This window comes from Cnephaeus nilssonii (assembly GCF_951640355.1).
Source record: "Cnephaeus nilssonii genome assembly, chromosome: 15".
Lineage (NCBI taxonomy): Eukaryota > Metazoa > Chordata > Mammalia > Chiroptera > Vespertilionidae > Cnephaeus > Cnephaeus nilssonii.
Genome location: NC_137086.1, coordinates 12965807 through 13090937, shown reverse-complemented (window position 1 = coordinate 13090937; position 125131 = coordinate 12965807). Strand labels below are relative to the sequence as shown.

The 125131-nt window shown below is 39.8% G+C and overlaps 4 protein-coding genes and 1 pseudogene across 8 annotated transcripts; 1 reads left to right on the top strand and 4 right to left on the bottom strand.

The window, feature by feature from the left end:
• Nucleotides 1-9062: 9062 nt before the first annotated feature.
• Nucleotides 9063-47147, bottom strand: WDR43 (WD repeat domain 43). The gene is made up of 18 exons (XM_079791529.1): nt 46896-47147; nt 40894-41031; nt 38807-38928; nt 33996-34116; nt 32633-32772; nt 30194-30296; nt 29636-29700; nt 27315-27486; nt 25112-25198; nt 24078-24209; nt 21877-22005; nt 18901-18987; nt 18264-18295; nt 17036-17099; nt 16306-16419; nt 15686-15755; nt 13538-13584; nt 9063-13434 (listed from the first exon to the last, which is right to left on the bottom strand). The coding sequence occupies exons 1-18, from the start codon at nt 47118-47120 to the stop codon at nt 13249-13251; spliced, it is 2034 nt and encodes a 677-aa protein (XP_079647655.1). The 5' UTR covers nt 47121-47147; the 3' UTR covers nt 9063-13248.
• Nucleotides 47148-47513: 366 nt separating this feature from the next.
• LOC307111589 (small ribosomal subunit protein uS2-like) lies at nt 47514-50039 on the bottom strand (annotated as a pseudogene). Its single transcript has 2 exons — nt 50020-50039; nt 47514-48268 (listed from the first exon to the last, which is right to left on the bottom strand). The product of its transcript is annotated as a small ribosomal subunit protein uS2-like (transcript).
• Nucleotides 50040-51698: 1659 nt separating this feature from the next.
• TRMT61B (tRNA methyltransferase 61B) lies at nt 51699-64884 on the top strand. 2 transcript variants are annotated; one of them, XM_079792275.1, is made up of 8 exons: nt 51702-52290; nt 52374-53334; nt 55580-55682; nt 58923-59113; nt 62540-62631; nt 62987-63210; nt 63971-64048; nt 64133-64884. In XM_079792275.1, the coding sequence occupies exons 2-8, from the start codon at nt 52636-52638 to the stop codon at nt 64174-64176; spliced, it is 1431 nt and encodes a 476-aa protein (XP_079648401.1). In that variant the 5' UTR covers nt 51702-52290; nt 52374-52635; the 3' UTR covers nt 64177-64884. The 2 variants fall into 2 exon arrangements, with proteins under 2 accessions (XP_079648402.1, XP_079648401.1); XM_079792276.1 differs by having other exon boundaries at nt 51699-53334; nt 63974-64048.
• SPDYA (speedy/RINGO cell cycle regulator family member A) lies at nt 64432-88012 on the bottom strand (the record flags this gene model as incomplete). 2 transcript variants are annotated; one of them, XM_079792280.1, is made up of 6 exons in its annotated part: nt 87760-88012; nt 86582-86640; nt 84393-84478; nt 76248-76419; nt 73822-74113; nt 64432-64520 (listed from the first exon to the last, which is right to left on the bottom strand). In XM_079792280.1, the coding sequence occupies exons 1-6, from the start codon at nt 87992-87994 to the stop codon at nt 64432-64434; spliced, it is 933 nt and encodes a 310-aa protein (XP_079648406.1). In that variant the 5' UTR covers nt 87995-88012. The 2 variants fall into 2 exon arrangements, with proteins under 2 accessions (XP_079648406.1, XP_079648407.1); XM_079792281.1 differs by having other exon boundaries at nt 64432-64523; nt 87760-88006.
• A 7557-nt stretch (nt 88013-95569) lies between these two features.
• Nucleotides 95570-123641, bottom strand: PPP1CB (protein phosphatase 1 catalytic subunit beta). Of its 2 annotated transcripts, none has more exons than XM_079792076.1 (9): nt 123566-123641; nt 123210-123352; nt 114587-114718; nt 112039-112269; nt 107628-107732; nt 105830-105901; nt 104447-104598; nt 99584-99718; nt 95570-97468 (listed from the first exon to the last, which is right to left on the bottom strand). In XM_079792076.1, exons 2-9 carry the CDS (start codon nt 123259-123261, stop codon nt 97364-97366), a joined length of 984 nt encoding a protein of 327 aa, XP_079648202.1. In that variant the 5' UTR covers nt 123262-123352; nt 123566-123641; the 3' UTR covers nt 95570-97363. The 2 variants fall into 2 exon arrangements, with proteins under 2 accessions (XP_079648202.1, XP_079648201.1); XM_079792075.1 differs by having other exon boundaries at nt 123502-123566.
• Nucleotides 123642-125131: the final 1490 nt, after the last annotated feature.

Sequence of the window (125131 nt, the reverse complement as noted above, 5' to 3'; positions counted from 1 at the left end):
GCGGGCGGGAAAGCAGAGAAGAGCGGAGGTCAGGAACTGAGGACAACGAGGGGCTGAGAGAGAAGGAGACGGGTGGGGCACGCAAAGGAAAGGGGACGAGGGAGGGAGGAAGGCGAGCGCAGGCCTGTGCCTGGCCTCCTGGGAACCAGGGAAAGACAAGTCCAACAGAACGAGGTGCCCCCACCGTCTGCAAAGCTTGGCAAACGTTAGGGTTACAGGCGATGCCGGTGCTGAGGGCACGCAGAGCAGAATGGCTCTCACACACGGCCGGCGCGGTGCCTGTGGGCACACCCACCTGGGGAAGGGGTCGGGCTCTATAATAAAGAGAAAGACATGCACGCCCCGTGCCCAGCAAGTCCCAGAGAAAACCACGGGCAGGTGAACCAAGGACGAAGTACGAGAACGTTCATTGCCGCTCCCTTGATAACAGTCAGAAACTAAAAATAATCCCAACGCCCAGCAGGAAAATCAATCGCGGTGACTCACGCCATGGACTGCTCCGTAGCAATGACATTGAGCAAGCCACCTCTCTACTCCGCACCCCGGCACCTCCCGGCGCAGTGCTCAGTGAGAGGAGCCGGGCCCAAAGGACTGTGGAGTGTGGTTCTGTTCATGTCAAGTTCAAAGGGTGGCGAGCGTCTCTCTCTAGACCTGGGTGGTGGTGGCTACAGACATTCACTGCATAACCCTTCCTTAAACTGTGAGTTTTATACGTTCTGTCTGCAGGAAGTTGAGCCTAAGACAAATAATAAACTCCCAAGCATGCAGGCTGGGGAGCAGGGTCTGGGGCCCCTGAGGTGGCCCAGGGGCAGTGGGCGACCTTCAGAGGCAGGTCTCTCCGAGCTCAGCTCCGCTCCCATAACTTGCTCCCCGACATTCCCCTTCCTCAGACCCACGCAGCCAGAGCTCCCTGGGGGCCGGCCCGCCTGGGGCCAGGAGGCTGCAGGCCCCGACCCACCAGGGCGGGTGGACCGCAGTGTGGGGCCTGCACACCCCGCTGGGGCTGGGCACCACCGTGCTCTACCACCCACCTCAGCCATGCACCAACAGGGCACAGCACCCTCAGCCCCCTCGTGCCCCGGAGGAAACGCCAGCCCTGGGGGGCTCACAGAGTCCTTGTTTCAGAGCCGAGATCTGCCGTGGAAAGGAACCCGACCATCCCCGAAAGCACAACGGCATCAACAAAAGCAGCTTCCGCCTGGCACAGGGGCCGACACAGGGCTGCCCTCCTTCCCGTCTCCGTCCCGAGCAGCTGCCAGGGGGGCTGTTTAATCCCCACCTTACAGGTCAGGAGACTGAGGCTCAGCATGAAGAGCCTAAGCCCACACAGCCAGGAAGGGGGGGGGGCGGGGCCGGAATCCCACCCAGAGCAGAGCCCCTCCAAGGCCTGGCCTTTACCTGGGCGCCCCACCCCCCAACCCCCTACCCGTGCCCCTGGGCGCAGAGCCTTCCCCACGGCAGGCCCCATCGCCGCCGGCACCTTAGCCCTTGGCCCTAGCAGGAGCCTTGGCTGGTGGGGCCTGTGCTGTGTGCAGTTTACCCCCAAACAGCGCGGACAGAGGGCATAGCTGGGGTGGGCACCGCCCGGGCAGCCCCTCCTTCCTTGGCTCACAGGCTCCCACCGCCGCCCCCGGAGCTAAGCTGGAAGGAGCTGAGCTGGAAGGCCCGAGGAGAGGCAGGGACCCCCCATTTCCTGGCGGGGCCTTTCCTCTCACCGCCCTTTGTCCGTGCCCCAGAGCAGCTCCCTGATGCCCCTCCAAGGACTTCATGTCCCGAACCCCCTCCCCGCCCCTCCCCCTACACACAGCGGTGGGCACATCACCTCTCACCGCTCCGTCCAGGGGACAAACTCCTGTCACCGGAGGAATCCAGGTCCCATGGTCTGTCCACAGACGCTGCGGCTGGTGGGGCCAGGGAGGCAAGGACAGGGTGGCCCGGTGCCTGGCTGCCCTGGCTCCCGCCCCGCTCCCAGCCCTGGGCCGGGGGCCTCCTTCTGGGCAGGAGCTGGGGGAGCCGCGGGCCCTGCTGCTGGCCTGCTCCTGCTCTCTGCCAGGCTCTCTTTGAATAAACAAGGCTGCATAGCAACCACTGCTCCGAAGGAGCCACAGCTCCTGGCATGGAGGAGAGGGAGCCAGGAGACGGTTCCCCTCGGCCTCAGCTCCGCTGGGGCTCACCCGGGCCCTGGGCACTCCCCCGGGGCCCGCCTGTGCTGTGGGGCCACCAGAGGGAGCGAGCCGGGCCCCACTGCTCGGTGACCGCGGCAAGGGCGTGCCTGGCAGGTGTGGGGCAGGGAGGCCATCGCTGCGAACCCCTGGCTTTGCTGCCGTTGGCCTCTGGGCCCAACTCTGGGTCAGCTCTCCAGCTGCTTCAGGAGGCAGCGGGCAGACAGCGAGAGCAGCCAGGCCTTGGCCGCGGGCAGAGCTGGGTTTGAATCCTGATCCTGCTTCTTCCAGCTTTGTGACCTCTGGCCACGGCTTAACCTTTCTCAGCCCCCGCTTCATCATCTATAAAACGGGGGTGACAGCGGTACGGACCGGATAGGGCTGCTGTAAGGACTAAACGGGGCTTGTAACAGGCTTGTGATTACGGCTAGCCCATCGCAGGCCCCCATCACGGCTAGCACCTTTCGCCGGAAATACCTGGACAGCAGAAAGCCCGTGGCCTCTTCCACAGCCACAGTCCACAGCCACAGTCCACAGCCCCAGCTCGGGAAATGGGAACCCTAGGAGCCCGTGGGTGCTTTCTCACTGAGCCCAGCCCTCAGACACAGACACCTAGGCTGGCGTCGCCCCTCAAAGGATAACTGTCCGCACTCCTTACCCTACCCCCTTATCATCACCCAAGGGCACGGGGACCTCACCAATGCTATGCAGTCTTGCAAAGAACCACTTGCCCGAAGACACGAAGACTTTTTTCCAGGCCGACCCTCTTCCCCGTCCCTACCCTCCCTAACCTCCACCCCCACCTCCCATGTTCTTTGCAGAGGAACTGGCAGGCCTATGAAATGCAGAGCAGGGAGGACTGGTGGAAGGCTGGTCACATCCAGGAGGCCAGGCCGACGGAGTCCCCTGTGCCCAGGGCTTGCTGACCGAACCCGCTCCCGGCCTCCCCAGCACTTCCTGGGGTTCCCTCCTCTTCTCTGAGATACCACCCAGGGCAGGCCGTGGGCGGCCTCCTCCGAGGTCCTGGAAGGAGCAGCTTTCCTTAATCAAGCTCCAGGAGGGGGCCAAGGCGAGCAGCCAATGGGAAGTGAGAACAAGGTCCCAGGGCGGGCCCTGGCCTGGAGCCAGAACCACAGGCACGCTGGGCTCCACCAGGGGGCGCTCCACTCCACGGCCCCTGGGATGCAAGCTGGCTGGCCGGCCGAACTGAACTAAGGAAGCCCTCCACCAGAGGCCCCAGCAAGGAGGTGCTGCCTCCAAACCCCCTGTGCTGAGAGCTAGGTATGAAGATACCTGCGTTTCCAGGTGGGAACACTGAGGCCTGGAAAGGTAACCCCTGTCCAAGTTCAGGTGGGGACAGGATAAGGTCGGCCTTGATGTCCCTCAGCTCCACCTGGGAGAGGGCACATGTGCATCGCCTCCCAAGCCCACCCTCACATCACAGCCCGAGAGCCAGAGCCTCTAAAAGTGAGACCTGGTGGTCACTGCCCAGCCAGGCAGCCCTCGTGGCTCCCGGTGTCGTTGGGATCATGGTCGCACTCAGCACCTCGGCCGACAGCCCCTCCAACCTCGCCTGCCCTGTCCCTCAGCAGCGTCTCTGCCTGCTCCCCTCACTCACATCCTGTCCCTGCTGGGATGTCAAACATCAAGCATTCCCCGAAGCTGCCCGTGCCACACTCTGCCAGATGCTAGAAATACAGAGACCACAGGCTGTGCTCGGGAGCTGAGTGATGGAGAGAGACCCTAAACAGGTGCGTGTTTTTTGCATTTACATTTGTTTCACAAAACAGAAGTGGGGAATGGCCGGGCTGGAGATTGCCCTGGTCCTGGGACAGGTCTGCCCAACGACATCATTCCAGAATGTAGCTGGAATGAAACATGGGGCCCATCTGAAATGCAGGGGACTGTATGTCCCATTTCCCCCATATTCCAGAACCACTCTCTATAAAGGGGGACAGGGAATGGGAGGTGAGGGGAGGCATAAGAAACATTCACCACGATATGACATATACCGGGTGATAAAAAAAAAAAAGTCCCAGTAAATATAAAGAATTAACTCATTCAGAGGATGTTCTCTTACCACAACAGAATTAAATTAGAAATTATTAACAGAAAACTCTTTGGAAAATCCCCAAATATTTGGAAATTAAAAATCATGCATCTAAATAATCCATGCATCAAAGGAGAACTCACAAAAGAGAAATAGGGAACGTTTTGTACTGAATGAAAACGAAAACACAGCCTATAAAATTTGCAGGGTGCAGCTAAAGCAGTGCTTAGAGGACAAGTTTAGCTGGAAACAACCCAAATCTCCATCAACAGGGGAATGAATAAGTTGTAGCATATCCATACAATGGAATACCACTTGGCAACAACAACAAATAAACTATGGATACAGTATCTCAAAAACAGTATGTCGAGTATCCTTCATGGAGACTCAGAATCAAAAGGGTGTATGTATAAGATTTTATTTACATGAAGCTCTTGGAAAGACACCTATAGTGACAGAAAGCATATCAGTGGTTGCCACAGACTCGTGGGAAGAGGGATATTGGGGATGTTAGGGATTACCTGGGAAGATGCACAGGAACCTTTTGGGGTGATGGAAATTTTCTATAACTGGGTTATATCATGGTTATACAGGTGTAAACATTTGTTGGAACCCATTGAGCTGTACATATAAAATGTATGCTTTTATTAATTGTAAATTATACCCAGTAAAGGCTTTTTTTTTTTTTTGACCAGCATCACTAACAATGGGATGATGTTTCATTATCTCGATTCCTGGTGTGTTACAATACATGTATACATCATGATAAGATCTCTTGTCAAAACTATTACACCTAAATCTAATCAAGCCTTAAGATCTGTGCTGCTCCATACCATAGCCACATGTGGCTATTTAACGTAAATTAATGAATGAAAATATAATTTAAAATTCATTTACTCAGCCACACTGGCTACATTTTAAGGGCTTGATGCCCACATGTGGCCAGGGACTACCATACTGGGCATCAGAGAACATTTTCGTCATCACAGAATGGTGTATTGGATAGTACTGACATGTAACAGTCCAGATTACAGAACATATAGGGATAGAGGCATGAGTTAAACCCACAATAAGGAAGCAATCAATCCGGCATGTGTTACACAGGAAGCGGTCACAACCAGCAGCTTTCCTCCAGATGCCTGGTCCAGGATAAGAAGAAATTTGCACAAAGCAAGGCTGCCACCTAGTGTTTCTTTTTTATATTGACATTGTACTTCTAACCCATTGGTTGGCAAACTCATTAGTCAACAGAGCCAAATATCAACAGTACAACGATTGAAATTTCTTTTGAGAGCCAAGTGTTTTAAACTTAAACTTCTTTTTTTTATGTGCCTCAGGCATGAAACAGCTCTGGCCACCGACACAGGCATCAAGCTAGGATGAACTAAGGACTGTACATCTGCTTTGCCCCTGATTGATATAAGAGCAACATCACCAATCAGATGTCTCCTTGCCCATTGCCAGGGGGTTAAACTTAAACTTCTAATGCCACTTCTTCAAAATAGACTCGCCCAGGCCATGGTATTTTGTGGAAGAGCCACACTTAAGGGGCCAAAGAACCGCATGTGGCTCGTGAGCCGCAGTTTGCCGACCACGGTTCTAACCCAAAAGAGTAACTGGGCAACCTGGATAGGCGTGGTGAGCAGGCGAGAAAATGCAATGATTGTGCCCTGGTTCTCCGTGCAGCCACCAAATTCAGCAAATCAGAGCAAGAGCAGCGAGCAACCCCCACGTGTGAGCTGAACTCCACACACAGGATGTCTGGCGAGGGAGAGAGGATTGGGGGACACTAGAGAAAAATTGGCTGCAGCCTCTACGTTCATCAAAACTCATTTTAGTATCTCAAAACTAGACAGTCTCCCACCCGTACTAGAACTGAATCAAGGACCTCAGTTCTAAGCTGAGTTGCTAGTTTCTAGAATGCACCTGTTAAGCATCTGTTAGCAGCTGACCAGTCATCGGTGCTTCCTACAAGGCCTGGGCCAAGGTCATGTTTTCATCCTTTCTTACAAGAATGCATTTCTGTGTTTACTTGTCTAATTCTAATTTATTTTTTTTTCAATGCGGTGTCTAACCAAATTCACCGAGAGGAGAAAAGTGGTTGTCAGGGGCTGGGGGAGGGGGAAGTGGGGAGTTAGTATTTAATGGGGACCGTTTCGAGAGGATGAAAAGGTTATGGAGATGGTGGTGATGGTGGCACAACAATGTAAATATACTTAGTGCCACTGAACCGAAAACTTAAAAAATGGCTAAAATGGTAAATCTGTATTATGCATGTGTTACCACAATTACAAAAATAAAGAAGGTATTTTTAAAATGCGTAAGCTGTCTGTGAGGTTGACACCAGCTCAGCTCACCCCGGACCTGGCTTCTGGCAGGAAGACGGACTCTTCGCAGGGGTAAACTAAGCCACCGGTGTGGTGTGGCGCCGCCCCAAGCATGGGTGATGGGACGTGGTGGGCACCTGGACCAAGATGCAGCCGCAGTCTGCCAGGCTGGTCAGCGGGAACTGGCCCAGGCTCCGGCAGGTAGCAGCACACACTCGGACAAGGCAGCTGTGGGGTTCCACAGACTTCTTAAAAAGGTGTGGGGAGCGCGAGGCCTTCTGGGGCAGACGAGAATGGAAAGCAACCTTTAACCTAGAGCCACAAAAGAGCAGAGGGGGTTGTCACTGGACTCCTGCGACAGTCAAGGCACAAGTGGGGACAGCGGAGCTCACCGGGGCAGTCAATACCCTGACCTCCTCCCCTCCCGCCCTCCAGTCCTTGCCAGGACCTCGCATTGGCTGATCCCAACCAGAAGCCGGGCAAAGGAGCCGGGCAGGCGCAGTGGGTAAAAGGCAGCCTTCCAGTGCACAGAGCAGATGGAGAAGAAAGGAGAGTGGACCAGAGAGGCAGAGAATACCCACCTGTCCCAAAAATCAGCAGGTGGCTGGATTGTGGGACTGGGAGGCAGGGAGAGACAGGGAGGACTGCAGGGCAGCAGAGGACAACAGCTGAGGGACCACACCAAGGTCCTATGGTTCCCCCACCACCACCACCACCTACTCACAGTCCTTCCTGAGGCCCAGCTGGCCCTTCTGGACTGAGATTCTTTGAAATTACATTTATTTTTGCTTATGCTGCCTCTAGTTACGTTTATGTTTCTTACAACCAGAGAAACTTTACTTAATAATATGGAAGGTTAAAAAGGCAAAGATATGTTTAGGAAAAATATGTCAAAGAGATGCAAAGTTACCAACAATAAAAGTCAATTATAAAGCTACAATCGTTCAAACTAACGTACTGGCACAAGAAGAGACCAGTGGACTAGGACGAAAAGCCGAAACACACCTGCCGTATGACAGCAAGGCCCAGTCTAGGGGGCGGAAAGAGCATCTTCATCCGTTTGCTGTGACACATTCCCACCCTGGGCACTTCTTCCTCAGCTCTGGACGCTGGGAAGGCCGGACCAAGGTGCCTGCAGGCCCGTCCCCGGGGAGAACCTGCTGCGTTTGCAGAGGGCCACCTTCTCCAGCCCCTCCCTCCGCCGAGAGCAGAGGAAGCCAGCCTCTCGCCTCTTCTTCTAATGACGATAATCCCACCAGGAGGGCTCCCCAAGGCCCCAACTCCAAACAGCATCACGTTGGGGATTAAGGTTTTGACAAATGAGTTTGGGGAGAACACAAATTGAGTGCACAGCAAGCAGTATTCAACAGCATGCAGAAAACTGGTACGGGGGTCGGGGAGAGAGAGAACCCGAGAGCTCGCCTCACTGACGCACCGATACCCAGAATTCCACACGAGTTACAGCAGCAGCGTTCAGTCTTACCCACAGAGACACCTCCTACATTGCACCCTCACGTATACAAATCCCTCTAAAACTATCACCCTTAACTACACGCAATGCACTAGTATTTCCCATATTAATTACCTGTCTACTTTGAAAAATGGTGGTTGCAACCCATTTTATTTCACAACCAGTGCATTGATAAATAACAGCCAGTTCCTAGAGAGGTAAATCATTTTTTTAAAAAAAATTAAAGATATAAAATGACTAGAACAAAATACAAGGAGTACCTTCCAAGGAGAAAGTTTTTAAGCTTAAAAATAAGAAAACTATTTAAAAAATAGCATCAAGAAAAGAATGAAAGGACAAGTTGGAGAAAATGTTTGTAGCATGTTTGGCAGGGAATATCTTTAACAAACAAAAAGCTTTTACAGGCAAGACAACCCCTTTAAGCACAGACAAGGTCCTGAACCCACAAAACTTTGAAGAAACACAAGTGGCGAAGAAAACAGCAGGCGAACGGGGTCTCACGATGAGATGGAAACGCAAGCACGGCTTGTGGGCTTAACATCTATACAACCTTCTGGGAAAGAATTTGGGCAAATTTCTTAAGTCTGAGAGAGTATTCTTGCATTCCAGTAACATCACTTCTAGGAATATCTCACAAGGGTACCTTTAAAGAAAAATATGAAATGCAAGAATGTTCACTGTAGCATTACTTCTAACCAATCATAATAGAACATTTAGTTAAAGTGTAACACGGGTGGAATACTAATAGCCATAAGCAACATTATTTCAAAGGATAATGAACTATGTGCCGCTTAAAACATATGATCCAAATTTCGTAAGAAAAATGTGTGCACACGTGCAAAAAGATGAAAAGGAGACACAAGAAAACATTACAAATGGTTGATTTTATGTTCCTTCTTTACACTCTTCGGTTGTTGTTGATAGTATTACAGATAGCTCCCATCCCTCCCCCCAATTTACACCTCTCCTCCCAGCACCGACCCACCCCTCACAGGTCTTCACTACCCTATTGCCCATGTCCATGGGCTATGCATATAAGTTCTTGGGTTTATCTCTTCTTGTCCCCGCAACCCCACATCGAGGTATGTCAGTCTGTTCCATGCCTCCATGCTTCGGATCTTATTTTGTTGGTCAATTCATTCTGTTTATTAGATTCCACAAGTGAGATCATGTGATATTTGTCTTTCTCAGTTTGGCTTATTTCACTTAGCATAATATTTTCCAGGTCCATCCACGCTGTCCCAAAGGTAAGAGATCCCTTTTTACAGCTGCATAGTATTCCAGTGTAAATTTCCCACAGCTTTTTTATCCATTCATTTACAGACACTTGGGCTGTTTCCAAACCTTAGCTATTGTAAATAAGGCTGCTATGAACATGGAGGTGCATATATTCTTTCTGATTGGTGTTTTGGGTTTTTTAGGATATACTAGGTGTACCAGTTAATAATGTGGATTTTGTAATCAAAGAAAACACAGTAATTTCAAGAGAAACATCTGAAGTGCTTTATTCAAAGTAATGTCCATCACTAGCTACACATTTCCCCATCTTTCAGGTAATTTGTGGATACCGTCCCAATAGAACTTTTCTTGTTTTGAGGCAAACCATTCAGAGACCCAATTTTCCACTTCTTCGTATGTTTTGAAGTGCTGCTCAGAAAGTGCGTGTGCCATTGCTCAGAACAAGTGGTAATCTGAAGAAACAAGGTCTGGTGAATATGGTGGGTGGGTTAATACTTCCCAGGCAAGATCTTTTAACGTGTCTTTAACTGGTTTTGAAGTGTGTGATGGTGCATTATCATGAAGCAAAATTACTTTGCCGTTTCTTCTGGCTCATTCTTTTTGTTTTACGATCAGTGTGGCTCAAATTGACCTGGACATTCTTTGTCTTTCACATCTAAATCATCACTTTTAAACCGTTTAAACCAGCGTTCACAAGTATGTTGAGATGGAGCATGTTCACCATAAGCTTCCCAAAGTATACGATAACTTTCAGCAGCACTTTTCTTCAAAATAATGAATTAAAACTTCGCACAAATGCTTTTTTGGCACGAAATTCAACATTTTTAAGCGTAAAAATATCTATCATGTTAACACCTTCAGAAAATTTGACATATGAAGTTTTGAAGCTTGTCAATACAACAAAAGAGCATACATATCAAATCACATATATATCAACATATGTGTAACTCCAGCTATTGAAAAAAAATCCGCATTATTAACTGATACACCTAGTATTTCCAGAAGTGGGATTGCTGGGTCAAACGGAAGTTCCATTTTTAATTTTGGAACTTAATGCTGCACCAATTTGCATTCCCACCAGCAACATCTTTATTGGTACTTTTTTAAAACGATAGATTAAAAAATACATTAAAGAAAAGGGAAAAAATATTTAAGTAATTTTTCACCTGTGGAAAAGAACTGTTTACCCATAGGCTCTGTTTCAATTTCTTAAAAGTGCCAGAGACCATAGGGAGTTTCCCTTAGAAACTTGGGCCCCATCCTCCCCTCCCATATTGGAAAAATGTCTAACAATTCATGGTTCTATAAAGAACCCCTTTGTTGGGTGCTGCACTTTGGGGTTCAGTGTCCCAGGCATTGTCCCATTTCATTCTCCCAGCATCCTCTTGACAGACAGCATTACCATTACTCTCCTGTTACGGACCAAAGAAAAAAAGAAATCAAGCAGGTTTTTCATTGCCATGCTGCAGTATAGGCCCAGAACTGGAGCTTCTGGCCTCAAATTTGGTCTCTTTGCATCAGACTGACTGTATTCATGTTCACCCTTTCACCCCCTGGACCTGATCCTATCACAAAAATCACCACTTAAGAGACTTTGCCGGTTGCACAGCCATGTAAATGTACTTAATGCCTCAGAACTGTACACTTAAAAGTGGCTAAAAGGGTACAGTTCACATACAGTTTACCACAATAAAAAAAGAAGGGGCAGACTTGACTAGGTTGAGATTAACAAGATCTAAGTTTAGCTAAAAATAGCAAGTCTGTTTCACAGATATAACCATATTGTGGTGGTGCCCATGGTCAGGAGCAAGCTGCCCCCTAAATTAGAATGTACCCTTAACCAGCCGTCCTAAGTGGTGCTGAGGAGACCCAACCACACTAACTGTCCTGTCAGAGCAATGACAACCAAATACAGTGTGTGACCCTTGCTTTGATCACAGTTAATTTTTCAAAATCAAATCACAAAAGACGACACCACACATACAACTTTTTCGGCTAGATTAGGAGAACAACACAGTGAAAAATACCCTGTAACAAACGTAATTTAACTCTGGATTTATCTAAACCAAAAATAATTAGTGCCCGGGTGGTGTGGCTCAGTGGTTGAGCGTTTACCTATGAACCAGGAGGTTACAGTTCAATTCCCGGTCAGGGCACATGCCCAGGTTGCAGGCTAGATCCCCAGTTGGGGGCGTGTAGGAGGCAGCCGATCCGTGATTCTCTCATCATTGATGTTTCTATCTCCCTTTTCCCTTCCTCTCTCTGAAATCAATTAAAAAAGTAATTAGTAAGCAATTATTAGACACCTCTTTAGATAGTCAGGTGCTGGGAAATCTGACTCAGACCACAAAATGGAAACTATAAAAGCCCAGGATCCTGGAAGGTCAAACAGCCGCTAGCTGTGCCAGGTGACCCAGCTGCGTGGGGCTACATCAAGAAACAATCACTAGATTACAACAGTTCTTGGTTCTTTCATTTCATTACAAATGTTATCCAACAAGCACTGAAAGCAGTGGAGTAAGACTGCTTTTTAAAAAACTTTTATACCACAAGGCCAAACGTGTGGCCATTTCTCTACATATATCACAAGACAAGCAATGGGTAAAGATGAATATTTATTCACTTTACAAAGAGAATGGTATTAAATTCCCATAAACAGCTCCATTTATAGACAAATATAACTGTACATTATAACAGTAGCTGGCTGAAACTTTCTTTCCCAAGATACTTCTCCCGCTCCAGCGCTATTAGTTGAGCATAGAAATCTGTTTCACCATGGATGGTTAAGTCCCTCAAAGATAATGGCTTTGTTTTACATATTCACAGACGGGAAAAATAAACCCATCTCCCCAGCCCTTCCTTTAAGAGGTGAGCTTCCATCTGAATGTTCCCTAGAGAGCACTAAACAAATACTGGCATGTTTAAAAAAAAAAAAATCACTAATTTGAAAAGGCGTTTGTGGCACACCAAAATACGTATTTATACATACTTAAAAAATCTTGAGTCAGATTTATTATTTTAAAGGTAAACAGATATACCCTAACACTGCCAAGAGTGGGTAATGAAAAGAAAGGAAAACATTAAATTACTGAATTATAAAAATATTTTCTTTGGAAAAAAACTCCAACAAGGTTATCATCAATATCTAAAACCAAAGAGAAAAAATAAACAATTCTTCTTTGATCCATTAGTAATTTAAATAAAAATGAAAACCTCTTCAAAAGCAGCTACAACTGAATTTTTTAAAAGTTGCAGGTAATGAGCACTTCTAAATCTATACACTAATGATTCTTTACAGGCAGTTGCAGTCAAGAAAAATCCTTAATATGGCTAACTCTTGAATTTTTTTAATTATCATAATTTTTTGTTTTTAAAAAATATTTCACATGACAGGTTAAAAAATAAGTGGTTATTTATTTAGAGAAGCCCTCCAAATATCCAATCTGACTCAAATCAGATTACCACGGTTAACAGACAATCTAGGGACACAGGTGATTTCATTTTTTAATCACATTTTTACTCATTCTGTTATCCCTTCATAGTTTATAATTATCTAATTAAAACTTCTTTCACTTGTGCTGCTTCATATCTGGGTTTGATGGAAGATACCAACCTGAGATAAGAGCTGACTCCTTCACACAAGTCCAGTTCTTGAACCCTATCTGGGAAATGTCTTTATCTTCACTGATGCCAATTCTTGGTATAACCAAGTCATACTAGGATATTATATTATAAAAATATACCATATATTCGACACTGATGTCAGTACATTGCAGAAAATGTGTCTATTTACTGTGTAAAGTTTATTAACATTTGAATGTAACACTCTTATTTACACAGTTAAGTCTTGCTCAGGACTAGGGGCCGGGGAGCCACCATCAGCAATTGGGAAATGTGCAGCGGTCCTTGGCATCCTGTCAGCCTCCCTCCCCAGGGAACTCGCAGCACTGGGGAAGGTGAGCCAGAGTCTATACCGTTCCACTGGCTTGTTTTCTGTCTTCATTCCTCTTCACTTTCATTGTCAGGATCTAAATCAGAATCTCCATTTAATTCTTTTTCACTTGTCACATCTCTGTCCTCACCATTTTCTTCATCTTTTTCTTCCGAATCCTCATCTTCCTCCTCTTCATCAACCTCCTCATCTTTTTCACTTTCTTTCTCTTCCTCATCTTCATCCCAATTATCCTGGCAAAAAATATTAAGCAAAGAAAGCACTCATGAAGGCCTTGTTCTTACAGGGTACAAGGTTATAAAAGCAGATTTATGTACCAGCGAACAAATTACTCACATCAGAATCTTTATCTATTTCATCATCAGATTCCTCTTCAGAAGATTCTAAAAAAGGAGAAAAAATGCTGCCTTAATTTTGTGATCAAAGCAAAGGGCAGAGCCCTGAAAACTAAACAGAATCAGATACCTGAATTTACTTTCAGAAATATATATTCAACTATGACCCATCTAAGTAGTAACATTAATATTCTCATCTGTATAAAAGCACATTGCACATTATATTATTCCATCAAGATTTCATTGAGCAGGATGAAGTACCAAAATGCTAACAAAATACCATCTTAAAAAACAAAGCTGAGGATGTGGGGGGAAAATGGAGCCTTGACTTGTATGCATGCATATAAGCATAACCAATGGAGATAGACAGCAAGGGGGGTGAGGGCATGTGCTGAGGGGTGGGAGCAGCTGGGGAAAGGTCAATAGGGGAAAAAGAAAACATATATAATACTTTAAACAATAAAGAATTTATGCCCTAGCTGGCTTGGCTCAGTGGATAGAGCGTCAGCTTTCGGACTGAAGGATCCCAGGTTCAATTCCAGCCAAGGGCACATGCCTGAGTTTCGGGCTCGATCCCCAGAAGGGGGCATGCAGGAGGCAGCCAATCAGTGATTCTCTCTCATCATTGATGTTTCTCTCTCTCTCTCTCTCTCCTTCTCCCTTCCTCTCTGAAATCAATAAATATATATATTTTAAAAAAAAACAATGAAGAATTTAAATTTTTTAAAAAGGGAGCCTTGTATACTATGGATGGAAATGTAAACTGGTGTAGCCACTGACAGTATGGAGGTTCCTCAAGAAATTAAAAACAGAACTACCATATGATTCACCAATCCCACTTGAGTATATGCTGAAGGAAACAAAAACAAGAGCTATCTACACCCCATATTCACTGCAGCATTATTCGTTAAGTGTCCGTAACGAATAAATAAGAAAATATGGCACATATATATAATGGAATATCCATAAAAAAGCTTTTTAAAGAAATCCTGCTATTTGTGACAACGTGGATGGGCCCTGAGGGCACTAACCTAAGTGAAATAAGTCAGAGAACAGAATGGTGGTTGCCAGAGGTGAGGGGTAAAGGTCAAAAGGTACAAACTTTGAATTATAAGTAAGTCCTGTGTATGTACAGCATGATATGCTTTTATGTCCTTCAATTATGTCTTATAACTTAGAAAGGTTTTGCTTCACTTTTAGATGCACTTTTAGGTACTTCATAGTTTTTTTATTGCTATGAATGAGATCTTATTTTTCTAATACATTTTCTGACTGGGACACACATTAGTGGACATACAGTACATTATTGAGACATAATACTACCAGATTTCCTTTTTTCTGGCCTTGGTATCCAGTAAACTTGATTATTTACATATCTCATTAGTAACAGTGTTATTACAGATCCTGCTGCATTTTCTATTGGAGAAGGATAACAACTGCAAAGTTCAACCTTCTAGAATTCATGTTTTCAACCCAGTATTAGGCAGGACATGCAGCAGTATCTTGTTCCCTTCTTCCTGAAAATGCTTCTGAACTTTGTTTGATGTAGATTAAGGAAATTCCCTTAAATTCCTAGGTTGTTCACTTTATCAAGTAATGAGGCGCATTCAATTTAACTGAATTCATTCTATTAAAATATAAAGTGTTCCCTGTTAATCTATTAATATGGTGACTACATTAACAGATTTCTTGATGCTAAATGACCTTACAATCTTTAAATAAATTCTACTCAGTAATGACTAAATTATTACTTAAGCACTTCCACAGTCAATTTGCTACCTAAGATATTTGAGGATGGTCTAAAATGTTATTTTCTTCACTATCCTTGTCTGGTCTGGACTCATAAAGATGCCTAAATTTTATAGGGCAAAAACTTATTCATGTACCTGGTAGCTTGTGAGGGGAAATAGTATTCTTCTCTTTAAATTTAAATATCTTCCCCATACCTAATGCCTTTTTTTTGTTAGTTATTATATTTGTGCTTTTTCTTACTAATCATATTTTTGCCACAGGCATGCCCATTTTCTTAGAGAAGGTGTGCCGAGCATGACCTCATTCACATTAATATTTTTACAAAATAAGATAACAGAACTGAGTCAATAACTAAATGTTCCAATTGTAGACTCCACCCCAAACCCCCAAGCTTTACCTTCTTCATACACCAATTTTGCCTTCTGTTCAGGAGAAGTCATTCCCTTTGTTTTTTCTGAAGCTGTAACCTGAAAGATAGTAAAATGCTGTTAATACAAGTAGAGTATAAGTTTATCTCAAGTAGCACAACAGAACCTTCTCCAATAGTAAACTCACCCTCAACAACCATAATGGATTACCTCAATATGACGTAGATCAAATACAGGGCAAAAAACAAATTCATCAAATGCAATAAGGAAAGAATTACTCTGTAAAAGTTGAAAAATCTTTTAAAAAGATGATCAGAATTTGTTTCTGTGTCAACATCTTTTAACTATTTAAATACCCTGTAACTTATCCACTGAGCCAAACTGCGTAGGGCTAAATACCCTGTAAGTTTTGTTCAAAGTGCCACAATCATCCTAACTGATTTAACAACTGAAAGTTAAAATAGGCACAACTGAGTTTACTGTGTATGTATGTTAAAATACATAACATTTTCAAGTTCAAGACTGGATCCTGATTTGCCATTTCTTACTCAAATAGGTAGTTTTCAGTGTTCAGATAAACGATCCTTGATTCCTCACTCCATTCCTATCACATCCAAAGTTTTAGCACAAAACACTTGAATTTACTCACTTGTGTGATAAGAAGGATAAGCTTTCCATGAAGGTGGGAAAGTTTCTGAAAAGTTTTTACTCTGCTTTCCATTAACTGGTATAGTGTACCCAGCTGGGGTACCAGGTCAGGCAACTAAAGGAAAAAAAAAAAAAGCTTTTATATTATTGTGACATAATATAGATAACAAACATACAAATCATGCTTAGATGTGCCTGAGTATTTAGCCGATGCACCACGAGCCATCTGTTTACATTTCCAGCGGTGTAACTGCTTACGACCTAGCCTAGCAACATGATCTCACACTGTGACCGATAATGTTTTTTCTGGTGCTGCTGTAAGACATTATGCTCTCTCCCTTCCATGTGCACAGACAACCAAGAGCTGAGAACAGCCCCAGCAAAATGCCAGGTTGAATACTTAATTTATGTCATTTTCATCACAAGCTACCTTGTATCCTCCTGGGACAAGGTAGGGCAGACATGTTAGCACATATACAAAACTTCTGAAATCTGCTAAGTTTTTAAGAGGGAAGGGGGGAGGGAAGACACATATGATGTAAAGATAATTTTGCTGAACAGGTTATAGATATAGGAAAACACCTGAAGGCTAACATGTCAATATATGTTAAAACATTTCTCTTAAAAGCAATAGCTTATGGCTGAAGATGGAGAGAGAGTGGTTTTGTTAAGTCATCAGTTTATAATCCTTATCAAAGTCAAACTATTCAATTGTAGCTGAAAAGACTTACTGTGGATAGGTATGATGCATGGACTGTTAACACACATTTTAGCCACTGAACCATTAAAACAGCACTGAAAAAAAGGGGAAGAATCCAAGTAAACTAATTTGAAATTAAATACAACTGAGTAATAAAATTAGGAAAACTCAGGCGAAGTGAAGATCTACAAACTATGCTGTGAGAAAATAACTATATGAATAAACCTCTGAGAATTTAACAGTCCTTACATTCTTTCACTGAGTATTTCAGATCTGTGTAATATACTGATCTCTTGGGAGTGAGGGGGAAGTAAGATGGACTGAAACATAGGACAAAATTCCCTTCCTCTAAAATATTTTAAGAATAAACCTAAGCTTTTATTTAATAATTAACTGCTATCAGGGCACATAACCTGAGCTCAACTTTGTATTTTATGTTCATAATATTTGAGCTCATCATCAGGTACAATTAGCAAAAGATTCCCACACCAACATTAAAAACAAATACAGACCAAAAATGTATAAGCCGGGCCTAATTAATAAATTCTTTAGCAATAACTTAGCTAAGAAAAACTGCATATTGTAGACAATAATACTACTATAATAAAGCTTAGGATCTCTGAAATATCAACTTCCTGTTTAAATATTTAACTATCAAATTAATAACAAAAGACCCACAAATTTAGTCTTTTATAACATACTAGAGGCCCAGTGCACAAATTCATGCATGGGTGGGGTCCAGCTGGCCCAGCCCCAATCAGGGCCTATCTGGAGGAGAAGGCAAGAGGTTGGCTGGCTGGCCGGCCCTGCCCCCGATCTGGGTGGAGGAGCCGGGTAAGGGGAGGGGCTGCAGGAGGTTGGCCGGCCAACCCCGCCCCCTATTGGGGTAGGGGTTGCGATAGGGGGCAGGGCTAGCGGGGGGTGGGGTGTGTGTGGGCCAACTGGGGTGGGACAGGCCAATTGGGGTCGAGGCCACCCGGGAGGGGCCTCGGGAGGTGGGCCAGTTCACTGGCCACAGTGGGTGTCATAGCGAAAGGTTGTTCTGCTCGCTGGCTCTTTATATGCCTTATCTTACTTAGCAGCTACCAGAGGTTAAGTTCTACAAATGGCAATTTTACACCATATCATTAAATAAGATTAATTCATTAAATGACCTGATAATAAAATTTAAAAACCTTCACAGGTGTTTTCTAAAAGAAATAAAAAAGCTATAAAATATTTATAAAAACAAAGCAATTTAAGTCACTTAAACATCTTACCTATTAGGATGTCCTTGCAATCTCTTTGTAAGCTGAGGGGGAGAAAAACAGTATAAGCAACAGTACTTCAGAGACAGCCAATCTCCATCAATTCCCAGGATACACACATCCACAAAAACAAATGAACGTAATGACCATGTTAGGAAATCATTATTCCTAAGTATCCTAATTCCTAAATGTCCAACCAATGTAACAGAATCAGAATATATGCTCCCACAATAAGAATAATGACCTGATAAAAATCTAGGCTAAGATTTATATGTATGAATGTCCAGAATAGGCAAATCTGTAGAGATAGAAAATAGGTTAGAGGCTGCCAGAAGTGGGATAAGGGAGGATGGAAGTGGCCAATAGGTACAGGATTTCTTTTTGGTGTGATAATTGTACAACCTGTGAATACAGTAAAAACACTGAACTATTTATTTTTAAAGGGTGAAGTTTATGGGATATGAATTATATCTCAATAAAAAATGCAGGCAAAATCATTAGGCAAATATTGTTTGAATAGATCTATTATGTTTCACCCACTGTGATTGCTCTGCTTGCTTACATATTGCAAATCCATTTCTCTGAATACTGGATTTAGTATTAAACTCCAGCATTAGAACCTTAAAATGAACAAAGTACTCAACGTTACCTCTTGCAACAATGGAATAACAGCATGCAGGGGCATCCTTAGCACAGTCCTCTTTATTAGGTTTAAATTCCTAGTTTGAAGTACTTTCTGTGACAAAAGAAAAGATATATAAGCATACTCAGAAGCTAAGAAAACTACAGAAAAAACTGTCAGTAAAATAATTTTTAAAACCAAGCAATAAACTACTAACTGAATTTTAGCAAATAAAAGTTGGAGGGACTGAATGAGAATGTTATTATCTTATGGCTATCAGAAAAGCAGTCTTCAGTTACGGGACATTTACGTCAATAAACGGATTTCTTCTTGCTCAGCCAGTGTGGTTCAGTGGTTGGACTTTAAACTAATGAACCAGGAGGTCAAGGTTCGGCACATGTCCAGGTTGCAGGCTCAATTCCCAGGCATGCAGGAGGCAGCCAATCAAAGATTCCCTCTCATCACTGATATTTCTATCTCTCTCTCCCTTCCCTTCCTTTCTGAAATCAATAAAAATTTATTTTTTAAAAACCTTCAAAAATAAGTCATCCCAAATGAAGCAAAATTATTAAATGGATATAGAAGTTAGCATTCATTTCTACCAATAAATGGTAAGATAATTTTGATAATTTGTTTCTTTTACAATCTTACTGCAATATACCTGATGCGTAATAAACTGTGTGCACTTCAAGTGTACTATTTGATATAAACATTTACATATGAAACAAACTCTAAGGTAAACATTCTATTACCCTCAAGTCTCCTTGGGCCCCTTTATGTTCTATCACTCCTTGCACCTGCACCCCTATATATTGGTAAGTACTTTCTAGAATTATTATATAAATGAAATCATATAATAATATGTACCTTTATTTTTTGTTCTGGGTTCTTTCTTACAGTCTAAATTTGAGATTCACCCATGCTGATGTATCAATAACATATTTCTTATATTGCTAAATAAGCAATTTGTTTATCCATTCATATGTTGAGGGACATTGGGGTTCTTTCCAGTTTTTGACTATTACAAATAAAGTTGCTATGACAGTTCACATACAAGTCTTTGTATGAACATAGTTTTTTTATTTTCTTGCCAAATACCTAGAATGGCTGGGTCGTATGACAGATGTATCCTTAACTTTTAAGAAACTGCCAAACTGTTTTCCAAATTATTTGTACCATATTACATTTCCACCAGAAAGATGCAAGTTCCAGTTCCACATCCACATAGGATAGCATAGTCTGTCTTTTAAATTTTAATCAATCTATTGGTTAGTAGAATTATCTCACTGTAATTTTAATTTGCATGTGTGATGGTTAGTGATACATAAGAGCTTTACATGCACTAATTAGCCTTATGAATTCTGTGAAGTATCACACCTTTACCAATTGTTTTGTATTTGAGTTAAGCCTCACAAAGTTAAGAGTTCTTTATATTCTGGATATAAATTCTCAGTCAAATAGGAGTTGCGTTTTTTCCCAGCCTATGGCTTGCCTTTTCATTCTCTTAACTGTCATTTCATGAGCAAGTATTTAATTTTCATGAAGTCCATGACCAATTTTTCTTTAGCATTCTTTAACATTTCATGTTTGTTTTTATAATGCATTTAACTAGCCTTTCACCACTCAAATTTTCATATTTTTTCTGTATTCCTCTAGAAGTTTTGTAGGTTTTGGTTTTACATTTATGCCTATGATCTACTTTTTGATGACTTTTGTGTAAGGTGTGAGGTAAAAGTCAAGATGCTTTTTTTTCCATGTGGCTATTCAGTTGGTTCAGCACTAGTTTCAAAGACTTATTCTCTCCACTGACTCAACTTAGTACCTTTGCTGAAAACCAGCTGTGCATGCCATGCTAAACTATAATCTACCTTCCAAAATATATATACTTCCAAACTATTTTAAAAGTTGTTTTAACTTTTTAGAGATGATTTCCCCTCTCATTTTGCAAAATCACCTTAGACACAAACATAACATATTCCCACTTAAATAAAAACATAAATCAACACCCGGCCGGTATGGCTCAGTGCTTGAGCATAGACCCATGAACCAGGAGGTCACAGTTTGATTCCTAGTTAGGGCACATGCCCAAGTTTGTAGGTTCCATCCCCAGTAGGGGGTCTGCAGGAGGCAGCCAGTTGATGATTCTCTCTCATCACTGATGTTTCTATCTCTCCCTTTCTCTGAAATTAATAAAAATATATTTAAAAAACATATATGAATACAAACTTCCTAAGTTACATATTATATAAGTCACATCTATACTAAGTGACACTGTAATATTGCTGAGTTACCAAAATTATATGCATTCAGCAAATATAAATTGCCCTAAGGTAATCAAGCAGTGCTTAAATCCAATTTTTTACACTTAAATTTTCTCTACAGACCAGTATCAAATTCTGGAATTTAAAAGACCTAATTAAGTAACTTCATACAAGCAGTCACCAACTTACAAACACAGAAATCATAAATGCCTTCCTTTATACAAAGTTTTTAGTACTTTTTACCTCTAAATAATTCATAACATAACCCCCAACCCTCCTGAATTTTTCCCCAAACCTCCTACCCATTGTCAAGGTTCCACCTCACCGCCCCCTCTCACGGCCAGGGGGAAATAAGTTTCTGGAATCCAGAGTAAAAACTCAGGAACGCATTTTCCTACAGAAAAAAATATAAATTGTGATCTAGAATGCTGAGTATTGTAATTCGGGTATACTATATGTCTATAAAGGCTTTTGTGAACTAAAGCCTAAGATCCTAATAACAATTCTGAACAATATTTCTATGAGAAAATGCATTCCAGGTTCAAAATAATTTAATACAATCCCTTTGTAGGTTAGTGACTGTCTGTATAATGCCACCAAATTATATATATTTGACTAAACTCACAAAATATTAAATTTTAAATGGCTATATAACATGACAATTCATTCTGAATGTATATGTCAATCATTTCTAAGAAAAATTAACCATCTTAATTCAATTAAAAACTGCTATAATACTTACATTTAACATTTCAAAATCATTACTTTCTAAACCCTGTGCTAGAAGAACTGGAAAACTGTTTGTCTGTAGGTCCTCCTTTTCTTTTTTTGATTCTATATTCAATGATCCCAGGCGTTCTTCAATGCTAACCTACAAAAGAGAGATGACCCGTTAATGATAAACCAGATAAGGCATAACGTAGTTTGGTCAAATTCCTTTTGCTTATATCTGAGAAGACAAAAAGACACTGACTGATTCGTACTTCAACCCTGAAAAACACAAGCCTGCTTTCTCATTCCAATAGAACCCACTGCCATAAAGCCAATGTTGGAGACAAGTGTAGTATCTAGAATTCAACTTTCCAGGGTCTAGTGAAAAAACAACTTCCCAAGAAGCCATAATTTAAATATCCTATATAATAAAAGGCTAATATGCAAATCAACCGAATGGTGGAACGATCAGTCGCTATGACACACACTGACCACCTGGGGGCAGGCTCTCAACACAGGAGCTGCCCCCTCGAGGTCAGTGTGTTCCCATAGGGGGAGCGCTGCTCAGCCAGAAGCCGGGCTCATGGCTGGCGAGCGCAGCAGCAGTGGTGGGAGCCTCTCCCACCTCTGTGGCAGCACTAAGGGGCAGTCCCAGATGTTGATTTATCTATATCTATATATATAAAAGCCTAAGCGACCAAAAGACAGAATGACCGGTTGACCGGTCGCTATGACGTGCACTGACCACCAGGGGAAATATGCTCAAAGCGCAGGATCGGGCTCCCTTCTGTCTGGATCGGGCCTGCAGGGATCGGGCCTATGGGGATTGGGCTCCCTTCTGTCTAGATGGAACCTGCGAGGATCAGGCGGAAACTGGCAGTCCGACATCCCCTAAGGGAGTCCTGGATTGCAAGAAAGTGCAGGCCAGGCTGAGGGACCCTAGTTTTCTATAAGATGCAATACTACAACCAAGTTCCCCTGATAAATATCTAAAATATAAGTGTAAATAAGCATGACGAAATCTACTATACAAAAACTTAATTGTACAGAACTGATCCCTTATAAAACCAATCTGACTACATAAAAATATAATATTCTCTGACTAGCAAAGCAAAAAGAGATGCTTTGGTAAAGCCTCCAGTTTGGGATATTTTAACTTATGAAAAATATTAAGAAGGCAGGAGGAAATGAAAGGGTTAGACCTAAGCCAAAGCTCAAGAAAGTTGGCACATTATTTTTAATACCAGAGGGCCGGTTGCATGATATTCATGCAAGAATAGGCCTTCCTTCCCCTGGCTTCGCTCCCGGTGGCCCAGGAGCGCACAAGTCCCCACTCCCGGGCGCCGCCAAGTCCCCGCTCCCGGCTGGAGCACCGCTCCTATAGCTCCCTCCACTATAGCACCCCTCCCCCTTCATAGCAGGCGTCCCACCTCACCCAGCCGCTCTGCGTCTGCATATGCAAATAAACCTGTCATGTTTGTCAGGTTAATTTGCATAGTCACTCCTGATTGGCTGTGGGTGTAGCGGAGGTACGGTCAATTTACATGTTTGTCTATTGTTCTATAAGATACATTTAATGTTACTTAGAAACAGTTTTTATGAAAAGCAATGTTATTCCCAAACCCCCACTCAACAAAGTAAGACATTTAAAATCAGGTAAAGAAACATTAACAATCTTTCTCTAATTAATGGTAACAATTAAAATGCTAGATTACTTAGACAACAGTGACACATGACTGGAAGATGAAAAGAGGATTCTACATTGTAAGTATAGTAACCACAGGAGGGTTTGAAGAGCTGAGAAAAAATAAAATTTATAAGCACTTTAAGAAGCTATAACAACTATCACTTTTAAAGACCAACTAGCGCTAAACCAGCCAGGCATGCTCAGACAGCCAAGAGAAGAGGCATCACTGGACCTCAGCATAATTCGAAACCCAATGAAAATCATCACGGCAAGTCCTGGCTTAATCTATTCAATTATGTTATCCAGCTAACCTAACAAATGGCTAAAACAGCCCTCTCTTTAGTTAATAGAAGTGATGTCTTCTTCATTAACAGTGGCTTTGTAAATAAACCACCTGTTAACTCTATGTAGGTCTTACAAAAGTCACAATCTGGAATTTCAGAATCTACACAGCTGGGGATAAATAACAAGAGTTTTAACAGCCGCAATCTAAAAGTAAGTTTCTAAAGTTTCAAATTCAAAAATGGTAAAAGTGATTACATTACCTCCTTATCCCCTAATTTTCTCTTGTTCTCTACTTCCTCAGTTTGTGTAGGAGCGGGCTTGATGGCTGCATGATGACCAGGTAGCCCAGGCACCAGCACTTTTGCTTCAGAATTCATCACTGGTGTTCTCACCTGTTAACGAGAACAGCAGGGGTATGGATTATGCCTTGGTCCTTACTATATTTATCCCCAATGAGAAAATGAACAGCTTTTAAAGGTTTTTCTACTGGAAAACTTACTGACTAACTTAACATAGCTATTAAAGATAAAGTTTAAATGAATATTGGCAAATAAGTATTTAAATTATAACTTGAAGCCATAGTTTTAAAGCATTCAAAACTATATAAGATTAAGAGCCAGGAAAAACAAAATCTACAGATTAAACAAGGACACACTGACTTAAGAATGTTAAAGAGTAAAGCTGTACATCTTACGACCACCGCCAGTAATTGATCTTTGCCAGAAATGCTCAGACAGCCAAGAGAAAGGTGTCATCTCTGAAATTCAGCCAGAAGCGAAACCACATGGATGTCATCATAGCATGTCTTGGCTTTCCTTTTCTCATTAAACTGGCCAAACAATACCTACATGTAGATGTCACATTATATTCAAAATAAAGCATCAATAATGAGCTTAGCTCTCATTTATGTTCTTAAGTTCCAGCCCCGTCATGGTTTTAGGTCTTATTCCACCCTGATATATAACATTCCTCTCAACAAAGTTATACTCCTTTAAGTATTGGGTTAAAAAAAATAATTGATTGGTAATTTGATTTTGATATTTATTCAATGGTCATGCATGGGGGCAGAAAGAGCTAAATGCAAGATCTTCAACTTCTAGTCATCTATTTACTTATTTCATTCAACAAATCAAGAGAATAGAAATGAAGTTTTATAATATTGATATCAAAACCTAATCCCACAAAATTTATTAAAATTATAAAGAGGATATTAAAGAATCCAAATATAATATTACGTAACAATTCAATTCACCCAAATCTTTTTTTCTCATCTTCTAGTATGTAAAGCGCTTACCTTTGTTATAGCTGTTTCTACTTTTGGAGCCCAGCAGTTTGATATATCTCTTATTAAACACATATGAGGTTCTTTGGAATTTAAAGCCTGTAAATATAATTTTAAGGGAGGGGACAGTATGTCAAACAAAGTAATTGGGAATAAGAAAACCAAATGCCTACTTGTACATTTTCATGAAAATACAGAAAAGTATGAAAGACTTCCACACAAAACTGTGAGCATCTCATCGACTGATCACTGTCAAATTAATAGCACTGAGGAAAATGGGTCAACGGAAGATACAAGGCATTATGTTTACTTTTTTCAGTTAGGAACTGCTTGAATTTTTCACATATATCAACAGAGATTTTACGTGACAGACTTTTAAAAAAACGTAAGTTCATCACCCTTGTAAATAATTAATCTGTGCTAAGAATGATCCTACCCCAGATTTCCTACTGTTGGCCTTTCCATAAGTGAGGCAAAGAGAGCAGTGCTGATTAACAAAGTGCTCTGAGATTCGGCATTAAATAGGGGAAGTCAAATGCAGCAAAGTCCACATGTACCCATAAAGCTTTAAAGCTTTAGGTTACATGTAATTCTCTATGCCCATATAATCAATCTGTCTGGAAGGATAAAACAACAGGAAACAATGGCTGCATCTGGAGGGGGCCGGGGGCAACAGGGTCGACATATGGCAATAAGACTTTTATTTACAACTTAAAATTTTTCTTTTTTATTGTACCAAATCCATGTAGATATTTTTAAAGTATTTTAAAATAAACTCAACAAGAGCTTGCTTTGGCATGTAATATCCCATTCACAGTCTCTCTGAGGGTCTTACTGAATTAATGTTTTATAAATGTACTAGAGGCCCAGTGCATGAAAACTCATGCACTGGAGGGGGGTGTCCCTCAGCCCTCTCACGGTTCAGTGGCCCTCAGGGGCGGGAGGCATCCTGGCGATCAGGGGAAGGCGACACCCCCATCATACCTCTGCTGCTGCCACAGCCAACAGCATAAGCCTCGGGCAGCCCTGGGCAGCTGGGGGCGGGTAGGCTGCACCATGCACCTGCCGCTCCCACCCCCTACTGGGCTGAAAGGACTGTGGGACTTCAGCGGGGCTGAGGGGACTGGGCACTGCCATCTTTGTGGTGATGTGACGGTCAGTTTGCATATTCCCCTCTTTATCAGATAGGAAGCTCAGGAAATCACCTATTGAACATGCTCTTAGTAACTCATCAAAAGTATCCAAAGAAACTTTTGTAATAAAAAGTCAAATGATTGTACCACCCATTACATTTCCACTTAGAAAATTCAATGGATGCTATCACTAAGGGCCCTTTTATTAAGATTTATCTTTTGGGGCCCTAGCCGGTTTGGCTCAGTGGATAGTGTGTGGGCCCGTGGACCAAAGGGTCCTTGGTTCAAGTCCAGGCAACGGCATGTACCTCGGTTGCAAGCTCTATCCCTGGCCCCACTAGGACCGAGTGCCAGAGGCAACCAATCAATGTGTCTCTCATATCAATTTTTCTCTCTCCGCCCCCTCCCTTCCACTCTCTCTAAAAATCAATGGAAAAATATCCTTGGGTGAAGATTAATAAAACAAAACAAAATTAACTTTTGGGTAGTTGGGCAAATTCACCCTTTTCTGTGGACAGCAGCCATGCCCTAGCTGTTTGTTTGTGTGGTTTTTTTTGTTTTTTTCCTCAATGGATAGAGCATTGGCCTGTGGAATGAAGGGTCTCAGGTTTGATTCTAGTCAAGGGCACATGCCTGGGTTGTGAGCTCGATCTCCAGCAGGGGGCATGTAGGAGGCAGCAGATTGGTGATTCTCTCCCATCACTGATGTTTCTCTCTCCCCCTTCCTCTCTGAAATCAATAAAATAAATAGCCACTACAAATGTGTGGCTACCAAGCACTTTAAACGTGGATAGACCAAACTGATATGCTTGTAAGTGTAAGAGACACCAGATTTCAAAGCCACAGCACACCAAACAGAGGAGGAGCAAACTTCAAACATCTCTAATGTTTTATGACTAAGCATTAAAATATTTTAGATATGCTCATTTAAGAAAAGTACAGAGTTTACACAAATGAAAATAAACCACCCAGTGAAAGGTTCTTTTTAAGTATTCCAATAAGCAGACCAATGTATCATTTAAAAATCATTGTTTTCCATAGACATGTTGTTACTGCTTTACTCCAGAGTAGCATCTACGTACCACTCGCTCAATGGTGGGCTGAAACCAATTGCCATATACAAGCAACAAGGAATTTTTGTCTGAGCAAAAACCTGCCGCTAGAATAGGGATGGGTTTTGGTGTTGATTTCTTGCCTTTCCCAGGTGTCACTATCTGAATTGTGCAGTTTGAAGTAAAAGGCTTTTTGCAGTATCTAGAAGTAAAAACAATAAATTAGAATATTTGCAATAACATCTCATATTATCTTTGAAGTTGACATGAAATGTGACCCTCCTCTAGCCTTCACACACCAGGGTCCCAAGCACCTGTCAGGACTTCATCTATCCCCAGCCCTACCCAACACTCAAGACCTCACCACCAAATACTTCCTTCAGCCCCATCTGCCCTTCTATCCCACTTGTCAACCCCCACAAGAGGCCCAAGCTCCCACAGGCTCTATCATCACCCTGAGCTTCAGTCCCAAATGGCTCTGGACAAACCCTAATCAGCCCCAACTCTAATTACTCCCAACTATTAAAAGCCTCACCAGGATTTCAGCAACGTAGTTCCAGGAACAAAATTATCAGCAAAATATAATCAACAAAATTATATCCTCAGAGTCTTCTCTAAGAGATCTCTTCACTACTCTTCTTGCTCTACGCTAGCTCACCACAGCAGCCCTTCACAAAGTTGTAGCTGTTTGCTCTCCAACACTCTTTATGCCAGGTGCCTCGGACATGATTTAACATGCTCCTTGTTCTTTAACACTCCAAGACAACAAATAGTCCCTCCTCTCCCTCCATCACCTATAAAACCTTTGAAACTGTTGTCACGAGATACCAGGTACCGCCCCCTCCTGCCACCATCCCTAGAGGGCCCTCTGGGTCACTCTGCCACATTTCTTAAAAGATTTTAGTGGCCCCCTGTCATTCTGTCCAACACCACTCCTGAGGAATTCCTCTTAGTGGTTTCTATATTTAGCATGCAGGTCAATGCTCCTTCTGACACCGTCCTCTCAGTTCCCTAACCTTGCACTCTTTCCAATTCACCCTTCCTTGTACCCAGACTCCAAAGCAATTTCTATTTAGGATTTTTGGCCTCTGCTTTGCCCTTTACACCTCTATAGTCAATTTTCAACACATCAGACAGAATGACTCAAAACTTACATGTTTTAAAACTGTAAAACCCCACCCATACTGCTTAAAATCCTTCAATGGCTTACTTACTATAGCCCAAGGAAAAATGCCCAAGTCCTCACCATGGCCCACTACTTCTGGGCCCTCAATGATACAGTCCATGTACACATGACTATGTAAATTAAGGCATCAAGTTATTAACAATTACCTCTAGAGAGTATAATTCAATGGAGGGAGACTTGGATTATAATTGTCCCTGCATCCTGAATGTTTTAAAATAAGTGTATACTGCTTTCACAAATAGTTTATATTTAAACAAATTACTATACTAGGATTATAAAAGGAAATAATAACTGACAATAAAAAGTTGAAACTATTGCCGAAACCGGTTTGGCTCAGTGGATAGGTCTGTGGACTGAAAGGTCCCAGGTTTGATTCCGGTCAATGGCATGTACATTGGTTGCAGGCACATCCCCGGTAGGGGGTGTGCAGGAGGCAGCTGGTCGATGTTTCTCTTTCATCGATGTTTCTAGCTCTCTATCACCCTCCCTTCCTCTCTGTAAAAAAATCAATAAAATATATTTTTTAAAAAAGTTGAAACTATTTTAAAGTTTAACATTAATTATGCACATGATTGATTTCCAACCATGTTTATAGTGTATGGCAGAGGTTGGCAAACATTCTGTAAAGAACCAGGCAGTAAATACTAGTATTTTAGTTCTGGGAGGCCACATTTGGTCTCTATTGGAAAAGGTCTCTAGCCCATAATTTACTGACCCTTAATCTGACTACTATACAGCCTACCAGCAACACTCCCCTCTGTCCACCAAACACTAGCATCGCCATGCTTCACTGATTCACATGTGTGGTGAGGGGAAGTACTATCAGAGTTAAAAATTAAGGCTTCACCAAAAGTTCACAAGCAAAACTCTCCAACTAAAGCATTTTCTTTTAAAAGTTTATCTTTAGAACTACCAACATTTATTGGTACTAAGTGCGCATCACAGAAAGCCATTCGCCTAACCACAAACATGAAGAAATGATTCACAATGCCAAAATCTTGAGTTCTCACTGGGAATGTATATAGTCATATGGATAAAGAATTAAGGATGCTTTCAAAACAATCTAACTGAAAATATAACGCAAAGAATACTAAGGTGCAAATATAGAGAAATAACAAGCCAGGGAAGGAAAATAAATTTCTGACTTAAAAAAATTCTTACTTACCCATTTAATATGTGTTCAAAAAGATGAACTTGACCATCTCTGCAAACAACAGCTAACTTAACGGGCTAAAAGAAAAAATGAGTCATAAATAAACTTCAGTCTACCCTAATAGACAATTACTTTCACCCTACACTTACAAAACTCCAGAGAAAAAGTTAGAACAGCAAGGATGCACAGTTGTTGCATTTAAAAATAATTATTGTCTTCAAAATAACAATTCAAGTTGTTGTCAAGCTTATAAATAAAAGTTTTTAGGCCAAGAAGATAACACAGTCAAGGAGAATGCAGCTTGGAGGTTAGATGAGTGCAAAAGCGGACAACAGGAAACTGGTAGCCCCTCGTGTAATAGGCCGGATTGCTGAAAGTGCCACTGTACCTGGTCCCTTCCTCTAAGGAGAGCTGACCAGTGGCCTAATTGTTACTTCAAACCATCTAAGAAGATTTTTGTCATATTTCATTCTTCCTCCCCCTTTCCCTATTTCATTAAATCATCAAAACCCCAATTGTAAAAATATTTGTGAAATCAGAAAACAAATCCTCAAAAATTGAGCCATTTACCTCTTCTTTGTTTTCTGACAAAGTCAAGTCAATATAGATAGGTTCATCTGTAACTGTGAAAGACATCACTGCATTCTTCTGTTTGTTTTCTGACCGGACCTGCCTAGATAACAAAACTGATGATTAGGTAGTAAAACAATTTTTTTTTTAAAGGCAAACACCAAAAAGGAGTCACAGCATTAGATCCCCAATAGTTTTTCATCTTTTGAAAACTAATAAGGTAACTAAAGATCAAAGGAAGAGAAGCACTTGTATCACTACTGTACAACATGATTGCCTGGGAAAAGAGAAAGCATTAATGCATTTCTGGCAGATTTAAACAACGGATAACATTCTCTATTCTTTTCCATTAACCTATCTGTCTATCTTGATTGATGCCAATGCCACGTTGTCTTCATTACTGTAGCATGACAAGTCTTGAAATCAGATGAGTCCTCCAACATTTTTCTTCTTTTTCAAATTTGTTTTGGCTATGTCCTTTGCATTTCCATTTGAATTTTAAAATCACATTGTCAATTTCTACTTGAGTCTGCTGGGATTTTGACTAGGTTTGCACTGAATCTATAAGTTAATCTAAGAATAACATCATAGCAATACTGAGAGAGTCCAGTAGTGTGTGCGCGTGTACAAATGATCCTCATTATTTGTTCATTTCTTATTTGAGAATTCACCTACTTGCTAAAATTTATTTGTAAACCTCAAACTCAATATTTGTGGAGCTTTCATGGTCTTTAACAGTTATGCGTACTGGCAGTGAAAAAATGAGTTGCTCACCACTCACGAGGTTAAACAAGGCTATGCTCTGCCTTCTTATTTCAGTTCAGTATCACTAAATCAGTGCTCATTAAATTGATACAATTTAATTGATACAAGAAAATTAAGAGAGTTGATTTGACAAATTCTAAGTTTTTCAAACAAGATTCATTCTAACCTGGACATTCACACTAGACATGTTCAAAATTACTGCCATCAGACCACTACTTACAGAAGAAACTGCTATCTTAGCCCAACGATAGGAGATAGTACTATCTCCTTATATAATATAAAAGAGTTTTTTAAATTTTCACTCAGCAGCAAAAAGCCTTCAAATGTTATTTCCTTACATAAATGAGTCTTTCAATGGTAATTATCAGGGAATTTTAGGCTCACTCATCTATCAAAAACCAAAGTTTTCATAGATGGCCTTATTGGGCAGCCTTTCAATATAGGTTTTTTACATTTATTCCTGTTACTAGGAAGCTCATAGGATCTTAACACAACAGAAATCACTTTTTCTTTTACAGAAGAAATTTTGTAGCCGAGACCCCTAGGTCTAGGGGTAAAACATTTAAGTCTGAAGCACCTTTGTAATATCAGAAGTCTTTGGTGGCAGATTTTAGCTTTTTGGCATTACTAATTTCTTATAGAAGTATTAAACCCTCAAGAACGAAAAGAAATCACGTCAATAGGTACTCCGCAAACATCAGACACAGAATAGAAAACCAATGTAATCTGCCCGGCCGGTGTTGCTCAGTGGTTGAGCATTGAGCCAGGAAACAAGAGGTCACAATTCAATTCCTAGTCAGGGCACGTGCCCCAGTTGGTGTTTCTCTCTCATCAATGTTTCTATCTATCCCTCTCCCATCCTTTCTGTCTAAAAAATCAATAAAAACATATTTTTAAACAAAGAAAAGAAAACCAATGTAATCTGACCGAAACATAATTAGAAACCACAGCTTAGCTGATGGTTTGAAAATAAACAGAGTGGCCTCATGAACCTTTCCTCACACAACTTTAAGGAATACATAATTTAATGAGCCCACTTATATCAGAATATTACTCGATATAAATAGTAACTTTAGATGGCCAAGAGAACTCAAGTAACTGATTACTAGAATGAAAAACTACTTCTATATTTTAAATCTCTATTTATTTTGTCCATGAACAGCCAATTGGAAAAAAAATTAACTTCATCATCAGATGATGCCATAAAATCCAATAAATTTCACATATTTCTTAAATTTGAAAACTTTTTGATGGCACTTTAATACAAAATTAATTTTTACTTTTAAAAGTAGTTTCAAAAACATAGCCAAGTAGTTTAATGTCCTCAGTAAATCATCCATAAGTAAACATTACTGTACTAACCCAGTAGTCATCTATTTCAACAAACTAAGATTTTCTTGAAAATTTTTAAAGGTTATTTTTAAATTGCCCACTCATAAAAATATTGAGCCTACTACACCTCTAAAGAATGGAGGAAGTTTTATTATACAGTGCTCTTAAAGTTTTTTGATATAGGTCAGTTTAAGGCAGGCTCAATTCTTCATTATAAGTCAATATAAATCTAACATTAACTACAATAAAACAAGTCTCATATTCACCATTTATATTAATCACATAAGCTGTGATGGATTCTTTCAAGGCAAAGTTACCTCCCAAAGCCAAAAGATTACGTACCAGACATTAAGTAACCGGTCATGTACTGCTCCAGATAAAAAATAAAGACCTGAAATTCCATCAAATGGCTGGCTCTCATTAGGAGGTCTGATAGTAGTGAACATAAGTGATGAAACTGGCGTTGCATGTCCCGTGAAGTGCTAAAAAAAAGTTACATCATGTTTATGAGAGGATATAAAACAGTAAAAAAGAGTCCATATGTATCATAAGACATATCTGAAATCAGAGCTCCAAACTAAAGTTAACAAATTTAATTCTAAGAACTAAGGTTACTTGTGCTATATTATCACTTCTTTAAAAAAGTCCAACGGAAAATAATAAAAATTAAGATGTTCCTTTTAACTCCCATGAAGTACTCCACTACCTGTGGTTCTGCCATTTTTGAGTTAAAGATCGACTAAATTCTATCAATTTTTAAAGGGCTGATAAGGTGCTCAGACACAGCCAAGGAATTGTAGGTCTTCATTTTACTCTCAGTGAGTCGAAACCACAATTTTAAGGCATCATCACAGCACCACAAGTTCAGTAACCCCTGAGAACACTCAAATCTAATACTAATCTTCAGTTAAATACTTTAAGTGGACCAAATGCTGAATGCAAGCTAGAAATCAAAACCACTAAGTCACTGCATAGTAGAGTAAAAGATTTTTAATTATAATTCCACTCATTTGGTCTATTCCTTTTTCCAATGCATGTGAAGTGGAAATGAATAACCTATTTAATATTTAACACCAACAGCCCTAGCCAGTTTTGCTCAGTGGATAGAGCTTCAGCCTGCGGACTGAAGGGTCCCAGGTTCGATTCCAGTCAAGGGCATGTACCTTGGTTGTGGGCACATACCCAGGAGGCAGCTGATCGATATTTCTCTCTCATCAATGTTTCTAACTCTCTATCCCTCTCCCTTCTCTCTCTGTAAAAAAAATCAATAAAATATATATTTTTTAAAAATAATAATAATATTTAACACCAACGAACCAGATTTGGAGGCTAACTTTTGTCTACTAATTCTACTATTTGATATGTTTAAAAATAAAGAATGTGTGTTTGTTTTTTAATGATTTTATGTAGAGAGAAAGGGAGAGGGAGAGATAGGCCCATCAATGATGAGAGAAAATCACTGATTGGGTGCCTCCTAAACTCCCCCTTCCCCCTACTGGGGATTGAGCCAGCAACCCAGTATGTGCCCTGACCTGGAATCAAACTCGGGATCTCTTGGTCCATGGGACAATGCTCAATCCACTGAGCCACACCAGCCAGGCAAGAATCTCTATTCTTAAAATAATATACTATGGCCCATAACCTCTGATTTCTCCATACTTAGTTTAGATTACAATTATGCTTATAACTAATTTGATTCACTCACTCTGTAGAGTTCTTTGGTCTCCAAAACCCATAGTTTGATTGTTCGACCAGCTGAAAGCAACATCGTTCCATCTGGGCTGATACACAGGGAACTAACGCTGCTATTGTCACCTTTCCATTTGCTGTATGGTGAAGAGAAACAAAAATATCTCAATACAGAGGAAACTTTATTCAGAGCAAAAACTAACAAAAGACAAATCAGACATTAAAAATACCAACTAAGGTTCAATGCCAAATTGCATTCCCTAAAAGCTTGTGTCAGGAAACTAACCTTGAACATATCACTAAGGTAAAGCCTCTCTGATAAGATTGGTTTTTAAAAGGTATCAGGAAATGGTTAAGAGATGTAAGAATGTAAAAAGGGTAGTTGAATACCCTCTGATCCATGAGGTGGATTTTGTTAATGCCAGGAAATTACCATGCTGGCTGGACCTCTGCCAAGTCCATTCTATCCCCCGACTCCGTCCCCAATGGTTCCTACATGCTCTGGAGAGCTGGCTTTTAAAAATATGTATTTTTATTGATTTCAGAGAGGAAGGGAGAGATAGAAACACCAATGATGAGAGAGAATCATTGATCGGCTGTCCCACGCCTCCCCCCTCCATGCCTCCTATTGGGGATTGAGCCCGCACCCTTGGGCATGTGCCCTGACAAGCAAGTGAACCGTGACCTCCTGGTTCATATGTTAACACTCAACCACAGAGCCACACCGGCTGGGCTGGAGAGCTCACTTTTAATTTACCTAATAATACAAATGATTCCTCAACCAAAAAGGTTATTTCATCCCAAATCCACATAGATGAGCCCCATCTGATAGGGTAAAATAAATTAGTTGTAGATGATTCCTTTTTAATACTTCAAATACAATTAGTAACATTAGTCTTTGCAGTTTGCTGCACACATTAATACTGTCATAGGCAGCAGGGAGCTTAGCTATTCACTTACAAATCAAGAAATAACAGTAGCAAACTTATGACCAAAAGAGGTTAACTCTAAAGTGAAAGACAATGTATTGCTCTACCAATCACATTGGAATGTCAAATTACTCATTTGAAAAAACTTAAGACTCCTACCTTATACTATATGCACATAAGACTTACTAAAAATAAGTACTGAAAAATATATAGAACCAACTTTATAATCCTGGGGTTAGAACAGGTTTTCCAAAGCAATTATAAACCAGAAATCATAGAGGGAAAAAAATGACCTGATTTATATCTGTACCACAAAATAAGTGATAACATAAAAGCAAAAGGCTAGGAGAAAATATCAAATATATATATTAGCCCCACCGGCGTGGCTCAGTGGTTGAGTGTCAACCTATGAACCAGGAAGTTATGGTTCAACTCCCCGTCAGGGCATATGCCCGGGTTGCGGGTTCGATCCCCAGTGTGGGGCATGCAGGAGGCTGCAGATGAATGATTCTCTCTCACCATTTATGTTTCTATCTTTCTCTCCCTTGCCCTTCCTCTGAAATTAATAGAAATATATTTTTTAAAAAAAGAAAATGCCAGCACAGAGCTAATATCACCACCACTTTCTCCATCCGTTCCCCATTAAGAGCTTTGCAAACCAAAGTGTAACCCTCCTATATTAGCATTACCTGAGAATCTGTTAGAATTACCTATTTCCAAGCCCCAAACTAGACCTACGAAATCAGGTCTAGTTTGCACAAGTACTGTATATGCACAGTAGAGCTTGAAAAGCACTAGATCAGAAGACTCCACTCTGGGAAATGTGATTGGTTCCAGAGGAATGACCCACACACTGAAATCTGAAGGCTGCCCAATCATTCTACAAATGAAGCCCAACAACTGAGCCACAGAACACACACAGTCCTTCCAGTAAAGTTTTTAATGTTTCATTTTCAAAAGCAACAGCCAGCCGAAGACCTGCACTCATTTAAAAATACCTTTAACATTAAAGACAGAGATCGAAATCAAACAAGAGACAAGAGACAAAAGAAATAAAACTTTAAATCCTATAACTCATTTCTTTAGAGTTAGAATATAGTAAGTGCATAAAGGAGCATGATGCAACAAAAAATATTCAGAGAACAAAAAATAGTTCCTGTAAGTTAAAAAATATGGTAAATTTTAAAATTCAATAAAAGATTTGGAAGATAAAATTGAAAAAATTCACCAGCTAACAGAAGAGAAAGACAAAAGAGAAAAAATAAGAGAGAGAAAGAAACACAAATCTTAAAGCAGTAGCCCAGGAGATATAAAATCTAAACAACAGAGAGTTCAAGAGAATGATTGAAAAAAATAACAACAACAACAACAAAAAAACCACAGAGGGGACGAATAAAGTATAAGAAAATTGAATACAGATTTCCAGGCTATATGGTCCCTCAAATTCCAATATAATTCAATGATTAACGAAAAAAAAACTCAGGATATTTTAGAGTACTAAGGATAATTAACACTGAAAGCTATAAAACCAATGAACCAATGCTCAAAATCCTGAGGGAAAATTATTTCCAACTTAAAATTACTTATCCTCAAACTATGAATCAACTGTGAAGCTAGAATAATGACTCTCGTGAGCCAGCAAAATTTCAATAAATTTACCATCCATGAACCCTTTCTTAGTAAGCTTCACCATAAGGAGCAAAAAGACCGAATAGCCACAGCAATCCTGAGAAAGAAGAACAAGTTGGAGGGAATACAATACCAGATATCAAGCTATTCTACAAAGCCACAGTTCTCAAAACTGCCTGGTACTGGCACAAGAACAGACATATAAACCAATGGAACAGAACCAGAAATCGACCCAAACCACTATGCTCAATTAATATTTGACAAAGGAGGCAAGAGCATACAATGGAGTCAAGACGGTCTCTTCAATAAATGGTGCTGGGAAATTTGGTCAGATACAAGTAAAAAAATGAAACTAGATTACCAACTTACACCATACACAAAAACAAACTCAAAATGGCTAAAGGACTTAAATGTAAGACAGGAAACCATAAAAATCCTACAAGACTCCAAAGGCAGCAAAATAGCAGACATATATCGTAGCAGTATCTTTACCGACATAGCTCCTAGGGCAATGGAGACTAAGGAGAAAATAAACAAATGGGACTACATCAAAATAAAAAGCTTCTGCACAGCAAAAGAAACCATCAACAAAACAACAAGAAAGCCCGCTGCATGGGAGAACATATTCGCCAATGATATTTCCGATAAGGGTTTAATCTCCAAAATTTACAGAGAACTCATACAACTTAACAAAAGGAAGATAAACGATCCAATCAAAAAATGGGCAAAGGATCTAAATAAATAGACACTTTCAAAAGAGGACATACAGAAGGCCCAGAGGCATATGAAAACATGCTCAAAGTCACTAATCATCCGACAGATACAAATCAAAACAACAATGAGATACCATCTTACACCTGTCAGAATGGCTATCATCAACAAATCAACAAACAACAAGTTCTGGCAAGGATGTAAAGTAAAAGGAACCCTGGTGCACTGCTGGTGGGAATGCAGACTGGTGCAGCCACTGTGGAACAGTATGGAGTTTCCTCAAAAAGTTAAAAATGAAACTCCCATTTGACCTAGTAATCCCACTTCTAGGACTATATCCAAGAAACCAGAAACACCAATCAGAAAGGATATATGCACCCCTATGTTCATAGCAGCACAATTTACAATAGCAAAGATTTGGAAACAACCTAAGTGCCCATCAGCAGATGAGTGGATTACAAGACTGTGGTACATCTACACAATGGAATACTACGCCACTATAAAAAAGAAGGAACTTTTACCATTTGCAACAGCATGGATGGAACTGGAGAGCACCATGCTAAGTGAAATAAGCCAGTCGGAGAAGACAAATATCACACGATCTCACTCATATGTGGGATATAATGATCAACATAATTTGATGAACAAAAATAGATCCAGAGACAAATGGCAGGGGAGGTGTGTGTATGTGTGTGTGTGTGTGGGGGGGGGGGGGGGGGGGGGGTTAGAGAGCAACCCAAGGACTTATATGCATACTGTATGCATACCTATTAGCATAGCCAATGGACTGACACTGGGGCGGTGGGGGCTTGCCTAGGGTGGGAATGGCTGAGGGGGGTCAATCGGGGGAAAAGGAAACATATGTAAAACTTTAGACAATTAATTTTAAAAAATGAATAAACTTGGTTTTATGAAAAAGAAAAAAAAAGAGCAAACCCACAATGAAACATGGAATTTAGGAAATAGAGGCTACTTTTCAAGATGATGGAAAAAGGAAATCCCAGGACAACTGTTCAGCAGACCCTCCAAGGCAGAAGTCTTCCAAAAAATAAGCATAATTGGAGGAAAGCCTCCAATAAATAATAAAACTAATGTGTCTAAAAATAACTGAGAATTATACTACTACAGAAGTGAGAATGAAATGACAGGTATATACAAACCTAAGCAAATGCACAGTAAGTCCCTCAAACCAGCTTCTTCCAATATATTCTAGACACCGGTGACAGATTCCTTTTTTCCAGAGCATTATTTTGGTTACTTTATTACACACCAGTAGGGGGTGTGCAGGAGGCAGTGGTCAATGATTCTCTCATGGATGTTTTTCTCTCTCTCTCTCCCTACCTCTCTGAAATCAATAAAAATATTTTTTTTTAAGTTCCTTGAGAAGAGTTTATAGCCTTATTAGTGTCAACATTCCCCACTATGCCCGATATCAAATTTTACTTATAGCAAGAATACAATCTTGGGGGAAAATTAAAAAAACCAGTCTTCATATGTCAAATTCTAATATATTTCCAAGTCACTCCTCCAATACTACAGAACCATCAATGTTACTCACCACTTTACTTTGCACGTCTGTGTATTCCATTCCACAATATGTTTATCATCTGAACAACTATACAAACAGCCATTGTCTTGATGCCACTGTATGCAATTGACTTTGTTGTCATGTCCACCGCTCTGTAGATTTAAAAAAAGAGATATTAAAGGAAAAAAATCTCATATGCACCCTGAAATCATCACTAAACAGTTAACTAAAACATTAGGCTTAGGTTACACTAAAAACACCTACATCTATCCGTTTCCAGCATCAAAAATGAGATAAATCACCCATAACTTCATCAAATGTTAACCTTCCCTTCTCTGCTGGGAAAACATACTTCTACATGCTAAGTTAAAGGATCCTAATCCTAACTGCCACTGCTTTTAACAGGTATGCCAACATAAAGCATGGTACGTACTTCATATACAGTGGCAAAAAAATTGTGACACTTGAGTGAACTAGTAAGTCCAATCCCAAGAGTTTAAAGTCAACATTTTAGGTAAAAATCATGGCCAGTCAAAACTATCATTGAAAATCCTTTTTAAAAGGTGCCAAAACTCTCTCAATAAAGAAATCACTGTTCTTTTCAGGCAAACACTAAATGTTCCCTTGGGTCTTAGATATCATATTAATGATACTTTAAACATTCTAAACATGGCAAGATGCTCGCTTACTCAGAGATACAAAATTTTTTTTAAAAATTTCATCACTTATCAAATTAGCTGTTTTCTGGTTAGTGTTATTGCTGTTTTAATGTGAATATTCAATGGAGGCAATAATGCTATTGGTACCATCCTTCCATTGCTGATGTAAGTACAAATCAGGAAAACTCTTCCAGCAAGTATTTTTATACTACATATAAAATGCCTTAATATTCAAAACCTTTGACTCATTAATTGCAGGTTAGTAATTCTGGGAATTCATGTAAGAAAAAAAAAATTAGAACAGTACCAAATAAATATCAGAAACCACCTAAATGGTAATAGTTAAATCACCAAGGGACTATCCAATTTAATGGTATTTTAGGCAGTCATTAAAAATGTTTATAAGTAATTCTTGACAAATAGGAAAATTGTTTATGTTGTAATGGAATGGAAAACATCAGGATACAAAATAGATGAACAGACAACCCAAATGTACTTTTTAAACATATGCATAAGGCCAAGAAATAGATAAACTATCAAACGGGATCTTAAACTAAAAACAGATTTAGGTATAAAATTTTTCACTTTTCAACATTATGTAGTTCAAAAGTATCCATAGGTAAGATGTTACTTAAAAAAGAAAACATTTACTCATAGCTACAGAAAGCATTCCTATATAGTGAACACCAAAACATACTGCAATAAATCTTGTCTGAAACAAAGTATGTCAGAAGTTACTATCTTGCAGAGGTAAACCCTCACTTCTCTGCTCTGCAATGCCAGGGCTGGCTTCTACAAACCATATTTCTGCTTTGCCAGCTGGATGGCCAGGAGGCTCCACCAATAAGGGGTGCTAAGGGAGACAAGTCTGGAGGGACCAGGGACTTATTCCTTCCTATCTCCCAGTTTGCATCATCCCACTGCTTCTTCAACCCAGCAGTGGCAATCTTTCAGTATTGGCTGAATGCAATTTTTCCAGCACTTGGAGAACCAGTTTCATCACCTCCCTTCAGACACCAGCAGTCAGCTGGAGCCCCCCCTCTGGAGCCCGGGCCCATGGGGCCAACTCCTGCTCAAGAGACAGCACCACATGAAGAGCCACACTTGCTCAACGGTCTGAGTTTCAGCAATAATTCCAACCATCTCCTTCGTTCTCTGACCGAGAGATGGCCTTCTTCCTGCAGTTGTTATCTGTGATACTTAGAATTCTTTTCGCCCTTTCTTATATTCAATCTAGTCAACATTTTTTCATATCCTGATCTATAATAAGAACAATGTTCCCTATCATAGCTATGATCAAATATTATGTTCAGAATTTTAAATGTGCAAGGGGCAGAAAAATGCACCCAAAGTGCACCTGTAGCTCCTACTGCATATCCTAAACAGTTTTTATTTAACAAATCTTTAATATACCAGTTTCCCTGCCATATCTTTTATAGCACATACACACATACTTACTACTAATTTACTGTGTAATTCTCCTTTTACTGTACTGTATAATAAAACACTACCAACTGCTGTACCAAGAGCCAACAAGTCAATCTGGTTACTTGTTTCTATAGGTTCCGATTTCCTTTTTTTCCTCTGCGGACTTTCCTAAAAATAAGAGAAAAAAAATGTTTAGTTTGTATTTAGAACACTGAAACATCATTAATGCATAAATGCAAATGCCCAATAGCCCACAAAGGAAATGTAATACCCACTAAGTGACATTACTTTAAGAAAAAAAAGTGGAGGTAGGATTCCCACTTTCTCACTACTTAGAAAAAAAAAAAATCAATCCAACAGAAGAAAAGCTCATAATTCTCGTCCCCCTATCTCCTACTTCCTTGGAAGGAAAGTGTCAAATAGAACAACCTGGTATGCTCTGGATATTCTCTTAACAAGTCCAATGCTCCAATCCCAAGCAAAGAGATGACAGACCCATACCTACTAGTAAGCAGCCAACCATCACCCCTTCCACCTCATCTTTTCTTTCACATTCTAGCTTTGTTTTTAGGAAAACGGGCACAAATGTTTTAATGCTTATAAAATGCATTTACTTCAATTTGAGTGAAAAAAATTGCTAACTAAAGAGCAGCACAGAGCTAGTCTAAAAGTTCCACATTGTCTTGATTCCAATGACAGAAGAAGCAGAAGTTTAAATCTAGTGTCAAAGGGACAAGACTTGGATTTATTTCAAAAATGATAGTAACAGCTGTCTGTCCATCAAAAGACAACCAATGATCCCAACTTCAGAGTACTATATCAGTTTATAATGCTGAAAAATTATAATTTCCAAAATTATCTTCCATATTTGCAATTTTTTTTAAATAAAGCTTCCCAGCCTATATTTTAGCATAAAAAAGCTGAGAAATCTGTTCTTTTAGTGTAAAACGGACCAATACCCAAAGGGATCTTTTCCCAGTAGTGCACGATCTTTGCTCTACAGCACAAAAAAGCAGTCCAGGATACATAAAAATCTGCTCAACCCAATACCCACCAATGAAAACTATGTTACCATGCCCTAACCGGTTTGGCTCAGTGAATAGAGCACTGGCCTGCAGACTGAAGGGTCCCAGGTTCAATTCCAGTCAAGGGCATGAACCTTGGTTGCAGGCACATACCCAGGAGGGGGTGTGCAGGAGGCAGCAGGTCAATGTTTCTCTCTCATCAATGTTTCTCTCTATCCTTCTCCCTTCCTCTCTGTAAAAAAATCAATAAAATATATTAAAAAAAAAAAAAAGAAAACTATGTTACCAGTGCATAAAGAATATCAATGAATAGATTTATAAAGCATTTTCCATGTTTTTCTTTGTTATTTTATAGAGATGGTACATTTGAAGAACTTGATCCACTGGACATACTGATCAACAATAAAAAAGATTCAACTAAAAATAGGTTAACGTTCTACACACAGAAAAAATAACGCATTTTGCAAGTTCTGAAAAATGTATCCACGTTCATAGACCCAAAAGAGATGTTACAATTAAAAGCCAAAATATAAATCAATCTGATAATCTCAAGAGTAACATTTAATTTGCTTGAAGCTTTGAAACTTTAGCACAAGGTTTGTCCTAGATCCCAGCTTCAGTTAAATGAATTTCTAAAGCCACATCTGAATGACCCCAGAAAGCAAACGTGGTTTCTGCATATGATTATGAACACAAACCCCTATTTCAGGTGAGGATAATCGGGGAAAGTATACCCATCTATTACTACCTCATCAGGAAACTCTAAAAAATTCTAGAAATTATTTCTTCTGCTTTTGGTTTTCACAAATCAAAGTAGAATTATCTACACTAAGATTTCTAACCTGTACAACACAGGCTGGCCCAAATATATACAGTATGTTTTTCTGTGGATTTGCATTTAAAAGCACAGAAATTTTAGAAATTAAACATTAACATATTCAAAGCCCTAGTTTCCCTATCAGCAAAATGTGTTTTTGGGAGAAGCAAGCAGAGTGAACAAGTGTTAGTAGTATCCAATTTTGAGGATTAATGATCTAAACCTAAATATAATCTAATTAATTGATCTCAAAGAATTACTGACTCATGTATGGAAGATCTTTTTAAAAATAACTTCTCATTCAGCAGGATGAACATGTCCAAACATGTAAAACATCAACCAGTTAAGAAGTTTCAATAACCAATGTGCATTTTAGTGAACTCTAATATTTAAAGTACTACCTCATTACTAAATATTTCTGAAACCAAAGTTTAGTACACCTGATGATAACAGGTTATGACAGGCCTTTGTTGGCGTTTTCTTTCTGAACCTGTTATTCCTGTGATTAAAAACGGCTACCAAGAGAAGAATAAAATCAACAACATCTAGCTGGCATTCAAAAACTTCCCCAATTTGCCTCCAACTCACATTCACCTTTTTCAGCTTATTTTCAATTCCATCCTTACATTAACTCCCTAATCACAAATAAACTTTCCCATTTTGCCTGCCCTTGGAGGGGCATTTTCCTACTCATCTCAATGATCATTTGGTTTAAAAAAAAAATCTATCCATGCTTCAAGATCTACCTCAAATATCGTTTCTCCACAAAAACGTCTTCTTTTTCTTAAGGCCCAAGTGATACTATGTTTTGCACTTCAGATGCAGTGTATCTGAATTGTCTTTATTCTAGTCATACTGTTTTGTTCCCTCTAACCTGCCTAGCACAATGTCACGTGCACATACATTGTACATGTAAATGTATAAAGTAATGGAAAGGGTAGGCTAAAAATCTGGTTCCTATATGTTTATGTGATTGGAAATTCTGAGTTCCTGAAGATACCAGGAGTGAAGACCAAAAGGATATGATTTTTTTTAGGCTAGAATCTTTCTCAATATGAAGGTGCAAGTGAGCTAAGCAATCAATACCAACACTAGTCTGAAGACAGATGATCAGAATTTGATCCAGAAGGCAATAAGACTGAGTGAGATACTGAATGGCACATGTACATAATTTATAAAAGCAAGACACAGTACAGATGTGGAGAAAAAAGCATATCCAGGTAATGAGAAGTCTGAATTTGATCAATTAAGCAATGACATTTTAAACTAAATCCCAGAAGAAAAGCATTTACATGGAGAGCCAGTGCATACTCTTAAGAATATGTGTATATATAAGTGAAAGAAGTTTCACCAAAAAATGTATCCTTTACCATGCAAACTATACTCGTCTTATACAATGACAACTCCCTAGATCTATTTCACAATCCACTAATGCATCAAAACCTATTTTTGAAAAATACTGACCTCTAGACACTGAAAATTATGCCAAAGTTTCAAGTTTCTTTCTGCAATTAGTCTTCTATGCCATTTCTTGGCCTTAGTCACTTACTCTGGCAAATGTTTCATGGATAGCAATGAGCAAAATGTGTGCATTTTATATGTAATTACATATAGTATTTATATAAAAAACAATTACTAGTACATTCTAATACAAAGGAAAGTCTATTTCTGCCAGTGAGATCTTATCTGCAAAGTTTACCTTCTTTTGACATTTAAATACTGGAGAGACATTAAGATAGAGCATTGTACAAGAACCCAACTGGATTGTGCTACATCTATAAGGGAAAGGAGTGGGGATGCTCAGCTCAGATTTTTCCCAGAAGCATCCTTTATACTATGTTTGCCCTGTCCAATGTCTGAAATGCCATGTGCTTCATTCAGCAAGCCCTAAGCAGTGACAGCAAAACAGCATAAATGCATTTACTGGGGTAGCCAACAGTAAACAAGGTCTACTTCTCCATGCTCTATAGCAGTTAGAGCAGGAAAAGGAGAAAAGTTTGAAAGATTTAAGGGGGGAATGAAAGAGCAAGTCAGTTCCTAGATGGCTTAACCACTTCCTGTGTGACTTTGACATACAATGTAACATCTCAGTCTTAGTTTACACACCTAAACCCAAGGAGCTCAAATAGCATCCATCCATAGTCTATCAATATCTCCCTGTACTTTTCTTGTCATCATTCAAGGTCCTCTTCGCCCAAGCTCCATCAACCAAATGGAAATGCTCAGCTATGTAATATGTACAAAAATCCTTTAAAAACTACTGTGGCATAAATGCAAAGTATTATAATTATTCTGTGGCTGAGAACAGGAAGCAGCAGTCTAAATTTCCTACACATTTATGAACTGCTTTACTCCTGTTACCTAAAGAAAAACGACATCACCCCATTTTCTCTCCATTGATAACACCACCAAACTTTGTTCTTGGGTGGTGAACTGCCAATCACTGAAACATAGAGGGTATTCTTACAAGCTCATTTTCATTGAGGAGTGGAGCAGCAAATGATAAATGAGTCCATATGGATCACTCGTTGACTCATTCAATAATAACAACTAATATTGAGCACGCACTACATGCCAGACCATGCTACACCAGTCATAGTATCTCAACTCCAGGGGCCACAACTACTTTATTGGTTATTAAGGATTTGGTGAAGTCATTTAAACTTTCTTAGTTCTGATTCTTAGTTTTAAAAAATGTAGTAACTTCAGGGCATTTTATAGAGTTGTGTGGCTAAAATAAGAGAATATAGGCAAAAGGATATGAAACCTATAAAAAACTTTTTAATGTAACCCCTCGGCCCCAAAAATTAAAGTGACTTGCCTAATGTGACAAAACCAAGTTTGAGCTGAGTCCCGATTATGAAACCAAATCCAAATACTTTTCTATTGTATTAGAGTGCTATATTTAATTCAAAACTATGACTTTTAACAGGAAATTTAAGACTAGATGTTTTATTTCTGAAGCATCCAATGTGATGTCTACAGAAAACCAGAATGAGCAAAAATTCTTTTACCAGCCTAATAGTAACTATTTGTTGCAGATAATGGAGAACTGAGCTCAATTTTTTGCTTTCTGCAAGTTGCTTAATTTTCCAGAGCCCGTTTCTTCCCAAACAAGTCAAAAGGTTAGTCTTTACCTTGCAGAACTAACCATACAAATATACTAGTAACAAAACTTGTAGCACTTACACCAAGAACTATTCTAAATGCTTTACACATTAAATGTGTTAACCTTCACAAACACTCTATGAGGTGGGTACTATTATCTTCATTTTACAAATAGGGAACTAGAGGCAAAATTACTACTACGACGCTAAGCCTGGATTCAAAGACAGGCAGTCTCGCTTAATCGCAGTTCCCACGTGCGTGAGAGTTAGAGCAGATGCAGTCGTGATTCAACAGGGAATGGCATCTTACCTGAGATGGATCCCTAACAGAGAAAAGCCTTCCCAAAGTCGGCAGTGTCCCATCTAAGACAAACTTCACCTGGACTCACATTTAGGTTCAACTACTTCACTTTACCTCCATATCCTAATACAGACTTCAGACTTGGGGGGAAAGGATGCACTCAAAGGGAAGTCGAGCCACTGTTAAAAGTAAAAAGCAAGAAGCTTCAAACGGCTGAGGATGGAAAGGAGCCTGGGAGAATCAAGAGGGAGGTCCCACGTCTTGGACGTGGAAGACAAACACGTGGTGAGCCGGCACCCAAGGGTGGGGTGCACGGAAGCAAGCAAACAGACTTGTTGATTCCAACCGCCCAGGGCAAATCCGATGAGAGGGTAAAGAGTGCGTCGGTGAGTGGCGTAGCCCCGAAGTGGGGCTCTGTCAAAAGCCTGGGCTCGGAAGATCGCAGTCTGTTAAGCGAGGCCGGGCAGCCGGAGGGGCCAGGGCCTCGGCGAACATGGCGGCCCTGGAGACAGCGGGGAGAGGGCGAAGACCGCATGGAGCCCGCCGGTTGGACGCTGGTCCGCTGCCCGTCGGATCAGACCGGGCACTCAGTCGCTGCCCTCTGGACAGCCCGCCGGGGACTGGCGACGCGGGGCCCACTCCGCGCCGCCGCCACACTCACTGCCTCCACGCCCCGGGCTCCCGAGGGCCCCGCGAGACGCGGGGCTACGGGCCGTGGGGCTGGGGGGCAGCCGAGCCGAGCCCGGGCGGACGCCCAACCCCCGCCGTCCCGCTCGCTTTACCTTGGCCTGCAACCGCGTTGGCGCCCATGCCAGGCAGGTGCAGGTACCGCTGAGGTGCGCGGAAGGCACGTACTCTTGATGTAGCCGGTTGTTGGCTGTCTCCCACACTCGAAGGTGACCATCGGCAGACGCCAAAGCGAAGAAGGCCTGACTATGCGGGGAGAAGGCGCAGGGGACCGCCGCGGAAGACAGGGAGTCGGCTACTCGGCCGCCACCCGCCGCCATTGCTGCTCGGCTCCGCGGCAGCCACGTGTTCGCTGGCGCGCATGCGCACCGGAGCGGGGCGGGGCCTGAGGGAGGAAGTGGGGCGGAGGAAGTGGGGGCGGAGGGAGCCCGGGGAGTGGCTCTTGGCGACGCCAGAGAACGTGGGGCGGGCCCGACCTGCGGACAGTGGCCCGCTGGGCCCAATGCTAACTTGTACTAGGTAGAGTGGACGCGTGGAGTAACTGGACCGTGCGTTGCAGGGCAGGACCCGTTCCTTTAAAACAAAAGAGAGGTTTGGGTTGTTTATTTGTTTTTGAAACTTTATTTTTCATCCACCTTATTTTCATTCTGTTTAAGAGTTTGTGGAAGAACAACTTAAGACCACGCAGTGGGTGTCCCTCCCCATTCAGTGGCCTAAGCTGTGCGGGCTGCAGACCAGCCTTCTGTGGCAGGCTGAGTGCTGAGTCTTCAATAGGAAGCTGCTGAATAGGCACAGAGCGCACCTGCTCGTCATCAGGCCCATCCTTGGCCTCAGGCTGAGCTGCAAGGAACTCCGGAGCTGGAACAGTCCTTTCACCCTAAAATTCTCTCTCTTCCTTTTCACTCTCTTCAGGCTCTCTGTAGTAGAGATCAGGTATAACCTCCCATGGATGTTCACGGGAGATGGTGCCACGCTTGCACAGAACTTCCCGAGCCAGCATTAGACCCACTGAGTGAGCTCCTTGTTGTTGCAAGGGCTGGCAAAGTCCACATAGCCCGGAGGAAAGTCTGCGTTACACAGAGCAGTGGTAGGCAGGTTATAATATACTAGTAAGACGTGTCTGTGAGAAGCTGGTGGTCAGCGCGAGGATCAGTAATCACCAGAGGTCTCGGCTCCCGTAAGACTACCTGGATCTGGTTAGTGAAGATTCCAGGAGTAAAGCAGCTGGCAGTCAGAGTGGCTCCAGTGGCCAACTTCAGCTCGCTGGCCAGTATTCCTGGACGGTATGGTATGACACCGACATCAGGGTTTTCAATGGCAACAGTGGCTTGAACTGCCAGCAGAAGCCTCTCCCAGGTTCTCTTCAGATGGACGGTGTCGATGCCATCACTTTTCCTTTTGTAGATGCACTGTTCCATTTTGGAAGTCAAGGTTGGTGCCACCTAAGTGGGCAACGGTTGGTTGCCTCCTTTATATGCCCCAAACGGGGAGTGAACCCGTAACTGAGGTTATGTGCCTTGACTTGGAATCGAACCCAAAACTATTTTTGGTGTACAAGGATGATGCTTCAATCAATTGAGCCACCCACACAGGGCAAAGCTGTTTTGTTTTTTTAAATAGCATGATTAAACAAATGTTTACAAGAAATACTCATAACTGCACGATTGTAACAATTATTTACATTTTTGCCTATCCATTTTCAATCTATAATCATGTATACACATAATAATAATGTATTCAATCATAACAGTGTAAAAGTAGGTTCATAGGTCGACACTCAATGAATAGTGCCATTAGTTGAATTGGGAAAACAAGTTTGGGTGAAGTGGAAATCAAGAGTTCTATTTTGGACAGTTAAGTACCATATGCTTACTAGACATCCAAATAGAGTTGTTCAGTAGGAAATCAGGTATGTGAGAAGATGACTGCTAGAGATACAGATTTTGGATGCATTAGAAGACAGATGCTATTTGAAACTGTGGGGCTGGTCAAATTATATTGAGTGGTGTCTAATAGAAGTGGAAAGGAAATTCACAGGACTTGACCACTGATCAGAGGTTATAAGTGTTCATCTGTCTGTGCCAGAGAGAGCTTCACATAGAGAAAAGTCACAGATGACTTGGAACTTTTTAGCCTAGAAATAATAGAAAATCATGTGATTTTAACTGATACAGGAAATAGAAGAGGACCAGGGTTCCAGGGAACTGGAAGAACAAAAAGGAGAAAGGAGGAAATAATGAGTTAGTTCAGTTTGGGTCATGCTGAGTTTGAGGCACTAATAGATCAACCAGAGATGGTGTCTAACAGACAGTTTAAATTATGAATTTTATTTTTTTTAAAGAATCAAGGGCCTGTTTATAGTTTTCCATTGTCTCTTCAATAGTGAACACTGCTTCAGCTACTTTACCCCTCAATAGACTCCCCCCCACACCTGCCCTATTTTTTAAAAATATTTTTTTATTGATTTCAGAGAGGAAGGGAGAGGAGAAAGAGATAAAAACATCAACGATAAGAGAAAATCACTGATAGGCTGCCTCCTGTATGCTCCATACTGAAGATCAAGCCTACAACCCAGTCATGTGCCCTGACTGGGAATCCAACCGTGACCTCCTGGTTCATAGATGGACACTCAGTCACCAAGCTACCCAGGCCAGACAATCAACAGACTATTGAGTAGATCTTGGAATATAACCACTATTTACATTAGATTGAAAATGTCCTATTTACAACTTTTAGGGATACATTCATTTATTAAGTGGGGATTGCCTAAATTAGCAAGCATGCACCTGTGAGAGAAAATGCTAATTGCCTCCAAATCCACATTTTCTCCTCTTCAATATTAATAGAATTTCAGATTTTTAGTTAGGCCTATGGTCAGCTCTAATAAAAACTAAATTTCGGGGGGAGGATGGGAGCAGTCTGGAAAAGGTTAATGGGGAGGGGGGGTAGGAAGACCTACATAATAGTTTTAACAATATTTTTTAAAAAACTAAATTTCTCAGCTTCCCTCGCAGCTAGATCTGTCCATGTAATTAAGTCCTAGGCAATGAAATGTAAGCAGAAGTGATGTGTGCATTTTTAGGTGAGTATTTTAAGGAAAGAGGGCATGACCTTCCCTCTTCCTCCTTCTGACTGAAATTGGGATGTAATGGCTGGAACTTGAGCGGCCATATCAAACTCTAACATAATCTGTGGAATGGAGAGTACACCCAGGAATACCTGACACTTCGGAGTGCCATCTTAGCCCGAAATTTCCTACTTACAGACACATTGTATCTTTACTAACATGTAACCTTACCAACTTGTTTAAAATTTTCAGAACACAAACAAGAGTCATTTAATTAAGGAGGATTTCTTAGAGTATTAAAAGTTCACAATAGTAGCACTTGTACATGGTCTTGCTAAGTTTTTACTCTATGCTCATTTATAATCTACAATACAAAGTCAATATGAGAAAAAATTAGTGTGACTACAGTTTTACAAAAACTAAATAACAAGCAATGCATAAAAGAAAGTAGGACAGTATTTGTCCTGGGTGTTCAGGGGAGTCTTCTGGAGGTAAGATATGCACGACTAGGACTCAGTTATGCAAGGTAAATAAGTTAATGAATAATTAATAAATAGATGTATAGATGTGCCCAAGGTTTTAAGTTTTTAAAGGGTTTTAAGTTTAGAGGAGTTTATTTATGTGCATTCATAAACAAAGACAGAGATCTTAAACATAAAGCTTAAATGCCTCACAAATAACTAATATTCAGAGGAACCGTGGTTGAGTTCTACACTAGAATCTACAGGGTGAGTTGGTAGCACTTAAGAGCTGGAAAGCAGAAAGGAAGGGTGCAGTGTGACAGTTCTCAGAGGGCGACATTAGACCTAGAACTAGTGAACTAGTTTGGAGATTTAAAAATGTCAGCCAGCCTGGCTGGTATGGCTCAATAGTTGAACATCAACCTATAAACCAGGATGTCAGGGCATATGCTCGGGTTGCAGCTTGATCCCCAATAGGGGGCATGCAGGAGGCAGCTGATCAATGATTCTCATCATTGATGTTTCTATCTCTGATGTCCCTTCCTCTCTGAAATCTATATATATATATATGAAGAAGCAAATCAAAACCAACAGTGAAACATGCATTTTTTTTTGGGGGGGGCAGTTTTTTCATTTTTGGGATCAAGAGAGAGAAAGAGTTTACCGTGGCTGATGTTTTAGAAAGCACAAATTAGAAAAGTATTAAGTCTCCAAAAGTAATAAGATCTATTTTGTAAAATTTAAACTGAATTCACAGCCCTTTGAATATATTTTACTTTAACTCTGAATTCAATTGCACTGTTGACTGGTCTTTGAGGAGTCTTAGAGTACAAAGAGCATGGACTGCTGAACCAGACTGACATAAATAGGAAACCCTGTCATGCTACTTGTAAGTTATGGGATGTATTCCAATTCACTGAACCTCCTTGGGTCAGTTTTCTTATGCATAAAATGGGAAAAGTTATTTCTAGCACAGGGTTATTGTAAACTTAAATGAAATAAATATCTAATGTGCTTAATATTGCCAGACCCTCAGTAAACTTGTGCCAATTGAATTAATATTAAACAAATAAGTTAGTGATATTTAACGTTAAATGAATCTTTGGAATCCAAAGAGAAATATTTTCCTGGTTTTGTTTTGTTTTTACGAAAACTTATTTTTATTTAAATTCTTGGAGGGTTCCAAAACCTAGGAATACATTTTTAAAGAGATCCAATTAAAGAGAATCAGATGTATTCAGTGAATTGGAATACATCCCACAGTTAATGCTCTTTTTTTTTGGCGGGGGGGGGGGTGGTGGAGGGCGGGTGGCTTAGACAACTAAAATTTCTCACAGTTCTGGAGGCTAGAACAGGTTTGGCCTCTTGAGACCTCTCTCCTTGGCCAGTAGATGGCGGTCTTATGCCTGTGTCCCAATGTCTTCTTAAAAGGATAACAGTCAGACTGGATTAACGCCCATTCTAATGACCTCATTTTAACTTAAGTACCTCTTTAAAAACCCTATCTCCAAATACTGTCATATTCTAAGGTGCAGAGGCATCGATTTCAACACATGAATTCTGGAGGGATGAATTAAGCCTTTAAACACCCCGCTACCCTGACACCTGTTTCAGCAGTGGCCTTTTACCCTTTTAAGATGCTTCTAGTTTGGGGGAGGGTAAAATACAGTTAACTAAATGTTGTATTTTAATTATTAAAAACAACTATGTTTCTTTCTGTCTTTTTTAAAAACAACTTTTAATAACTAGATAATAAGCACAAAGTGAACCCTGCCACTACCATCTCTGGACCTGGGGCGAGCGCGCAGGCGGTAAGGAACTCGGCAGGGCCGGGGAGACGTTGCGGTCGGCGGGTGGCCCGTCCAACCGCCGTCGGTCAAACGCCACTCGGGGCGTTTTGCTCGTCCACCTGGGGGTGACCTGGAGACGTCCGTGTTCCTGACCACGACGGAGCTGGCCCTGGTATGGAATTCAGACAGCGCTTTCACAGGCCTTGTCGCTCCTAACCCTCCCGTCCCCAGGCGAGGCTGTGGGAGACTTGCCAGCCGTCAGCTGTTTAGAAGAAAGAAGAAAATGAGCCCCCGGGGGCTTGGGACACGCTCCTGGGACGGTTACGGAGCGAGGACTAGGCGGCCCCGCGCCCCCGGCTCGGCCTCCAGCCGTTCCGGTCGCAGGCGCAGTCACTGAGCGCTCCCCGCGGCGACGCTCCCGAGCTCTTCCGCCTCCGCGCACGCGCGTTGGACAGCGAGAGGCGGGGCCTCGCCAGGCCTACGTCACTTCCCGGCGACGGCGCCGGCGCGAGACAGCATGTTGTCGGCCAGTCACCGCGGTCCAGTCTTGCTCCGGCTGCGGCGCTTCAGGCGGCGGCTGGGGGTCGCTCCCTGCCCGTTCCTGCGCGGCCTTGGACGGGAGCCCTTCGGGACAGCTCGGTCACGGTGTGGCGACTCCTCGCAAAGAGATGCGCGAGATGATGGACAGAGAGAGCACGAGGCAGCACCGAAGAAGGTTCCCGGCGCAGAGTCGCCTCCATCACTCCCTCCGAGCAGCCGGGGCATCGGGACCAGATGTCTGTCGTCCCTGGAAAGCCTCAGACTGCCGACGCCTCGAGAGGAGCCATCCCTTCAAGAGCGCGAGGACTCGAGTGGAGACCTGGCCCTGTCCGATCCCGCACACCCGGCATCCGGGGATCCCTCACTGCCCGCCCCGGTGGTAGAACTTCACGGCTCCTCTTCCTGGTCAACTTCCAGAGAGGAGCCCTTTCGGGCTGGGGAGCTGATTTTAGCTGAGACTGGGAATAGAGAAACACAATTTAAAAAATTATTTCGGTTGAGCAACGCCGGGCATTTAAATAGTAGCTGGGGGGTAGTCCCGTTCAGCGACATCGTGGGGAAGTTCCCTGGCCAGACCCTAAGGAGTTCCCTGGGTAAGCGCTTTATGCTGAGGAGGCCGGCACTGGAAGACTATGTATTACTGATGAAAAGAGGTCCTGCCATAACATATCCAAAGGTAACGCGATGGGAGTTAGGTGCATATTGGTTCCAGGAAGAGCAAAAGAGATGCAGCACTACAGACCTGATTCACGTACTTAAAGCACTTCTCAGGTGGCTCGGGTTTTTATTGTTTGCAGTCTATAAAAAAAATCATGGATATATTTTATTGATTTCTTACAGAGAGGAAGGGAGAGGGATAGAGAGTTAGAAATATTGATCAGCTGCCTCCTGCACACTCCCTACTGGGTATGTGCCTGCAACCAAGGTACATGCCCTTGGCCAGAATCGAACCTGGGACCCTTGAGTCCGAAGGCCGACGCTCTATCCACTGAACCAAACCGGTTAGGGCGAATATGACTTTTTTAAAGATAATTTTTATTGACATCAGAGAGGGAGAGATAGAAACATCAATGATGAGAGAATCATTGATTTGCCTCCTGCACACCCTCTACTGGGGATCCGGCCCACAATCCGGGCTTGTTTCCCCAACTGGAATCAAACCTCGGGACCCTTCAGTCCGCAGGCTGACGCTCTATCCACTGAGCCAAACCGGCCAGGGCTATGGATATGACTTTTATGCTAATTTTAGGAGGAAACAGCCAGATTTTAATTTTAATTTGGGAGTCTCGATTCTCTAATCTGTAAAGTGAAGATAATATCGATTTACTATATAGAGTTAAGTGAACTCACTAGGCACATAATAGTACTTACATTTGTTCCCCGTAACTCTTAAGTTTGCAAGTTCAGCACTCAACGTGTTGAACTCTTTTGGGGATAATTTTTTAGTACCATTGTGGTGATATTTTAATCATATTTCATTTGATAAGGCATGTTACTAGAGGTGTGTTATCAACAATAGATATATTACCATGCTTTCCCTTTAGAAAAAGTTTTGTATTAACACAGCTAAAATTAAACACTAAACATAAAAGGAATATCCTTTATGAATAAATTAACTACCTAGTTCCTTGTTAGAATCTGATACTAATCATCCATTGCTAGTGGTTTATTTCAATCCTTAATTACAGTCACAGTCCTTGAGCAGATTGTTCCTTTGTAACAACTCCTATTCCCAGATGAGGAGACACTCATTATTTATTCAGCAAATAATCACCTACCTTCTATGTTCAGGGCACTACTTTAGTGAGGTAGAGTGGTGAACCACAGTATTTGCTCTTAACACAGACCTTAGATCCTAGAGGGGGTGACAAAGAAAAAACAAGTAAATGAAAGAATAAGATAATTTCAGGTAGTGCTAAGTGTCATGAAGATACAGTGATATTGTATTGGGTGACATGGGGGAAGAGAATTTTTTATGTCTGGTGGTTAGAGAAGGTCGCCAAAGAGGTACATTTTTAAAAAAACCCTCACCTGAGGATAGTTTTTCTGTTGATCTTTTTAAGATAGAGAGAAACATCCATGTGAGACACACACATTGACTGTTTGCCTCCCACATGTGCCCCGACCGGTCCTGGAATGACCAGACCTGGATCCAATCTACAACCTGACGTCTGTGCCCTTGACCAGGAATCTAACTGCAACCCTTTGGTCCACGGGCCGACACTATAACCACCACTGAGCAAAACCGGCCAGGGCTCCAAGGAGGTACATTTGATAAGAAATGCAATTTAAGGAAAAGCCAGTCATGCAAAGAGGTAGGAGCCAAGTGTTCTTGCAAAGGGGAAATTCTTGCAGAATTCAATACTTTTGTGTTAACCACTGTTTTGTTCAAAACTGTTTCTACCTTTTGATTGTTTCCTTAAATTCCCCACTCTGTCTTTAAACTAGGATAGTCTGCTGATTTCTCTTTTTCTGAGCTCCTATTGTACTTATTGTCTATAATTTCAATATTATACTGCTTTATTAGCTAATTGATTCTTGAATCTCTTATTTCATCAAGTAAAATATAAACTCTTGCTAGGCAGGGCTAGGGTTTAATCCTTTTTTGTCACTTCTTCTCCAAGTCCAACATAATATTTGATAAGAGGAGGTAAGAGTAGGTGCTTAGGCCCTAACTGGTTTGGCTCAGTGGATAGGGCATCAGCCTGCGGACTGAAGGGTCCCAGGTTCGATTCCAGTCAAGGGCATGTACCTTGGTTGCGGGCACATCCCCAGTAGGAGGTATGTAGGAGGCAGCTGATCAAGGTTTCTAACTCTCTCCCTCTCCCTTCCTCTCTGTAAAAAATCAATAAAATATATATTAAAAAAAAAAAGTGTAGGTGCTTAGTACATATTTATTGATTGCTTTGTTTAAATCATAGGATATAAGTATGATGCTGTTGATGATGAATATTCACCCAGGAGATACTGTTTTGGAAGCTGGCTCTGGCTCTGGTGGAATGAGCTTATTTTTATCCAGAGCAGGTAAGAGAGTGGATAACGGAGCTGAATGTAGATAACAAAGAAAACATTTAATCTGTTCATAATAACAGAAAGTTAAATAGATAAAGATGTTTCAGAAAATATTCACATGACTTTGGGATGTAAAGAATTCTCTTTTAAACCAAATGTAAGCAACTAAATTTTTTCCCCATTTTGTACATTTTTCCAGTCACTCTCTTTTTTACCTTTTGCTTTGCTTTCTCTTGCTCCTCTCATGTTTTTTAATGCTTCTACTTTTAAAAAAAACCACTAAGCTTTTTATTGGAGCATAACATAGCTACAGAAAAGTGCATGGATCATAAGTGTATATCTCAGTGAATTTTTTTTTAAATCCTCACCTGAGGATATTTTTTCCATTGATTTTTGGAGAGAATGGAAGAGAGAGGGAAAGACAGGATTGGTTGCCTCCTGCATGAGTCCTGATTAGGGCCCAGGCAGAGAGGAGCGTGCAACTGAGTTACGTGCTCTTGACCGGAACCAAACCTGGGACCCTTTGGTCCACAGGCTGACACTCTATCTACTGAGCCAAACCGACTAGAGCTCAGTGAATTTTTATATAGTGGCCACCCGCACGTAGTTTTTACCCAGACCAAGATAGGGAATGTTAACTGCACCACAGAAACCTCCCATGTTCCCTCTCAGCCCTTATCCTCCCAAAAGTAACCACTATTCTGACTTTTATCATAATTGGTTAGTGTTACCTGTTTTAAACCTCATATAAAAGGAATCACACAGTATGTACTCTTTTGAGTCTGGCTACTTTCATTCAACATTCTGTTTGTGAGATTCAGCCATTGCATATAGCATTAGTGCTTTCATTCTAGTTGCTATGTAGTTACTCCATTCTATAAATAAATTACAATTTATCCATTCTACTCTTGGTAGGCCTTTGAGATGAATATTATGAATATGCTGCTCTGAACATTCTTGTACTTGTTAATAATAGTGCCAGATGAATTCTCAGTATGAGAGAATATAGAAGGAGGGCTGTACTATTACAGGTAAAGGATTATTGGTGTTCATAAATAAATTAATCATAATACAGAACTAAGTTAAAGCTAGATCATGGAGAATTTTTCTGTCTTTAAGAAAGCCTATATATTGTCATTTGCTAAAAGTGCTGATCGAAGGGAGCACCTGATCAAAAATCAAGTATATAGTAAACATAAATATCTGTTCATGTTTCCATCACTTGATGTCTGGTTACAGTTATCCTAGTTGATTATCCTATGACCGCTTAATTCCTCTGAGTATCACGATTGCTTTCCCTTCCTCACCTAATTATAGACTCCTGAACAGTGACAGAACTCTCTGGGTAGATTTTTACAAAATCATTTATGTTGATCCTTATTGATGCATTCTATTTTTTTTTTTAATTCATTCTCTTTTTTTTAACTAATAAACTGTCGGAGCAGTTGTAGGTTTAATGGGTCAATTTTATAAAGATTACACATAGAAATATGCTGCATTAATCTTAAACCTTTTGTTCTTTGACCTAGTGCCATTACATACAAACAGAATCCAGCTTACACTACATCAGGAAATTCATTCTGGCTCCTCATATCTTTTGTTTGAATCTAACTAAAGGCAGTAATTTCTTCACAATCTGTGACAGATTCCTGAATGCATTTGACAAAGTGAATTTATAAAAATTTGTGATACAGGAGGAGTGCCCGTATTTTTAATATCTATAGTATTGGCGGAGTGTCATGTTAGGAATAATTGCAAATTATGAGTGATCAAAAAATTATTGCTATTTACCTTTGGAATGGATTTTCCCCTCTATAATTATATTTTCCAATTGTTTATCTTATGCTACTATTAGCATTAATTTTTATCCCTTGAGAACATGATGACTTGCAGCTGGACTTACATTTCAAAAGACATCTTGGAATGTAAACTTTTCTTTAGTAAAACTACAGACTGATTGATCTGGGACAGCCTCCAAATGATAGCAAAGCACCTCAGATAGAGGTGGGTGGAAAATGAATTGCCTTGTTAAAATGCGGTAGTTTTTTGTGAAACAGCAGTATTACTGTGCTAAACAGTTTAAAAGTCTTTAGGCACACATAAAAATACAAATATTTTTTAAATATGTGGAAGGTCTAACCTCATCCATACCAAAAGAAATACAAATTAAAACAACAATGATAAACTATATTCAGTTTTATATTGACGTAGATAAAAAGTTTGAGAGAGAGTATAGAGAAATAGGCACTCAAATACATTGTTGGTAGAGTATAAATTGGTATTACTTTTTTGGAGGATAATTTTGTAATAATTTTCAAAATAAAACATTCACATACCCCTTGAGCCAGCAATTCCATTTTTAGGAATTTATTCTGTAGATATATTAGCTCATGCATACAAAAACTTGGGTATAATAAATTTCATTGCAATATTGTTTATTGTGCCATTTCAGTGATTAACAGTCTATAACAGTGAAAGACTAGAAACTAAATTTTTATTGGTAAGTGATTGCTAAATAAATTATGCCATAGCCATACAATGGAATATAAAACTGTTAAAAATAATGCAGTAGATTGTTAATCACTGAAATGGCACAATAAGTATAAAGGAAGTTAGAGGACACAATATATCACAATGTGTGTTAAAAATAAAGAAAGAAGTACTTGCACACTGTGTAGGCACCAACTATCTTGGGAAGGGTAAATAACTAGTAATATGGCGACCCTTGAAGAGAGAGATTGATTGGGTATCTGGGATGGGATAGAGACTCTTGTAAACTTGAACTATTTGAATTATTTTTTTTCACATCCATATAATAAATTTATTTTTATGTCGGGGAACCAACCCATGACCCATATAATACCTTTATATATATATATATATATATATATATATATATATATATATATATATATATATATATATAATTTTATTTTATTTTATTTTTTAAATATATTTTATTGATTTTTTTACAGAGAGGAAGGGAGAGGGATAGAGAGTTAGAAACATCGATGAGAGAGAAACATCGATCAGCTGCCTCTTGCACACCCCCTACTGGGGATGTGCCCGCAGCCAAGGTACATGCCCTTGACCGGAATCGAACCTGGGACCCTTGAGTCCGCAGGCCGATGCTCTATCCACTGAGCCAAACCGGTTTCGGCCCATATAATACCTTTTTACAATATAATTTTGATATTATTTTATGAAATGATTAATACCATGAACTGTCATAAATTATCTGTTTAAATTAAGTTGGATCACAAGGACGGGTCATAAGTTTTGAAATACGAAAAGACCACCATGAACTGGCTAAGAAGAATTATAAACACTGGCGTGATTCATGGAAAATTAGTCATGTAGAAGAGTGGCCAGACAATGTGGATTTTATTCATAAAGATATTTCAGGAGCAAGTGAAGACATAAAATCTTTAACATTTGATGCGGTAAGTTTTCAAAAGTGGTTCCTATGATATTACTTATTACTGTGTGTGACAAAAACAAGGATCACACTTCTTTTGTGTGGGAGAGGGCCTTCCTTCATTATTTGCCCCATTTCTGTATCTGGCATGGAAGGAATATTTTTTCTTCAATATCATGGTGGGATTTAGAGCAGAGAGACTTACTGAATTAGTTGCCAAAGTTATTAATAGATATGGGGTAGGGAACAAGGAGAAGGAGTTGAGCATCATAAACCTCAGCATTTCTAGATTAAGCAGTGTTGGGAGCATGTTGAGCCCAGCACCTGGCCTCATGTGAATTTTGGGGGGGAAATAGCTTCTATTTGAGAGGGAACAGACAGTTAAAGTCGGGATGTAGAGGAGTATTCGTTAACAATGTTGAGGATTCATTCTGACTCCTGTGCTTCTCTCACATTTCACAGCCAATCCTATTTGGCTCTTACCTTTTCAAAATTTATACCACTTCTCATTACATCCAATGCTATTTGCTGTTGTAAGCCATCATTATCCTTCCTTGCCTTCTCCCAGTCTTTTTTTTAATTTTATTTTTATTTTTTATTGACTTCAGAGAGGAATGGGGGAGAGGGAGAGATAGAAACATCAATGATAAGAGAGAATCACTGATCGGCTGCCTCCTGCACGCCCCACACTGGGGATCGAGCCCGCAACCTGGGCTTGTGCCCTTGACCGGAATCGAACCTGGGAACCTTCAGTCCACAGGGCAACGCTCTATCCACTGAGCCAAACCAGCTAGGGCCTTTTCCATAGTTTTTAAAAGTATGTCATAATGTACTTAATGACACTAAATTATACACTTAAAATGGCAAGTTTTGTTATATTTAACATGGAAAAAAGGTTTATAAAAAGTCAAATTATAACATTATTTAAAACTCTCCTGTGGCTTTTTCTCCTCCTAAGTAAGATTCTACATAATCTGTCCCTCTCCTGCTCCCACATCACCATTCAGAACTCATCTCTTACCATCCTTCCCAGTTTGTCTCCACTGCAGTGACAGTGGCCTTTTCAGACTCTCCATCATACAGCCTCAGAGCATTTGTATTTGCTGGTCTTTCCGCCTGCAGCACACTTTCCCTTTAAGTTTCCACAGGGTAAGCTTAATCATTTTCTTCAGGTCTCATCACTGACCAGCCTGTGTATAAAATAGCACTTTCTTTTCCTGCCCTCATATTCTCTATCCCTCATATTCTGCTTTATATTTATGTAGGTCTTCATGTCACTCATCATCCTCTGACATATATTTATTGGATATGTGTTTAATGTCTGTGCCTTTATCTATCCTACCTAATAAAATAGTAATATGCAAATTGACCGCACCTTCGCTATGCCCAAGCCACGCCCACCAGCCCAAGCCACGCCCACCAGCAATCAGGGCGAGTATGCAAATTATCCAACAAAGATGGCGGTTAATTTGCATACGCTGAGGGAGGGAGGAGTGAAGACTGAAGACAACTTAGAAGGAAGAGGGAGGAAAAGCGGAAAGCAAGGTGGCTGCCAGAGGGAAAGCCCGGGTAGGGCGGGGTGGAGCGGGGCGTGCGGCAGCGGCCTGCGGGTGCAGGCACGGTGGCCGCAACGGCCACAGCAGCCGCTTGCAGGATTCTTCCTGCAAATGGGCTACTAGTATATATAAAAAAGCCTAATATGCAGATTGTCCCCTTGGGAGTTCGATCACTCGCTATGATGTACACTGACCACCAGGGGGTGGCGTGAAATGAATGAAGGCCCCGGCCAGCAGCCAGCAGCTGGGGAAAAAGGCCCCGATTGGCCCTGATCGCCAGCCAGGCCTAGGGACCCTACCTGTGCATGAATTTTGCACAGTTAGAATATAAGTTCCTATGAAAAAAATAGTATGTAAGCTCCTGTTATATCCTTACCACTTAGCAAAATGGTTGGCACATGAAAGGTGCCCAAATGGTGAGTGAATAAATTAATAATGATGCTCCTTGACTCATTAATATTTTTTAAACAAAAATTAAAAAACATCAATAGAATAACTTCTAATTATGTGCCATGCATTATGTAAGTATATTGATGTACCAACTACTCTTAGCTGTCTGGAATTATCTTTCTTTTTTTTTTTTTTATTAAATATATTTTATTGATTTTTTACAGAGAGGAAGAGAGAGGGATAGAGAGTTAGAAACATCGATGACAGAGAAACATCGATCAGCTGCCTCTTGCACAACCCCTACTGGGGATGTGCCCGCAACCAAGGTACATGCCCTTGACCGGAATCGAACCTGGGACCTTTCAGTCTGCAGGCCGACGCTCTATCCACTGAGCCAAACCGGTTTCGGCTGGAATTATCTTTCAATAATAGTCACTTTATTTTCTATTTTGACCATGTTTATTTTGCATGCCCCTGACTGGGGATCTAGTCTACAACTTGGGCATGTGCCCTGACCAGGAATCAAACCAGCAATCCTTTGGTGCATGGATGATGCCCAGCCATCTGAGCCACATCAGCCAGGGTTCAAATATTTTTTTGTTTTGTTTTGAAATATATTTTTATTGACTTCAGAGAGGAAAGGAGAGGAAGAGAAACATTAATGATGAGAATCATTGATCAGCTGCCTCCTGCGCGCCCCCTACTGGGAATTGAGCCCGCAACCTGGGCATGTGCCCTGACCTGGAATCGAACTATAACTTCCTGGTTCATAGGTTGATGCTCAACAACTGAGCCACGCTGGCCAGGTTCAAAATTTTTTTTTAATATTCAGAAGAAAAGTTCTGAATATTAATTTTAGGCATTCTAAAGTATAAAAATCATGTTCTTTCTCTCTCACATTGATGTTTCTCTCCCTTTCTAAAAATCAACAAAAAATATTTGAGATGTGAATTTCTATTTCCAAAAGCTCAACTAAAGCATTGAAACTTTGTGTGTGTGTGTGTGTGTGTGTGTGTGTATATATATATATAGTGTATATAAAATATAACTAAAGAAGGATTCCTTTATTACCAGCATTGCCCAGTGCAAGACATGCCACCACCATTTTTTTTTAATTGATTTCAGAGAGGGATAGAAATATCAATGATGAGAATCATGGATCGTATGCCTCCTGCACACCCCCTTCTGGGGATCGAGCCTGCAACCCGGGCAGGTGCCCTTGACCGAAATTGAACCTGGGACCCTTCAGTCCCTAGATTGACACTCTGTCCACTGAGCCAAACCAGCTAGGGCATACCATCACCATTTTTATGTAGTAAAGTACTATGACAAATTGTGTGATAATATATCTTTTGAGGAGCAGTAAAATAACAGATAGTAGTACAGTATTCAAGAAAATGCAATACTTTAACTGGATAATTGCTTTCCAAAAGTGTATCATTTTACCGTGATAACCTATACCGTAATTAAACAGAATTCAGTCTGATTCTCTTTTCCTCCCACAGGTAGCTTTGGATATGTTGAATCCTCAAGTTGCTTTGCCTGTTTTATACCCTAATCTTAAACAGGGTGGTACATGTGCTGTATATCTAGCAAAGTGAGTGATGTGGCTCTTATGTGATTTTAAACACGTTCTTTTTGTAACTGAGTTAGATATATATGTCATCTTGTAAAACTTATGAAACTACATTATGTCCCAAGTCATTTATATTGCTGCTTAAATCATCCTTTACATAAATGGCAATATAAGATGCATTTTCTTTGGGAAATTTAGAAGAAATGTTTAAAAAGTGTAATGCGAACAAATAATGTTAAATTATGTTTTCTATATTTTTTACTTAGTATTCTTTAAAATTGCTTATTATGTGCCCTAACTTGCATTTTTACTTTTAGGTATAGTAAATTTAAAGTTGTACTAGCAATTTAAAGTACATTTTTTACTTTTCTGAAAGCATCACACAGGTTATTGAACTTTTAGATGGAATTCGCATCTGTGAACTTCCTCTCTCATGTGAAAAGATAAGGGAAGTCATTGTCAGAGATTGGTTGGTTTGCCTTGCAAAACAGAAAAATGGAATTTTAGCTCAAAGAGTAGAACCTGAAATCAACGTGGATTTACAATTACATTCTCAAAAGATTAGAGCTGAAGGTGAGATGCTTCAGGAGGATGGCCACGGTGAGCTTCGGTTTTATTTTATGCATGTGTATGCAGTAATAAGTGGAGAATAGGTTCCTGAGAGTATTGACCAATAAATTATACAAATGTTTCTGAAGGATTTTTTTTGTATTTAAATTGAAATGTGGTATTTATGCTGTTAAATTAAAATCTGTAAGAAACAGAATAATGACTTTGCTTGCCTTTTATATAAAAAATCTGTAAGGGACAAAATAATGACTTTGCTTGCCTTTTATATAAAGCTCTGATACCTTTGAAGTACTTAGCTTTTTATAATATTCATATTTTACCTGTGACAAGGAGGTTGACTTTTGAAATATTTTATATATATATATACTAAAGAATTTTTAAAATTTAGATCAGTGATTATTATTGAAGGAAAATAATTTTATAGGACCTGATATGCAAATAAACTAATATTTGCTATTTATGAGGCTGGAATTCTTTAAATTTAGGACTTTGTTGTATGTACACATTTAGGCTATAAGCAAATGTTCATATATTCCTTGACTTATTATATGAGTTTATCTCTTTAGTTATAAAACCATATATATAAGTTTATAATGTAATCCTTGATACATTGTTTCTGTGAGGTAACTGGCATAGTAGCTCCAAAACAAAATGCTAAAAAAAAAAAAAAAAGTGAAAGAAAAACTTAAGAGTAAAGGGACATTAATTTGTAATTTAACGATTTTGAAATATTTGAACAAATTATGAAATATTTTATGTAATTTACAATATGTATTTTGTTCTACAACAGAAGAATCACATTCTGATTTTCCATATGGATCATTTCCCTATATTGCTAGACCTATGCACTGGCAAACTGGTCATACAGGTGAGTAATCTTTTCAGGCCATATTAAATGGTATTTTCTTCTAATTATTATAATGACCTTTACTTTTTCCCCCCCTTAAATTAGCTTTTCTTGTCAAGTTGAGGAAGTTCAAACCACAACTCAACTGAGTACCTCAGATGACAGCAACTGATTTGAAGACAGAAAAGTATCAAAATAGAACTTTATGTTGCAAATCATTACTTTTGTAGATTGGTATTTTTAGCTATTACTATGATTTGTATAACTTTTACTTATAATTCTGAAAAATAACAAAAGCTAAAGAAAAATGTGTAACATTTTAAAACTGCTTAAATGTCCAGTTTGACATTTGTCTTGTAGTTAGTCATATTGTAATGATTTCAAGTTATTTTAGTTGAGCCATCTCATTCTTCACTTCCTGTAAACCACTCCATAGATTTGTCTTTCTTCATGAAATTAGTTTTCTTTTCTTTGTTTGATTGATGGTCATTGGCTACTGAAATAAAATATGCATTTTAAGATAAATTTTATGTATCTGTATTTTAAATACATATTTTAATGGCTTGCATGTATCTTAAAAGGTACAAAGAAATCTGGGTTATCCTATATAATAAAAGCCTAATATGCTAAGTGTCCGACCATTTGATCAGTCACTATGACGCACACTGACCACCAGGGGGCAGATGCTCCGACTGGTAGGTTAGCTTGCTACTGGGGTCTGGCTGATTGGGACTGGGCCAGATGGGCCAGACATACCCTGGAGCCCTCCCGCGGTCCCTCCCTGACCTGATCGTGCACCCGTGGGGTCCTTCGGCCTGGCCTGCGCCCTCTTGCAATCTGGGACCCCCTCGGGGGATGTTGGAGAGCTGATTTCGGCCCGATCCCTACAGGCCAGGCCAAGGGACCTCTAGTAGTAAATAACACAGAGAAGCTGATAAGAATGATATAATCACCTTAAAAATTGTAACAAAAGATGTAACAATTCTTGCATCACTTTTATCTTTCCAAGAATCATTTTAACTAGCTTAGAAGAACATCACAATTATTCTATTAGATAAATCAAATGCTTGGAGAAATATACTTTATAACTATGAATTAATTAAAACTAAAGTATTACTCACAGGCACCAGTTATTTAGTATTTACCATATGCCTTACATTGTTTTAAGACCTTTATCGTTTTTTCATTTAGTATGTACAGCTCATCTTTAAGGTTATCCACATTTTACAAACAAAGGTTTACTAGTAGAATGATTAGGTTGTTGTTTAAGCATAGATGTTTTATAGGTTTAAAGTAGTAACGCCTAGGAGGATAAATGCTATTCCTTGATTTATCCCTTAAGCATAGCTATTTTAAATAATAAATAAATTCTAAATAATGTTTTACATGGTTTTCATTATGTGGAAAATTTTAACCTAAAATCTCTGCCTTTATAGACTTTACAGTCTATGGAAGAGCTAGACATTAATCACATAAATATGAAAACTAAAACTGTTCTATATGTTCCAAATAAGTTCAGGGTGCTGTAATAAGGGTTTTGCTCTGGTTAAGTAATTACCTGTGAAGTGACAACTGAGCTGAGACCTGACTGGTAAGTAGGAATTGACTACAGAAGGGAAAATGGAAACAAAAAGCCAGTGATGTTGGGGTTGAGTGAAACGGACTGGAAAGATAGGTAAGGGTCAGGCCATACAGGATCTTGTAGCCCTGTGAAGGAGTTTGTCTATCCTAAGAAAAATGGGTGCCATTTAAGGATTTAATGAAGGGGTAACATGCTTAGATCTATGTTTTAGAAAAAACCACTGTGGCTGCATTTGGAGGACTGACTGAATCAGTGTGTTCTGGTGCCACATTTCTGTATGTTAAGTACTATCTGAACACTCATAACATTTCCAGATATATAGAAGCTCTGAAGTACATATTTAAATTCCATTGTGGAATACTCCCTTTTGTGTAATTAGCAGCAAAATTCTGCCCTTCGTTTGTTGTTTTGATTGCAGGCCTTCATTGTACTGCTTAGAGAAGGGGACTGGCCTAAGAGCAAAGAAAGGTTGTGCCTTATACTATTTCACGTAAAATAGTTTCTGCTCAGTACACTGTGCTCAGTAGATGTTGAATTGAACCAGATCTAACAGTGTCCATTCTAATTTTAAGTTGAGTTGAAAACCAAACTACATAAGCAAAAAAGGTTTATATAATTAATCAAAGTTCAGCTTAAGACCTTTCTCCATCGAACACTAAGCGTGTTTACAGTCTGGTTTATGAGAAATACCTTCTTCTAAAGTTAGATTTCTGTTTTTGTCTGGCTCATTTACCATAGTGTGAATCCTAGAGATTTGTGCTGTCTACCCAGTGTTTTCCAGGGGCCCTGTCTTTTCCACCTAGTATATGTAGTCAAGAAAAGTGCTGATGGTTTTAAGCCTACACTGGATCATGTACTGTCTCATCTGTTGCCTTGTTTGTTCTAGGGAAAACTTTAGGTGTATAGCTCTTGGATTGTGGAAGACTTTAAGTTCAAACTTTATACTTCAGAGATAATAGGGAACTTATGAAGGTCATATGGTCATGTAAAAGAAGATAATTTTTTAAAGTCACTCTGTTAGTGGTATCTATGAGTATTCAAAGGAAGGAAAAACTGTTAAATCAGAAATTTCATAGTAACACATATACAACTATGAGGTAGTAATAAATAATAATGTGAGGAAAAGGGGCAGATATAAAAAATATATAGTGAAGGAAGATAGTTTCAAACTTTTTTTAAAAATATATATTTTATTGATTTTTTACAGAGAGGCAGGGAGAGGGATAGAGAGTTAGAAACATCGATGAGAGAGAAACATCGATCAGCTGCTTCTTGCACACTCCCTACTGGGTATGTGCCCGAAACCAAGGTACATGCCCTTGACCGGAATCGAACCTGGGACCCTTGAGTCCGCAGGCTGACGCTCTATCCACTGAGCCAAACCGGTTAGGGCTAGTTTCAAACTTTTATCCTCTATTCAGAATCCCTTTCCCTTCTCTGGGCAAAACTGGACTCAGTCAATGGCCAGTTCATACACTTTCTCTGAAAAGCCTTCACCAAGTCCCTCACACACAGAATTAATTCTGGAATCTTTTGTGCTCCTAAATGTTGGTCATGTAATTAGCATTGCCCTTATATAACTAATTCATAAGCCCTTATTATATAACTAATTTATATTATATAATTAATTTATATAACTAGTGATTATGCCATCATTAAGTGTAAGGGTTTTAAACCTGAATGACTAGAATAGTGGTGACAAAAATAAGTTCAGAGAAGGATTATATAACAGAACGTCCCACACCTGCCTACAAAACCCAGGACTAAGGTTTGGTATATTGTTTTTTTCCCTTGGCTTCACTCTAAAATCAGAGGAGTCTAGGTAATATGTACTAATACACATCCATGTTTCAGATGGACTACCCTAGGTGTCATAAGGCTTATGTAAGATAGCATAAGGCAAAGAGAAACAATGTACAGTTGACTCTTGAACAATGTGGGGGGTAGGGGTGCCAACCTCCCATGGGGTAGAAAATCCATGTATAACTTCATTTCCCAAAAATGTAACCACAATTGGCCCTTTGTATCTGCAGGTTTTGCATCCATGATTCAACTGCAGATTGAAAACAGTATTTTCAATCAAGGGTTAGGAATCAGTGGGTGCAGAAGACAGACCGTACTAATTGTCTACTGTTGACTGGAAGCCTTACCAATAACCAATGGTCAGTTAACACATCTTATATATTATTATCTATTATATATTATTAAAGTAAGCCAGAGGGACAAAATGTTAAATTGAAAGGATAATATATTTACTGTATTTCTTGAAAGAAAAAGGCACATGTAAGTAGACCCATGCAGTTCATTCCTGCGCTAAGTGTCAACTAGTTTATTTAATATAAAAATAGCCTGTTTGGCTCAGTGGATAGAGCGTTGGCCTGTGGACTGAAGGGTCCCAGGTTCAATTCCGGTCAAGGCCATGTACCTTGGTTGCAGGCTCCTCCCTGGCCCGGGCCCTTGCAGGAAGCAACCAATCGATGTGTTTCTCTCACATTGATGTTTCTGTTTTTCCCTCTCTCTTCCACTCTCCCTAAAAAAAAAATCAATGGGAAAATATCTAAAACTGGATTTCCATCTTGCTGTTGCTGTTGTTTTACCTTGCAACTGTGACTTTTCTTTTTTTAAATATATTTTTATTTATTTCAGAGAGGAAGTGAGAGATAGAAACATCAATGATGAGAGAGAATCATTGATCGGCTGCCTCTTGCATGCCCCACACTGGAGATCGAGTCCACACCTGGGCATGTGCCCTGACTAGGAATTGAACCGTGACCTCCTGGTTCATAGATGAATGCTCAACTTACTGAGCCATGCCGGCAGAGTGCAACTGTGACTTTTCTGAGTTTGTGTCTTCATCCATAAAATGAGTATCATAGTGCCACTCAAAAGATTTTGGGGGGACAGGTAAGGTGTTAAATGAGGCTACCTTTATAAAATGCCTAGCACATGATTAGTGATTGTGATGTATCTAAATTTGTAAAGAATGCTTCATCTATTACCCCCCAGCCTTGTCAAAAGAAAAATATTATGTTCTTAATAAATGTCATAAACATGCTTATATAAAATTTGTTTTTTGAACATTTTGTTTTGAGGAAAGAATATTAATGTTTTATCTGAAAAAATGAGAAGTTACTCGCTTGTGTTTGAAAGAAAGATGGAAGCATTGGTAAGCATCTATTGCTAAGTTTTAGCATAAGAGCCTGGAGCAGAGCATCAGTTCTTTGTGTCTCTTCTGGAGAAAGCTGAATTGAGTTTACTGCAACCACAAACTGTTAGGTGATTCCAGCCACCTTCATGTTGATAGGAGGAAGAAAATTTTGCTAGCAGAGGTCACTACAGGGAATCAGCAGCACTAAGGCAGCGAGAGACCGATCACTGTTCCTGTTAACATTGTTACCCTTAAACCACCCTCCCCTCTCTACCCTCCCTTTCCCAAAAACTCCCTTATTAAGCCTTTTTAGGGAAAATGAATGTAAATGTTTAATTTTTCTTTGTACTGCCTACTCTCTGTCATCCTGAAACAAAAGGTCTTACATTTATTCTTGAGTAAATACTCTGAATAAAAACAGTTGATGAGTAAATATTTGTTCCTTCCTGTATAGGAATTGTCTATCCTAAACCAGGGCTTTATGGCTTTCATCAAGGGAGAGAGTGAGCCCTAGCTGGTTTGGCTTAGTGGATAGTGTGCCCACGGTCTGAAGGGTCCTGTGTTCAATTCCAATCAAGGGTACGTACCTCAGTTGCAGGCTCAATCCCTAGCCCTAGTCGGGATGCCTGTGGGAGACAACCAATTGATGTGTCTCTCTCATGTCGATGTTTCTATCTCCGTTTCTCCCCCTCCCACTCTCTCTAAAACTCAATGGAAAAATATCCTCAGGTGAGGATTAAAAAAAAGGGGGGTGAGAGTGGGGACAGGGTGAAAGCACAGTTCCATTTATTCCATTTACAACTCCCCTAACTTTTTAAAAAATATATGTTTTTATTGATTTCAGAGAGGAAGGGAGCGGGAGAGAGAGATAGGAACATCAATGAAGAGAGAATCATTGATTGGCTGCCTCCTGCACATACCACACTGGGGAACGAACCTGTAACCTAGGCATGTGCCCTTGACCAGAATCGAACCTAGGACCCTTCAGTCCGCAGGCCAACACTCTATCCACTGAGCCAAACTGGCTAGGGCCTAACCGCACTTTTCATCCACAATCCCTCAAAGACCTCCTGTTTTTTTGTTTTTTCAGAGCAAGGTGACTGGCAGAGCCCTATTCCCTGGTTGCATTCTGATTTCCTATTGAGATATCAAAGCCTAAAATAGAGTGCTACTGTTTCTGAAACTACAGGAGCTAATTTGTATAAAATATAATGCTTCTGTAAATATCTGTTCAAATGGTGGTTGGCATTCTCTTCCAGTTCACTCCATATAACCTTTCATTAGGGACTTGGTTCTTAATGCTTTCACTACTTCCTAATCCATAGCAGTCTGCTGACAGACTTGTGTGGCACCTTATTTTTACCACAAAGGCAGGTTTTCATCAAAAGAGGCAGTAAAGCATAATAGTTAGGAACTCAGGAGTTAGTCTAGACTCTAGAGTCATTCCTGGGTTCAGATGTTGCTCCACCATCTTGGGCAAATTTTTTAACCTCTCTAAACCTCAGTTTCTTTATCTGCAAAGTGGAGATAATAGCATTTACCTTAGTTTTGGCTGTGAATATTAAATAACATTATGGTGTAAAATGCTTAACACATTGCCTGGAACATTTTAAACATCTAGTAAATCTTACCTATTATAGGATCAAAGAGTGGAAGTAAAAGGAGTTGGGAAATAGGGGAGGGATGCTAGAAGGAAATTCTTATTTTATTATTTCCTATAGTAGACCCTGTTTACCTTCAAATATGAGTGAACCAATAAAAATTATGCTTGGAAGTGCTGTAAGGCAATAGACTACATATTTCATGAGTCAAATTTGTGTAGTGATTACTAAGACCAGGAAATGGAACAAAGACTGAGACATGACCCCTACCTTCAAGAGTCTTAAGAGTCTGTCTAGTTTCTCTTTAAGTGAAACTTCATTGGCCACTGTTAATCTCATCAAGATGTGGTAAAAATAAATAGGTGAAATTCTGAAATAATGTGGATCCCACAGAGTTAGAAAGAACCATAAGAAATCTATCAGTCCTGTCTTCAGATGGGTGAAAATTTAGAAGGCTCTAATAAGTAAGAAGGATTTCTGCTAGAATACTATTCTGATTATTTCAAATGGAGAAATGTCAGAGAAATATTATACCTTTATAAATTTAAATAAAAATTGTGTGATTGACAAAAAGTATTTCTAGTTTATAAGATTATTTTCCAATATAAAACACCATTCAAAACTACTTAAATCCCAACAAAAATGAAATATGCAAATAAATATGGCACTTGTACCATGTCATGATTTAAAGTCAGGTTTTCAATGTATAGTATTCCAAAGCTACAGTAATCAAAATGGTATGGTGTTCGCATAAAAACAGACACATAGATCAATGGAACAGCATAGAAAGCCCAAAAATAAACTCTCACAACTATAGTCAATTAATTTACAACAAAGGAGCCAAGAATATATGTGTAATTGGGAATGGATAATGGTGTTGGAAACTATAAAAGACTTAAACTGGACCACTACTTATACCATGCACAAAAAATCTGCTAGCAAAAAGTCCAGGAAGCACAGAGAATCTTAAATAAGATGAACCCAAAGAGGTACACACCAAGATATCATAATTAAAATGCTAAAGATTAAAGACAAAGAGAGAATCTTAAAAGCAGCAAGAGAAAACAGTTAGTTACTTACAAAGGAGCACTCATATGACTGCAAGCTGACTTCTCAACAGAAACTTTGCAGGTCAGAAGGGAGTGGCAAGAAATACTTAAAGTGATGAAAATCAAGGTCCTATAACCAAGATTACCCAACAAAGCTACCATTTTGAATTGCAGGTCAGATAAAGAGCTTTACAGACAAGAAAAAGCTAAAGGAGTTCATTGCTACCAAACCAATATTACATGAAATGTTAAAGGGTCTTTTTTAAAAAGAAGAAGAAAAAAAGATCAAGTATGGGCAATAAAATGGCAATAAATACATAACTACCAAAAGTTGAATCTAAAAATCAAAATGAACAAGGAATCTAATGAACAAAATAAACTGATAAATAAAATAGAACCAGCCCAGCTGGTTCGGCTCAGTGGTTGAGCATCGACCCAAGAATCAAGAGGTTATCAGTTCGATTCCAGGACAGGGCACATGCCCGGGATGCATGCTTGATCCCCAATAGGGGTTGTGTAGGAGGCAGCCAATCAATGTGTTTTTCTTTCATAGATGTTTCTATCTCTCTATTCTTCTCCCTTCCTCTCTCTCAAATCAATAAAAACATTTTAAAAAAGAAATTTAAAATAGCCCTAGCCGGTTTGGCTCAGTGGATAGAGTGTCAGCCTGTGGACTGAAGGGTCCCGGGTTTGATTCTCATCAAGGGCACATGCCCAGGTTTTGGGCTCAATCCCCAGTAGTGGGGGTAATGCAGGAGGCAGCCAATCAATGATTCTTTCTCATCTTTGATGTTTCTATCTCTCCCTCTTCCTCTCTGGAATAAATAAAAATATATATATTTTTAAAAACAAATTTAAAATAAAATAAAATAGAACCAGAGGCATGGAAACATGGAACAGACTGATGAATCTCAGAGGGAAGGGAGGGTGGGTGAGAAGAGATTAACCAAAGATCTTATATGCATACATGCATTACCCATAGACACAGACAGTAAATAGGTGGTGAAGGCCTGGGGTAGGGTGGGATCCAGGAGGGGGACATCTGTAATACTCTCAACAATAAAGGTGTGTGTTTTTTTAATATAACTACCATATGATTCAGCATCACTGAAGGAAATAAAAACACTATCTCGAAAAGACATCTGCACCCCCATGTTTATTTCCATATTATTTATAATAGGCAAGACATATAAACAATCTAAGTGTCCACTGACAGATGAATGGATTTTAAAAATGTGGTATGTGTATACAATGGAATATCATTCAGTCGGAAAAAAAAGGAAATCCTGCCATTTTTGACAACATAGATGGACCTTGAGGGCATGATGCTAAGTGAAATAAAGATAAATAATGTGTGATTTCACTTATATGTAGAATCTAAAAAAAAACACCTAAATCAAACTCATAGATATATAGTACCTATTGGTGGTCTTAAGAGGCAGAAATTAGGGGGACAGGCAAAATGAATGAATGTGGACAAAAGGTACAAACTTCTAGTTGTAAGATAATTAAGTCCTGGGTATGTAATGTACAGCATGATGAATACAATTAACAGTACTGTATTATATATTTGGAAGTTGCTAAGAGAAGAGATCTTCAAAGTTCTCATCACAAGGAAAGAACTGTAACTATGTGGGTGATGAATGTTAACTTATTGTGGCAATCATTTTGCAATATATACATATCAAATTATATTGTACACCTAAAACTATACAATGTTATATATCAATTATATCTCAAGTTTAAAAAGTGCATAGAAAAAAACAAAGGACTTCTGTGTTTTTCAACCTTGTAGCATAGTGGTATTAAACTTTTAAAACAAGAAGTATGGAAGAGCCGAAACTGGTTTGGCTCAGTGGATAGAGCATTGGTCTGCAGACTGAAAGGTCCCAGGTTCGATGCCTGTCAAGGGCATGTACATTGGTTGCAGGCACATCCCCGGTGGGGTGTGTGCAGGAGGCAGCTGGTCAATGTTTCTCTCTCATTGATGTTTCTAGCTCTCTATCCCTCTCCTTTCCTCTCGGTAAAAAATCAATAAAATATGTTTTAAAAAAAAGTATGGAAGAAAACCAATAGTTAATCACTGATAAGACTAAATTATGAGATTACAAGTAAATTTATTTTCTTTTTAAAATTTCTTTTGAATAAACATTTTAAATGCTCTTAAAATATTTGAGACCCAGAATGATTAGGTTTTACTTTAATGTAAATCACATTAAAAATCTTTTAGTTTAGGTAAGCTACCAACAAAAACAGTAACACAAGACAAAAAGTAACTGAAAGGGGGACAAATTTCAATAGTAATTTAACTCATATTGTTGTAGAATATGTTATGTATCCCTGCCTATAGGTCAATAACTAACTTGGATTAATAACTTGCATAAATCGAATTCTGACATATCACTAAATCATACCTTGAGGATAGCTATAAGCTTGAGAAGGCTCAACTATCTTGCTCATTGAGTTGTGTGATTCCTGAGAATGTTTTTCCATCACATCTACTGTATCACTGGATAAAGATGATGATGAAGACAATCCCAGTCTAACATATCTTCCTTTTTTACCACAGAGTGAACAATCTACCGGTGTGGCACTAGGTCCCCGGGGCAGTTGAACTTCATCTCTGTTGTAGTTTCTAACGGCTCCACTGTGATGCACAGAGCGTTCTCGTTGCCATATATAATGGGTTGGAGCAATGGCCATAACCTATAGTGGAAAGCTTTCTTTTAGAATTTTAGTAAGTTTTTTAGATTAGTAAAACTAAGCACAAAAAATATAACTTAAGAACAGCTATCTCTAGCCCAGCTGGCGTGGTTCAGTGGTTGAGCATCAACCTATGAACCAGGAGGTCACGGTTCAATTCCCAGTCAGGGCACATGCCCAGGTTTTGGACTCGATTCCCAGTGTAGGGTATAAAGGAGGCAGCCGATCAATGATTCTCTCTCATCTTGATGTTTTCATCTCTCTCTCCCTCTCACTTCCTCTCTGGAAAAAAAGAAAAGAAGGAAGGGAGGGAAGGAGGGAGGGGGAAAAGAACAGCTATTTTTAAAACTAAATTTAAAAATCTAAGTTACCAATCTTGAAAAAAAAAAAGCATCTCCAGATACGGCAGTATTTACCTATAAAGGGATTCATTGCTTGAACCCTTGACAATAATTTAAAGTATTTAAATTATTTCAAATAGAAAACAGGACTGAAGCAACCTTCCAGGTTTTTCAATTCTGAATATTTTAAGTTTGTGAAAGATAATACAGTTATCCCAAAACAATTATTATTAACTTTGGAATATACTGGGCAGAGAAGAATATGAGATTTCCAACTATGTATGTTAGGCAAATCTTAAAATGTTTGCAATTATGGCAAGGGATATGGTAAGAACAAAGGTAAGTTACTTAACCTTTCTGTTCCTCAGTTTCCTCATCTGTAACACGAAGAGCATGTGTCTATTATAAAGGGTTGTTGTGAGGATTACATGAATTGTTTATGAACCAATTAAGATTCCTTACTACATTATCAGTCACTGTTGTCTAAGGTTTGTTAGATAAAACACTGCCTTTAGAGTCAGTTTTCGTTTACCTGGTTCTGCCACTTGCTAGTTGTATGATACTGGTCAAGTTACTTAACCTTTCTGAGGTTCAATTTGTTTATATCTCAAATGGGGATAGTATTCTGCCTCAGGGTTATTCTGATGGTTAGATATGTGTAAAATCTATCACATTATAAGCAACTGGAAAATGGTAGCTATTAGTATTTAAGAAGTCAAGCTAGGGAAGTGTACCTATATGCTGACTTCATATGGAATTCTATGTTTAGCTTTTTGAAGAATACCCAGACTGTTTACCAAAGCAACAATGCTATTTCACATTCCCAAAATAAGTGTATGAAGGTTTGAATTTCTAAGTTATCTCTGAATCCTTGCATTTTCCCCAACATTCAACAATCCTCCTATTTTAATCTACAAATATGTATACTTGCTAAATCTTTATCTTTAACATGGTTAGTTCTGGGCAGAGTTTTATGATATGCCCCTAAAGTTCTCCCTTAGGTTCGACACTAGTCCATTGTCTCTTTTGGCCTACAGTCCATTTATCTGGATATAACTCCATTTAATTATAGCATTATCTAGCTCACATTTATCAAAGTTTTCTTTATTTTTTCTTCTTTTCTTTTTTTTTTTTTTTTTTTTTTAAAGTTTTCTTTATTAATATTGGCTTACAGTGGTCACTGATTTAATTTTCTACTTTAGAATTTTTCTTTAGTTTAAAACTTAATTTTCTTCTGTATTGAAAACCAGAACATTAAATAAAATAACCAATCTTTTAACTTTTAGTGTCTTTCTGCTTTATCTTAATAAAATCTGGCATCAAGGAAACTTCATGTATTTTATGTGAAAAAAGGTATGGTTTTTAAACATTTAAATTTATATAAATTTTATATCATGCAATTCACATTTAAATCTTTGGACTTGAAATTTCATATATTTAATTTAATGAAATTATTATTCAACTCCAGTGATATTACCATAAGATATTTAAAAATATGCACACCTATCCTTTTCCAATATATTGGTGATCTTTTAGACAAGAGAAACACACTAAAATAAAAACCCTACAGAAACAGACTGCTCTGAAAAACAGAAATAACAATTTTAAATTCTTGTGGTATAAAATTAAAACAACATTGCAATACACAAGTTGTATTCATGGTAACCATCAAGGCTAATGATCTACCCTTATATATACAAAAAAAAATAAAATGTAAATGTTAGAAGCACATTAAAAAGGAAAATTATATGAACAAAAGATAGAGATTACACATATAAAGTATTTTAAAATCTTACCTCTTCACAGCATCGCCTGCTTACAATAGCCCTATAGTCAATCCTATCCCAGAGTTGGTCCCTTAACTTTAAGAAATTAGGGAACAATTTTCTCCAGTTTTTCCCTAAAGCCCATGGAAAAATTTCATATTTGGATTCTTCTTCATCTTCTTCAACTGTATTAGCCAGATACCTAACAAAGAAGACCAATGACTCAAAGAAAGAAACAGGTAAAGGACAGGAATGGGTAGTTCACAAAAAAAAAAGCAAAGCACTATAAACACATAAAAGATGTTCCATCTTACTATAAATAAATAAATAAATAATAAATAAATAAATAAATAAATAAAGATGCAGTGAATTTTACCTTAATGAGTTCTGAACATTTGTGAACTCTCTCTTTTGTGTGCATATTTGTGTATTCCTATAAATCTTGAGCTTTGTTCTGGGATGCAGTTACTTGGAAACATTCTGATCCTTTCAGGTCATGCTTTTGGTAGATCTGGAGCAATGTTTAGTCTGGGGCTAATTATTCTCTGCTAGTGATGCAACACTTTCCTGAATACTCTACTCAATATCCTGTCAATTATGAGTTTTTTTCAGTCTGGCTAGTGGGAACAGACACTATTTCCACCCCTGGATAAATTTTAGGCCTTGTTCCCCTCTAATCCTTTCTGATGGCCTTTAGTGGCAATCAGGTAGTTTCTTATGCACAAATGGAAATCAATATCCTGTCAAATGCTTGAGAGGGATCAGGCATACACAGAAGCAGAACACAATCTAATCAATCAATCAAAACTGACATACTAGTACATAGTAAAAGTAACAGATAAGAACATTAAAACAGTTATAACTATTCCAGATGTTAAAAAAGTTAAGACACACTTTTAGAAATGAAAACTATGTGTACAATGAAAAATACACTAAGTGGAATTAATAGCAGATTAAATATTGCAGCAGAAAAAAACCTGTGCATTGAAGACATAACTGCATTAACTGCGTAACTGCATAAACTATCCAAAATTAAACATGTAGAGAAAATAAACAAAAATAATAAACAGAACATCAATGAGCCACAAGACTTAAAGCAGCCTAATAAAAGTGAAATTGGAGCCGAAACCGGTTTGGCTCAGTGGCTAGAGCGTCAGCCTGTGGACTGAAGGGTCCCAGGTTCGGTTCCGGTCAAGGGCGTGTACCTTGGTTGCGGGCACATCCCCAGTGCGGGGTGTGCAGGAGGCAGCTGATGGATGTTTCTCTTTCATTGATGTTTCTAACTATCTCTCTCCCTTCCTCTCTGTAAAAAAATCAATAAAAATATATATTTTTTAAAAGAGTGAAATTGGAATCCCTAAAAGGTGTCAGGGGAACAGAAAAAAATATTTGAAGAAATAATGGCTAAAAATTTTAAAACCCTGATGAAAATTATAAACCCACAAAGAAGCTTCTTGAAGCCCAAAGCACCAAGGCACATCATAATCAAATCGCTCAAAACCAATGATAAAGAGAAAATCTTGAAAGCAGTCGGGGGAAAAATGGTAAGAGGTAAGAATGGAGCAGATTTCCCATTGGGAACAATGCAAGTCCCATAGATGACTTTCCAAGAAAAATGGGCAACTTACAATAAAATTACAAAGCACTGAAGGTACCATGAGCAGAAACAGACCCTGAAGTCTGAAGATACTAGAATTAATAGATAAACATCAAGGGGAAAAAAAAGAAAGAAAGAGAGAGACCTCAAAAGCAGTTAGAAAGAAGGCAAATGATCCTAGGTGGGAGGTTTGAGATGCAAGAATGATTAGGAAGCAAAGATATAAATATGAGGGTAAATATAAACAAATGTTGAATGTTTAAAACAATAATAGTTTTTGGACATCAGACAAAAACTACAGAATTGTAAAAAAAAGAGTTAAATGGATAATTGTTGGATAATTAGAGTTAAAATGCTCAAGGTTGTGTGATTAAAAATAACTTGGGTAATTGCTAAAAGAATAGATATAAATTGCATAGTTTCTAAATAAGTGGAAGTAAAAAAGCTGTCAAAAATAATTTAAAAATCTCAACCCAAAAAAAGATAAAAATGGAGGGGAAAGAAGAAACAGAATAAATGGAACATATAGAAAGTACACAAGATGGTAGAAAAAATTCCAAATATATAAGCAACAATAGAATATTATTCTGCAGTGAGAACGAACTCTATAGCTACATACTATATACCATGTGCTATTTTTTAAAAGATCACTTTTAAAATAAAGTATTTATTTTAGAGGGAGAGAGAGAGTGGGTTTCTAGATGAGAGGAAAACATTGATCAGCTGCCTCCTTGACCCGCTACTAGGGATCAAGACGGAAAATGGGAATCCAACCAGTGATCTCTCATTGCATGGAAAGATGCTCAATCCACTGAGCCATAATGGCCAGGCCCATGTGCTATTTTTGTACATATTTCACATTAAAATTTTTTTAAAGGTACAGAAGTGTAGAGTATACTTCATGTAATACACACATTGCTTCATGTATAGAAAATTATTTCTAGACTGATACACATGAAACAGTTGTCCTTGAAGAAGGAGACCAAGGTCTTGAGATAGAAGGAAGACTTACTTTTAATTGTATACCCTCTTATGTACCTTTTAAAAAATATATACTTTTATTTATTTTTTATTTTTTAAAATATATTTTATTGATTTTTCACAGAGAGGAAGGGAGAGGGATAGAGAGCCAGAAACATCAATGAGAGAGAAACATCGATCAGCTGCCCCCTGCACCGGGGATGCGCCCACAACCAATGCACATGCCCCCGACCGGAAAAGAACCTGGGACCCCTCAGTCCGCAGACTGACACTCCATCCACTGAGCCAAACCGGCCTCGGCAAAATATATACTTTTATTGATTTCAGAAAGGGAGAGGGAAAAATAGAAAAATCAATGGTGAGAGAGTATCATTGATCACCTGCTTCTCACACACCCTGCACTGGGGATCAAGCCAGCAACCCAAGCATGTGCTCGACTGGGAACTGAACTGTGACCTCCTGGTTCATAGGTCGATGCTCAACCACTTAGCTACACTGGCCGGGACCTCTTATGTACTTTTTAAAACCATGTGCATATTCATATTCATATTTAGTTACATTAATATAAAATAAGTACCTACATATTATTTATCCTTCCTTAAAATAATTGTACATATTTTAGTATTACCTTACTAGTAGACCTGCGCACAAATCCGTGCACCAGTAGGTCTCTGCGGGGCCTGACTGCTCCATGCCCGCTGCCCAGAGGCTCTCCGCAGCCCAGAGGCAAATCCACGGCCGGGCACAGAACGCTTGCCTCATTGCTGTGGCAACGAAGCAAGCATTCTGCCAGGCCACTCACGCTGCCCGCTCTCAGCGGCTGCCCCCCCCCCCCAGGACTGGGGACTCCAGCGGGGCTGAAAGGACTGGGTGCTGGCATCTTGTGGCTATGGGTGCCGCCATCTTTGTGATGGAGTGATGGTTAATTTGAATATCACCCTTTTATTAGATAGAATTATAAAGCACCTTGTTAAGACCATTCAGTTATATGAATCAAATCCTGTTCTCTGTAAAATTATGTAATTTCTTACTTTTAGTATCCCTGAGAATTCTTAGTAAAGGGTAGATAGAGTGGAAGATCAGTTCCTTTCATGCTTGCTAAGTGAAACATGAAAAATCTATAATGTACCATGATATTGGACATCATGATTCTACTCTAGATTAACAATTTTTGAGTCTCAACGTGATGAAATATCTGCATTGTATACATATAAGTCCCCTTCTAATTTGAAATAGTTAATATTTTCTTGGAGCAGAGTCCATTTTTTGCATAATAATAAACTGTGTTTATTCAAGTAAAGAATTAAGAAACTTTTATATGTTAGCCACTAAAGGATGCAAAAAAAGGTTAAATACATGGTCCTTGCCCTTATGCCTACAATCAAGTAGAAGAGGCAACTCAGTATGAAAAAAGAACTGTAAAGGAGATTGGAAGAATGATAATTGAAGTTCAGAGTTATAAGAATACTAGTGTCCCGGTGCAAATTCGTGCACGGGGGGATGGGGGTGGGGTTGTCCCTCAGCCCAGCCTGCACCCTCTCTAATCTGGGACCCCTTGGGGGATGTCCAACTGCCGGTTTAGGCCCGATCCCTGTGGATCCGGGACTGCTGGCTTCTAACCGCTCACCTGCCTGCCTGCCTGATTGCCCCTAACCACTCTGCATGCTGGCCTGCTCACCCCCAACTGCCCCCCCCCGCCAGCCTGATCACCCCCAACTGCCCCCCTGCTGGGATGCTTGCCACCACCTACCCTCCCCGCCAGCCTGCTTGGCCCCAACTGCCCTCCTGCTGGCCTGCTCACCCCCAACTGCCTCCCCGCTGGCCTGATTGCCCCCAACTGACCCCCACTGATGGCCTGCTCGCCCCCAACTGTGCCCTCCCTGCTGGCCTGCTCACCCACAACTGCCCCCCCACCTGCCTGATCACCCCCCACCGGCCTGATCACCCACAACTGCCCTCCCTTCTTGGCCCTTAACAGCCTCTACCTTGGCCCCGCCACCGACTCATGGCTTTGTCCAGAAGAATGTCTGGAAGGTCTCCTAGAAGTTCTCCCAGTCTAATTAGTATATTACCCTTTTATTAGTATAGATAGAGGCCTGGTGCATGGGTGGGGGCCAGCTGGTTTGCCCTTAAGGTTGTCCCAGATCAGGGTTGGGGTTCCCTTGGGGGCGGGGTGGCCTGGGCGAGGGGCCTGTGGTGGTTTGCAGGCCAGCTACGCCCCCATTGGGGTGGGGGTTCCCACTGGGGATGGTGCCAGCCTGTGTGAGGGGCTGGGACAGTTTGTAGGCCAGCCACGCCCCCTTCAGGGTGGGGGTCCCCACTGGGGTGCCTGGCCAGCCTGGGTGAGGGGCTTATGGCTGTTTTCAGGCTGGCCACACCCCCTTCAGGGTGGGGGTCCCCGCTGGGGTGCCTGGCCAGCCTGGGTGAGAAGCTGAGGGCCATTTGCAGGCTCCTCCCTCGGCAGCCAGCCTGGGTGACCGAAGCCTCCCGCATGCTCAGGCTCGCTCTGTGGCTGCCACTCACAGGCCCTTCCTTCAGCGGCCAGCCAGGGCGGGTGGGAAGCTTGGGTTGCTCTGGCCTACTCCACCCACAGGCCCCTCTTTTGGCGGTCGGCACAGGCGGGCAGGAAGCTTGGCTTCCTCTGTCGCCGGGGCGACCCAAGCCTCCTGCCCACTCTGGTTGGCTCCGTGGCTACCGCCATCTTTGTCCTCCTAATTTGCATATTCCCTCACAACTGGCTGTGGGGCATTGTGGAGGTACTGTCAATTTACATATTTGTCTATTATTAGTGTAGATATAGAAAGGAAAATAACGAGTTAGAACTATGGCTAAGTGAGAAACTATGGAGAATTATTGAGTCAGGCTGTACAAAAGTATGATTATATGTAAAAGGAAAATTATAATTCATGTTATTTTTAATATACAACATGCAATGCAACCTCCCAGACTACCACATAGTATAAGTTAACACAGCACTTTACTGTTAATAACTTTACCAAAAAAGTCAAACAAACCCAATTTTAGGCATTTAGTATGATTTAAACTAAAGCTTCTTTTGGTTTGTTGCTAATTTTCAAATGAGAAAAAAACTAAAAAACAGATATTGCATCAACATCTCTATTATAAAAACCCCATGACCGTGACGCCATCACACCATAAGGACCAAACGCCAAAAGGCACCTGCCGAACGTCATATGATTTCTTCATAGGAACAAGTAAGTGTTGCATATGATTTCTTCATGGGAACAAGTAAATGTTGCTCTGTTCAATTGTCATCTTCCAACAAAGGTCAATTTAAGTGCTCCTGAGAAGGAAAGATTAGGGCAGGAAACTATTCTTATCTTCATACACAACTGTCTTCAAGGTGGGCAGGGCTGCGTGTGCGGAGAGGCACGTGTGGGTGGGCGGGGACTTGACCCTGGGTCCTGCAGCACGCCGAGTCTGGGTCTTGCACGATTTCGCACGGTGGACCTCTAGTACAAATATAATACAACTACAGGCCCGGTGCACAAAATTCGTGAACAGGGTGGTGGTGTCCTTCAGCCCAGCCTACACCCTCTCCAATCTGGGATCCCTCTTACAATCCAGGACTGCTGGTTCCCAACCGCTTGCCTGCCTGAATGCCTGATTGCCCCTAACCGCTTCTGCCTGCCAGCCTGATCACTCCCTAACCACTCCCATGCCAGCCTGATCAATGCCAAACTGCTCCCCTGCTGGCCCGATTGCCCCTAACTGCCCTCTCCTGCCGGCCTGGTCACCCCTAACTGCCCTCCCCTGCCAGCCTGGTCACCCCTAACTGTCCTCCCCTGCAGGCCTGGTCGCCCCAACTGCCCTCCTCTGCCGGCCCGGTCACCCCTCCCCTGAAGGCCTGATCTCCCCCAACTGCCCTCCCCTGCAGGCCTGGTCCCCCCAACTGCCCTCCCCTGGAGGCCTGGTTCCCCCCAACTGCCCTCTCCTGCAGGCCTGGTCCCCCCAACTGCCCTCCCCTGCCAGCCTGGTCACCCCCAACTGTCCTCCTCTGCTGGCCCAGTCACCCCTCCCCTGCAGGCCTGGTTGCCCCCAACAGCCCTCCCCTGCAGGTCTGGACCCTCCTCTGCAGGCCTGGTTGCCCCCAACTGCCCTTCCCTGCAGGCCTGGTTCCCCCCAACTGCCCTCCCCTGCAGGTCTGGGCCCTCGTCTGCAGGCCTGGTCTCCCCCAGCTGCCCTCCTCTGCTGGCCTGATCAACCCTAACTGCCCTCCCCTGCAGGCCTGGTCGCCCCCAACTGCCCTCCCTTGCAGGCCTGGTCCCTCCCAACTGCCCGCCCCTGCCGGCCATCTTGTGGTGGCCATCTTATGTCCACATGGGGGCGGCCATCTTGTGTGTTGGAGTGACGGTCAATTTGCAAATTACTCTTTTATTAGGTAGGACACTAAACGTTGTAAATACAATGTAAACAGCATTATAGCTAGTGGTCAATGGCTGAATTTGGCCATTGGCAAGTCACAGCTGAATTTGTGCCCCTGCTCTGCCACTTACTAACTTGTGATCTTGAAAAGTACTTAATTTAAGCCTTAATTTCCCTATCTGTAAAATGGAGATAATTAAAAAATGTATATCATCAGAAGATTAAGTGAACTTATAAAAAATATTTTGTGGTGCCTTGCACTTAATACTCAGTATTAGCTAATACTATTATATTCCCCCAATTTAGCAATCATCAACAAATTTCATATTGAATTAATTTTTTCCCATGTATGAGAAAATGTGTCTCCTGAATGCATGCAAAGATAAATTTCTTTGATTCTGAATTAAGCAGACTTTGAGTAAAAACTTACCCTATAGTGCTAACAGTTGTTTTGGTATTCAAATTAAATATTTTAATATGTAGTTCCCTAGTTAAGTACTTAAAATTATATTCATACATTTCTAACTGCAGCACTATATCCAGGTACTAGGTATAAAAGGTTTTGAGATAGAGATACATATTCTTAATTTACATAGATTCTAGCAGAATTTTGACCCAAGGATTAGAAAACCATGTCATTAAAACCATTTACCAGATCACAAAGGTAGTATAATCTGACTTCTACAGTGGAACAAATTGGAAAACAATATGCCTTGGTCAAAGTACAGTGTGTTAAGTACTAAGTAGCTACTATAGGTATCAGATATGAGTAACACTTATGTTATCGACAGAAATCCACAATGAGTATGTATACAGCATTTTCTGCAAGCTATCCAATGTAAAAGAGCAATGATGATAATGATTTTTAGTATATATTAACTGGAAATTTATATATATATATATATATATATATATATATATATATATATATATATATATGCTTTAAAAAACCTAAGTACAAAAGAGGAAAATTTGGGACAATTTATATGAAACACTGAAAAATGTACAAGTAAAAATTCAAGTGGAATAATAAATCTTAGGCATAAAGCAGGATAAGATCAGTGAAAAGAACATATCCTATTAAAGTAAAAAATGTATAGCTTTTATACAGGAAGGTTTATTCAAAAATATACATCAGCCTCTGTTTGAAATAAAGTATCATCTATATTATAAATAACTACCACAAAAATCACAGTAGAAAGCATACTTACAGAGCAATAAAGAAATTTATCCTGGTATGCTCATTTATAGTAAATTTAGCCCTCTTGAAATAAACAAAGGTCATAGCCAAAAGATACTATAGGAAAAAAAGTTAAAAGTTAATATGAATGTTGTGTTTTCATAAGTAAAACTGCTTTAAAACAGTTACTTTAAGATGACTAACAAGCTAAAACAATAAAGCATTATTTATCCTTATTACAGAATTACCTATTCGGGTCCTTATTTTTTGGCTTCCTGTAATCCATGTGAACAGTGAGAAGTTAATTCTTGACCATTTATCATGATTAAGATTATAACTACAATGAACTCCTAAATTTTATTGCCAATATTTTTGAACCAAAACCACATTTTTTTCTATCTTAACCCTGTGCACTCGCTTGCTTTTTTCTCGATTCCTTTATTCTAATGCTAACCGTGTCGAGTCACACTCGACATCTGAGTGCAAAAGGTTAAATATCAAACCTATAGAGAAGTGAAAATAATCATAAAATGAATAAACATATATTCTTCACCTAGATTCACCATGTTAGTATGTTGCCACAATGGTTTGATGTGTGTTATATACACATTTCCCCCCCCTGAATTCTTTTAGTTATAGACATCCATATTCACTTTCTAACATAATCTTTTAAAAATAACTCCGAATCAAAAATTAGAATAACATGGATTTATTTTCATTGAAAAAAGTTTTATATTTATTATTAAAAAGACACATGTCTAGCCTGGTATTTAGACACTATGTTAGGCTCTGGCTGTTTAACTTGAAAACAAGTTGTAATACTGATGTATTAGATTTCCTTCTCATAAATGCCTATTTATCCTACCTTCACAGGATTGGCCATAAAGGAGATTTCAAATTTTCAATGTGATAGTGTTAAAACATAGTGCTCCTGGTTGGTTACTTTGAAAGCACTGCCCCCTGCTGTCCAACAACTTTAATTATTATAATGCATTTAATATAATCAAGTGTAAAACTACACCACATGAACTGGACATTTGATATTAAGGCAGTACCATCAACACTTAAAAGTGTTAGTGACATTGTGATTAAGTTTAAAAATATATCATTTTTTTATAGATACATCTTAAAATATTTATGGATAAAATATTAGGATGTCTGCTTTTGGGGAGAGGGATTAGAAAAAACAAGACTGGCCCACAGCCAAAACCGGTTTGGCTCAGTGGATAGAGCGTCGGCCTGCGGACTCAAGGGTCCCAGGTTCGATTCCAGTCAATGTACCTTAGTTGCGGGCACATCCCCAGTGGGGGATGTGCAGGAGGCAGCTGATCAATGTTTCTCTCTCATTGATGTTTCTGGCTCTCTGTCCCTCTCTCTTCCTCTCTGTGAAAAATCAATAAAATATATTAAAAAAAAAAAAAGAATGGCCCACAGTTGGTGGGTAGGTTCCTGGAGGGTCTTTGTTTTAATATCTACCCTAAATTGTGTATGGTTGAAATTTTCCAAAATTAAAAAATAAACCTTCTCTAATTTTATCTCTGCTATCTTAAACCTGAAATTTTTAAAAAAGTTCACACCAATAGTAACTTATTCATTCTCTTTTTTTGTTAATTGGCACATTAAGAGTGATGTGAAGTCATGCTGAAGTTTCTAGGATTACCTAGTATAAGATGGCATTCACAAAGCTGAAATCATAATGGTTTAACTAAAATGAAAGAGTATAGAACAGCATGGTTTGGTCCTGAGAATGTAAGTTAGCATGATTTTTTTTTTTAATGAAACATTGATAAAAGAACATAATGAGCTAATTTTACTCTGTAAGATTTTGGGATTTTTATACAAAATATTAAAATGTATAATAGACTGCCTTAGTGGAATGAATCTCAGAATATTCTTTCTCGACAGCCTGAAAAAAGGTAGTAATTCTGATCTAAACATATTAAATCTATGATTCTTGTTTTCAATCAAACAGATATAAGTCTAAGGTCTTTTAAATCTAATCACTAATACTATACAATTCCCCAAAATACAGAATGAATCTATGGTTTATGCTAATTTTACAGTTAATATGCAAAGATTCCACTTTGAAGGAGCAATGCAGGCTAGTTCTTTTTCTAAACTTAATCAATAAAAAGAAAATTCTTATAAGGTTTCATGAAAGTTCTGATGATTTAGTAATATAATAACATTGGTTAATGATTATATTATTACTAAATTTACCTTGTCTGCAATTTTACAGCAGCAGTCCATCCACAAGAAATCTTGAATTAAATCATCATCTACAACAAAAGACAGCTAGCTATGACTTGTCTTTTAAAGAGAGAATGTTTCCTTTTGAAGATTTTCTACATAAGGAGATTATAAACGACTAGTAGCCCTGGCAGCCGCCTTCCGCCCACTGCCCCGCCTTCCTGTAGCTCTCCCCGCCCCCTCCTCAAAGCTTGCTGCCCTGACCACTCCTGTAGCTCTCCGCTGCACGCTTGTAGCTCACTGCCCCACCCTCCTGCTGATCCGTGATCTGGTCATTATGTGGTCAGTCGTTACACTTCACTGCGTAATGACCATTTGCATATTACATCTTTATTATATAGGATACTCTGAATTGCTTTAATATATAGCTCAGACTGGAGTGGGAATGGTAGAACTTTTTGATTTATTGAATATCCCAATAGCTCTTTGAGAAATAGGTATTGGGTAACTTTTGACTAGCTTTTTGTTACTTTCCAAAATCAATCTTTAACAGGTGGAAATGGAATCAGATACAGAACTCAAGTCTTTAAAAAATAATGACTTGCCCCCCTAATGTGGCTCAGTTGGTTGAGCATCCTCCCATGCACCAGTAGGTCCCCAGTTTGATTCCCTGTCAGGGCACATGCCCAGTTTTCTGGCTCCATCCCCAGTAGGGGATATGCAGGAGGCAGATGATCAATGTTTTGCTTTCATATCAATGTTTCTCTCTCTTCCTAAAAATCAATTTAAAAAATCTTTAAAAAAAGTAACACTCACTGTCTCATGATCTGAACAAATTCAATAGCTCAGTTATAGCAATAAAGAAAATCTTGAAGCTGGGTTGTTGGCTTGGCTGAGATTTTATGTAGTATTTTACTTTAGGTCAAAGAAAATTCATACTATGAATTTGAATTGCCCAATATTTACATTTGACACTTGTATTTAAGTCGTCTAGAAGTGAGATGAGTTTGAATTTCTAATCCAAAAGAATCAAAATCCAACATTTAAAAAAAGACTAATTAAAATAGACTTGGTTGGAAATGAGAAATCTGACAGAAAATAAGAGCATCCTCTGATTATTATGAAAATGATAAAATAGATCATCACATTCTCTCATTTTTAAGTACTCTAATTACCACTATTACACTATTATAATATTTTAAACCTACCAAATAATTTAAAGAAAGCAGTCATTTCCTGACGCTGTATAACTAGACAGGGTCCTTTGGGGCGTTTAGACTTGTTGCTATTCTGCGCATTTTTTTCAGATGCTGGCCAACTATCTTTAAAAATAGGACGCTTCAGGTTAATAGGTTTTTTAGGCTGATGTGATCTACTTGACCCAGATTTTACATGAACAGTGACAGTAGGTGGTGTCTCACAACACAGCTGATTATGCCTCATTTTGCTTTCCCAAGATTCCTGTAAAAATAAAATATATAATTATTTATCACACTCTTACTCATTTCTATATGAAAACAATTAACTGGATGATACCACCAGATGCAGTGATGTGAGACATTATTGAACTTGCTACTAAAATGTTGTGACAGTGACTCATATGAGAAAGTGCTTTTAGAATTGAGTGCTAAGAAATGCTATGCTTCCTTTGGTTAATTGATATACTTCCTCTTCCCAAGAAATAAGAGCCTGTATACTATTTTGCTTTGACTACAAGGGAACTCAAAACCAATTTTGAAAGTTAATTGAAGAAACTATACTGACTTTATAATCTATTTGTGATATTCTTTTTTCCTGATTAACATTTTGCTTGCATTGACATAATTTTATCATATGATTATTATATGACACCTCAAATTTTTTATAGAACAAGGCAAACAATTTCTGGAAATTAATTATAATCAATATCAAGTATTATATTAAAAAGTAATACACACACAAAATTTTCTTACTAGTAAATTCCTTAATATGTTACAAAATTTACTTACTCAAGAGCATTTATTGGTATTTATTAAAGTTAAAACAATTCCAGCAGAGATGTATGGTATATGTACTTTGAGGAATTCTCATAAACTGACTGACCACTCTTTTATACTTGAGTGTACTATATGAGCATGCTATTTGAGTAGCTGATTATAAGTGTAAATGAACATACAGTGCTATAATCTAATATAATTTGAAACAATGTTAATCCGTCCATATTTAACAATATGCATAATCTCTACCATGTTTGGTGGTAATATTACTACAGTTAGTATTACTTTTGTGGTCAAAGCATTTGTAGGATATAAATGGATGTATAAATAGGCAAGTAGAAAACTACTCTAAGACCTTAATTAGAACCTTTGAATCCATACTCAAAGTGACCCAAGCAGCTTTGGTGTTCAAGGAGTTAGGTACAGCTTCTCCTTCCTGACCCTCAGAAACTTCCCTGCTAAAGGAAGGAATGGAAAACAAGATTGGATTTAGTGGGCTAGAGCAATACTGTCCAATATAATGTGAGCCACATATGTAATTTATACATATATATATATACATACATATGTATCTGTATAGATATATATAAATTTATTTTTATTGTGTAATTTTATATTTTTAATGTCACATTTAAAAAGTGCAAATAAACAAGTTAATTTAATAACATATTTTATGTAACTTAGTATATAAAAAATATCATTTTTAACATGTAATCAATATTTTACTTTTTTCATACTAAATCTGAAATCTGGTATATATTTACACTTACAGTATATCTCGATTTGGATGTTAAATTTCCAACAGTTAAAGTGAAATGTAGTCCTACCAAAACAATCAAGTAATCTGCAAGGAAAAACATATTTCACACTCATTCAGTACTTAACTTAAAATGAAATAAAAGGAAAAATTCAATTCTTCAATTGCATTCACCACATTTCAAGTGCTCAACAGCCACATGTGGCTAGTGGCTACCATATTAGACAGTATAGGGTTCGATTATGAAGAACTAGGCAGAGGAAATGATATTCAATTGATTCTATAATTGTTTCTCTTTCCTCTCTTTTCTTCCCTTCTCTTCCTTCATCTTTCTTCCTAGATCCTAAGATTCAACCAAATTAAAGATGAAATGGGTGATAAATTAAGCCATGAGACTTGTATAAGATCTTTCTTCTCTTTTCTACCCACCTCATCTGGCAGACAGCTGGGGCCTCATCTGTATCCCCCCACACGCCCGCCCCCACCTAACAATTGAGATGAAAAAAACTAAATAGGCTTCTCAAACTGGTGTATAGGGGCTAGGCTCAGGCATGGAATATACCAGAATATAGAATAATGGTGGTATATCTCCCAGGAGGTAAGTTTTACTCAATGTTAAGTAAGTTATATTAGTGTTGTTATATTAAAACACTAATATGGAGCTTTGGTGTCAGACAGTCTTGGATTGTCCATGGATATATCATGCAATAAAATGCAATTTTCTTTCAATCAAAAAGATAAATATCATGCTCACAACTTTACACTATGCCACTAAATCCTGATGTATGTGTTAGGATACTTCATACAAAATTTGAGAAAATAGACAAAGAAATGGCTGAAATTCCCCAAATAGATATTGAGATTAATACGCAAACATTGGCAGTAAAGTTATGAAGAAGATGCTAAAGGACAGAAGCTATCAATGCTATATTCTCGGTCAAATTCCACCTGAGGTAGTTCTAATTTTGTTCTTCAGTTAGATATATGAGGTTTTAATAAGCATGCAAGAGGAAAAGAATAAAAGACAAAAATATGGGCCACTCCTGGGAAGGACAAGAGATAGGGAAGGAGAAACTAGGAGAAACTATGTTTATAAGGCAAAATCCTTTAATGAGTTTTTATATGGACTCAACCAACATGAAAAAAATCATACCAGAATTCATACTTGAATAGAATATCTGAGATATTTTTTGGACAACAGCTAATTTATAGTCATATAAATAATTTCTTCTCTCTGCAGGTAATATACAGAGTGATCAAACAATAGAAGTAGTAGTTTGGAAATTCATGGGCCTATATGAAAACAATACCCACTGGTAATTCAGGACAGGCAGGTAAGCCTTAACTGCAGCCTTACACTGAGCACTTAATATGTGCCAGACACTTCGCCAAGGGTTTTGCATATCTCATTTAACTCTCAAAACATCTCTATAAGGTGGGTATTATTTTATCCTTATTTTCTAGATTAGAAGTTTGAGGCTTAGGGAAGTTAAGAAATTTGCCCATGGTCATATAATTAGTGAGTGATAAAGCTAGGACTTGAATCCAAGACTGTCTGACACCAAAGCTCCATATTCTTTTACCACTACAGAATTGTTTTAAAGATTAAATGAAATCATGTGCAAACACTTGAAATATAATAAGCAGTCCAATATCACTTACTGTCACCTTGCCAGGAAAACATAAACCCGGCTACAAGATTACACTTTATAAAAATTTAATTCTAGCATTTGCAGTATAAGTGCACAGTAAATTATGACTTAGTGGTTAAATAAGCCATTGCTGTAGGGAAGAAAGATGGGCTTCTCATATTTTTTCTAAAATAAAATAACTCTTAAAAAAATAATCTTTATTGGCCCTGGCTGGGTAGCTCAGTTGGTTAGAGCGCCGTCCCGATCCACCAAGGTTGCAGGTTCAATCTCGTCAGTACACATACAAGAAGCAACCAATGAATGTATAAATAAGTGGAATACATCGATGTTTCTCTCTTCCTTTCTCTCTCCCCTCTCTCCTACTCTCTCTAAAAATAAAAAAATAAAAGTTTAAACATAATACTTATTGAAATTATTATAGCATTCTTCTCTATTATAACCACAGAATCTAATTACGGAGAAACACAGCAAATTTAGAAAATCTCCACAATTTTCATGTTTAAACTTTTTTTTTCCAAATTTAATTTATCATCTAATGGTTACAGAACACTTTTAGCCTAGATGCTACAGTGTTTGTAAAATTATATGGCACAACTGTTTCAATAAGTTCAAATCTGATTAGAAATCCAACCCATTAGTGAGTAAAGTGGTGCGAACCATGGAAACCAGACTGAACAGAACTGAAGGAGCGAGGAGCTGGAGAACGACGGGCAGCAGCAGGAACACGCCCCCTCTCCCCCCCCCACCCCGTCCCCTTCTTAAAACCTGGCAATAATTCCAAGGAAGGGAATGAACCGAAACGAGAAGGGTCAACAGTCAAATGAGGACTTAAAAAAAAAAAGACAGGCCCTGACCCGTTTGGCTCAGTGGATAGGGCATCGACTGTGGACTGAAGGGTCCCAGGTTCGATTCTGGTCAAGGGCATATCCCCGGTAGGGGGCGTGCAGGAGGCAGCTGATCGATGTTTCTCTCTCGTCGATATTTTTAACTCTCTCTCCCTCTCCCTTCTTCTCTGTAAAAAATAAATAAAATAAAATAAAATAAAATAAAATAAAAAAGACAGGATTCGTAGGCCACCGGAAGGCAGAAGGGCAGCGCTGGCTGAGAGGAGAGGAAAGCACTGAGCGCGGACGGGATGAAGACCCGGTCTGACCTCCGGGACGGGCTCCTCGGAGAGAGTGGATGCCGGTGTGTGCGCGCGCGTTTCAGAACCTGGTACACGGTAACTACTCAATAAAAACCACCAGCCCGCCGCCTGGCTCCGTGGTTGGCGGGGACCCAGGACCCAGGAGGTCCGGGTTCGGTTCCTCCCCCACCCCCGCACGCAGGGCGCAGGCAGGCAGGTCAGATTCCCTCTCACCGTTGATGTTTCTCCCTCTCTCTCTCTCTCCCCCTTCCTCTCTGAAATCCATAAAAATATATTTTTTAAAAAGCTACCTATGAAGCACGGTTAGTAATACATATTTTGTAGGGTTAACGAGGAACCAGTACTAACACGGTGCTGATACCAAAGCCTCAACACCGAGCAGCACTATTCTTGTATCTTGTTTACCAGAAGGGCGTCTTTCAACGGAAAACGACAGGGAGCCACACTGCACTTCAACGAATAAATACAATTTACATGTAAAAAAATATTCACTGGGAACAAGATTACAGTGTTTCCAAGTGCTCTCCTGCGCGTCCTTAAGACACGGCTCCTGGGCTCCTCAGGGCTCCGCTCCCCCGCTCCTCCACAGCTTTTAGCTGAAGCTGGTTAACTGGCCTCGAGCGGCCCTGAACATGTCCGACGCTCCCGGCGTGTAACCGACATACAGGGGTCACACCTGCGTGTGCGGGGGACGCCAGCGACCGCAGGACTCCCTCCAGGCGCCGCGACCCCGGCCTCCGGAGAACGCGGGCGGCGGAGGGGCGGGCCTTCTCCCGGCCGGTGGCGGGCGTCTCCCCTCCGGGCCGCCCCGCCCAGCAGCGGCCGTCCCACCTGCTCAGCCACGAGCCGCGAAACTCCCACCCCGACCACGGAGGGCGCCCGGCCCCGCTTCTTACGAGCACTACTCGCGCCCCGCCGCCTTCCCCGGCCCCAGAACCGCGAGCCGCCCGGGCCGGCCTCCACGCCCGGGTGCTGGCGCTCGAAGGGTGCCCTCGTCGCGGCGAGGCCACCACAGGGCCTCCCGGGAAGCGTGTGAGGAAAGGGCAGGAGCGACGCCCCACCTCACGCTCGGTGGGCGGCGGCGCTGGCTGGGAGGGGATGGAGGGACCAGGCACCACGAAACTGGAGTCGCCGGGACCAAGGTACCTGCGAAAACCTGGGGCTGGTGACAGGCCGAGCGGGGCCGCTCTCCCGGACGCCCCCGGCCTCAGACGGTTGCTCGGTGGCTCGCCGGGCGCTCCACCGCGGCAGGACCCTCCAGAACTCCCGCCCATCCGGAGCGAGGCCGGCGCGGGCCAATCAGCGCATAGAGACCGCCCTCGGGGGCGGGGCCGGCCTGAGGGTGCGCGCGCCGCGCCCCACGCGCCGGATCACTGCTGCCCTCGGACCTTCTGCCCTTCTGCCCTCGGGGCAAAGCCAAACGCCACGACCTCGCAGGTGCCCTCAGGCGCCCGAATTTAAGCCAAGCCTTTCTCTAGGGCACGTACCAAAGTGAGGCTTGTATTAACAGAGCCATTTGTCTGCTGTGTTAAAATAATTTTATGGACAGGCCCCTTAAACTAAACTAGTAAGAGGTGTGAATCCCTCAGCTCCGAGAGAAGGGCTAATGCTTTCCTTTCTGTTCAATCTGTTCGAGGTTGTAAATTCTTTTTGGCCTCATCTTACTTAGCCCTTGGTCAGGTGCCTAGGATGTGGTCGGTGCTCAATGTTTGTTGAGGGAATACAACAAAGGGTTCATCACAGCTTTTTGGTGTTTTCTGGGACTTTCCTTCCTTTCCCCTTCTCCCTAACGGGTAACTGCGTCCGCCCCACCCCCACTCACCGTGTCATGGCTTTTCGTGGCTATTTCCCCCACTGCAGGACACTGCAGAGGCGGTGCAACACGTCTCACATCGAAATGGTTACGCTGTATCTAAATGGCACTTGTTGATTAACATTATGAAGAGCAGAGTGATAAAGCTTTGGGTGTGGACTTACATGGATTAGTTTATGTCTTATTTAACTACTAGAGGCCCGGTGCATGAAATTCATGCACTGGGGGGGGGGTTGTCCCTCAGCCCAGCCTGCACCCTCTCTAATCTGGGACCCCTTGGACATCCCTCTCACTATCTGGGACTGCTGGCTCCCAACTGCTCACCTGCCTGCCAGCCTGATGATCCCCTAATAACTCCCCTGCCAGCCTGGTCGCCCCCAATTGCCCTCCCCTGCCGGCCTGGTCGCCCCCAACTGCCCTCGCCCTCCCCTGCCAACCTGGTCACCCCCAACTGCCCTTCCCTGCAGGCCCAGTTGCCCCCATTTGCCCTCCCCTGCCAGCCTGGTTGCCCACAACTACCCTCCCCTGCTGGCCATCTTGTGGTGGCCATCTTTGACCACATGGGGCGGCCATCTTGTGTGAGGGCGTGAGGGTCAATTTGCATATTACCTCTTTATTATATAGGATTATTAATTTTATAAGGTATGCTGTCACGTCAAAATCCCTTTAACCATGTTTGAGCTCTTCAGGGAAATCTCGCAAAAGGGACATGGTCCTTCCAAGTGAATGCCACTGGGGTAGTCGGCGCAGCAGCTCTGATTTCAGGGAGAGACCCACAAAAGAGGAGTGGATTAGGTCAGGGTAGCAAGAGCAGAGTCAGCTTGACCACCTCCCTTCTCTAAACACGTTTTCAGCATAAATATGTGAAGAAAGAAATGTTGAGCCCTGGCCCGAATGGCTCTGTTGGTTGAGCATTCTCCCATGCACCAAGAAGTCTTGGTTCAATTCCCTGGGCGGCACATGCCTGGATTTCGGGCTTGATCCCCAGTAGGGGGTGAGCAGCTGATCAAATGTCTCTGTCTCCCTCTCTCTAAAAACATTTTAAAAAATCAGAGAGGAAGGACACTATAAATTAGTGACACTAGAATTACAGGTTATTTTTCTCCTAAGGAATGAAGTTTTATTTATTTCAAGTAGCAGTGTTACCTAGTAAATATCTGTAATAAACAAATTATGTATATGTTAAAGTGATTTTAAGGCTGCTTGAACATTTAAACATGGTAAGTTCCCATCCTTTAAAATGTAGTGACCAATATTAATTGGCTTAATTAGTGACTATTTTTCTATAATCAGAATTGACTTGGATAAATTATTACAAAACTCCAGCAAGGAGGATCTAAATTAGTTATTTTGATTAATACTGACATTCATAAAAGACTGCCGTTTCCTGCCAAAGGCTTATTTTCTAGACCCACTTCACTATGACTACTAAGAGTGCATCTAAAATTCTATTAGAAATTGCTCAACCCTCACTCCAGTGAGGAAGATATTTTAATCACATTAGATAAAAGCTTGTGTGAACTAATCTAATACATCATATGCAGTACATGAACACCTTCAGAGAAGGACCAATTCAATATATGTAAAAGACCCTGAAATCGTATTTGAATAAAATATATCTAAATGTCTCATTGTAAAGGGAAAAAGGGAATAAAATAACCAGTCAGGCTTCATATCAGTTAGACAATTTTACTAAATGAGAAAACTACATTTAAAATGTGCTTTAAAACAAAATGGAATTAGAAAAAAAGACATATGCATTTGAAAGAACGTTGCACTGAGCTGAAAATCAAATCTCTTGCAGTAATACAATACACCAATTCATAAAACGTAAGTTAACAGAATTCTCAATTTAACATTTTTAACGACAATATTAAGGTCAAGAATTTCACATCTATGGTAGCACACATAAAAAGGGCATTATAAATATGATGTCCGTCCCTATGAACTTACAAATTTGACAATGCTCAATAAAAGCTTTTAGAATCACATCGAAAAGTATCGCACCCAAAAATCACAAATCTGTGTCCTCTAAGTTCTCCTTATAAAATCTTTATGTTCACTTTTCTAGTCTTGCCATTTGTTAATGCTAACCCTTAAGGGGAGGGGGGGAGGGAGAGGGAGAGGGAGAGGGAGAGGGAGAGGGAGAGGGAGAGGGAGAGAGGGAGAGAGAGAGAGAGAGAGAGAGAGAGAGAGAGAGAGAGAGAGAGAGAGAAGAAATGCTGCAAAAAACCCTTGATCATGTACAGAAATTATTGCTACTATAGTTCACTACAAAGCATGTCTATACAATATCATATGGACTTTGATCATGAAAAATCAGAATAAAAATCTCTAGTGACATAAGCCTTACAATTGTATACAACATTCACATGGCATTAATAGACTGTTAAGCACCCAATACCCATAGTTGACAGAATATCCCACTGACCAGCATTCATTTAAATATGTCCTTCGTACAGAGAAAGGGAGAGAGTCAGCTTTCCAAGGCTTATCAAAAAAAGGATTCCCATGTTTTATGGATCTAAACACAAAAAAACAACAAAAACCCAAAAAACAAAATTGATGCAGGTGAGTGTTTCCAGAAAGTTAAGCATGCCAAAAGGTGTTTCGTGCAAATTAAAACCTAAAACAAAGGTACCACATAATCACATTACCAACTAGGTGGGTAATACTATATGAACTTTATCTTAAAGTTAAATGAAATGCTACTGCACAATACAGCATCAATCAGTTAAAAATTAGAGTGCACAAATCCATATCTGTGGCAATTTCTGTATGAAGCAAAATATTCACTATCAGCTATAATGTTTGCCCAGTCAAACTGTTGATTAAATCACTGGATTGGACAGTTTGCATACTTTTAAAATATCAACCTCTAAAATTCCTTTTCACAGCAATGAAGCATAAGCTTTCTTAGTAAGATTAAACAGGTACATAAGTAAATAAGCAAGAGAAAATAATAGTTGGTGAATGTCTTTAGAGCTCGTTCCACATTTCACTTTTAAAAATGTTTAGGGGGAAAAAAATTTAAAATATTTGCCATTATTCTAGCAAAAACAAACAAACAAAACAAAACAAGCCCAAAATAATTAAACAACCAAGCAACACTAAAACCACATTACACAGATGGATCATCATGCTTTCATCTGATTTAACGATCACATCTAGTTTAATTGGGATGCTTTTCAACTTTAAAAACTGTGATAAGTAAGATGTAACTTTAATGGGTAATTTTGAATTTGGATTTAACTTTGTTGAATATTATAACAGAGTATACTTATTACAATACAGTGTAGCACATCTTTCTATTAGAAAAAAATTTAAGATCCTTTACCCGTCTCCTTAAGTTAAAGGTGTGACATCATAAAGGGTGTCAAATGGCTGGATGGTTTTACAGTGCACACTTATATATTATGAAGTATGTCCTTAACAAATCTGATGGTTTCTTTACACAGTTCCTTTCTTCACCTTTTCTTCGGTGGATTAGCTGTTCGAGGTGGAGTGACTGGACGTCCTGAATTCAGTCCACCATACTGGTACTTAGCTTTCTTTTCAGATGGTTTCAATATCTTAAAGTAAATAATTTATTAACAAAGTTATTCTTTTAAGTGCAGTAAGTTTAAGAATATTACTGTTACAACAGTGGGTGTGTTTTTTTTCTTATTCAATAAATGGCAGAAATTATAAAGTGCAATAAAAATGTAGAAAAAACAGCAAATTTCCACAAATATTTCTCACATTTTAAAGAGTTTGCAAACATCTGAATAGTGCAATTATATCATTCCATCAATAATTTACTAACAAAAGCATGAGTATACGAAACCTATCAACTACCATTCCTTAGTGAGGAAAATACTCTGGCTTTAAGAGTCAAAAAGACCTAGGTTCTCACCATAATTCTGCCACTATTTAGAGGGTAACTAGTCACAAACTCTTCATACCTTAATTTTTTTATGTGTAAACAGATCTTTTCATTTAAAAAGCAGCTTTGAGGAAGCATTTGAGATCTTGCTCCCCAGCATATGCCATCAGTGTGGCTCAAATAAACTCATAAAAATTCAAAAACAAAAACAAAAAACACCCCAAAACAAACCAGCTTTATTTTTATATATTACATATCATAAAGTTCACCCATTTAAAATGTATAAGTCAATGCTTTTTAGTATATGTATTTACAGAGTTGTAGAGCAACGGCTATAATCTAATTTTGTCACCCCAAAAGAAACCTTGTTCCCATCCCCTATTCCACTCCCCTACTCACTCTCCCTCCTTTAACTCTAAACCACCACTAATCGACTTTCTTACTCTATTGATTTGTCTTTTCTGGCTCTTTTATATAAATGGACCTGACAATATGTGGTATTTTGTGACTTGCTTCTTTGTTTTTAAGATTTATGTATGTTACAGCATATATCAGTACTTCATTATATTTAATTATCAAACAATATGCCATTTTGTTTATTCATTCTTTAGCTGATTGACATTTGGGTTGTTTTCAACCTTTGGCTACTATAAATAATGTTCCTATGCATATGCATGTAATTGAATACCTATTTTTAATTCTTTTGGGTGTATACCTAGGATTAGAATTGCTGGGTCATACAGAAAAACTCCATGTTTACTGCACCATTTTACATTTTCACTATCAATGTACATTTTTACTATAGATGTGTGAAAATTCCAATTTCTCTACATCCTCAGCAATACTTGTTACCGTCTTATTAAAATTGTATTCATTCTGGTGGATGTAAATAGAGCTTTAAGCTCATTATAGATAGAAAATTTCAATATTTATACAAAAAATGCATACAAAAGGCTTATGAAATATTTCTTAGAACTATTCAAAGCATCACAGTGCCTCACTGAAAAATAATATATTAATTCAACTCCACTATGGTGATTGTTGAAGGATATGGCCTGGTTACTACCCTTAAATTGTAAGTGAGAAGTCAAAAATTTACACTCAATTATGCTAGTAGTTACAAACAGTATAATATAAAAAGAGGGATGGTCTACATAAAAAGAGGGCATGTATGTTCAGGGATATAAAGTAACCTCTGCAAAAACAAAGTATCGAAGTTGTTTTGGTCTATCAACAAGAATGATTTTAAGTAGCATGTTAAAGTTCTTCACTTTTAAAATATAAATGTTTCTACACTTATAAATGGGTACTTTACAATTATCTGGAAAGCTTTTTCTTAGGTAGATATTCTGTGTTATTTCCATCTGGGTTTATAAACTCGGTCTGTAAAACCCTCAATACTAAGGACCCTGCACTTGCCTGTGCCTTTCCCTTCCCTCAGCTTCCCCCCAGGCATTTTACCTTCGCCTTTCTTTCTCCTAAGCTCCACTTGCCCTTCTTTGGCTTCTATTGTTTCCTGAGCCTATCTAGCCCAGCTGGCTCACCTCTACTACCTCTGTAACTTTCTAATTAAACTTTCTCTTAAAATTTTTTTGGGAAAAAATGACTGATATGACTTAGGTTCCCTAACACTCTAATATCTGATATATACCAAAAGGCCGAAACCTTTGTGAATAAAAACAGAAATCTCTACTGAGCCTATGCTGAGGTTCACTTCTTAATAAAACCGATTTTCTACACTGGCTCAAGGAAAGTATACCAGAAAATTTCTTCTGACAATACTTTTATTAATTATATTTCCAGTTATAAATTTATATTATACCTGAAATGAACACATCAAAGTTTCATCCACACTCATCATTCCACCAGCATTATCGAATTCACCACAGTAATTTGGGGCTGAAAATAGGGTCACCAATTGTCGTTTAGCAAAAAATTCATATCCATCTTCCACCACCTGTCAAAGGAAATGTCAAAAGGAAAAAACATGTAATTCTCAACCATCTAAACTCAGAGATTAATGTAACAAAGACCTAAAAGAAAGCACACTCCGTTTTGAAAGCTTGATTTTTATTCTTAAACTACCTTAGAATATTTAAATTAGTGTTGTTTTTCTATGATGGTCAAGATTTAGCTTACATGGTATCATAATAAATTTATGACTATTAAGAAGTTTAGAAATCATGCCATTTCCAGGTCTCTGCATATGCAGAGTGTCTACAGGGAGCTGAGACCCTAAGCACTTCTTAGATGATGGCATTATAATCCAACTATACAATCCTTAATTCAGTGAACAATAACCAGACAAGGAAAAACAGATTATGGCAAGGTTTTTCTTGCTCCACTTTTAAATTTTGTTAGTATTATGTAGCTACACATAATGCTCTACTAAATTGAACTTAATTTACACAGATAATACTCCTAAAAAATTAGCTTGTTATAGGTTAAAATTTTAATAATTAAATTTTCTTTAATAATTTAATGTAATTTTTAGAATTTATTGTCAATTTCTGAGTGAATTAATTTATTATTTCTCAGCTCTACAATTTGAGAGGTAATGATACCTACACACTTAATATTTATTTATAATGGGAAAGAATACTGTTTGAAGTCTTTTAGGTACCCTTGATTAAGCAACAATTATCCTATAATACTTGGTAAGAAAGCACCTCCAAAATAATTTTATGTTTTAAAATAATTTCTTAGTATCAGGTACATGCTCATGATGTAATTATCTCATGGTAGAATTTAGATATTAACCTTTTCTGTTAAGACCCTGGCCACCTTATCTACTCCAGGCTCAGCATGGTGCTTGGCACTCAGTACATCCTTTTAGTTCTTAGTTTCCTTGTTCACTTGTTCATTCAATCACACATTTACTGAAAGAACAGGTTTGTTCCTATAGAAAATATTTGGAGTTTGTGTTATTTCTCATCACAAGTCTCTTAATATTAGAGATAGTATGTGTTGTGTATTGGTTTGATATGATTTCAAATCCATCTGTTTATGACAAAAATGAAGTTTGTAAGAGTAATCTATTGACTTCAGAGAGGAAGGGAGAGGGAGAGAGAGAAAGAAACATCAATGATGAGAGAGAATCATTGATCGGCTGCCTGCTACATTACATGCCCCCTACTGGGGATCGAACCTGCAACCCAGGCATGTGCCCTTGGCAGGAATTGAACTTGGGACCCTTCAGTCCACAGGCTGATGCTCTATCCACTGAGCCAAACCAGCTAGGGCAGTAAAGTTGTTTTGATATAAGAATGAGGTAAGCTGTGTCAGGATGTCAGGATTTCATCTGTTGTCATTGTTAAGCACTCAGCAGCTCAGCTGCTATGGGACGCTGCTGGGGGCTTAGCAAAAAAAATTTGCCCTAAGCCAATTTGGTTCAGTGGCGAGAGCATTGGCCTTCAGATTCAAGGTGTCACAGGTTTGATTCCAGTCAAGGGCATGTATCTCAACTGCAGACTCTAGCACCAAGCATGCAACCTGTGAGGGCGCAGACGGGAGGCAACCAACTGATGTTCTCTCTCACATCCATGTTTCTCTCTCTCTGACTCTCCCCCTCCCTTTCACTCCCCGCCCTCCCCCACAAGAAAACACAATGGAAAAACATATCCTCAGGTGAAGATAAACAACAAAAAGTAATTTAAAAAACATGTAAAGAAGCAACTATGGCAAGGGAACATTTAAACTATAAATACCCAGAGTTTGTGAAGACCATGTGAGAATTCCTGGAGACTCTGCTGACCTAAATAATAAATAACTCTCTTAAGGGCATTAGCTCCTCTCCTGGTAGAAGCTTATCAGCAGGGAGAAAGCTGTGCAGCAGCCCCCACAAAGGAGATCATCTTACCTGTCAACACTAGCTCCACCATTGCCTAGCAACACGCCCTAGTAACAAGGGACTTTTACTTGTCACTTCTCCTTGGCTAAACCATCTCTCCTAAGCCTGAGTACCAACCAAGTCCTATAAAGGTACACTTCAGTTCAATTAGAACTTTATTACTTTCTTTCCCTTTGCCTGGTACAACAGTGTGTGTAATCTATTATTGCTTTGGAATATGTTATTTTATTTTTTTTAGATTTTTTCAAAACTGATTTTTAGAGAGAGGGAGAGAGAGAGATCATCGATGTGAAAGCAAAATATCAAAACATCACTGCCTCCTTCCTGCATGTCCCCCTACTGGAGATTAAGCCAGAAAACTGGGCATGTATGTGCATGACTTGGAAATCAAACTGGTAACCTTTCAGTGTGAAGGAAAACACCCAACCAACTGAGCCACAAGGGACATAGCGAATGTTATTTCTTTTTTAAAAAAAAAATGTATTTTACTGATTTTTTACAGATAGGAAGGGAGAGGGATAAAGAGTCAGAAACATCGATGAGAGAGAAACATCAATCAGCTGCCTCCTGCACACCTCCCACTGGGGATGTGCCCACAACCAAGATATATGCCCTTGACCGGAATTGAACCTAGGACCTTTCAGTCCGCAGGCTGACGCTCTATCCACTGAGCCAAACCGGTTTCGGCGAGAATGTTATTTTTTTATTGGCTTATTAAGATCCTCTATAGTACTGGCTTGTGAAATTCTAATTCCTGCAGTGAACCTGTGTTAAATCACTGACAAAGATAATCTTGGTCTCTGAGCATAATTTGCTGCCCAACACAAAACAATATTTTTTTAAATAAGCACAATAGGACTTTGGAGGCATCTGGAAAAATGACCGCACAAACTATGGTATTCCAGTAACCTACTTTTAAAATCATCACTTAAAAAATAAATAAATAAAGACCAGTGAATGGAGCTCTAAAGCTGGGGGGGGGGGGGGGGGGGAATTAAAAAAAAGAATATAGTGGGTATTTTGTAAGGAAATTTAGCAACTCTGACCTCTTATCTAACGGAAGTCTTAAATGAGAAGCCACTCACCTGTGTTTATCATGTAGAATCACAAAGAAGTAGTCATGTGTCATGGGTATAAAGCCCCAAAGAAAAGGGAGGTATTGTGGAACAGCATAAACTTAATAAATTTTGCTTTAACAAGAAATAACAAGGAGTCTTTAAAAAACATTATATTTACAAATTTCAAACACTTTTAGTACTTTCAAAAAAGTAGGCTAAAAAGGTTTTTAAAAATGCTTCTGGGCCCTAGCTGGTTTGGCTCAATGGATAGAGTGTCAGCCTGCACACTGAAGGGTCCCGCGTTCGATTCCGGCCAAGGGCACATGCCTGGGTTGCGGGCTTGATCCCCAGTAGGGGGCATGCAGGAGGCAGCCAATCAATGATTCTGTCTCATCATTGATGTTTCTATCTCTCTCTCTTCCTCTCTAAAATCAATTAAAATATATTAAAAAAGAAAAAAAAATGCTTCTGGGCCTAGCTGGTTTGGCTCAGTTGGATACAGCATTAGCCTGCAGGGTTGGCCTGAAGGGTCCTGGGTTTGATTCCAGTCAAGGGCACATGCCCGGGTTGCGGGCTCGACCCCCCAGTAGGGGGTGTGCAGGAGGCAGTCGATCAATGATTCTCTCTCATCATTGATGTTTCTATCTCCCTTTCCCATCTTCCTTCCTCTCTGAAATCAATAAAAATATATTAAAAAAATAAAATTAAAAAATGCTTCTGAATGTATTTCACAGTAGTTATGTTTTAGAAAACATGAAGCTTTGGTATATTAAACTGTTAAAATAAGCTTTTAATTAATTGCTTTATTCAACAAACACTAAAAGCATGGTATAATATGTAATTTATATGGCAGTGAATATTGAAAGATTAACAAGTCACAATCCCCTCCTTAAAAAGTGTACAACTTAGTGGCAAAGGATATAAAAACAAGTAAATAAGCAAATAAATGAATAAACCTAAATCATATATATTCATTTTATAATGAAAATTCAAATATGTACAAAAGTAAAGTTAGTAGTATCCCATTTACTAACCATTGATTTAATAATTATCAACATTTCTTTCATTTAGTCCCCCCCCTTTTTTCTGATGTGTTTTGTTTTTAAAATATATATATATATATATTTTTTGATTGATTTCAGAGAGGAAGGAAGTGGGAAAGAGAGACAGAAACATCCTGCACGCCCCACACTGGGGATTGAGCCCACAACCTGGGCATGTGCCCTGACAGGAATTTAACTGTGACTGCCTGGTTCATAGGACGATGCTCAACCATGGAGCCATGCTGGCCAGGCTCTGCTGATGTGTTTTAAAGCAACACTTCTGATATGGACATCCTTCTTATATAACAATAATGGCATACCATCACAGCTAAAGCAGTTAACAACAATTACTGGATTTCTAATACCCCATCTATAATCAAATTTCCTCAACTTTCTAAAAAATGTCTTTTTACAGTGTGGTTGGTTCTTATCAAAATCCCCACAATTCATTTAGTTATTATCTATAATATGTAAATACCACATTATAATGGGACCAAATATTTCTAGAAAGCTTCAGACAAACACTGAAAAAATTTATTAAATTGCAGTATAACTGCAAAAATATATTATTTTGAAACATTTCCTCTTAAAGTGTGAGAAAGGGTTAACAAATCATTAGACTATTAATTGTGAATACAAGGTACAGGCTTCACCTCTCAGTTTCCTCAAAAATAAAAGTAGACTTGTGTGAAGTTAATAAATATTAAAATACACAAAAGCTTTATATTTCATACCTGATGAGCTCGACAAATCAAGTCTAAATCATGACGATTTAGAAATTTACTGACTACATCAGCTCCAAAAGTGAAGGAAACACCACGATCATTTTCTCCCCAGCCTTGCACATCCTTATCTGGGTCAGACCATAGCAAATCACAGAGCAAACCTTTAAAGAATAAAACCAGCAATGAATAAAGCAAAACAAAGTTTATAAACTGAAGTATACCTTCATCACATTTCTTCTCCTATCCCCTTACCCTTTAATAAACAGTAACAATTTCTTGCTTCTGGTATCCCAGTTTATCAAACTTAGCCATTCTTTATTAAAGCCCCATACAAATATAATCATCCCTGGTTTCTTAAGGTAGTACTTTCAACCCTTTCCACATAGAGGAAATATGTGTATGTCTCACTCTAAGAACACACACAATATATGGAAAAGGCTGTTCATCTTTAGTATGTGTTTTCTCCATATTGATAACCAAGTAACACACAGCATTTAATGAATAGTTCATCCTTTCCTTACAGAGCTACCTACACTGTCTATTTCTGGGTGCTGTAGTCTACTCCACTAATCAATTTTACTTATCCGTGAGCCAACAACACACTAGAGTTTTTATTTATTTTTTTAAATATATTTTATTGATTTTTTTACAGAGGAAGGGAGAGGGACAGAGAGCTAGAAACATCGATGAGAGAGAAACATCGACCAGCTGCCTCCTGCACACCCCCCACCGGTGCCCGCAACCAATGTACATGCCCTTGACCGGAATCGAACCTGGGACCCTTCAGTCCGCAGACCGACGCTCCATCCACTGAGCCAAACCGGTTTCGGCGACACACTAGAGCTTTTAAATAAATCTGTATTTGGTAGGGTTCTATTATTTATTACATAAACCAATTCTACTTCCACTAAATATAATTAAATTCAAATATGCCAATCCTATGTAATAAAAGCCTAATATTCTAAGAGTCCAGTTGTCTGTTCAACCAATCAAAGCGTAATATGCTAATGATATGCTAAGGCCGCTCAACTGCTCACTATGACGTACATTGACCACTAGGAGGCAGACACTCCAACTGGTAGGTTAGCTTGCTGCTGGGGTCCAGCCAATGGGGACTGAGTGAGATGAGTTGGACCTGGAGCCCTCCTGTGGTCCCTCCCTGGCTGGCCAACCTCCCACATCCCTCCCTGGCCCCAATCGTGCACCAGTGGGGTCCCTCCGCCTGGCCTGTGCCCTCTCGCAATCCAGGACCCCTCAGGGGATGTCGGAGAGCTGGTTTCAGTACGACCCCCGCAGGCCAGGCCAAGGGACCCCACTGGTGCACGAATTTGTGCACCGGGCCTCTAGTAATTTTACATAAAATGATTAAGCAAACATCTCTATATACATAACCTGTATCAGGGACATCAGTGGGTCTCATAATTCTCCGAATCTGCTCCATAGATTGCAGGTCTGGTGACAGTCCTATAAATAAAAACATGAGTCAATAGTACTGACATCTAAAATAATTTCACCCAAACAAAAAAACGTATTTAATTAAGTAGATTCACTATGTGAAATTAAAGACATTTAAAGTGTTCCTTTTAATATTTTGTTATTAAATAGAATCCCATTTTGATATAACAGAACATTATAATTAGCTTCTCCACTCTTCCCTACCAGGGAATGAAATTCTCTTTCATTTCAAAAAATTTCCCAAGGAAAGAAATCCTACCACTCTTCTTTCTTTCCAACCATTCCCTGTCCTTCATAGGAACATACTCAATTCTAATCTTTCCAACCATTTTGCCACTTATCATCTACTCTTAAACATACTTCTAAGGTAAAGTGCCCCACTCTGTCCCATTAGACCTTCCTATAATCCATGCCAACATGCTCATTATCTTCACAAAAGCATAACTGTTGAACAGAATGATAAACATGAAAATACTTTGTAATCTTTCAAGCAGTACATAGTACAGCCAGTATTTCTCTTTGGTGGACAATCTAAGCATTATCACAAAGAATGAACCTAAATATTCATACTCCTTACTGCTTGCTACACTTCTATTCTTAGCTATGCTAATGCGCAAGAGCTACAATTTCTTAAATGTTTACTATCTATTGTAAAATGTTTTATTAATACAGAGAATTATGTACCATTAGAGAATAAACTACTTATTTTCTCAGGCCTAGAAAAGTGCATCTATCTTTTTAGCATTGTCTTACTTAATTTTTCCCACATATTGATAGAAAACTAATTTTCTTACAGTATTTTCATTAAATTACTTCCCTGTATAAAAACCCAATATGGCTATCAAACCATTCAATAAACTCCTTTTCTCAGTTATTCAAATCTCTATTATCTGATCCCATCCATCATTCCCCAACATGTACTTGACATTCTAGACAGGCCAGTCCTCACTCATTTCTTGAACTAAACAGAAAGATTGTCTTATGTTTCCACCTCTCCAAAACCTGTCTCCATAACATTTACCCAACAATTCTCTCCTTTTCCTGACTACTCATAATTACTGTCTCTCTAAGTACTTTGACATAAATTCCTTTCATTACTCAATATCTGTTTTGAAAGTATATATTTAATCAATAGATTTTTAAATTCCTCAAGATAGCCAACTCATATATTGGCGCCATATCTCTATCTATATACTTATATCTATCTATATATTTTCATGGCATGTAGCCAGATGCTAGAAATGTATTAGTTTTTCAAATAAACTTTCAAAAATCAAGCTTTTTTAACAAGTCATACAGAATAACATTCTACCAAAAATTATTTTTAGGACTAAAGCAGACATATTACATAAAGCCTAGAACTCTTGGCATGTGGGAATATTAAATTATGTTTGGATTCTGATAAAAGGCAATAATAAAGGCAGGAAAACAATGATCCTCTTATTTTTACAGATAGTAGGGGCATCTTCCTGTTACAACTGAGGCAAAAGGATGATATTTTTAAAAACAAAACTATGGTTATCCTCCTATGTGAAATTCTTTAAAGATAAATACTAAATTTTCATTTTCATTATGTATAAATATCGTAAATTTCTAGGTAGTAGAAGAGATTTTAGCCATGTTTAAAACAGTTTTAATCACTTGAGTTTTCACAAAAGCACTGTTTAAATATTATAGGTCTTTTCTAAATAACAGAAGAATAAGAAAAACCTATAAGGTAAATTTAGTAGTCTACCTCCATGACAACAAAAGATCTTCTCATCCACAATGGCGGCTATAGGCAGACAGTTGAAACAATCAGTGAAGGTCTTCCACAACTTAATATTAAACCTTCGTTTGCCTACAAAAAGAACAAACAAATAGAATAAATACATTTAAACTGTTCTCATTAGTTATCTTACAGCCACAGGATTATGAATGATTTCAATTTTCTTTATGTTTATCTAGCACTTTTTTTCTATAATGAACAAGTGCTACTTGTATATTTTAAAAATGGTAATACATTTAAAAAACATTTACACCTTCAGTAAAGTTACAAAGACTTCAAAGATTGTGCTAGGTTTTCAATGAAACAAATACATCTAACACTTGTCTTTTAAGATCACTGTAACATAGCAACTTTGAAAGAGTCTAATAGACTATTAGTTTATTTTTTCCACTCAATATGTATACTAGTTACATATCTAGCCAAATAAATAAACAGAAGCAAAAGGCGTGCCTCTGGACATTGTCCATTTTAACTCGAATGCAATGAGAAATACAGCATAAACTTATTACCAATAAAGGACAACTTCCAAGTGCTTAACTGGTATTCACTTTTGAATGAATTACAACTTGGCACTATAGCAAGTATAAACAGAGACAGAAGCCAAAATTTTCCTTTAGTTTAGCATAAAAAGCTACAACAAAGACAATCTTAAGTGTATGTTCACCTTTTTAGTGTTACTCAATTTCTCTGAATTTGGCAATAAGTTGCAACAACTAACCCAGGGAAGGGATGAAAGACGCAAACACTAATTTCCTATGGTTTTATGCCTTAACCTGTCTCTAAATGGTAAGTCTAACTCAAAGCAGTGCTTGTAAGCTGTTCTCACATATATTATTTCATTTTATACAATTTCTATCCTGAGGATATTCAAGCCTATATTTTATCTTTTAAAAATATACCTTTATTTCTGATGTAGCTTTAGAAAAGTGGTTATAGTTTGATAGACTACAACCCACTTTCTGTCTGCTGGTCTGATTAAACAATTGAAACTACATACGACCCCTCAGAAATAAAAATCTATAATAATAAAAGTATAATATGCTAATTAGACCAAACGTCCTTCCGGAAAAAGCTGGGGCTGTCAGGGAAGCCCGGGTCCCGGGTGCCAGAGGGAAACCGGTGCTGGCAGCCAGGGGAAGGAAGGCCTACTCTTGCATGAATTTCGTGCATCGGGCCTCTAGTACAATATAAAATCAAAGAATCATTCTGATTAAAATGTAAACTCCATGAAAATAGTGATTAGAATACCTTACAATATCATCCTTGATAATACAACAGTACAAAAGAACCAGTCTTAAAAGAAAAGAAAGAAAAAAGGAGATACTGCTCAACAAAACTATTATTAGTAAAACCACTTTGGCAATCATTATAACATTATCTAGTGAAGTTAAAGATATGCCTATACTTGGCCTGGCAATTCCACTACCAGGTATTCATCTTAAGAAATGGTACTTGATGCTGCTGCCAAATCCTGAAACATTTTTGAGGGTCATAGTGATTCGGCAGTGAAATCAGTTGCTTTTTGGCTTTCTCCACTGAGGATTCAGCCTTCTCTCATTTGCTAAGTAATCACTCTTTCCAAGTTTTACTTTCTCTCTCTTTTTTTTTTTAACTTGCAAGCTTATGCATTAAAATTCCCTTTCCTATTGTTTTAGGAGAGTTACAGAAAGAATTAAAATAGGTGAATGTGTTTAATCAACAGTTTTTATTTAGAAGTTCCATACTTTTTACATTATATATCAAGCTCTTACACATTGTTCTCAATGACTAACCTTTCTCCCTATTGTACATCTGTCATTTCTTCTACTGGAGTCTAAACCATCCAATTTTGATGTTGAAAGATTGAAATATTTATCACAAGATGGTTAATAATCAAGAGGGAATTAGAATGAGGGTAATTTTTAAAGTTTTATTTTTTCTTTCTTTCTTATAAAAGGGTAATATGCAAATTGGTCATGATGCCCTCACAGTAACAACCGAACAGCAGGCTGCATGGGGCGATAATGGCTGGCAGGGGGGTTAGCGAGAGACGACCAAACGACTGACCAGCAGGCTGCGTGGGGCGACCAGGCTGGCAGGGGGCCCAGTTAGGGGTGATCAGGCAGGCAAGCAGGTGAGTAGACCAGCCTCTATAGTAGTTAGGAGCCAGCGGTCCCGGATTGTGAGAGGGATGTCCGACTGCCGGTTTTGGCCTGATCCCTGAGATAAGCCTGAAACGGCAGTCAGACATCCCCCAAGGGGTCCCTGATTGGAGAGGGTGCAGGCTGGGCTGAGCAGACCCCCCACCCCTGTGCATGAATTTCTTGCACAGGGCCTCTAGTGTCCTAATAATATACTTGTTAGCTGAATGGTCCTTTTGACCATTCAGTGGCTTGTGAAGAAAGAGAGAGTTAATACACCATACATTTAATACTCTGTTCATGCTTGATATACTTGCCAATTTTTCGAAGACAAATAAGGGTATAGATGATTAAATGAATGGCTGGTAAACTCTATACACTTGAGGCCAGTTTTCAACTGGTTAGATACTTGGGATTTAGAATTTAGGTGAATTAGATATGAACAGTCCTTACAGTTTTATATCATTCCTCATAGGCCCAAAGTATTGATTATAGCAACTATACCTCTAGGGCATGTCCACACTGTGGATTAGGGAAGGGGAGTGTGTTCAGATCCAAGCTATCTTTAGAAATGCAGCACAGTGAGAGGCTGACTGACTGGAATTCTAATATTGTAGCAATTCCAAATTGCCAGATTCTTAAAGGAGTTACCTGAGAAAACTTGACAAACCAGTAAATTCACATCAGTATTTACTTTGATGATGCTTAAAAGGAAGTAAAGTTATATTAGAGACTAGAGGCTCAGTGCATGAAATTTGTGCACGGGTAGGGTCCTTAGGCCTGGCCGGCAATCAGGGCCCATCGGAGCCTTCCGGGTGCTGGCCGGGGCCTTCCTTCATTCTGCGCTGCCCCCGGTGGTCAATGCACATCATAGCGAGTGATAGAACTCCCGAGGGGACACTTTGCATATTAGCCTTTTATATGTGTAGAAGACAAGATAGCATCTGAGCCTTTTCAAAATAAATTATATTTTGGAAAAAGAAAAAAATACATATTCAAGTAAATGTTGAATCAGTTTATATCCCTACCAGTAGTGGCTGAGAGTATCTTTTTCTGTATCTTGGTCAATACCAGGAATTAACAGTCTTTGTCAAGTTGATAGGTAAAAAACAGTACCAATTTAATTTATTTAATATTAGGCTGAAGATTTTTTCTATATTTTTGCCCACTTGTATTTCTTCTTTTATGACATACCTATTCATGTTTTGTTGATTTTTTAAATTAACTTGTAAAAGCTTTTTGTATTTAAGGATACTAACCTTTTGTCTACAACACATTACCCATGGGTTTTTCCCCTAGTTTATTTTTTACTTAAGGAATCTTTTCAGTGATTGTTTAAAAGTTTTACATTATGTACTGTCTGATCTTACATCCGAGATCATCTGTCTTGTGCACTGCTGCATTCCCAATGTATAGAATAGTGCCAGACATGTAACACTTCCTTAAACCTTTGTCAAATAATGATTATATGAACTAAAGAGACAGGAGTTTAAATAGGACTCTACCATATTTAAGGATAGAGAAAAAAGCAAAAATAGATTCTAATGGAGAACTCAGCACTGAAAAACAATAAATTCAATTTGAAAATTATTGTAATTGGTTCTAAATTGTGATTAACCAAATATATGTTTACTTTGAAATGCTAAAAAACACACACCACAAAAGACCAATTCAATTGTAATGGGATAATTCAGTAATGACACTTGGAAGCAGTACCACACAACAGCAAATCAGTGATTTCTTACTGCCAAAAAAAGTACAACAATAAGGATACCCCAGAATATTCAGTATCTTTATCTCTCTAATTTATAGGTATAGACTAACATCCTAAAATTAAACTTGAACTTTTAAAATAATTTCATAGGATGCCTCAATATTTCTTTGACAAAGAGCCAGTAAGATTTTCTGTTATATCACAAGAATGCTGAGAGCTAAAACCTTAATGGACACTAGAAAACCAGAAGCTACTGTCTGTAGTAACCTCTATTCCACTTGGATATTTTACTATGTAAGCTAATTACAAAAGGTCCTTTCAGCCGAACAAGCTGCAGTCAACCTGAAAGAGATCCCAAGGAACCAATTTAACTAGTAACATTTTCCAGTTTCAGGTTCCTCTTCCATGAAAGGTTCTCTTCTTGGGCTTATGCTTAATATATCATATTTTTTTTAAAACTCTAAATTGAAAGAATTCTTTTTAAGTAAAAAAATTATTAGGGACTTTTTCCATTAATAAAAAATAGGTTTTTATTTTTACTTACATTCATCATAGAATCCATAAATACGATTGATGCTAGCACACTCATGGTTTCCTCTCAAGAGAAAGAAGTTCTCTGGATATTTGATTTTATAAGCCAATAGCAAACAAATGGTTTCCAAAGACTGCTTTCCTCTGTCCACATAATCTCCTAAGAAAAGATAGTTGGCTTCTGGTGGAAAGCCTCCATATTCAAATAATCGCAGTAAATCTGTATACTGTCCATGAATATCTCCTAAAAAGAGAAAAAGTCAGCTTTAGAATATTTGGTTACTGTTGTACAATCACCTTGTATGAAATGATTCCTCATGTTTACTCCCTTGTGTAATCCTCTCCCTTGAGTGACTTGCTTCTAATAAAGAGGATATAGCAAAAGAAAGAGGGGCTGTCACATCTGAGTTGTTACAAAAGATTGTGACTGCCCTGATTGGTTTGGCTCAGTGGATAGAGTGTCGGCCTGTGGACTGAAGGGTCCCAGGTTCGATTCCGGTGAAGGGCATGTACCTTGGTTGCAGGCACATCCCCAGAGGGGGGTGTGCAGGAGGTGGCTGATCAATGTTTCTAACTCTCTATCCCTCTCCTTTCCTCTCTGTAAAAAAAATCAATAAAATATATTTTAAAACAAACAAACACACAAAAGATTGTGACTTCCATCTTGCTTGTACTCTCTTGCTTTCTCTCACTCTTAATGATGAAGCCAGCTGCCTTCTGGAAAAGCACACATGGCAAAGAACTGAAGGAGTTCTTTGGCCACCTGCTCAGTAGGAACAGAGGCCCTCAATCCATTAGCACATAAGGAACTGAATCCCTTCCCAGTTTAACCTCGAAATGACCACAGCCCCAGATGACACCTTGACTGTAGTCTTGGGAGAGCCCTAGAACCAGAGGGCCCAGGTAGGCTGGGTCCAAAATCCTGACTCACAAAAACTGTGAGGTGATAAATTAATGTTGTTTTAAGCAATAAGGTTTTGGGGTGATTTGTTATACAGCAACAGAGAACTAATACAGTTAATCTTATTATCTGGTAGTTAAATTTAGGTCCTATTGTTATACCAAATAGCAAGACAAAATAGCAAGAACTCAAATAGATCACTAAGAAACATGCAAAATAATTTTTTTAAAATCCTCACCCAAGAATACATTTTTCATTGATTCTAGAGAGAGAGGAAGGGAGAGGGAGAAAGAGAGAAACATTGATTGGTTGCCTCCCATATGCACCCCAAATGGCGATAGAACCCCCAATGCTTCAGTGCATGGGACAACACTCACAACTAACTGAGCCAGACTGGCCAGGGCCAGATAAATTTCTGCATATAGCAAATAATCCTTAATTGAGCAAAAACTGATAGTTAAGTCCATAAACACTATGTCTTAATCACTAACAGCCACTACCAAGAAAAACTGCATTATTAAACCAAAAGCCAGCACAATACATTATTTATACCATTTGCAGCTATTAGATGAACTATGTAAAAATGTGATCATTCCACTTAAGGTCTTAAGTTTTTGCTTTTGGCCAAAAGCCATTATAAGACTTAAAAGAACAAACTGTAAAGTTACATAATTTTCAAAATAAAATGATCACAACAAAGCTAGAATACCATGAACATTGCCATATTGACACTAATTCTGTACCTGTTTTTTTTAAAAAATATATATTTTATTGATTTTTTATAGAAAGGAAGGGAGAGGGATAGAGTTAGAAACATCAATGAGAGAGAAACATCGATCAGCTGCCTCCTGCACACTCCCTACTGGGTATGTGCCCGCAACCAAAGTACATGCCCTTGACCGGAATCGAACCTGGGACCCTTGAGTCCGCAAGCCGACGCTCTATCCACTGAGCCAAACTGGTTAGGGCTGTACCTGTTTTTTTTTAACTTGTGCACCGACATGCCTATTTCACTACTTCTTTAACATTAGATCATCAATTTTTTGATATTTTTCCAATCTGATTATCATTCAGGATTTGATTTTGAATTGCATTTCCCTACTAGTGAGATTGAGGATCTTGCATATATTGGCCATTTGAATTTCTTCTAATATCTGACTCTTTATATTTTGACTGTATAGCCTTTTCTTATTTATTTATAAGAACTCTTTTATATAGTGTGAATAGCAATCTTTTTATCTGTTGTATATGTAGCTAATATCTTGTAACTTGTCATTTCAAGAAAGTTTCAATTTTTAAAAAAATATATATTTTTATTGACTTCAGAGAGGGAGGGAGAGAGAAACATCAGTGATGAGAGAGAATCATGGTTCAGCTACCTCCTGCTTCCCCCTCACTGGGGACCAAGCCCACAACCCAGGCATGTGCCGCTGACCGGAATCAAACCCGGAACCCTTTAGTCCGCAGGCCAACGTTCTATCTACTGAGCCATACCAACCAGGGCAAAAAGTTTCAATTTTTATAGAATTTTATAAAAGAAAACCTATTAGTCTTTTCTTTTATACAAAAACTTTAAAACGTTTTCCCTAGATCTTCAATGTAAATATGGGAGAAAAACAGATTCAAAAGAGATTGTTTCCAGCTTTACCCATTTACTTACCACAAATTTTCAGCGGTGCTTCCAATTCCAAAAGAATAGGCTGACTGAGAAAGATCTCCCGAGACTTGATACATAAGCCCCGAACTTCTGCTTCAGTCATCTGCACAATCTTTCCTGGACGACATCCTCGTACTGATAAACAATGAATAAATGGTCAGTTTTCTAAAATTTATCCATAAAATAATATTTTAACAGGCAGAAAACTATCAGAAAACCTGTTAGGTCCTATGACTAACAGTAAGGTTATTCTATGATCTTTTGCTTCTATCTCCATTCTTGTTAGTTCTTGATGCTCTGGCAAGTTGCTACCATGGAAATGCAGCCCTCTTTGTTCTTCAGTGGCTAACTTGAGGCCTCACAGCCCTAAAATGATTCAGGGACAGCACCTGTTGAGTGTCTGGCCTATTCTCTCAGCAAAGTCTTGCATTTAATAATAAAATGCCAAAATAGCATCATTAAGAAGCTGTGGCTATGAAGCAAGGAAGATTAGGAAAAGCAGCTGTCAAGTGATTTAGCTTCACACACTTCTTGGAATATTATCAGCAGTCCCAAGAATTTTATCAACTAATGTCGGACATTGGGCACCATTTAATGCCGGTGGTCTTGATCCGGCATCTAGAAGGGTTCAGCAATCTGGAGAAGGGGCTGTGCATAAATTAATAAAGAGTCCAGAGATGAAACATAATTTTGAAAGGCATTTGAGGGCCTCTGTTCCTGGGGGGGGGGGGGGGGGGGGGAGTTGTAGAGGAGCCTGGCTAAAGAAACCAAGTTCTCCTCGTCTCAGGACCCCTTGCTTTTTATTAACATAAATTGTCCTAAGGCAAGGTGGAGATATACACATCAAAGGCCAGGGTTTCGTATACAAATCAATTGCCAGATTGGTGGAGTTACCTCCCAGCTGTTCAGGTGTTTGGCCAGGAGGAGGCAATAACATGTAGATTAAGATGCCCTGAGCTGTCTGGCAGTAAACAATCATCCTTTTCAGGTTTGGGGAAATGCCTTTAGCCATTGTAGCAGGCATTAACGTATGTGACTCAGCCCCTGTTGAGTCCCCAAGTTCCATCAACCTTTCGATGAAACTCCTGCAATCATGACATGCTGGAACTGGCTTCCGGCAATCAACTACCACTTCTATTTTCCAATCAAAACAAAACAGATTTTCAAAGGTGCCAGCCAGATACTTAATAAATTTTAATGCATTATTATTTTTATAATAGGCATTATATTAAAAATTCTATAAGCTAGTTAGATGAAAAAAAAACTTTTCACATGAATGAGAAAATAAAATTCATTAACTAACATGGTTTCCAGTAACTCCTGAGATGGAGTGGGGAGAAATGGTGCATGGGAGTTCCTTATTTGTCCTAATGAGTTGAGCTTGTAATAATTTCCTCTCATTACCTTCTCTACTCACTTTCCCTTTAACCTCTAAATATACTGCTAGCTCCCATTCAATCTTAACTGGGAAGACATTTATAAAAGGAAAACATAGGCTATATCTTTATATACCCCTACTATTCTCCATTTACAATTAAGGCCACACATTTAAAAAAATATTTTTATTGATTTCAGAGAGGAAGGGAGAGGGAGAAAGAGCTAGAATCATAAACAATGAGAATTATTGATCGGTTGCCTCCTGCACATCCCACACTGGGATCAAGCCCACAACAGAGGCATGTGCCCTGATCTGGACTCCAACCATGACCTCCTGGTTCATAGGTTTACGTTCAACCACTGACCCATGCCAGCCAGGCTAAATTTTATCTTTCAATAACCACCTGTTACTTTCTCCAGCAAGTTCTTATTAATACCTGCCTTCTCTAAAATAGAAAGGATGCCAAGAAAAAAAATAACTAATTCTACTATCTATCATATCTGCCCCATCTTTAACATTTTAATTTTAATTGGTTCTACCCTACTTCCACACCTAATAAAGATTTACTCAAGGATACATACGACTCAATAGCAAAGTGCATTTAAATCCAGGTTTCCTATATTGCCTAAATTTTTCTGTATGATAAATGTCAATTAATTTCAATATACATGGTGTAGCAAAAGTAGTTTACAGTTACTTATATGGAAAATAATACAATAATTAATAAGTAATAATACAAGATAACCTATAACCAAGGTTACTCTATCCAGCAAAGTTATCATTCAGGATCAAAGGACACACAGAGCTTCCCAGACAAGAGAAAGCTAAAAGGAGTTCACCACCACCAAACCAATAATATTATATGAAATGTTATAGGGCCTTTTTTAAGGGGAAAAAAAAAAAAGATAAAGTATGAACAATAAAATGGCAATAAATACATATCTAAAAAACAAAATAAGCAGAATAAAAAATAATACAAGAATAAACTCTATTTTGTGTACTCACAACTATAAACCTACTTTTGCCCCAGCCTGTATTTTGCACGTTAAGTCTACCTTTAGCCAAAAAAATTATGTAATTTTTACAATTGGCTAAAATGTGGAATTTTAGTTTTAAGTGAAAGAATTAGGCAGTTGCCATTGATTTCAATGTACCTGAAGTCTGTCTGATAGGAAAAATTAATGTGGTTTCGGAGTCTACAGGTGGCCTTCAGGAGCCATGTATAATAAACCCAAATGTCTATAATATTGTGTATGTACATGAACATACATATTTTCCTGAGAAGACCCCTGGCTTTCATGAATTCTCAAAGGGGTCTGTGAGTCATCTTAAAAAATCATTCCAAGTACACTGATAAGCAGATAATGATAAAAGGGTAAAGAAGGAAAGTAACTGCCCTGGCCAGTGTGCCTCAGTTGGTTGAGCATCGGCACATGCGCAGAAAGGTTGCCCGTTGATTCCCAGTCACAGCACATACCAGGTTTCAGGTTCAATCCCTGGTGGGGATGTGTACAGGAAGCAACCAATCACTGTTTCTCTTTCTCTCACATCCATGTAACACACATAGGTGAGGGCTAGACAATCCAGGAGTAGAGGAAGGAGTGCCCTAGCCCTAAGGTTCTCAAAGTGTGACTCCTTTTTAATTGTGCTGACATCTGCACCAAGTAAAAGCAATGGCTGGTAAAACTGCTGGTACCCAGCACAAACCAAATCAGTGCTGTCTAACTGTATTACTGTAGTCACTAGTGTGGTTACTGCCATGCACTTTTAGTAAACATAAAAAAGCCCAGCTTCACTTAAGAATGCCCTTAATGAAGCAGTAAAAACAATTTTATTACATCTCCACCACTGAGTATACATCTCTTTCATATTCACTATGATGAAATACGAAGTACCCATAAAACATTTCTGCTGCATACCAAAGTACAAGAGCTGTCTCCAAGAAAAGCACTCATGTGACTGTCTTAGTTTGCAGCTGATCTGGCCACTCCCCTCAACCCCCAACAGAACATCTTTTTTACTAGAAAGCACAACTAACAAACTATGGTTATTCACACTTAGATATTTAACAGATACTCTTGAAAATGAACAAAGTGTGCTTGTCATTTCAAGGAAAACAATTGACAGCATTTGTTGCTAATGTTACATTTCAAGCTTTCAAGTGAAAAATAAAATTTGGGAAACCTTATATCCAGCACCATGAACCTGACAGCTTCTCCATACTTAAGGACTCTTCTAATATCTTGTTATAATATTAACAAATGTGATTTTTTTGATATCACAGAGGTGTGAGTACATTTGAAATCTACATAATTCAGTTTAACCAGTGTTCTCCAAATGACGAATGCATATTACAAAGTCATGTGTAAGACCCATTTAAAGTACAAGATAGATCAATGAATAAACTGTTAAGAAATTACCACTTGTATATTTTTGGTATATGTTAAAGAACTCCCACAATATATAACAGATGTCCTTAAGCTTATGAAAAGTAACTTTGATTTCTCTAAATCTTGAACATAGGGGGTAGGATCAGGGGAAAAGTAAAAATAGCATTAGACAAGCCAAGAAAATGTCTTGGTCAACCTGTAATTGACAGGCTGGGAACTCAGGGATATTGTGATGAACATTCTAGGGATAGAATTCCTTTATAGTGAAAAAAAACTGTGCCAAAACCTCCAAATTATACAGTGTCAGCACAAATGAAGAGCCAAAGACAATGTTCCCACTAGATTATGCATATAGTATAAATACCTCTCCTTGTCTTTGCACAAATGTGGGTAAATTTGGGAAGGGAGAGCCCTGAGGCCAGTGATTTTCAGGAAGATTATGTATGCCTTCAGAAATCACTGTTACACATGTGAATAGTGCAGAGACAGGATAAGGACAATTGTCACTGCCCTTTAACTACTTTTTCCACTATATAACAAGTACCACTGATACCAGAAACTGAACTCATCCATCAAACTAGGAAAGGACTAGCTACTAATTATTTATACTTCTTTATCTTCAGAATTAGTGTGTGCACTTTTAGTCTTCTACCCTTAATTGTGGAATAAAGACTTTATTTCCATTTAAGCATTTTCATTTTATCCAACAGATACAAAGTCTCTGTTATATGGCATATTTCAGAGACTGAAGTATGAAAAAAAATACTTTTTCACTTACTAATAACAAGACTTCAAAGGTAATCAATTCAGTCTGGGGGAATATGGAGGGTGTACCAGAAGGAAGAATTATGACATTTATCTCTTTCCCCTATCTTCTCTGATCCTCCATTTTTCCAGGAAGAATAAGCTGTGAAATAGCTATTTATAGCAGGTATAGGAGCAATGATTGCTGCCTGAGGTTATAAAAATATGTATCCACACAAGAACAGAAGATTCCACCATATCACTGCTAAGCTTCCTGACATTCACAAACCATTTCTCTTAGCATCCCTATACCCCAATCCCAAGACTTCCAGGATAACCTTTGTTTCAGAAACACTTAATGACATTTTTGTTATTATTTCTAAATATCTTGACATTCTTTTGCACCTACATTATTTTACTTCTGTTAGAGTTGTTTAAGAATGCCTGTCATTGGGATGGATACCCTGTTAAACAATAAATGTGGAGAATAAGATATGAGAATAAAACCCTATCAGATACAATTTACTAATTCTAAATCTTAATATAACCTGTCTTTAGACTCAAATGTAAATAGATGTCTAAATCCCAATAAATCCTAATCTTGGATTTAGAAATTTACCAGAAAAGCTCCAGCTCTCCTTAAATAACAAAACAGAAACACTTCTGGGCTATTCAAACTGTCAAACTTTCCCTCACCTGCTGGAAGTAACTAATGGGAAAACAGTCTAAATTTCTGAATCAGTTAAAACCTGTACCACTTTATGCCTCCTCTAGCTTCTCATCCAAGAAGCAAGAGAAGAAAGTACCCCTCAGATGATCTCCCCTGCTCCCCAACCTGCTCTTTTCTAACAGACTTGGCTTTGGATCTATACACACTTTCTCTGCAGAAGCTAAGGCTGCCACAAGCAACTTAACACTTCCATCAAACTGCCTAACCTTTAGATTACTCGGTCATAACTAAACAATTTACTCAGAAAAAAAGGCTTTAAACAGTCTGGAAGTTCCGAAAAAGGTTAAATATGGAGTTACCATATGATCCAGCAATTCCACTCCTAGTTACATATTCAAGGGAACTGAAACATGCATCTACAAAAACCTGTACACTAATATTCATAGCAGTTATTATTCACAATAGCCAAAAAGGGAAAACAACTCAAGTGATGAATAGATACAATTAGTTATTTTATACAATGAAATATTCATCCATAAAAGGGATGAAATACTGACATGTACTACAACATAGGTAAACTTTTAAAACATTAAAAGAATTCAATCACAAAAGACCACATATTATACACTTTCATTTATATCAAACATCCAGAATAGGCACAATCCCGACAGAAAATAGATTTAGCGGCTGCCTAGTGTGGGGAGAGGGGGAAGTGGGATGAAGAAAAAAAGAAAGTGTTGGCTTATGGGAACAGGGTTGTGCCTGAGGGTGGAAGCATTCTAAAGTTGGCTGTGCTGCCCTGCTGGCGATGCTCAGTGGTTGAGCAGACTTATGAACCAGGAGATCATGGTTCGATTCCTGGTCAGGGCACATGCCGGGGTTGCAGGCTCCATCACCAGTGTGGGACCTGCAGGAGGCAGTCGATCAATGATTCTCCCTCACCATTAATGTTTCTCTCTCTCCCTCTCCCTTCCTCTCTGAAATCACTTAAAAATTTGAGTTAAATTCAACTATCATGTGACATCACTGAAAAACAAGGCAAACACAAAAATTTTTATTTGAAGATAAAATTACTTACTTATAAGAAAATCCATGTCTGTTTTGGATGTTTTTTAATGGGTCTAGATTTTGGAAGAGGAAAGGAGAGGAGGAACCTGGAGAATTTAAGAATCTCAGGGAGGCACTGTCAAATATACTTTCCTGGATTAAGAAGCAAGTAATGAAATTCTTTACTGATGGGTGTGATGAACATGAACAGAGAGAAAGCTAAAAAAACTCCCAAATCATTTGTTTATATTAGGAGTTTCTTGAGTGAAGAAACTGTGTTTTTCTTTGGATTCCTGGTGACGGGCACAAAGCAGGTCAATGTTTGGTAATTTAAAAAGGGAAAAATGTCTTGGACTAGAACTCTCACCAATTAAAGAAAAATGATCACCCAAAACCAAAACCAAACATTTATGTAATTTGAACTCACAAAAATAAATGGAATCATTCACTCATTCTATTTTTCACACCATATCTTTTTTCCAATAACCTTGAATAATCCACTAGTAAAGGTTCTTAATTATCTATAACCATAAAAAGGTGCATTTGCCTTAAAAGGTTCCAGATGAAACATTGAAAAACATGTAAGTCTATTTTGTTTTATGCCTATAAAGTATATAAATATGTAAGTACATGAAAAATAAAAGTGAAGTTGAGATACAAACATCAGATTTTAAAATTATTTAAATTTACAAGCTGAATTTAAAATGCATAAAAACAGATGTGGGCCTAAACGAAACTTCCCCCCAAATTAACATATTAAACATTTTAAAGAGCTATATTACTCTCTTAGAACAACACACAATAACAATATACAATTTCTTTCAACACAATTGTCTCACTCAGCAAGAGGTTCACGTCTGTTCAAGTCCACAAAGTCTTAGGTAGTGAACACTAACTGCAGGCACCAGGGGGCCTCCCAGGAATAACTTGGTAGCAAAGGAAAAGGTAAATAAGGAGTTCCTGGGAAAACTGCTTCTTATTCAGACTTAGATGGCTGGAAGGCTTTCACATCTGGAGCAAATATACTGTAGGTTGTTACACAACCAGTATGAGGTACCGACAATGGTTTAAACCAGTGGTCGGCAAACTCATTAGTCAACAGAGCCAAATATCAACAGTACAACGATTGAAATTTCTTTTGAGAGCCAAATTTTTTAAACTTAAACTTCTTCTAATGCCACTTCTTCAAAATAGACTCGCCCAGGCCGTGGTATTTTGTGGAAGAGCCACACTCAAGGGGCCAAAGAGCCGCATGTGGCTCGCGAGCCGCGGTTTGCCGACCACTGGTTTAAACGAAAAGAAAGGAACTAGCGCCCCCCTTTCCCCAAAATCATCATACAATCTCTGATGATTTTCCAAATATAAGTATATTGCTACACTGTGTCAAACAATTACCTTCACTGTACCAAACAATTACCTTCAGGTAATCTTAAAGCAATTAACAATCCTTTGACGGTTTCTGGCAGCAAGAACTCATTTTTTGAGGCTTATTTTCTCTCTATATATATTCATAAAGCAATTAGTGATGACGCAAATTTTAGGGTAAAGGGATTCACCGGGAGGAGACCGCGATTAGCTGTGAATAATAAATATCCTGGCCTCTCCATCTCTTCACTTTCCTCCGATCCCCACCCCAACATGAAACTATTCAATAAAAACTGAAGGGTCCAGAAACTTCAAAAGCTGCGAAGACTTGTAAATACCTTTTAACCCAGGAGAGGCCGTACAATAGACCCTTCCTGAGTTTGTGCAGAAATCAAATCCTCAAACCCGAAAGCTAGTACCTTCAGCAAACGTGTCTACACATCCCATTTTTCTTGCGAGCATCTTTCACTCGCGCAAACACCCTTTTACTATTTTTTTTTAAAAAAGCAAAATAATACATGGGAGGTATTTAACTCCCGTTGTTATCCCTCTCCTTAAACAGAGTTCTTCCTCTAGCATCCTATAAAAATGCAGAACAGGTCAAATAATCGTCTCCAGAAGGTTTTTAGAAAATTTACTCCGGAACTGGACTCCGTGGCAGCCAAGGGCAAAGCACAAAAAGAGCACCGAAATACACGTTCCACGGACGCACAATCCGGGCGCACGCCTCCCGGCACCCTCCTTGGGAAGGGTCACCCAGCACCCCGGGCTCCCCGCACTCCAGGCCGGCGCGCCGCCGTGCGGGTCCCCGAAGGTCCGCGGGGACACTGCCCGCCGGCCCGGCCTGGCCACCCGCGGCGACACAGCCTCTTGCCCAGCCTCCCGCGGGCCGCGGCCCCCCGGCCAACCAGCCTCTTCGCCCCTCCACCGGGCGGGGAGGCCGGGGGGGGGGGGTCCCCTGGGTTTCCGCAGCGGAGGGGCGTGAGACCTTAGCGAGGCGCCCCCTCCCCGCGGCCCCGGCCCCGCACTCACCCTCCAGCAGCCGGGTGATGAGACTGTCCACGTTCAGCTCCCCGTCCGCCATCTTGTCGGCACCAGACGCTGCTTCCCCGCGGCCGGAACCTGGGCTTCTCGGCGGCGGCGGCGGCGGCGGCGACCGCTCGGCGTTCCCTCACCTACAAGTCACGCGGCGTTTCGACCCGGTTCCAGCTCCCGCTTGCCCCCGGCCCTCCCCCCACCCCCTCCCCACCAAGCAGTGGAGCGCGCGCACTCGGAGGCACACACGGTAAATAAATAAATAAACCAGCGGGGGCCCCCCACAAACCGGGCCGCGTCAGACCCAGCGCCGCCTCGTCCTCCTCGGCACCGCCCAGATCCGCAAAGCTCACCAGCGCCTCCGACGGCCCCGACTCCACACGGCCCGGCCCCGCTCCGCGCCACGCAGCCCGGCGCAGGCGCACGGCGCTCTCCTCCGCGGCCACCCGCGCCTGCCGGCCCTTCGCGCAATCGCACTGGACGCGGTTCTCCGCCGCCGCGTCCCCTGCGCCGAATCGCCGCGGCGGCGCAGGCGCCCCGGCGGCTCCCGGGGTTTGGCGGCGCGGAGGCGGCCCTGACCTTCCCGCTTCCCAGCCGCCCAGGCCCGGGCGCTGCGCAGGCATTGTTGTGGTGCCCTTCCCGCCTCGCGTTTTTTTTTCTTGGCTTCATTCCCTGTTTTGCAAACAATTCTTCATGTTTCCGTTAATGGGGAAACGCGGAATGCATTACCCATGTTTGAAGCAGCAGCAATAGCGGCAGTTGGAGCCGCCATAAGGTTCAAGAGTAGGTGGGTACCAAGAAGAGAGAAGCCTGGTGTGGCAGATACTGCCCTGAGGAGGCTCTTGGCCTTGGTGTGAGCAGTGGCCTGTGGGCAGAGGGGAGGTCATCAGTTAGCCGCAGAGGCAAGAGAAGGCTGCCAGTGGCGTAGGAGACATTGATTCGGCCAGACCGTGGTGGCCAGCAGCCCTATAGAGTGCCCAAGCCTGGAGACTAGCAGGCGCTGGAGGAGGGGACCAGGGAGTGCTGCTGATTGCATGTAGGAAACTGCCCCCCACTCTTTTTGGACATGTGGCAAGACTTAGAAAAGGGATCCTGCTCCTTGTTTTCTAGGATCCCCTTCTAACAAACCCAAGGGCAAATATTAGCTGGGACTCCCAATCCAGTGGGGCTTTATATAGTGGTGTGCTGGAGCCAGCTTACACTCTCATGAGAGCCAATGGTTAAACTTTCAGGAGTTTTGCAAGCCAGTTGTTAAACTGGCCCCTTGCCCACAGGCCCCTCGCCCAGGCCGCCCCACACCCCAAGGGAACCCCCACCCTGATTGGAGAGGGTGCAGGCTGGGCTGAGGGACAGGCTCCCCCCCCCCCCACCCCGCACGAATTTCGTGCACCGGGCCTCTAGGCCTATCTAATAAGGAGGGAATATGCTAATTGACTGCCCTGCTGTCAAAGATGGCGACACCCACAGCCATAAGATGGCGGCACCCAGTCCCCTCAGCCCCCCAGCTGCCCAGGGCCAGCCCCAGGCGTAGGCAAGCCTCGGATGGCAGCTGCCCAGCTGCCCAGGGCTGGCCCGAGGTGCAGGTAACCAGGGCCAGCCGAGGCTTGCACTGCCTGCAGTGGCAGCAGCAGAGGTGTGATGGGGCGTTGCCTTTCCCTGATTGCAGGGTTGCCTCCCACCCATGAGGACTTCCGGACTGTGAGAGGGGGCAGGCTGGGCTGAGAGACCCGCCCCGCCCCACCTCCAGTGCCTGAATTTTCATGCACCGGGCCTCTAGTATAATGATATGCTGCTATGCATCTCCTTTCAACTCCCTGTTCAGTGACATCATATTGACAGGGAGTTTTTACAATAAGTTTTGCTAATTTCCTTATTGTAAAATTAATGCTATAAATTTGTAGTTTGTTTGTTTTTTTTTT

Bases quoted from the DNA above. Each gene is read 5' to 3' on its own strand.
- WDR43 (XM_079791529.1), bottom strand. From the start codon at position 47,120: ATGGCGGCGGGTGGCGGCCGAGTAGCCGACTCCCTGTCTTCCGCGGCG. The intron at 18,296-18,900 runs GTAACGTTGAGT...TCTCCCCCTCAG, and splicing joins TTATTCCATTGTTGCAAGAG to CTTACAAAGAGATTGCAAGG. The intron at 13,435-13,537 runs GTGAGTAATTTG...ATTTTTTGCCAG, and splicing joins AAATAGATAAAGATTCTGAT to GATAATTGGGATGAAGATGA.
- TRMT61B (XM_079792275.1), top strand. From the start codon at position 52,636: ATGTTGTCGGCCAGTCACCGCGGTCCAGTCTTGCTCCGGCTGCGGCGC. The intron at 53,335-55,579 runs GTAACGCGATGG...TTTAAATCATAG, and splicing joins CTGCCATAACATATCCAAAG to GATATAAGTATGATGCTGTT. The intron at 63,211-63,970 runs GTGAGCTTCGGT...GTTCTACAACAG, and splicing joins GCTTCAGGAGGATGGCCACG to AAGAATCACATTCTGATTTT.
- PPP1CB (XM_079792076.1), bottom strand. From the start codon at position 123,261: ATGGCGGACGGGGAGCTGAACGTGGACAGTCTCATCACCCGGCTGCTG. The intron at 112,270-114,586 runs GTAAGTAAATGG...TTCTCTTTTTAG, and splicing joins AGCACCGCTGAAAATTTGTG to GAGATATTCATGGACAGTAT. The intron at 107,733-112,038 runs GTAAGTAAAAAT...TTCTTTTTGTAG, and splicing joins TTATGGATTCTATGATGAAT to GCAAACGAAGGTTTAATATT.